This window comes from Drosophila willistoni, chromosome 3R (assembly GCF_018902025.1).
Source record: "Drosophila willistoni isolate 14030-0811.24 chromosome 3R, UCI_dwil_1.1, whole genome shotgun sequence".
NCBI lineage: Eukaryota > Metazoa > Arthropoda > Insecta > Diptera > Drosophilidae > Drosophila > Drosophila willistoni.
Window position 1 is genome coordinate 3,665,609 of NC_061086.1, and position 126,700 is coordinate 3,792,308.

General features: G+C 36.9%; 20 protein-coding genes across 49 annotated transcripts; 11 read left to right on the forward strand and 9 right to left on the reverse strand.

Moving 5' to 3' along the window:
• The first annotated feature begins 28,960 nt into the window (after nt 1–28,960).
• On the forward strand, nt 28,961–29,873 carry LOC6650726 (V-type proton ATPase 21 kDa proteolipid subunit-like). Its single transcript, XM_047009541.1, has one exon. It carries the CDS (start codon nt 29,177–29,179, stop codon nt 29,804–29,806), a length of 630 nt encoding a protein of 209 aa, XP_046865497.1. The 5' UTR covers nt 28,961–29,176; the 3' UTR covers nt 29,807–29,873.
• LOC6650727 (RRP15-like protein) lies at nt 29,822–30,805 on the reverse strand. Its single transcript, XM_002072753.4, has one exon. The coding sequence runs from the start codon at nt 30,728–30,730 to the stop codon at nt 29,876–29,878; it is 855 nt and encodes a 284-aa protein (XP_002072789.1). The 5' UTR covers nt 30,731–30,805; the 3' UTR covers nt 29,822–29,875.
• A 408-nt stretch (nt 30,806–31,213) lies between these two features.
• LOC6650729 (RNA transcription, translation and transport factor protein) lies at nt 31,214–32,265 on the forward strand. Of its 2 annotated transcripts, XM_002072755.3 has the most exons (3): nt 31,214–31,356; nt 31,417–31,752; nt 31,805–32,265. In XM_002072755.3, the coding sequence occupies exons 1-3, from the start codon at nt 31,296–31,298 to the stop codon at nt 32,158–32,160; spliced, it is 753 nt and encodes a 250-aa protein (XP_002072791.1). In that variant the 5' UTR covers nt 31,214–31,295; the 3' UTR covers nt 32,161–32,265. The 2 variants fall into 2 exon arrangements, with proteins under 2 accessions (XP_002072791.1, XP_023036346.1); XM_023180578.2 differs by lacking the exon at nt 31,214–31,356 and having other exon boundaries at nt 31,537–31,752; nt 31,810–32,265.
• LOC6650728 lies at nt 32,161–32,677 on the reverse strand. The gene is made up of 2 exons (XM_002072754.4): nt 32,424–32,677; nt 32,161–32,365 (listed from the first exon to the last, which is right to left on the reverse strand). The coding sequence occupies exons 1-2, from the start codon at nt 32,596–32,598 to the stop codon at nt 32,238–32,240; spliced, it is 303 nt and encodes a 100-aa protein (XP_002072790.2). The 5' UTR covers nt 32,599–32,677; the 3' UTR covers nt 32,161–32,237.
• A 37-nt stretch (nt 32,678–32,714) lies between these two features.
• On the forward strand, nt 32,715–33,886 carry LOC6650730 (nudC domain-containing protein 3). The gene is made up of 3 exons (XM_002072756.3): nt 32,715–32,923; nt 32,988–33,493; nt 33,548–33,886. The coding sequence occupies exons 1-3, from the start codon at nt 32,814–32,816 to the stop codon at nt 33,823–33,825; spliced, it is 894 nt and encodes a 297-aa protein (XP_002072792.1). The 5' UTR covers nt 32,715–32,813; the 3' UTR covers nt 33,826–33,886.
• Nucleotides 33,747–34,781, reverse strand: LOC6650731 (nurim homolog). 2 transcript variants are annotated; one of them, XM_023180576.2, is made up of 3 exons: nt 34,381–34,781; nt 33,894–34,324; nt 33,747–33,802 (listed from the first exon to the last, which is right to left on the reverse strand). In XM_023180576.2, exons 1-3 carry the CDS (start codon nt 34,705–34,707, stop codon nt 33,775–33,777), a joined length of 786 nt encoding a protein of 261 aa, XP_023036344.2. In that variant the 5' UTR covers nt 34,708–34,781; the 3' UTR covers nt 33,747–33,774. The 2 variants fall into 2 exon arrangements, with proteins under 2 accessions (XP_023036344.2, XP_002072793.1); XM_002072757.3 differs by having other exon boundaries at nt 33,796–34,324.
• Nucleotides 34,782–36,345: 1,564 nt separating this feature from the next.
• Nucleotides 36,346–44,607, forward strand: LOC6650732 (putative uncharacterized protein DDB_G0271606). 4 transcript variants are annotated; one of them, XM_047009543.1, is made up of 7 exons: nt 36,346–36,420; nt 41,042–42,480; nt 42,550–43,224; nt 43,375–43,470; nt 43,616–44,095; nt 44,166–44,288; nt 44,360–44,607. In XM_047009543.1, the coding sequence occupies exons 2-7, from the start codon at nt 41,125–41,127 to the stop codon at nt 44,366–44,368; spliced, it is 2,739 nt and encodes a 912-aa protein (XP_046865499.1). In that variant the 5' UTR covers nt 36,346–36,420; nt 41,042–41,124; the 3' UTR covers nt 44,369–44,607. The 4 variants fall into 4 exon arrangements, with proteins under 4 accessions (XP_046865499.1, XP_046865502.1, XP_002072794.1 ...); XM_002072758.4 differs by lacking the exon at nt 36,346–36,420 and adding an exon at nt 36,617–36,715; XM_047009545.1 differs by lacking the exon at nt 36,346–36,420 and adding an exon at nt 39,413–39,497.
• A 1,391-nt stretch (nt 44,608–45,998) lies between these two features.
• On the reverse strand, nt 45,999–48,344 carry LOC6650169 (dual specificity protein kinase TTK). Its single transcript, XM_002072759.3, has 4 exons — nt 48,036–48,344; nt 46,937–47,965; nt 46,327–46,879; nt 45,999–46,262 (listed from the first exon to the last, which is right to left on the reverse strand). Exons 1-4 carry the CDS (start codon nt 48,260–48,262, stop codon nt 46,149–46,151), a joined length of 1,923 nt encoding a protein of 640 aa, XP_002072795.1. The 5' UTR covers nt 48,263–48,344; the 3' UTR covers nt 45,999–46,148.
• Nucleotides 48,345–49,312: 968 nt separating this feature from the next.
• On the forward strand, nt 49,313–51,214 carry LOC6650170 (protein SET). Its single transcript, XM_002072760.4, has 3 exons — nt 49,313–49,704; nt 50,299–50,488; nt 50,563–51,214. Exons 1-3 carry the CDS (start codon nt 49,459–49,461, stop codon nt 50,925–50,927), a joined length of 801 nt encoding a protein of 266 aa, XP_002072796.1. The 5' UTR covers nt 49,313–49,458; the 3' UTR covers nt 50,928–51,214.
• Nucleotides 51,215–51,362: 148 nt separating this feature from the next.
• Nucleotides 51,363–52,406, forward strand: LOC6650171 (ATP synthase subunit O, mitochondrial). The gene is made up of 3 exons (XM_002072761.4): nt 51,363–51,448; nt 51,677–52,117; nt 52,173–52,406. The coding sequence occupies exons 1-3, from the start codon at nt 51,419–51,421 to the stop codon at nt 52,326–52,328; spliced, it is 627 nt and encodes a 208-aa protein (XP_002072797.1). The 5' UTR covers nt 51,363–51,418; the 3' UTR covers nt 52,329–52,406.
• A 48-nt stretch (nt 52,407–52,454) lies between these two features.
• On the reverse strand, nt 52,455–54,470 carry LOC6650172. The gene has a single exon (XM_002072762.4). The coding sequence runs from the start codon at nt 54,333–54,335 to the stop codon at nt 52,524–52,526; it is 1,812 nt and encodes a 603-aa protein (XP_002072798.1). The 5' UTR covers nt 54,336–54,470; the 3' UTR covers nt 52,455–52,523.
• Nucleotides 54,471–54,646: 176 nt separating this feature from the next.
• On the forward strand, nt 54,647–56,740 carry LOC6650173 (zinc transporter ZIP3). Of its 2 annotated transcripts, none has more exons than XM_023180772.2 (5): nt 54,647–55,063; nt 55,225–55,370; nt 55,435–55,621; nt 55,786–56,164; nt 56,268–56,740. In XM_023180772.2, the coding sequence occupies exons 1-5, from the start codon at nt 54,812–54,814 to the stop codon at nt 56,273–56,275; spliced, it is 972 nt and encodes a 323-aa protein (XP_023036540.1). In that variant the 5' UTR covers nt 54,647–54,811; the 3' UTR covers nt 56,276–56,740. The 2 variants fall into 2 exon arrangements, with proteins under 2 accessions (XP_023036540.1, XP_002072799.1); XM_002072763.3 differs by having other exon boundaries at nt 54,648–55,063; nt 55,123–55,370.
• On the reverse strand, nt 56,697–61,791 carry LOC6650174 (centrosome-associated zinc finger protein CP190). Of its 2 annotated transcripts, XM_023180771.2 has the most exons (5): nt 61,642–61,791; nt 60,646–61,148; nt 59,555–60,581; nt 58,505–59,487; nt 56,697–58,441 (listed from the first exon to the last, which is right to left on the reverse strand). In XM_023180771.2, the coding sequence occupies exons 2-5, from the start codon at nt 61,045–61,047 to the stop codon at nt 57,398–57,400; spliced, it is 3,456 nt and encodes a 1,151-aa protein (XP_023036539.1). In that variant the 5' UTR covers nt 61,048–61,148; nt 61,642–61,791; the 3' UTR covers nt 56,697–57,397. The 2 variants fall into 2 exon arrangements, with proteins under 2 accessions (XP_023036539.1, XP_002072800.1); XM_002072764.4 differs by having other exon boundaries at nt 60,646–61,791.
• Nucleotides 61,792–61,834: 43 nt separating this feature from the next.
• Nucleotides 61,835–62,930, forward strand: LOC6650175 (18S rRNA aminocarboxypropyltransferase). Of its 2 annotated transcripts, none has more exons than XM_047009596.1 (2): nt 61,835–61,900; nt 61,989–62,930. In XM_047009596.1, the coding sequence occupies exon 2, from the start codon at nt 62,080–62,082 to the stop codon at nt 62,857–62,859; it is 780 nt and encodes a 259-aa protein (XP_046865552.1). In that variant the 5' UTR covers nt 61,835–61,900; nt 61,989–62,079; the 3' UTR covers nt 62,860–62,930. The 2 variants fall into 2 exon arrangements, with proteins under 2 accessions (XP_046865552.1, XP_023035643.1); XM_023179875.2 differs by having other exon boundaries at nt 61,840–61,936.
• On the reverse strand, nt 62,873–64,498 carry LOC6650176 (nuA4 complex subunit EAF3 homolog). Its single transcript, XM_002072766.4, has 3 exons — nt 64,290–64,498; nt 64,079–64,194; nt 62,873–64,019 (listed from the first exon to the last, which is right to left on the reverse strand). The coding sequence occupies exons 1-3, from the start codon at nt 64,472–64,474 to the stop codon at nt 62,944–62,946; spliced, it is 1,377 nt and encodes a 458-aa protein (XP_002072802.2). The 5' UTR covers nt 64,475–64,498; the 3' UTR covers nt 62,873–62,943.
• A 130-nt stretch (nt 64,499–64,628) lies between these two features.
• LOC6650177 (cytochrome c oxidase assembly protein COX16 homolog, mitochondrial) lies at nt 64,629–65,057 on the reverse strand. The gene is made up of 2 exons (XM_002072767.4): nt 64,922–65,057; nt 64,629–64,851 (listed from the first exon to the last, which is right to left on the reverse strand). The coding sequence occupies exons 1-2, from the start codon at nt 65,032–65,034 to the stop codon at nt 64,662–64,664; spliced, it is 303 nt and encodes a 100-aa protein (XP_002072803.2). The 5' UTR covers nt 65,035–65,057; the 3' UTR covers nt 64,629–64,661.
• Nucleotides 65,058–70,461: 5,404 nt separating this feature from the next.
• On the forward strand, nt 70,462–100,335 carry LOC6650532 (tropomyosin-2). Of its 21 annotated transcripts, none has more exons than XM_023180215.2 (10): nt 70,462–70,509; nt 73,466–73,626; nt 73,860–73,985; nt 84,395–84,528; nt 86,110–86,227; nt 90,515–90,585; nt 91,608–91,683; nt 91,847–91,909; nt 94,868–94,937; nt 97,396–98,195. In XM_023180215.2, exons 2-10 carry the CDS (start codon nt 73,513–73,515, stop codon nt 98,043–98,045), a joined length of 1,422 nt encoding a protein of 473 aa, XP_023035983.1. In that variant the 5' UTR covers nt 70,462–70,509; nt 73,466–73,512; the 3' UTR covers nt 98,046–98,195. The 21 variants fall into 21 exon arrangements, with proteins under 21 accessions (XP_023035983.1, XP_023035984.1, XP_046865579.1 ...); XM_023180216.2 differs by lacking the exons at nt 86,110–86,227; nt 90,515–90,585 and adding exons at nt 84,704–84,821; nt 91,139–91,209 and having other exon boundaries at nt 70,463–70,509; nt 97,396–98,194; XM_047009623.1 differs by lacking the exons at nt 86,110–86,227; nt 90,515–90,585; nt 91,847–91,909; nt 97,396–98,195 and adding exons at nt 84,704–84,821; nt 91,139–91,209; nt 93,334–93,396; nt 100,042–100,335 and having other exon boundaries at nt 70,473–70,509.
• Nucleotides 100,336–114,316: 13,981 nt separating this feature from the next.
• On the forward strand, nt 114,317–119,100 carry LOC6650533 (tropomyosin-2). Of its 2 annotated transcripts, none has more exons than XM_015176914.1 (4): nt 114,317–114,371; nt 116,568–117,214; nt 117,285–117,462; nt 118,740–119,100. In XM_015176914.1, the coding sequence occupies exons 2-4, from the start codon at nt 116,621–116,623 to the stop codon at nt 118,820–118,822; spliced, it is 855 nt and encodes a 284-aa protein (XP_015032400.1). In that variant the 5' UTR covers nt 114,317–114,371; nt 116,568–116,620; the 3' UTR covers nt 118,823–119,100. The 2 variants fall into 2 exon arrangements, with proteins under 2 accessions (XP_015032400.1, XP_002072806.1); XM_002072770.4 differs by lacking the exon at nt 118,740–119,100 and adding an exon at nt 117,711–117,827.
• Nucleotides 119,101–121,306: 2,206 nt separating this feature from the next.
• LOC6650534 (mastermind-like protein 2) lies at nt 121,307–123,227 on the forward strand. Its single transcript, XM_002072771.4, has 3 exons — nt 121,307–121,457; nt 121,521–122,047; nt 122,512–123,227. Exons 1-3 carry the CDS (start codon nt 121,354–121,356, stop codon nt 123,159–123,161), a joined length of 1,281 nt encoding a protein of 426 aa, XP_002072807.3. The 5' UTR covers nt 121,307–121,353; the 3' UTR covers nt 123,162–123,227.
• On the reverse strand, nt 123,219–125,006 carry LOC6650535. Its single transcript, XM_002072772.4, has one exon. The coding sequence runs from the start codon at nt 124,867–124,869 to the stop codon at nt 123,448–123,450; it is 1,422 nt and encodes a 473-aa protein (XP_002072808.1). The 5' UTR covers nt 124,870–125,006; the 3' UTR covers nt 123,219–123,447.
• Nucleotides 125,007–126,700: the final 1,694 nt, after the last annotated feature.

Genomic DNA, 126,700 nt, shown 5'->3' on the forward strand with positions numbered 1-126,700 from the left:
AATTTTTTCACATAATACACATTTTTTCGTTTATTACTAAGAATTTTTTTTGGTAATTTTGTTCTAAAAAGTCCTTTCCCACACTTCAAACTGTCTCATTCAGTCATCCACAATTTTTCATTCCTTCTCTCTCGCACTCGCCTTGTCTGGATAAAGTCAAGAAAAAATGAATTAAAATATATTAAAGTCACACGCACACGCACAAACACGCAGAGTCAGAGTGTTACAGCAAATATTAAAGCTAAGCTGAAACTGTCTGTCCTTCTCGTTTACTCTTGCAGGAAATAAACCACCCACCCACCTCAGCTCTCAACCCCATTATAAGCCCGCATGGCAACCGACTTCACAGGGTTGGAAACATCAGCAGCAGAGAACCTGCCGAAGCAGAGGAGCAGCAGCAGTAGCAGCACCAGACCAAGTAATAAACACACTGTGAGAGGCAAAACTTTTTTACATACTCTTTTCAAACACAAGGGTATATTAGCTTCAATGAATTGTTTTAGATTTTATTAAAAATAGCTACATACATTTGTATGTATGTATGTATGTACATATATCATTAAACAAAATGGAAACGAAATCCAACAAATAATTTAAAATACTCAATGTTTTTTCAGGACTTGAAATTTGCTGAAAGGTTGTCTACAAGTTAAATTTAATTTATTATTACCCACCGCCCTCCCTCCCTTTGTGTATATGTACATAAGTAGAGGGTGGTTTAAGTTGACTGGGGTGAAGTGGGTTAGTGGCTGGTGCCAAGGGAAGGCGGCTTAATGCGTTTGGGTATGTGTTTGCTTTGGTTCGTATAGCAGCACACAGACGACTCGCCGACAACGTCAGCGTCAGCGCCAGTGCCAGCGTCGGCATCGTTGTTGGTTTTGTTTGTGTTTATTTTTGTATACACAGCCAAGCGGGCACAGGCAGGCAGCACCCTCTGTGGGGGTGGGTCCAGGCAGTGTTGCCGCCTTTTTTGCATTAATTGCTTTATTGATTTTTTTCAAGCATGATTTTTTTCTTTTTGCTTTTAGCACAAGGACGTGGGACGAAATACCGTTTTATTTATTTTGGGTTTGTTATTGCAAGGGGGGGAGGGGAATGGCAGAGGGAACTAAAAAGAAAATGCATTCGGAAAATGCCAGCCACCTGCTCAATGCGAAAATGAAAGAAAACAAAAGCAAGAGCAGAAAATGTAGGCCATCATCATCATCATCTTAATCATCATCAGCAGCAGCACCAGCAACAACACCAAACCAAAACAGCAACAGAGTTGCCATACCCATTTTGAAAAGCATCTCTTATTCATCTTATATATATCTTATATTTTCAGGTATTAACGACATATGTATATTGCTGAATTTAAACCACATTCCCAAAGAACTCCGTTAAAATTTATTCATTTTATTTAATTCAACAAATTCCTCGAATTCAGTTAATAGAAATTGCCAAAATGGGGATCACTATCCTGTTGCTCTAGTTAAATCTTATTTCTACATTTTTAACCCTTTCAATAAAAACTGCAACTTCTTCAAGGTTGTCCCCTTGATATTTATCCTGATTGTAATAAATGATCAGTTATACCCGTTCTTCAAGGGTATGCGATGGATGATCCACTGAAAGTACAGTCACTGAGACACGGCAGCCCGACACCCAGTTTAAACTAAACTAAGCTTTTGGCTGTTAATGCGGAAAATACACACATACATACACAAATACACACAAACACAAAAGCATGCACTTCGTATGAATGTAGATTTGTGTGTGTGTTTGTATAAAAAATTGCAGTAAAAGTATGCACACAGCCCCAAAAAATGAGGTCAACTATATTCTATGCTACAGAAACTGATTGTGTGTGTGTGTGCAAGAGGGAGAGGAGCCATATAAGAGCAAAAGAGTTGGAATGACTGCCTAGCGTGCTTAGTCCGTTACTGGGTTATGTTTATGGAAATTTGCATAATGGCATTTACATACACACACAAACTACACTCACACTCACACACATTTGCTACAAATAACAGTTCTTAATATTAAAAAAAAACCATTTGCTGTTGGCCAAATTAAAGTTATATACTCCATGTTCCTATAAATACATATTCATATGAGAGTAAGTATGTATCTCTAATACATATGTATGTTATGATGTATTTCATACGAGAGAACTTTTTATGGTTGACCATTAAATGGGTCAGTAATTAAAACAAATTGCCTAAAGGTTAAAGTTCTGCAAACAAAAATGTCTAAACTAGTAATGGCAAAGGCCAAAAACATGGGACAACAACAATAAACAAGAAATGTGACGATAAAAAGGCACAAAAAAGGACCGAAATTATTATTATATTTTTAAACTTTCTTTCGTTTATTTAAAGAGAAATTCTAAAAGTTCTTATTACTGTAAAATTATAATTTCTATAAGACCTATGTAATTATAAAACAGCACATCATATTTCCTACCTACATATGTAGATACAGTGGTGGTCACCAGGTTAGCCTCTTTTTTTTAACTTTGAATTTGATTTTCTCGGCTCCTAAGAAAGTTAATGAAGAAATTTTTTCCAGTAATTTGTTGGTTATTGTATTCAGATAATGACCCGTAATTATTGTCATGTCAGCTTTCGACGTTTTTTTTTAAAGGTGCGTTTGAACCAAAATCGGCCCCCAATTGCTGGCCATTAGTTTAGCCCGGTCTTTCCGAAATCTTTAATATTATAGTTAGACCTGTGTATTCTTTGAAGAAGTTGTAGATCTAGGTAATCTAAGATAAACTGCATACCAAAAATTTTCATTTTAGCCCCAGTATTTGTTTTGGGGCCCATCGAAATTTCGAGTTTTTGTATGTAATTCTTGAGGTCTCTTGGTTTGACGCCGTCTTACGATACCAATTTAAACTAAAGTACTTTTTCTTAATCTAAATATGAAAGTAAATTGAATTTCCCGTCAAATGATACATGTTTCATAAAAATCCGACAACAATTAGATCGATCTAATCGCCTAACATTTCAAAAAACTAGGTAAGCAAAATTTCCCACACTACCTCCATCTCTTTCTTTGCACGCATGTATGTAAATTTTTTAAATTTATTTTACCTGGTTATTTTTATACCATACACCCATAGGGTGAAATGGTATATTAAAGTCGCCAAAATGTATGTAACAGGCAGAAGGAAACATCTCCGACCCCACAAAGTATATACATATATTCTTGATCAGGTCCGTCTGTCCGTCCGCCCGTCCGTCCGTCCGTATGAACACCTAGATCTCGGAGACTATAAGAGCTAGAGCCACCAAATTTGGTATGCAGTCTCGTGTAGTATGTACGCTTATCGAGTTTGTTTTAAATTTTTGCCACGCCCCCTTCCGCCCCCGGAATTTACATAAAACTGGTTTTCTTAAAAAGTATAGCAGATAGAAACATCAAATTTGGTTTATATACTCGTTTAGTTAGCGCGCAGAAAATAATTGTTCCAACTTTTTGCCACGCCCCCTTCCGCCCCCGGAATTTACATAACTCTGATTTTCTTAAAAACTATGAAAGCTACCCACATTAAATTTGCTATGTAAGTTAGCTTAATAGACGCGCAGATATTGACTTTTTAAAAATTTTGCCACGCCCATTTCCGCCCCCGAAAATTAAACAAAACTGATTTTCTCGAAAACTAACAAAGCTAAACTCACCAAATTTAGTATGTATATTGGCTTAGTATGCGTGCAGAATACATATATTTTAATATGTTGCCACGCCCACTTCCGCCTCCATAATTTAGAAAAAACCGATTATCTCTTGCAATTTTTTGACCAACGCGATCAAATTTGGCAGACTAATAAATCTTATCTATTTCTATCAAACTACCAAATTTGATTGAAATCGGACTAGAAACATACAAAATATACGTATGAACGTATTTTGCTACGCGATCCATAAGGGCAGAATTGGCCGTTGGCTAGTGGCGGCGCTAGAGTGCTTGTGTGTTTGTAGAGTGAGCGAGATAGCAAATGCAATGAGGCATGTTAAAACAATTTAGTAGATATACATTTGGTTTTCGAAATTTTAAATATTTGTTTCACCTGGTGTATGGTATACCCAAGTCGGCGAGACGACTTACTTACTTCATTTAAAGTATAGGCGATGAAAACGATCTAATTTTATATGTTTATGTCTGTTGTTTCATATATGTATGATGATAACGTTAATTACTAATATTTTTCCAACTTTCAAAGAATTAATAATTTCATTGGTTGGGCAATTTCAAATTTTAGCTGCTAAAACACGAAGGCAAAGTTATTTCGAAGTTACTTTTATTAAATTTTCAATATAAAATTAGCCTAAAATTAAATTTTGGTATCATTTTATTGTAGATATTTTGGACAAAAAATAAATTAAAAGTTTTTTGAGATTGTTGAAAATATATTTGCAAAGTTAAAGTTTGATTTAAAAGGGTGAATATCCCAAATTTAATGGGAGAATTAGGGAAGGTTCCTTAATACTATTATTTCCTTTAGTGCTAATATTTTCGTTTTGAATTCCCTGCACAATTCTTATATTTTATGTGTATATCCACGTGCCTACAGTCACGTAACAAAAAAACATTTCAAAGAACACAATCAAATTCACAATTCAGAGAAAAAATGGCCAAAATGCCTTAAATAAATAAATAAAAGAAAATAAAATCAAGAAAAACTCGACAGAATTACAAAGTTACAATACAAATAAAGTAATGTAGAGAATGTAGAGAAAGCACAGAGACAATAACGAATAATAAAAAAAAGAACACTAAACAATAGCAAAAAAAAACAAACGGAGCACAAAAGACCAATCCAAAGCAACATCTACAAAAGAGATGGAGAATAGAAGAGACTTGGGCAAGGCAACGTTGCCAATTTTCACACACACAATCTAAAAGTCTCAAAGTGTGGTTGTGGGGTTGTGTGGGATGGTAATGATGGTGGTGGCTTTTTCATGTCATTTGCAGCAACGACCGATAAAAACAGGAAGAGAAATATAAAACAAAATAGAAATTGAAACATCCTTCCTCTCCATAGCTGTAGCTACTGTTGAAATTTATATGAGAAAAAATAAAGAGCTTTAGAATATGCGAGCAGGGTGAAGGGACAGGGTGGTGGGAGTGCAGGCGGTTTGACAGTTATTCCTGGCAAAACATGCAACAATTTTGTTGCCCCTTGCAAGAGAATAACCTGCCACAAGGGTGGCAGCATGCAGCACCCAAAACCGGAATAACAATAACACAGGAAAGCCGAAAAGAGTAGAACGAAAAAATGAAAATAAAAACCAACACATCGTGAGAGAAAAACCTCGACGTCTTTAGAGCGGGGGATGATGGAAGGATGGTCTATGTGGGTCTATGTGTGGTTTAGGGTGCGCTATGTTTCCGGGTAAGCAGCCCAAAGTAACGCGATAATCAAATCTGTCTAACGTTTTTGTTGCCTGTTCCCACACACAGACAAAAACTCGCGACAGGTCAGCCGCATTTGAAAATTGGCAACAGGCAACTGCCTTCGAGGAGCATTAAAATGAATTATGATCGAAAGAGAAAAAAAGGCTAAATTAAAAAAGGCGAGCAACGCAAGCAAAAAAAATGAAGTAAGTAAGTCGTCTCGCCGACTTAGGTATACCATACACCAGTAAAGCAAATATTTCAAATTTATTAAACAAATGCATTTTTACATGCTTCTTACAAGCATATCTTAGTATCTCGCTCACTCAATCATACGAGCACCCTAGCGCCCCCACCAGCCAACGGCCAACTCCGGCCTTATGGAAAAACGTTTATATGCATAACTCGACTGTTTGGTATTTTGCTAGATATTAGTATTAAATTTAAGTGTGCCAAATTTGATTGCATAAGGTAAAAAAATACGGGAGATAATCAAGTTTTTCAAATTACGGGGGCGGAAAAGGGCGTGGCAAAATTTTAATACATACAAAATATGTGCATTTACTAAGCGAATATAAATATGGTGTCTCTAGCTGGAATAGTTTTTGAGATAAACGCTTTTTTTAAATTGCGGGGGCGGAAAGGGGCGTGGCAAAAATTTGAAATAAACTTGATCACTCTACATACTACACGAGTCTACATACCAAATTTGGTGGCTCTAGCTCTTACAGTCTCCGAGATCTAGGTGTTCATACGGACAGACGGACGGACGGACGGACGGACAGACGGACAGACGGACGGACAGACGGACATGGCTAGATCGACTCGGTTGTTGATCCTGATCAAGAATATATATACTTTGTGGGGTCGGAGATGCTTCCTTCTGCCTGTTACATACATTTTGGCGACTTTAATATACCATTTCACCCTATGGGTGTATGGTATAAAAACTTAGCCCAAGTAACTATGTACATATGTACGTACATATGTACATAGCAGAAAAAAGCGATTAAATTGCTTGAAATATGGGAGAAACTTCCGGTAATGGTTAAAACAGAGATGATTTAGGAAAGAGCTAAAACAACAGTTACAAAGATGACCCGTTCCAAAAAGAATGTGAAATTTGGCAACATGGAAGAGAGTTGGCTAAACAATAAAGTTACAAAACCATAAGTAAATAATTTCCCTTAAAGCTGATTAAATTCCGTTATTTCATTTTCAATTTTTGGCTAAAAACATTTGTATTTACCCAAAAAGGAAAAACCATAAAATAAATGCGTTGACAGAATTTATGCGACTGACTGTGTGTGTGTATTTTGTCAGATCATTGAACTGAACTTAATTAAAAATCAAGTTGAAGGTCATTTGCGTGAAAGGTGGCAACGGCGACGTCGTAGCACTCAAAAGTGTAAACAAAGAGAAAAGAAAAAAGGCCATATACAAAAATAAAAAAAAATAAAAGTTAAATATACTATAAAACTTCCAGAAACTGGTAAATTCGGCAAAGGTCAGTGAACATATTTAACAAAAATAAATAAATAAATAAAAGAAACACACACAAATGAGAGACAAAAACGGCTAAAGAATGCCAAATGCAAAGACAGACGATCGGCAAAGAGACGAACGAAGAAAAGAGACACAAAATAACCTGTTTTAATTGAAACTGCGTGAAATATGGCAACAACGCACATTCACAAACTCAAACACACACACACACCTGTATATTTGTATATCCAAATGTAGTTCCCAATCAGAATTTTAAACGTTTTAATATGGAAAACGTGACGCAGCAGCATTTGGAGGCAACCAAGTATAGAAACAATCGGGATAATGATGAAACACTCACACACACACACTAGGAGCAAAACCAGCTGCTGAGAAAAAAAGAAAGAGAACGCGATGATACCATTAGAGAGCGAGTTTTTTCAACTTGCGTCTGTTTGACAGGTGTTAGTTAAGTGCGTGTGTGGGGGCGGCGGCAGGGGAAGGAGTATGATCTGCAACTATATGTGTGAGAGTGCATAGACGAGACGACGTAATAGCCGCCCCAGCATAACTGCATTGACTGCTAGTCACGTACACCACAAAATAAAAAAAAAACAAACACCGAAAACCAAATCGCAGGTGTTCATTTCCATTGGTTCAGCATGAGGGAGATAAATAGATGACGAGACTCGACCGCGTGCGAAAGAGAAGCATTCCGGTTAAGCTTCTCAATTTCAATGCAACCGTTAACAAGTGTCACTTTTGAATAAGGAAATGAAAACAAAGACAAGTTCTGCCGCTTCTCCTCGCTCTCAACACTGTTGTCACATTTCGCTTTACAATCAGTTGGTTTTTGTTTTTGTTTTTTAATACCATTATTATGTAAGAAATAGACAACACGTTTTAGAACTTGCCCCCTTCCAAAAGATGCAATAATATATTATTTTAAGTTATGAGGCAATATCTATAACCAGCTGGCCCTGAAAACTAACTAGTTTCTTTTCAAGGTCCAGTCGAACAACAAAAAAAACAAAGTTAATTTGTTTTTAAAATTTGATAATTTTGTTGTTCACTCATTCGTTAGATTAGATTGTATCTTAATTTAAAAATTCTAATAAACATATCAAAAAATGAAGTAAGTAAGTCGTCTTGCCGACTTAGGTATACCATACACCAGTGCAATGCATTTTCACATGCTTTTTACAAGCATATCTTAGTATCTCGCTCACTCAAGTATACGAGCGCCCCCAACAGCAAACGGCCAACTCCGGCCTTATGGAAAAACGTTTATATGCATAACTCGACTGTCGACTTTGTCCGATTTTAATCAAATTTGGTATTTTGCTAGATATTAGTATTAAATTTAAGTGTGCCGAATTTGATTTCATAAGGTAAAAAAATACGGGAGATAATCAAGTTTTTCAAATTACGGGGGCGGAAAAGGGCGTGGCAAAATTTTTATGCATACAAAATGTGTGCATTTACTAAGCGAATATACATACCAAATATGGTGTCTCTAGCTGGAATAGTTTTTAAGATAAACGCTTTTTTTAAATTGCGGGGGCGGAAAGGGGCGTGGCAAAAATTTGAAATAAACATGATAACTCTACATACTACACGAGTCTACATACCAAGTTTGGTGGCTCTAGCTTTTACAGTCTCCGAGATCTAGGTGTTCATACGGACAGACGGACGGACGGACAGACGGACGGATAGACGGACATGGCTAGATCGACTCGGTTGTTGATCCTGATCAAGAATATATATACTTTGTGGGGTCGGAGATACTTCCTTCTGCCTGTTACATACATTTTGGCGACTTTAATATACCATTTCACCCTATGGGTGTATGGTATAATTAGTATAGTTATTCAATCCATGCAATGGCCAAAAGAAGGTTGCGTTTTTTGATTTATGTTTTATCGACATTTCACACAAATCTATGCTTTAATTGAAGCATCTACTTTTTAATCTTTATCCATGTGTTGGGTTCTCAAAAATTTTAAAGCTTACTGCACTTTTTATTTAGTATGTCTTATAAGGCATCTTTCATATACAAAAATACACCCACATACACACACACACACACATACACACAAAACGATGATCTTATTCTGTTGGTTGTCTTTAGTCTATTTCTACTACAGCAGAGGAAGCATGCACCCAAGTGCGACAGAGACAGTATGTAAGCGTGTTTTTCAAAACTGACAAACAACAGAGCAGCACAGCAATGTGTGTCTATACATAGCCACAAAGAAGAAACCTGCAATATTGAACACATATATACATACATACAACGAATGCAGGCAATACATATACATACACATACATACATACATACATACATATATACAATGTGTATATTTTCATGCCCTTAGGCTAAAAACGGCGGGCGGCCTCCGTATGTTTGTGGCTCATCGTTTTTTGTTGCTGCTGCTGCTCGCTCTACCAACATTGTGTGGTTGTGTCGCGCGACTTCAACAGGAACAACAACAGTAACCACGTAGCCGCCTGGCCAACGACCTTTATCAGACACACAAACATATACAGATACTCTCGAACATACACATACACTCGCTCACATGGTCGCTCTTCTTCTTCTGGTGGTGCTGCTGCTCCAAGCAAACTTCAATTTTCAACTCGTTCGGTCCCAGACGGTTTTTTAGTATTTTGTCTGCTCGCCTTGTTCGTTTGTTTGTTCGTTCGTTCATTTTATCCAACTCGTTTGTATACGCTGCTCCTGCTATGCGTGATGACTCCCTTACTCACGCTCTCCCTCCTCCTCCCTTTCCACCACTCTCTATCACTCTGTCTCTATCACCACTTTTGGCGTCTGCAATTTAATAATTTCGAGTTTTGCCCCCTCTATCAATCTATCTCACTCACTGTGTCTGTGTTTTTCTGTCTCTGTCTACCTTTTACTAGTTTATTTCAATTTTCAATTAAAGTGTAAGCAAATTTTGTTATTATTGTAGCTTCTTCTCTGTCTCTCTCACACTTTTACCTGTTTGACTGTGTGTGTTTGTGTTGTAATCGCCACTTACGATTTACCGTTAGCAGGCAGCAACTGTTGTTATTGTCGTTTTCGCTGTTGTTGTTATTGCTGCTATTATTGTCTTTGCACGTTTCATTTCTCAGAACGTTTCGCGTGTGGCGATTTTTATCGCATTCGGCACGCATATCCCCTCCCTTCCTCCAATCCACTCCTGCTGTCACCCCCTATCTTCGCCTATCTACCATATAAAACAAAATATTTCAATTCAACTTTTATGGCCAGAGTAATATTTTTATTTATTTTTTTTTTTGTTTGTGTTTTCTTTTATTAGCTGCCTGAACTTGAATGAATCACGCGCCCCTCGAAAAGGAGAAAAACCAGGTCAACGTCGCCAAATGACTAAAAAGCTAGCACAACAACAAAAAATCTTCCATTAACATGCAAAGTTTATTTGACACAGATTCTTTAGTATTTTTTCTCTTTATTTTTCATTCCATTTACAGTGTGTGTGGCTAAAAAAATAAAAAGAACATGAAATCAACAAGTTGATAGACTTTCCTTTACCAAAGAAAAAAAAACATTCTTAATTAATAAAATCATTAACAATTAATTTTAACGATTCTAAAAATTTGGCGTGTTTTTGCATTCAGAAAAAACAAAAAATATTTTAAAAGTTTTGTGGTTACACGGCCCCCCATCCAATTTACCTAATCCGGCACTGTATGTAGTTATGCAAAACCATTCACCTGTTGGAATGTATGAACTTAACTTTTAATTTTTGCAGGGTACGTAAAAGGCCGACGAACCGGCATACATAAATGTGTCACACTTTAATTTTTTATGCTGGTTCATGGTGTATTTTTTTTTTTTTTTGCCATATTTTCATAGCGCCATCATAGTCGATTGTATAATCGTTGATAGGTATTGACTGGATTGCCGTTCACTTAAAAGATAGGCACACGCAAGTGCCTAGATAGAGTGAAAGAGAGAGAGAGAGAAAGCAAATTGGGAATTCAATAGAATTGCACATTTATCTATTTGTTTAAATTCCCCTTCATTTAATATTTATTGGGGGATTTTCTCGACTTCACATTATTGAATTTTTTAGCAGTTTAATCATTTAATTTCCTATAATTTTGGAAAAGTTTCATTACACTAATGAGTGAGAAAGCAATAATAAATTATATAGGCAAATTGGAAAGCAAGCAACTGTTGGCATCTACATACATATATAATTAGATAATAGTAGTAAAGTTCAAATGGGGGAAAAAATACATTGCAGACATTTTAAGTTGGCAAAATTATTTAAATTGCCCGTGTAATTACGGGAAATTGAAACATCTGGTCATGATAATATATAGATAAATATTATAAAATGTGAAAAACAGCTGTGTATTTCACCTGGAATTGCCATTTCCGAGGGTTTCTTTTAGCGTTGTTCTATTGAAAATCAATAAAAAATTACGCAAGTTTTAATAATGTAATATTTAATATTTACAACTAACTAAGCGTTTGCAATTTAAATTTCAATTCCATTTCTGGTTTTTCCAATCAGTCTTGGATTTGGTAATTTGTTCTTTTTTTTTTTTCAATTTTCCATTCATTACATATTCCTTTGAGTCGAGACTAGTTCATTTGGGACCTGACCTACACAACAAAAACATACATATACAAACCTATAGTGCCAATACATACATACATACATATAAGAGAGTTGATTTACCGTTTCCCTTATTGCACATTCCCTTTTTCCCATATAAATACATACATATGTATGTCTATCTTTCTCTCTCTCACTCTCGGGGTCTGCATTTTTATTTTCTTTGCAGTTTAAGCAAGCGGATATTACGCAACAACAAACACATGCAAAAAGAGTGCAATAAAGAAAGAGAAGGAGTGATTGAAAAGAAGGGAGAGCAAGATAAATCGAGCGAGCACATCACAGCTAATAAATAATGCAAATTCAAGCGTATGGACCTAAGAGAAGAAACAGCTCAGTAGAGCCAACAGGGGAGAGTGTAGAGGGTCGAAGGCAATTGAACTTTTGTTGCAATAACAGCAACAACAACAACAATTCAAAATCCAAACAGCTGTTGCTTGTGTTCTGTCTCTGCCTTGGCTTGGTTGGTTAAAGGAGTGCAATAACTTTTTGCCTGCCGCCGCAACCATTTATTATCGCTTTATTTTTATCGCATAAAATAAACAACAACAACAAACACCAAAAAACAAAAAAGTGCAAAAAGGGCTTGTCAACAAACAACAAAAACAACAAGCTCGGAAGATATCCAATGCCAAACTGTGTGAAAGATGTGTAGAGGCGAATGAAGGGAGGGAACAGCACAGTGAGTGCAAAAAATTAAAGGACACACTTTTCACTTTAAGAGACATCGTGTAAGTAGTAAGTGAAATGAGTAAATTTTCCTTATATACCGTTATTTATGATGTCTAAACATGCAATGCGTATTTTATTACCAAATTTCATTTTACGCCCATAAAAAATATTTAACAAAACCAAAGGAGGGCCTAACCCCTATAGTACCTTTATAGTTGTACCGGTTTCTACCGTTTAATGGTGTTAATAGTCTTTTCGACAAATATGTATAACAAAAAGGGGTATATCCTCCTTCTCGTGCCCGACAAGAGACATTTAGGTTAGGGTTAATAATAATATGCAGAAAGAAAGATCATATCTACCCTAGAGGTGCTATAAATTGCTGATTTCAAGCAGAAGATAGTGCCAGACTGCATGTTTGGGGTCTTTGAAGTTTTGAATAGATGACTTTATATGATTGGTCATAACAATTGCGTTGAAAGAGACGATTTTTATAGGAAGTAATAATTTTGGCGCTCTGACATACCAACATTGAATCTGTGTACATGTGAAAATTGCGAAAATGCTTACTTTCTAAAGGTTTAAAGGTCAATTTATTATAGATGTCCAGTTTAATAGTGTCAGAGGTTAATGCTTTATAGAAAATGCTCAATATCCTATATACAGTAGAATCTGGTTATAACGACTCTCAAGGCACCGCGCTTTTACGTCGTTATATCTGGAAGACGCTTTAACCATCTTTAACAATCTTGTTCTTAACTATTTTACGGTTGCCACTTTCATAACACCAATAAAAACTAAAAATTTAATTAATTTTTGACTTATAAAAACACCATCGCATAGCATGAAACGAGATATGAATGCTGTGCATTATGCTCATTATAGCTACTTAAAAATGAAGTAAGTAAGTCGTCTCGCCGACTTAGGTATACCATACACCAGTAAAGCAGATATTTCAACTTTATTAAACAAATGCATTTTCACATGCTTTTTACAAGCATATCTTAGTATCTCGCTCACTCAATCATACGAGCACCCTAGCGCCCCCACCAGCCAACGGCCAAATCCGGCCTTATGGAAAAACGTTTATATGCATAACTCGACTGTCCGTCCGTCTGTCCGTATGAACACCTAGATCTCGGAGACTGTAAGAGCTAGAGCTACCAAATTTGGTATGTAGACTCGTGTAGTATGTAGAGTGATCAAGTTTATTTCAAATTTTTGCCACGCCCCTTTCCGCCCCCGCAATTTAAAAAAAGCGTTTATACCATTCCAGCTAGAGACACCATATTTGGTATGTATATTTGTTTAGTAAACGCGCACATTTTGTATGTGTAAAGATTTTGCCACGCCCTTTTCCGCCCCCGTAATTTGAAAAACTTGATTATCTCCCGTATTTTTTTACCTTATGCAATCAAATTCGGCACTCTTAAATTTGATACTAATATCTAGCAAAATACCAAATTTGATCAAAATCGGACAAAAAACAGTCGAGTTATGCATATAAACGTTTTTCCATAAGGCCGGAGTTGGCCGTTGGCTGGTGGGGGCGCTAGGGTGCTCGTATGATTGAGTGAGCGAGATACTAAGATATGCTTGTAAAAAGCATCTGAAAATGCATTTGTTTAATAAAGTTGAAGTATCTACTTTACTGGTGTATGGTATACCTAAGTCGGCGAGACGACTTACTTCATTTTGATCTGGGACGTTTTCGTCACTGTCGTGACCAACACATTGTTAACAATGTTGTCTTCGGAAGGTTCCCCTCAAATCGCCACACCATTGTTAATGAGAACATATTCTTCCAATTCTTGCTTTGAAATCGGTAGCCAAACCAATAGAGGAATGTCTTTTCGTATTTAATATCACTTATTCTCATTCTCAACTCATGCTTCAGTTGCTGTTTCTGAAAAATGAACACATTTCAACATTTTCGGTATTGTTTTACTGCGTTTTCTTCCGAAACGTCGCAATATCAGGTTAAATTGTGATAAATAAAGTCGCTATAAGCGGAGACGTACTAAGCGGAGACCCTTTCATATAAGTTTGTATGGGGACCACCCAAGTCATCGAATTTTCGACGCTATAAGCGGACGGATGCTATAAGCAGAGTCTTCTTTCTTTTCTAAACTCTTTTGACTAAACTTCGGAAATATTTTTTCCTACTGTTACTGAGTTTTTATTTTTATTTTAATATATTCTTTTACATTCTATTGATTACTTTTTCTATCCTATAGTAGATATAAGCTGCTGACAACTATTAAAATCCCTCTGTCGTCTTTTCCGATTCAATCATCTTCACAAAAAAACAAAATCTATAAAATAACCTTTTAGCACACACAACAACTTAACACACACACACACACCCTTAAGAAACCTAAAACATCACTTCTTTGCATCCTTCGGCTTCTGCAACACCCACACATATAATAATATTTTATTCTCCTTTGTTATTTCATTCATTTCAGTTCGTTGTGGTTTTCAGCTGAAGGCTTACAACATTAAAAACAACTTTAGGTATGGGTATTTTGTTTTCCTTTTCTTGTGTTTGCCTGCCGCCGCCTCTTGAAAACCCTTTAAGTTTTCTATAAATCTTCATGGGTAAAAAGGAAAAGAGCAAACAAAGCAAAACATCATATGGTAATTCCTTTAAATAATAATACAGAAAAAAAGAAACAAAGGCTTCAAATAACTTCAAAGAGTCAATATCAAAGAAGCTAACTTTGGCTATGTCGAAGTTTATATACCCTTGCAGTCTTTGGCAATAATATTGTGTGTATGCATGTGCTCTGTTGATTTGATGATGACGTAGTAGGCAGCAAGCAGCGCTGCCGGCAGCGGTTGAACCGATTTATATTGAGTGTAACTTGTGTTCTATTTATCCGATCAGATTCAAATCTTGGGACCTGAGGTTTTATAGCCAATACCAATACCAATGCCAATGGGGATACTCAAATTTCTGCAAAAATGTTTTTTCTAGAACTATATGATATAGTAGTCCGATCCTAATAATTTTCATACTTTATCTTAACCGGGTAATAAAAAGCCCCAAAAAAAGCGTCACAAACATCTGACCAAGGGTATAAAAAAAAAGAATTTTTAGAAGAAACTATGCTTAATGTGGAAAAATACAAATAAATATCACAATTATTATTAGCCCTAAACAATAAATTGGGTTTGCTCTAGCGGATCTTAGTCAGAGGACATTGTGAAAATTTAAAAGTATAAAAGATTGATTAAATATTTATCTAAAACAAATGTTACCATTTGATATACAAATGCATTGATTTATGATATTTATGTGTGTACCTATGTATCACATAAATAACAAGTGGTATTTTATTTCATAAGTTTAATTCCATTTAAAATCCAGAACAGAAATAAACAGGACCTGACACAACATTAAAAATTTTAAATGCTGCAAAATTGAGTTTTTGTCGGGAAAAGATTAAAGCTGTCCAAATGGCTGATTTGTATACACAAGCTATATGTATGTATGATGCATATGTTTTTGTGTATATACATATAAAGCAATTTCAGTGAGTGTTGTGGGTGGTGGTTGGGGATTTTGAGGTGAGGGAGCTTTGGGGTTAAAATGCCATAAATAACGAAACAGTCGGCAGTCAGCACATAAAATATATCAGCACACATACAGAAGCAAAGAGCCGGCCGGGGAATACATACATACATACATACATACATACATACATACATACATACATACACACACACACACACACACACACAAACAAACACACACTTTCACACAAGGAGAACATAGACTAAGCTAAGCTTTAGTAGGTGGAACGACAGCAGCGCCATGTTGGGCGGGAGAGCGCACAGAGAGAGCGAGAGAGAGGAAGAGAGAGCAAGCCGCCAAAAAACTGCAAATGTGAGAGCAAAAATCGATAAAATCAAGGGCAGACAATTTGCTGCTGCGGCACTGTCTTCGGGGGCTGCGCTGCTTTTATGGTTTACAGTAAAGAAGAAGAAGACGACGCCGACGACAGGGGAGCAGTAAGAGAGAGATAGGGAGGGAAAGAGCCAGGGCATCTTTAGGCGCACGTGAGGCCGCTGTCTCTGTCGCTGCCGCTGCTATTTTTGTTGTAGTTTTTGCTGCTGTTGCTGTGGGTGGTTGGGCCAGGCATTATTATTGTGAAAGTTTTTTCTCCTACTCACTCTCTCTCTGACTATCTTGTTCTCTCTGATGGCAGTAAAATGTAATGGGTAACAGAAGAAGAAGCAGAAGCAGCATGGAAAATAATCATTTTCATTTCTCCTTCTCCGTTTTCCCTCTTCTGTTGCTCCTTCTTGTTTTGGTGCCTTTTTTGTTTTTTGGGCGGTGCCTGTGAGCAAAAATATTTTCTAACTGTTCATGGAGGTAGAGTGCAACCCAACCCCAAGCTACAACAAAAAATTCTTTAGGGGTTGTAGGTATATGTATGTATATATAGGGTACCCATTATGCCCCCAACTTTTTCTATGCCACTCCCCTTTCCGATTCCAAAACTTTTGGGGGCGCTGTCAGCAACAGCGAAGAGGCAAAAAGTATTTTGGGCTCATATTTATTTTCTTCGTTTTTCTCCTTTTGCTCTCCCTCCCTTCCTTCCAAAAGTTCTGGCGATGGGATATTGGCAGGATATTGTTTAGAAGAAGAAAAAGTAGAAGGCGCGCCCATATAATTTAATGTGTGTGGAGTAATAGAAAATGGCGTCTGCATTTAAATATATACATATGTATTTCTTGCTTCTTGGCCAGGCAAGGACAAGGCAGGATGGCAAAAGGAGAAGTTTTCGGTTTATGTGTATTATCTTAAAAACTTTTTGTTTTTGGTCCTTCCCTATCCCTCTCTCTCTATCTCTCTCTCGCTCTCCCCCAATTCCCTTTTTCTATGTGTGCGTATTAAATTAATGTGAAAATGTCAAATTTTGTTAAGCAAATTTGTTGGCCTAAAGTGTGTGTGTGTGTGTGTGTGTGTGTGTGTGTGTGTGTGTGTGTGTGAGGGGGGGGGGGGGGGGGTATGCCAGGCCAGCCCTTTGGCGCGGTAAATGTGCTTGGCTTTAAGTTTGTCCTTTAAAAGGACAAAGGAAATTAAAGCAAGGTTACTTTTCTATAATTGAGTAAAATTGGATACTAATTGGGTTTGATATATATGTATTTTAATATTTTCTGAATAGAGAACTCAGTTTAATATACGAAGAAATTTGTTGCATATTTTAAGGAGTTTTTCCATTGAATAAGTGAATGGTTTCTTAATTAAATGATTTAAAGGTTTTACTTGATTTTTTAACTAAAATTCTCTAAATTTACTAAAATGTTAGATTATTATGAATTCAAAACTGTTAGTTTAAATTTAATACTTAGAAAATAAAAACAAATTTATTTTCAACCTTTAAATTTTTAGCAATTATTGGGTTTTTTCTTTGAATACACATAATATGAATTTTAATTTAGATAGACAGTTTTATTTGGTTTACCAGTTTATACATATGCTCGATTTTCTTCTTATAATCGATCTTATGAAAAATCTAAAATTATAAGGCTACACGACTAATTGTCCTAGCACTAAAACCATTTTATACATTTTCAAGTTCCCCCTAATAATACATAACCGGGTGAGCTCTACGAGACTAAATAGAAATATGCCAACCAGACAGTGTGCAACATATTGCCATTTTGTATTCTTTCAAGAAATTACTTGAATTGTGTTTGAAATTAGGAGATGCCACAATTATTTCCTTTGTCCAGAGTTAATAATCAAATATTTCAAATAGATTTAATAGGAACTAGCTTCCATGAGTTTTGAACTTTTTGAATTACAACATTTTATTTGCTCTACTATATAGAGAAACGGACTACAATTTAAAGCAAATGGCAATGCACAATCATTTGGTTTATTCTTTAAATAAATAGTCTATATTAGACTCTAGAATTGATTAACTTTTGGCTAAATCAAAATTCAAGCTGATTAAATGTTTGACTTAAGGCAAAACGTGGCTGTGATTCAACAACAACAACAACAATTAAGAGACCAACTTTTAGTGAAGCAAAGTGAAATGTGGCAACGTCGAGCAAAACGATGTCGACGACGACAATGTTGAAAGAATGCCAAAGTAAAAATGGGCGCAAAAACTAGTTACAAATACACGCACAGGATGGAGGGAGAGAGGGAGGGCGGATTGGAGGGAGGCGGGTGGAAGGAGCTGGAGAATGCAGTAGGAGGTGGGCGGCGACAGGCGGGGCATGGGGTAGACACACACAAGCCCAAAAAGCAACTGCCACCCACTGACCTGGCACGTAACACCACCCTCCCTACCTCTCCACCCCCTCCACCACACAGTCGTCGTTCGTCGTCCTCGTCGTGGAGCTTGGGGCGTTGTTGCCGCATTTTTATCACAAGAAAGAGAACGACAGAGAGGAGGAGAAGAGGAGGATGGAGGAAGAAAAATTGTTATCAAAATGTGCGTTGCCAGCTGCTAAAGGCGAAAGAGTGAGAGAGCGAGAAAGATAGATTGAGGCTTTAGAGGAGCCGGCTAAAGAGTGGGCGGCGTGGACGGGTCTATGTAGTTGTGTTTGTGTGTGTGTGTGAATGAGGTCGCCAGATGGGAAGAAGGGGAAGTAGTAGTAGTAGAAGAAAAAGTTGAAAATGAAAATAATGACAAGCAAAGAAAAAGAGACGAGCAGAACATAGGACTGGAGGGAGAGAGAGAGAGAGAGAGAGAGAAAGAAAAAAGGTAGGTAGATAGATTGTTAAAGAGGGTTGCCAACTGCGGGGGGAGTAAAAATAAGATGTCGAGGGGGGTTTATTTTTTTTAAGGTGGCAAAAGCATTTTGAAGCTTTTGTCTAAGTGGGCGGTTTTTCTTACTCTGCCCTCCCCACCCACCACTATCGCCCTCGTTACATCTTTCCTTCTTTCTCTGCTTCTGTTGTTTTGTTTTGTCTACAGAACAGAAAGCAAAACCAGAGGGTCGGGGCTAACTTCGACCGCGTCAAAGTTTGTATACCCTTGCAACATTTTTGGTAACTCTTTCCTTACCTATAGCCATCAAAAGTGGAAAAACGTTTAAGCTAAAAAGGCTAATGTTTGCGAAAGAACGGCCTACATAGGAAATAACGGAGTTATTGATGAAAGTCACTGTTTTCCACCGATCGTTCCTATGGGAGCTATATGATATAGTTACCCGATCTTTATCAAATTTGGCACAATCATTAACAGATAATATTAAACTAACAAATGTTTAATTTGAAAGCAATCGCGTCAAAAGTAACGAAGTTATTCACCAAAGTCACTGTTTTCGAAAGATCGTTCCTATGGGAGCTATATGATATAGTCACCCGATCTTGATCAAATTTGGCATGGTCGTTTATATGTGTAATTAACTCACCAATATTAAAATTCACGACAATCGCTCAGAAAATAACGAAGTTATTAAGAAAAGTCACTGTTCGTGACTTTGCCTTTTGTATGGGAGCTATATGATATAGTGATCCGATCCGGCTGAATCCGAGATATACAACGCCTCAGTATATACAAGCCTACATGCAAAATTTCAGCTCTGTAGCTCTTACGGTCTAGGAGGAGTTTGCGTTGATCCAGACGGACGGACGGACGGACGGACATGGCGATTTGAACTCGTCTCGTCATGCTGATCAAGAATATATATACTTTATATGGTCGGAGATGCTTCCTTCTGTGCGTTGCACACTTTTGACCAAAATTATACCCTTTTTGCAAGGGTATAAAAAGAAATAAAGAAAAGGACAACAAAAAATGTTGCCTGTGGAATTTTGCGCATGTACAACAAATGCAAATACATAATACATAAGATAGATGTGGGTGTATATGTATGTGGATTTACTACATACATATAGAAATTGATATCGATTTTCTTCCTTTCCATGTTAGACAAAAAAGAATGTCAAAAAGAAGCCTGGGAAGGATGTGTTGAGGATATGTGTTTCGTACGTCTCTTCTTGTTTATGTTTATGACTTTTTAGCATACGAGTAGCAGCAGCAGCAGAATGTATCTCAAAGATATGTACACATATATATAGATATGTGTGTGGGTGTGCGTGTGTAGGGGACTGCTGTCTTGCTATTACCTAAATAAGCTATGCCATTTTCTGCTTCCAAGAGAAATAGTTCTATTTTGGTAAATATGGGTATGAACCACCCCCACTCACCCCTCACTCCACCCTCTTTTTGGTATTAATGAAAGTTAGATGAACTTTTGACTTAAACGAGACAACTGATGCCCATCAAGGTTCATCATCGGGGACCGAAGGATAGACACATTTACAGTGATATCAAAAAAAAAAGTTATGGACTTTTAATTTTAATTTTAATAATCCATCTTAACTTTAATAACTGAAGTTTGCATAAGAATTAAAGTAATAAATATAAACATTATGTTTATACCCTTGCAAAAAGGGTATATTAGTTTTGGTCAGAAGTGTGCAACGCATAGAAGGAAGCATTTCCGACCATATAAAGTATTCTTGATCAGCATGACGAGACGAGTTCATATAGCCATGTCCGTCCGTCCGTCTGGATCAACGCAAACTCCTCCTAGACCGTTAGATCTACAGAGTGGAAATTTTGCATGTAGCCTTGTACATACTGCAGGGGTTGTATATCTCGGATTCAGCCGGATGGGACCACTATTTCATAAGCTCCCATACAAATGCCAAAGTCACGAACAGTGACTTTTCTCAATAACTTCGTTATTTTTATACCATACACCCATAGGGTGAAATGGTATATTAAAGTCGCCAAAATGTATGTAACAGGCAGAAGGAAGCATCTCCGACCCCACAAAGTATATATATTCTTGATCAGGATCAAAAACCGAGTCGATCTAGCCATGTCCGTCTGTCCGTCCGTCCGTCCGTATGAACACCTAGATCTCGGAGACTATAAGAGCTAGAGCCACCAAATTTGGTATGCAGTCTCGTGTAGTATGTACGCTTATCGAGTTTGTTTCAAATTTTTGCCACGCCCCCTTCCGCCCCCGGAATTTACATAAAACTGTTTTTCTTAAAAAGTATGGCAGATAGAGACATCAAATTTGGGTTATATACTTGTTTAGTAAGCGCGCAGAAAATAATTGTTCCAACTTTTTGCCACGCCCCCTTCCGCCCCCGGAATTTACATAGCTCTGATTTTCTTAAAAACTATGAAAGCTACCGACATTAAATTTGGTATGTAAGTTAGCTTAATAGACGCGCAGATATTGACTATTTAAAAATTTTGCCACGCCTATTTCCGCCCCCGAAAATTAAACAAAACTGATTTTCTCGAAAACTAACAAAGCTAAAGTCACCAAATTTAGTATGTATATTGGCTTAGTATGCGCGCAGAATACATATACAGTGAAACCTCGATATAACGAACTTCGTTATAACGAAAAACCCAATATAACGAATTTTTTGTTAAGTCCCTTGAAAGGACTAAGGTTTTACATTTCAGTACCTATAGCGAATCAATAGATATAACGAATAATTTTGCGATCCCCCTCAGATTCGTTATATCGAGGTTTCACTGTATTTTAATATGTTGCCACGCCCACTTCCGCCTCCATAATTTAGAAAAAACCGATTGGCTCTTGCAATTTTTTGACCATCGCGATCAAATTTGGCAGACTAATAAATCTTATCTATTTCTATCAAACTACCAAATTTGATTGAAATCGGACTAGAAACGTGCAAAATATGCGTATCAACGCAGTTTGATGCGCGATCCATAAGGGCAGGATTGGCCGTTGCCTAGTGGCGGCGCTAGAGTGCTCGTGTGTTTGTAGAGTGAGCGAGATAGCATATGGTATGAGGCATGTTAAAACAATTTAATAGACATACATTTGGTTTTCGAAATTTTAAATATTTGTTTCACCTGGTGTATGGTATACCCAAGTCGGCGAGACGACTTACTTACTTCATTTTAGCTATTGTCGTGAAATTTAATATTAGAGAGTTTATTACGCTTGTTACCGACTGTGCCAAGTTTGATCAAGATCGGGTGACTATATCATATAGCTCCCATTGGAACGATCGATTGAAAACAGTGACTTTTGTCAATAACTTCGTTACTTTTGACGCGATTGCTTTCAAATTTAACATTTGTTAGTTTAATATATCTGTTAATGACTGTGCCGAATTTGATAAAGATCGGGTTACTACTCATATAGCTCCCATAGGAACGATCGGTGGAAAACCGTGACTTTGATCAATATCTTCGTTATTTCCTTCTTCCGGTCGAAGTTAGCCCCGGCCCTCTGGTTTTATTTTATTTAGCAATAAACAAACAAAAACATTTTATTATTGCTGGTAGGACATCTTTTTTAAGGCATTTTATCTATTTAAAGCAAAAATAAAAACTCTTTAAAGTAAAATTAACTAAAGGACAAGAAAATCACAGTTGTTCCTTATTAAACGGATTTATTCTACTAATGATTACTAATTTGAGCGTCCAGATGACGAATCTGCAGTCAGTTTTTCGCATCAGTTCTATGTAGTCCTTGACAACTTTCCTTACCACTTTCCTAAGCATCTTTATTTAGTTTAACATATAATTAGATCTAAATAAAATCTAAAGTCATTCTCATATCCTGGAAGGTACATATAACCTAGTACTCTACACAAAATCCATCTTTGGCCCACGTGGGAATCCCTTCGTGGAATGTTTATAGGATCGAGATGCTCTTATTTACTCTTGGACAACTTCTGATATTACCGCTTATGAAAGGAGGTATTAAGAATAAAATATTCGTCTGAAAAATCATTTAACACTTTGTTTTGTACCTTGTAAAAGGGTATATTAAAGGCGTTCAATTGACGCTAGAGCGAGTAAGAAGCGACTGTAAAACAGGGTATTCCCGAGTATGCCCCTTTGGCTTGCTAATGTGTTGATTTTTTTGGGTTTGACTGACAGGCAGGCAGACAGACAGACAGAGAGAGAGACGCCAAGCCGGCAGTTTGTCTTGGCTCCATTTTCAAACACATGTCTTGGATGGATATTGTTTGGTGCTCCTTTTTCCATTTTTCCATTTTTTCTTTTGCCTTGCAGCAGCTGTCACACAATGTGGAAATGTAGAGCGAAAGAGGTTTCCAATTTACACCAGTCAGTGGAAAAATTGAGTTGAGTTCCTTTGAGTGCAAAATTTGGGCACGTGTCAAAAAAAAAAAATTTAAGAGAATTTATGTATCTTCTTGATTTCGTATTTTTTTCTAAGCTTTCTTTAAAGCTTAAATTTAAAAAATAACTGCCCCACTCATGGGAGGGAGAAGGGAAAGGGAAAGGGGCGCGGTGTTTGGGTGTTCTGATAGGGTGGTTGGCCTCACACAATTCGATTTTATGCGAAGCCCATTAAATGAAGGCAAAACGCGGCACGAAAATTCACAAAAACATGAGAGAGAGAGAGAGAGAGAGAGAGAGAGATAGAGGAAGAGAGGGTAGTGGAAGAGGGGTGGGGCCAGGGATAGAGTATAGACAACCTCAATTTGTTGTAAATGGCATTGATTGGAACTGATTGAGTAAATGACTCGACTCGAAACGAAACGAACCGAAATACGTTTTTCGATGAATTTTTCATTTTGTTAACAATATTCGGAGATACAAAATAAATAAATAAATATATCAAAAGGTGTGAAAAAGTAAAATTACTGTAAATTATTAAACTTTACTTATTATTACTATTATGTATTCAGATCGTTTCCACAATAAATAAAACACTTTTGTTTTAGCCCACTTTTTGCAAAAGAATGCAATAAAATTATTCAAACGCTAATGTCAAGGTAAAAAATATTCAAATTATTTGACACATTCCTAAAATCATAATTGTCCTATTTTAAATTCAAAATCAGGAATATATGTACATATGTATCAAAAAGTTTCTCTAATGTGCAACGGCTGCATTACAACTTGTTCTCCATCTAAATAGAGAGATTCAAATACAACAAAAAATCCATCTAGTATGTATCTATGTATCTATGGGATACAAAAATAGTTTGCATTTTGGAAACTCGCTGCGCTCGTCGCTTTAAAGGCGGAAAAACTGAAATATCTGACAAAACAAAGCCATAAAATCCGTTGGAAAACCAAAAATAGACAACAAATGGAAAAGGAAAAAAAAAACTTGAAAAATTAAACAACTTTTACAGAAAATGTAAAACAGCAAACGAAATTAAGAAAAAACGAGAGAGAAAGAGAGAGCGAGAGAGAGAGTGGGAGGGAGGATATGTGGCAGAGCCTTCTGTAAAATATCGTTGACTGTTTAAAAAACTTTAATTTAAGAACTAAAAGTTCAAACGAAAATAGCCAACGAAACAAATAGAAAATTGCAACGCTAAGAATTGGGTATACCCTGTAATAAGTCCATTAAGAAATTGACAAATTATGTGGGCCCAAAAAATTTTAGTTTCAATTTTACAATAATTTTTGAGCAATTGTTTTTTATATCGAAACTTCAAGGACCAGAAATCCTACAGCAGCAATTTAAGCCTTTAAGGACTACGACAATTACAAATACAGGAACATGGTGAAAATATTTTTAAGAGAAATTTGGACAGGCAATTTTTAATAATCAATACGTATGTACATATGTACATACATATGTATGTACATATAAGATTTAAAGTATTATGACAAAGACAAAAAATTTCCCCAATAAAATATTTCAAATTAAAGTGATGGGTACCCAACATACAAGGGCGTAGCCAGGATGTCCGGGGGGAAGGGGGTAATTCGAATTAAATGTGAAATTTTCTATCCGAAAGTAATCGCGATCAATTTTTGTTTATATTTAAAGATCATGGCAAGAAACAAGAAAATGAAATTACATTTTTCTCTCTCTCTCTTTCGCTCTATTTCTCTGCCCATCTAACTCAATCGTTTTGAATCTTTTCTCTTACGCTCTCTGTTGTGTGTGTACTTTTTGACAGTTGAATGAACTCAAGCGTTTAGGCATTTACACACACACACACACAAACGCGCGCGTATGCATATATGTAGATACATATATTTTTTCGGTTTTTTTTTTAATAAATAAAATTAAAACCAACAACGCAAAGAAAGAAATGAAAAAGAAACAACAAAAAGGTAAAGGCAAGGCTGGTCACAGCATTGAAGATAAACGAAATGAAATACAAGAGTAACAAAGAAAAAGAGAGCAAGCACGAGATAGTCGAAAGGGGGGGCGCGGCGATGGGGTAGAGTATGCGGAGCACCAAAAGTAATTTTGTATTGTAGCTAGCTGAACCAAAAACAAAACACAAAACACAGCAACAAAATCAAATAAAAACTGCGTGTGGGATAAGAGAAGACAATGAAACGCAAAGAGAGAGAGAATGATGGCGACGGCAGAGGCAGCCAAACATTAAATGAAGTTTACGTGAAGAGTTGCCCCCCCTTCCGCTCAACTCCACTCCACTCCCCACCCCACCGTTGGCCAACCGCATGGTCCGCGCGGTTGGATAAAAACGTATTGAATGCAACAAAGTTTTTGTTGTTGTTGTTGTGGGGATGTTGTGTGTAAAGCAAGAATGAACAGGCAGCATTAGATACACATACAAAAAAATATCAGACAGCCGTCGTCTTAGAACACGTTGCGTCCCTCTCTCTCTCTCTCCCCACCTCCAACTCCTCTCTGACCATATCTCTGTCGCTTGTGCTGCGCTTCCTCTTCTCTGTGTGTCGCTCTATCTTTTATATATACATATATATGTTTTTTCCTTTATTGCTTGCTTTGTGCTTTTTGTCGTTTTTTTTTTTTGTATTTGTTGTATTATCTATGCTTTTGAGTTTGACGCCTGGTAAGGTCGCTTTTGTGTGTGTTTTTCCAAATGCAATGTTGCCGCTTTTCATTCAATCTTCCATGCATTTTCACTCTCTTCGTTTGATTAAGCTGACTAAGCTAAAAACTGAATTGAGTTCAGGAAAGGAACAGCTATGACTATAGATTACAGTTTATTGGTGAGCTTTATACATATTTATTTTTAGTTTATTTTAAATCGATTGCCACACTTATCAATAATTAAATCGATTATGTAGGAGTGCGATTAAAGTTTAAAACAAAAATTAACAAAAATTTAAAAACTCTAGTTGTTCTTTGAATTTGTTGAAAATTTAAGAAATGTTAAGGTAGAAAAATGCCGTAAGCCAAGTTGCTCCAACAATTCCAATTATGGCCTAGCTAACCAACTCGTTAAACTTGCTTGCAAGATTTTGATGAAGGAGGTGAAGGAAGGAAGGTAAGCCTAGACTCTGCTATATGACCTGACCTCACCACTAATATAGCAGACAGAGAATAACATTCAAAACACACATCGAAAAAGAGACAGACTGTTGTTGGACTTGTTGGCCAATTAAAAGACGACCTAGTAAATGGACAAAGAACTTGCAAAGGATTTAAGCTATGAAAATAACAGAAAGTTACTTTAATATCGTATCGTTTAAAAGTCTATTTTTAATGGTTTGGAAATAACTCTTTGTTACTCAGTTAAACCCAAATAAATATATGTACATATGTATATACTCATTTCGATTGCCTACTTCTTGTCATTTCAGAATAAAAAAAACCTTTGGATAAAATCAGTGCAACTACTGCAGGGTCTCAACACTTTAAAGTTTAAAACAAAAACAAACAACAATTTTCGTTAGATCATAAAGTTTTCATACAAGTTAAGTTAATAGAATTAATCAATCAGTTATTCAAAATAAGTTGCATGTAAAATGTTGGATAAATTTTTACTTTTATCTTTGCAAGTTCTTTTGTGTTTATTGTTGAAGTTTTTCAACATTTTGTTTTTATTATTTTCAGCTGTGTGGTTTATGCAATCTGGTCACACTAATTACGGCAAACAAAAACACAAAGCAGCAACAACAACAACCAAGCGAATATTTCGAGGTTGGTTCATTTGCCACTTCCGTTATTTATCAGCAAAAAAAAAAAAAACAGACTGAAGAACAAGAAAAATTGCCCTCATCAACAGAATAATAATCTTTTTTTTTTTTGCCTTTTTCCATTTATTACAATATTGCCTTTACAAAATCTTTAATTTACAAAGTTACACAAAAAAAAAATTATCATTTAAGAAATAAACAGCTTTAACTTACATTTTGCTTAGTCAGAGCGCGGCGTTGGCTCTTTTGTGTCTTTCTTTTTCTTTACTCCTCCGTTTTCTTACTTTCTCGCTCTCTCGCGCGCACTGGTAATTAACAGTTCGTTGTTTTGTTTGACATTTGGGGAAATAGAAAATTTTAGCGCGGAACTCTTGCTAGTTGAAACCTTTTTAGATGTATTCATGCACTAAACACTATATTTCACTTTTTTTTCTTCTATTTTCGTTGTTATAAGGGGGCTTGTTGTTGTTGCTGTGGAAGGGGAAGGAGCTGCAATAGAAATTTGTAATAATTTTTTATAAACTTTGCACATTTTCATCAATTGCTTTTTGGCTTTTTCTTTTATGTAGCTTCTTCAGCTGCTGTTGCTTATTTTCTACCAACACACTCGCTCGCGTGCACACACACATAAACACGCACACATATATTTACATATACAGAAGCATAAGCAAACACATACACGCGGACGGGCGCGTTGCTTCTTCTTTTTTCTTGCCTGTGCTGCTTTTTCTTATTGCCTTTTTGCTTTCTTTTAAATTTCATTTCATTCTTTGCTTTATTTTTATATAATTTATTTAAACTTTTCTTCACATACACGCACACACACAAAGACTTTTATTCATTATTTCTTTCTCTTATTCGCTTTTGCTCTAGCTCTTTCGCACCGCTTGCACCACCGTTGATCTGCCGACTCGTTCTAGCGCATGTCAGCTTTTGGAGTTGGGGGAAACAATAAAACTCTCTTGATTTTTAAAACTAATTGATTAAATTCCAATTTTCCCTCTTCCCGCACTACACTTGCATAACAGTCGAGGGCGGAATTTTTTTACATTGTATTAACTATTGTAATTAATTCATTTTTCACACTCTGCATGCCTTTTCCACACATTCACACATACACACACGATTCACGTCCATTTTCATTTCGCTTCACCAATATTATTTTATTATCAACTATTTATCTATTAAAAATTATACCATGCTTTCGTCAGGCTTTGTTTCCCGTTTCTTTTTAGATATTTTTTAATATTCTATATTGTATTTTTATTTTTTTCGACAGACGCTCCGACAGCACACAACTTGCCAACTCGCGAAAACAAAAACAACAATGTGAACAGATTTCAAAGGCATGAAAATATCAAATTTAGAGTTACCACTTTTACCAATAACATAAAACGTCTAAATAATGGGAAATACGGTCCTTTCAGACCATTCCCATGTTCTCCTCATTTATCGGGCCATTTCCACAATGATGCCGATAACTTATCGCCGCAACTTAGGCCTTAGCACTAGTAGGGTATCGTGCGGAGGATTGACTTTTTGAAGCATTTTAGCACTTGTTTGCTGGCACCCACGAATCCTTCACTCGGAATGAAGCCATGGGGCTTCATTATAGTACTTGCATATGTCCTGCATTTAAATTGGATATGTCTATGCCAACCTTAAAGTTTTTGCGGCTTATTCCCCCATAATCCCACCACGTTAGTGCCTCCAACTCCCTAATTCTCTTTTCTTCTTTATTCTCCCATTCAAAAAAGATATGTTGCATATATTTTCTGAAAATTTCAGGAGTATATGCAACTTGGGCGAGAAGTGGAGTCCTTTGTTTTGATTTAATTTATATCTACGAAATTATTTCTAAAATTTATTATTTGTTTAGTGGGTGAAATCTATGAAAAGGCCAACGCTTCGCTTTCTTAACACTGTATTCTACGGTTCTAATTGTCCAAATCAATTTTATTTTTCATTTTGGAGCTGATAAATACTGGGTGACAGTTATTTTGACAGCTCATTCAAATTTTTTTGAGACGAAAAGAAAGCACTTCATTTGAATTTATAAATTGAGCATACGGGTTTTAAAGATGGCATTCCGTCAGAAGTTTCTCTTGTCCTTTTTTGGAATCGCCATATTGCTGAGTGCTGGCGCAATATTGGCCCAAGTGATGACTGGCGTTGGTGAGCGTGCTGGCCTCGGATGGTTCCTGTACACCACTAATCCTTATATGTGGGCCGGCCTTGGAGTTGGATTGTCCTGCTCCCTGTCGGTGGTGGGGGCTGCCGTTGGCATCTATACAACGGGTTCAAGCATTGCCGGCGGAGGTGTTCGGACTCCCCGCATCAAGACAAAAAATCTCATTTCGATTATATTCTGTGAGGCGGTGGCTATCTATGGCCTAATTACGGCAATTGTTCTGTCAGGGAACTTGCATCACTCCAAAAGAAGTACCGTAATGAGCAACCGATCCCTAATGGCTATGAATTTATATACTGGATTTGCCACATTCGGTGCTGGTTTGGCTGTGGGACTGGTTAATCTATCCTGTGGCATTTGCGTGGGCATTGTTGGTTCCGGAGCAGCCTTGGCAGACTCTGTGAATGCGGCGCTGTTTGTAAAGATTTTAATTGTGGAAATATTTGGTTCAGCTATCGGATTGTTTGGGCTAATCGTGGGAGTCTATATTACGTCCAAGACTGAAATGGCCAGACCATAACATAAACATGCATAATAAAAAAAATATCTAATGTTTAATATATTGTACAACAGATTGATAGACTTAATTCTAATCGTCCTCGTCTTCATCGCTGTGTGAATCATTATTGACATCTTCTTCGCCGCTTTCCTCAGCATCATCTTCTTCGTCCCAATGTTTGATTTTTTTGTTCGTCATGAAATCTTCGCGTAAGACATTCCACTCGGATTTCTTTTTGCCACTTGATGTTGATGGGGCGGTTGTCGGCTTGTCCTCCCCATCGTCTGAGTCGGAGTCCTCTTCTTGTTCCTTCTTAACAGCATTGTCTATGGCTGTGGATTTGGCTCGTTTTCCACTCATCAGGACATCCAGAAATTTTCTTTTATTTATATTATTAAGGACTGCATCCTGGCGACTGTCCAAGGGGCCAGCATCGGCCAACTGTTGCTGCAGATCCTTTTGCTGTATGCGCACTGCATTGAAAAATTGGACCACTCCACGCGTGGCTACCTTTCGCAAGGTTCTCTCGCGCTCCATATCGATATAGCTGGGTTTGACACGCAACTGTAAAGGCACATTTTTGCGCTGTTGCTTGGTGAGTTGTGCATCCAGGGCAGATGTTTCTGGTTTAACATCCACCTCCTCGTCTTCCTCCTTGACATCTGCCTTTTCTATTTCAAAGCCAAAATCACGCTTCTTAGCATCCCCATTGCTATTCTTTGGACGGACAGCTGCAATACTATGCTTGGCACGCGCCAGGACAGTTTTGTTGAGTGTTTTGGGTTTAGTTGTCTTTAACACTTTAAGAATGGAATCTGCCCAACCGGCGTTACCCTCATTTTCGCTTGCCACGCTTCGATTATCATCCGAATCCGAGTTATTATCCGAGCTGTCTGCGCTGGGCGATGGAGCCTTTTTCAATTTCTTGGCGGTGATCAAAGCCATTGTTTTTAAATAGTTTTTAAACTGAAATCAAATGAACGTGTTTATCACGTTGTCGGTGATGACCACTGATGAAGCTTCTCCATCCCTGGACATATTTTTTAACGCTAAAAATAGCTACTACTAAGAAAACGCTATTTCGATCTATGTAAAAACATATTTATTTTCATAGTCGTTCCTAATGCATTACTTTTATAATGCATTGGTCATTTAATTAGCATTGAAAAATAATATTGCTAATGACATTTTTTTTTAATTGGCATTAAAAAAAGTTGTTCTAACGAAATTGATTTTCATTGCCATTGAAAAGAAATAATTTGTATAAAATTTTTTTCATTGGCATTGAAAAAAAATTAGTAATAAATTATTTTCAAATTACTCAAAATTTTAGTGCCAATGAGTAAATGAGTTATTATTAAAAATTATTATTATATTCACGAGACTCTGTTTGTACTTGAACTTAATTCTTTGGTTCACTTTGGAACCAGTTTTCTTCAATCGCTCGTAAACGACAAAAGAAGCCAAAAGGAACAAATTAAATTTACTTTTGTATATTAAAATAAATATCATGATAAAACTAAAACTAGAGTCTTTGGGTCATCCAACTCCCAGCGATGTTGCTCTAAGTAGTAAGTAATGGTGTTATGTCATTTATAACATAATTTAATCTATTCTTCGATTTATGAAAGACCGCAAGGAATTTGCTAGCACCATACTCTGGTTGGAGGATCAAAAGATTCGTCTCTATACCATAGAAGATCGTGAGAAATTGCGTAATATAGACAACCTGAATATATGGGAAGAGGGCTATACAAAGTACTGCGCCGATCTGAATATGCCTCCCCTAGAAAGTCAATGCGAGCAGCTGACATGGATTTTGGGACATGCCATGCGACTGGAATTTCTGGATGATCCTGGCTTATACGAATCGATCAACAGCAAACAGAGCCAACCACAAGGTAATAACAAACAGCAGCCAGGAGTACAGCAAAATGTTCAAACAATTTTTGATGGCAAAATCAATGGTAATTAAATCAGTCCCTGAGTATGCATTTTAAATGTACATTTCATATTAAGTTCAGGAAAAGGAATTCATAGCTGGGGTTCGTTTGTTGGCCAGCAAATTAAAGATACCACATCATCCCAATCATTTGGTTCAACTGGAGGCAGTGGCTCGCGTTGTACATGAACGTCTATCACCTGCAGCTAAAAACAGGCAACCAATTGTTGGCACTCCATTTCCTTTCGATAAAGGTAACGATGTGGTTTCGCCCAATGATCCTGTCCTGGACTATCCTATGCGCGTATTGCGCTTATTACAAATCCAAAGCCTTCGACAACTGCAAACACAAATCAACGAAACAATCGTATCTGTTCAAAATTTGACGGCCAATCCAAAGACTGATACCAAACTGGGAAAGGTTGGCCGCTAATTAGACTCTAAATATACTTATATTTTTGTATTTCAACTAAAACAAGTCTGCACCCTTAATAATAATACTTAATACTACTAACGCCTGGCATAGGGCCCCAAAGGATCTTCGATTTTTCTGCTCGCGGTTGGCATTTTATTTTCCGGTTGCGCTGGTTTAAGAAAGTTTGCATCAGCCAACCGAGCGGCGCCTAAGAATCCAGCAGCTGAAGCAATACATCAATCTTAGTTACAGGGACATTAGGTAAATTAAAATTGACGCACCTGCAGCCAAGCTTTTCATTGTGTAATTCTCAAAAGGTCTGTTCCGACGTTTGGCCTGTGCAAGAAGGAAGGCTCCAATGCCCATCATGCCAAAACCGCTTATCAATCGACAGGCCCAGCAATCCGCAGACTCGGAGACATTTTCCTTATACCACGTTGATAATTTACCAATCATTTTGGATTTGTATTATTCAGCTTTTTCGACAAAAAAACAAAAAAAAAAAAAAACAAATGTATAAAACTTGTGTTTGACATTTGTTTGGATAATAACAGCTGGTTCCAGGGATGGCGAATAAGTAGTTCTTTTCCAACATCTGAATAAAAGTAAACAAACCATTTAAAATCTCTAAAAAAAATTGTGTGATCAAATTGATAAATGAAATTAAAAAAATGAGCATTGAAGACAACCATAGAAATGATGCCATGCTAATGGAAATTTTGCAGAATCGCAAAACCATCACTGGATTTCTGGACTCGATGTTTGGCTTCCTTCGGCGCAAGTATGTATAATCGCTTATGTTTCTCTGAAAAGGGCAATTAAATTGAACAAAATCGAATTCTCAGCACTGATTTCTACCATAATAAGGCGAATGAAGCTGATCAGCTTGGCTTTCCTAGGGGCATGCGGGATCAGTTGGTGTTTGGAGCCTTGCAACGTTATGATACTGATGCATGGAGCTCAGCAGGCAATCAGGATGCAGAAGTCGAGGATAATGGCCCTACAGTCCCACCTGCCATTGAAGAAATTACCATCAATACTGAGGAGACCTCTGAAAGTGAAATGAAGTCAAAACACTTAAGTTTCTCCCCCAGCGACTGCAAAAATGGAGCCTGTTTTGATACCTATTGCTGGTCACAAAGTCAAAAAGATTTGGAAGTTTATGTAAAACTTCCTCCTGATCTTAAAGCAGCTAAACAATTATCTGTTGATATAAAATCCCACTTTATAAAGGTATCTGGCAAATTCAAACCAGACCAACAGATCATTTTGGAAGGAAATCTTAGCCAACGCATAAAACATAATGAGGCCGTGTGGACTATTGATCAGGACACACTCATTATTAGTTGTGGTATGTAAAGTCGCAGAAATCTTTATTTATTCATAAACACAGTCCATTCCTTAGACAAAACAAAGGAACTTTGGTGGGACAGACTCTTTGAGGGCCAGCCAGAAATCGATACAACAAAGTTGGATTGCGAACGTTATATAGATGAATTACCTGAAGACTCCCAAGTGGCCATTGAGAAGCTAAGGGTCCAGCAATTAGCATCGGATCAGAAGAAACAACTTCAAAGTCCTGAACAAACTAAAACAATGGAACGTTTAAAGATTGCCTGGGATGCCGAAGGCTCACCATTTAAAGGACAGCCCTTTGATCCTTCAATCGTACAAATGAGTTAGTCATTTTATTTTTAAGTATTATACAAGTTAAGAAACGAAACGCTTAAACGTTAAATGAGAATGCTTACTGAGTTTTTAATTGAAGTTTTTTGCGCTGCAATTGTTGTTGCTGATATGCAACATCTTTGTGATCTGTCGACCAAGCCACATACATATAAAGGGTCAACACAAAAGCCAATAGCAACCGATCCAAACTCATGACATTCGTAGCAAATAGAATTAATGTCAAACCCAAAAATGATGGATGTCGAACATGAGAGTACAGATGACGCAACTCCCGCGCCTTATAGGCAAGTGGATCTCCATAGGCCTTGAGGTCATAATACGCTTGCTTAATGCCCAGCAATTCAGGCAGATCCATTATAATGGTTCCCCCAAAGATTATGGTCCAACAGATGCCGTGGGTCACGACAAAAGTCCACCAAAGTGGAGCACTGTCGTCCACATTGATTTGCCATAACACAATCGACTGGGCAGGCTGCCAGTTTTGGAGTAGATACTAAAAACACAAACATGTAAATATCTCACTATTGTTGTTGTTCTCTTTTAACTTACATGTAAACAAATCGATGACGTCAGACTATAAATAGAACGCTCAGCACCCGACAGGTGCAGTTTGTGAATGAAATTTTTCACTAACGCTGACTTAAAGATGCTATGCTGAAAAATGAATCCAATCGAATATATCGTATCGAAGACTATTGGAGCAAAAGCGGTCTCAAGACGGGATCTGTTGTCCAGTAAATTAAAAATCCAGGTGTGTGCGTTTGATATCGAGCGCGGTGTCGAAAGAAACCACATCAATTTACCGACCACATAGAAAGTGTAGGTCATAATGATGAGTGACCAAAATAGTATAATAAATTTGGCAAAAGAAGCCATTATATAAAAAGATTAAACAAGTTTCTTGTCCAAAATGCAACTGCAACAAATATTTTTAAAGTCAAAACACAACCAGTGCTGCCAACTCTTCGGGGCTAAAAAATGCTAAATTACTTTGTAAACCTGCTAGAAACGGCTAGATCAAATTCAAAAACTTCATAAAAATTGTCATTTTTTTGTTTTAGTAAAATATTTTTTTGTTTGAAAATTGATAGACAATTATTAAGCTCAATAAAGTCGATATTCTCCTCAAGAGTATAGGTTGTTTGTTCCAATTAAATTTAAATACTTTGGAGGCACTTCAAATTTGTGGCAACATTTATTTGATCTACGCAATCCATAACTGTAAACATTTTTAATATTGTGCTAAAATTATTAATTACCGTATCTGTAAAATCGAATTAAGTGTGTCTATGTTCATTGAGTTCCTCCGCTTTGGTTTTATAATGTTCATCTGACTAGACACTCGTTTGACTTTCGCGTTTGACCACGGTAGCGATAGTATGCTCAAGACAAAAGTAGCTAATGATTTAAATCGGTGATTACCACCCGAATCCACATAATTGTTTGCTTCAGCCCAAAATTTCAAGGTACAATCCGTACCGCAGAACTAGCTCTTCAATCTGAGTGACAGGCAATTTGAAATGGTTTAGGATTTTGGCATTCAAAAAAAGAAGGCTTCATCAAATTCATGCTATCGATTAATGTGATGCCCACGATTCATAATTTTAAGCAGTGCTGACATAAGTTAAAATAATGCTATGCTAGATCACAAATTTTCCAGTTTAAAAATGCCAGATATGGCCGGAAAGAGGATAAGTTGGCAGCACTGAACACAACATTGCTCGCATTCGAGCGTTTTACTTACGCGTTTTTAAAATGCGAAAGTTTTAAATCACATCGATAAGGCAACTCTCCATTCGCAATGTAAGGCAACTCTATTAGTTTCTGGCAACCTTGTTTGCGAGTAAAACGCGCGAAAATGAAAAACGCGTGATTAAAACGCTCGAACTAGTGCTGCAAAATAATCGATATTTTGAAGTATCGATATTAACGATATTTTAAGAGAAAAATATCGATATTATCGATGTATCGCCACCCCTTTTTTTTATTCAATATATTTTATTTTATTATAAATATTGCTAAATGGATCAAACAACTAATTTCAGGAGTAAGATAAAAACAAAAATCAAACAAAATCGCATTTATTTTATTCATTTTATTTCAAAAGGTTTACTTTATATTTTCATTGAACTTAGAACTTGTAATATATATTTAAACTGAAAATTGAAATTTAGCCGTAGAAAACTAAAAAATTAATTTACAATGAGAATGCTGGACGTTCGATTGGGATCATTAACCTAATAATGTTAAATATAATGGCTGTTTGATTAGAAACTAAGGCAAAACCCATCGTTTTTTCTTCCAAAAAGTTAACTTGTTGACTTAAGGAAGCACGTCTTGAGTTGGCGATTATCTTAGGTTTGCTGAACATTCGCTCAAATTTCGGCAGATATTGTGCATTAGTCGATATGTCCATATGTCGATTTCGACCAATTTTTCGATATATCGATATTATGAAAATCGAATCGAATCGATATAATTCCAAATTTCGAAAATATCGATAGTATCGATACTGCTGCGATATTTTTACAGCACTAAAATGTTGTCATTAATGTTGTAAAATTGTAACTAAACGCATTAAAAACTATTGTAAGTCATTAATTAATTGATTTAGGTCATAGTTTATGGATAAGTTCGAGATAAGTGACAAAATAACATGTAATAATAACAGAAACTACTGCCGAAAACAGGCAAGAAAACTTTGCCGACGCGACAACGCCACACACACAAACACAGAGTCTCTCTCTCTCTCTGGCTTGCAAATGGCGGATGCGTTTTAAAGAAAGAAAAAAAAACTGCATATAAAGTGATAAAAAAAGTGTTGACGTTGCAACTGCAAAGACGGTAAAAAAAAACCGAGCTAAGAAAGCAAAATAACCCAACGGTAAATGCACTGATCATTAATAGCGTGTGTGCGGCAGTTTCTGTATTGTTTCTGCCCAATGTGTGTCAGTGTGTGTTTGTGAGTGCAGTGCATTTTGTTGTTTTCGGTGTGCGACGCCCTTTGACTGCGCTGCTTTGTGCTGATTCTACGAGACACGAGTCTCAACTCGTTTCTAATGCAATTATTATTTGGTATTTTGTCAATTAAATTGCATACTTTCACTTCAAAACGAAAAAGGGACAGCTGAGACGAGACGCACACACACATCAAGAGAGAAGAAAATTAATTTATTTGATTTGCCAAGAACTTGTGCGCCGCCGTCTGGCCTGTCTACATATGTCTCTGTCCTGTCCTTTGCTTCCCTTCCCTTCCCTCTACTCCTCTCCGGCTTCCTTTTCCTTTGCTTTGTCGCGATTGTATCAAATAAGAAATAAACATAATTGATGTGTTTGGCCTCCATTTGTGTGTGTGTGTGACATTTTACACATTGTTGGCAACCAAAGGCTGACCTCACCACACACACACACACACACACACACACACACACACACACCCTCTGCCCACCCTATCACAATCATACCGCAGCTTGCAGTCCGAATCATAAAAACAAATACAACCACAAATAATAAATGCATATGTGTGTGCCGATTCTTTGTATGTAGTAGTAGTAGTTGTTGTTGTTCTAGTCTTACTCAGAGCTGCTTCTTCATTCAGTATTTCACGATAAGGCCTTCACAATAATTCCTAGAAAAACCAATAAGCAGAAAAACAACAACAAAAAAGACTTGAAACTGCTTTGCAGACGTCAGCAATCAATAATCATTAATAGGCATCATTTTCAATTTGTGTATAGAGCAGCAGAGAACACGAAAAAAAAAACCAACAAAATCAGACAAGTGAGTCAAATCATCTTGCTAAAAACGGCATTCCTTTTTAACTACCTAAAAGCGAACTTCAAGTGATCCCACGCATATAAAAACTAATTGTAAGATCAAACTATGCCTCGGCAATATCGCTCTCTTTCTACCTTGAGGAATAAGAGAACTTTCTAAAATTAAAACACTTGCGCCGCCGCCTCCTTTTGCATGCTAAAAATAGTGGGGAGTCAAAAATGCATTTATGAATAAAAAAAAATGAAAGAAAAAACTATAATGAATGAGTGTATGGCTCATTATTATACTGGTAATTGGGCCAGAGCAAGTGTAGTTTGGGAAGCGGGTGGCGAGGGGTATGACCATTTTGACCAGTTTTGGGGAGACTAAGAGAAAATTCCATGAACACAAGTGTAAAGAGTATAATTGTTGTTGTTGTTGGCAGTTCTTAATTGAACATTGAGGTTAGTAAAGAGAACTAAAAATTAGGCCAACTGTGTGCAAGTGGCAAGCAGCAAGTGCTGATGTTTGCAACCAGGGCAAACAGTAAATTTTTGCATGCCGTCAGACCACATAATTATTTATAGATGGCAATAACGATAATTGGCAGAGGAAAGAGATTTCTTGCTTTCACACAAATATACACATATACTTACAAATTTCTCTTGCTCAGTATTGCTCTTCCGGTTGATGACCTTTACCGGCTTTTTTTTGTATTATACTCTCCTCTCTCGTCTCATGTGTTTGCGTTGAGCTGGACAACATCGTAATGGCTGACGGTACGTGTGTGTGGCAACTCATTGAAGCGTAGCCGGCGGGCATTGCCAAGTAGGAGGGGGAGGAAGATACGATAGTCTATCTCATGTACTTTTTTATGTATTTTTAGCACAATTCCGAGAAATTACATATGCCTCCTCAAATTGACTTTCGATGACAAATTGTTATCACAAAATTATACCCAAAAATTAAATATTAACACAAAATTTAAAGTTAACAAACAAACAAATATTTACACTGCTGTCAAAGCGAGCAACACGAAAGAAAGTAAAACATCAAACAAAGCAAACAAAACGATCAATAAGCAGTTTGATGCAATAAAAAATTATTTCATTTATTCTACACCAGGCAACAAGTTATAGTAAAAACTCTTTTGAACAGACAGTCACATGAAAAAATAGCAATCTGATAATTATAGACTATAAACTATAAACTGGGACTTAAGACAAGTCCCGTTTTCATTTTTGTGTTGCTCAGTGTAATTATAGCTCTCACTAGACAGGTTTGACTGTAAAAAAAAAAATTCCCCAACTCTCACAATTGCCCGAGTATTTGTGTATGTGTTAGTTATAGCCAGAAACATGAGCGAAGTAGCAGCTCTCCGCCCTCTGTTCTCTTCCCCCGCATCGTCCCTGCTCCAAGTTACCCTCAATCTTCTTTGGCCTCTTCTTCGTTAACTAAATCGGAGAGCAACAACCTTGAATTGAATTTTTGTTGTTTGTTTTTTCTTTTTGCAATTTGTGAATTCTTCCATGAGCGGGGAGCGCAAGCTTAAAAGTCAGCGAAATTTCATGTTCTAACTGTAAGTGTAGAGAAAGAGAAAGAGAGGGACAGAGAGAAAAGGAACGGTGGCAGCAGCAGCAGTTAGAGAGCAAACGACTAGAGCATGGGAGTGTTAGAGAGGGAAAGAGAGTAAGAGAGAGCTCCAAGCTAAGCTCCATCCATTTGGCTGGAGCTGACTCTGGCTGGCTGATGATGATGATGCCACCTTAGTGTCATTTCACTCGCTTTGTGTCCAGTTAGTTAGTATTTCGTTTGCTCTCTGTCCAAAGCGGCGACGTCTCTTGGTGTTGTCTCATTTTGAAAAAGATATTTAATTCCACAATTGAAAAATTTTTTCAATTTGCATACGTGTACGTCAGAGTTTCCCCACCCCCGCCATTAGCATTCCTTTTCTTTTCTTTATTTGCGCGTGTGTGTGTGTGTGTGTTAGAGGGGGAGTAAAAGAAATACATACATACATATGTACATACATCCATTTTGTTTCTGCTTAAATGTTGGCATTTGCGTCAAGCCAAGTTTTTTGTTTAAATTTCTTTCAAGTTTTTTTCTCACAGCTGCAAATTTCTTGTTTTTATTTTTTTTAATAACTTTGCCTAATAAGCAAATGTATAAAAATATCTGGAAAGCTGAGTATGATAGGTACATATATTTTCGATATGGAGTCTTTCAGCTGCAAGTGCATTTGATTTATAATGTTACCATTTGTTGTTGTTATTGATGTTTATATCAGATAGTAGATATCAACAGAAGAATCCTAATAATAGAGCCAACAACAAGTTGCTCATATTCCCATTCACCGGCCGGTAAGGCCTGATAAGCACGTACATTCATATATGTATGTATGTAGAGGTGTGTGTGTGTGAGAACAAACACAATTCCAATACAACAAAGAAACTTTCGAAATGACAAATATAATTGCTTTTGAATGTTGTTCATTGATCTTGTATTTAGTAATAAAAAGTTGTTGTTCGTTAGTTGAACTTTTGTACAAAAAAAAGTCACACTAATTGCCAGGCACCACGTCATCAAATTAGTTGCTACAGAACAAAAAAAAAAAAAAAAAAACAGCCTTTAACTAAAAGTCTTGATAACTTAAAGCGGAAACCGACTGCTAAGGCAAAACGACATTTATATACCCTCTACTAAACTGTTTTCTACTGTCCTTCAATAAAAAGGTCCAAGAATCCGAAAGCGGAAACCTATATACTATATTAAATAAGATTGAACTCTTTGAAAATCAAACTAAATTTTTTTTTACGACATTCCATTCTTAACCCATTTTGGGCCGGGCTGATTTTAGGATGCAAAATTACGTTTTTAAAAAATAAACCATTCTGTCTGTTTTAGTTTGGGAGGAAACTGGTTTGAAAAGTGGATTTGAAGGTTTATCCAATGTAATTTTTGTGTAACTAACTATATACTTCCCTTTGATTGAAATATAGTCAAATAAAATATCGAATTTTTTAAAAGGTATAAAACCTGCTGTTCGAAAAGTCGAACAGTGGTCCAAAAAGGGTTAACCCTTTTATAAAAACCCTTTTATACCCTAAAATAAAACTTCAGAAAGTGAAAGAAATTTATAGCCTTAAGTGCTTGGCTTTTCAAATGGCAACGATTAATATTGAATCAACTCTCTTATTGGACATACACAAGATATTTTTGAAATAATATTTTAGCATGCCAAAAGAATTTAAATTAAAGATCGTAAACTTTCCACGTGTCACATTACATTACATATAGGACTTATCGACAGAAAGAGACAGAGAGAGTGATAAGTCTTTATTAAAAGTATATAGACCATAGGTATTACCCAATGACCTCATTTCCCTAAGAGTACCAATAACTACTAAAAGATAATCATAATCAACTTGTACTATTCCTATTCTCTTTGCAGTAACTTGAAATTAGTGGAAGGAGAACACAGAACTTAAGAGAGAGCTCACACCCACACGGCTTGTTCGTTCAAGATATGCAAATATGGATTTCCACATTCTGATTGTCATCGGCTGTGTGCTTAGCGCTTCGGTTCTCTCATTTTTGTTCATCAACAAGATCTTCAGACGCAAAACCTTTGAGGAAGTTGTGGCCGAAAAACGTGCCCTTAGTGCTAATCTCTATAAGGCAGGTGGCGGCGGTGGTGCTGGCTCCAAGAAACCCAAGAAAAAGGAATTGAAACGTGAAAAGAAGCAACGCCAACGGGAACAGCAAAAGCCAGATGCCAGCAATAATGAGGCCGATGAGGATTATTCCGATGGCCAATCGGAAGGTCAGGCTTCGGTAGAAGAAGATGCTGCTGCCGTAGTATTGCCTGGGTTGTCCAAGCAACATGTTGAATTTGAGCCAGATGCTGAGATATTGACTGAAAACCGCAGATCTAGCAATGCCGAGAAGGAGAATCAACCAACAGCAGCAGCTGGTAAAAAGGGAAAGAAGGACAAGCGTAATGGACCCAAGAGCGGTGGAGCTAGTTCTGTGGCTGGAATTTTGGTGAATAAAAATGAGGCAGTTGCCGTCAAGTTGGGAGCAGCTGGAGCAACCAATGGAGAGGAGACAGCTACACCAACCTTAAATAATTTCGAGGTGCGAGCTCCCAAGGATGTTGTTGAATTGAAGAAGCAGGAGCAAAAGGAACGCAAAGAGGATAACAACAACAAACAGCAAGCTCAAAAGAAGAACGGATCAGTGACCAAAAAGGAGAAGTTCATTGAATTGGATGCTTCCGCTCCGGCTTCAACGGCTTCCGTAGCCCCCGCTGTGCCTGTTCAGGTGACCAAGCAAATCATCAAGCAACAACAACAAACTGGTTCACCCAAAACCCAGCATAATCAGACAAACAACAAGACCAAACAGCAGCAGCAGCACAACAACAAGCAAAGGCAAAAGGAATCCCTCACAGCCAAGGATTTAGCCCAGGCTCTCGATAAACTTGCCGAACATCAGAATCAATCTTTTGGTGTCTCTGCCCTGATGAATGTATTCGCCCGCACTGAACTGAACCGCTCCGAAATTCAAATACTTATTGATTATTTGCTAAACAAGCAACAGGATATGCCCGCTTCGCATGCCGAATGGTCCGATGACATTTGCCAGAAGCTCAAGCGCCAACTTGAGGAGAAGGAGAAACTATTGGCCGATGAGCAGGAGGCTTCTATTGGCATTCAGGCGAAATTGCGTGAATTGCGCCAGGAGATTAACACGGAACGCGCCCAGATGCATGCACGCATTCAGGCCTACAACGACAAGCTCCAGAGCAAGGAACAGGAGCTATCGGCTCTCAATCAGGAATTGGCCAATGCCAATGACAAGTTGGCAATCGAACGTCAACAGTTTCAGGTGCATTTTGTAGTCTATTGTCTAACAAATTTCTCAATTCAATTAATCTTATCTCCCAATTTGTTTTAGGCCATGCTCCGCGAAAAACAGGCTAGCACCGATCTATTGCCCCAGTTGCAACGTCTTCAGCAGGATCTTGCCCACAAGGAGAAATGCTTAAGCGAGATGACTGCCTTTGTCACTTCCGAGTCGGAAAAGAAGAACGAAATCATTCAGGCGCAAACTCAGCGTATATTGTCCCTGGAGCAACAGTGCGAGGAATTGGAGGTGCGTCAGAACAATAGCATCTTTGAGCTGGAGCAGCGCAAGCAATTGGAAACTGAGAACTCTGAACTCAAAGTGGAGCGCTGCAATCTGCACAACGCTTTGGAGTCTGCCCAATCAGAACTGAAACGTGTCTGCAATTCGGAGTTACAAGAACTGCGCCAGCAAATTGTTGCCTTGGAGACCAACAATCAGAATCTAACTCAGCAATTGAATCAGGCCAATAGTAATGCCGTCCAGGCGACGGCCGCGCAATCGGAACAGGCCCAAGTCCAATCCGAGGCCTTGGTCCAAAAGCAAAATGAACTGAGTTCCCTGCAAGGTCAAATCAGTTCTCTCAACGATGACAAGACCAAGCAGCAGCAATTGGCCACCACATTGCAGTCCCAATTAAAGGACGCGCAAGAAAAGGCCAAGCAGTTGCAGGCCAAAGAGCGCCAACTGGAGCAGGAATTGCAAGAGCAGCGTGAAAAGAATAATGTAAGAAATCAATCAGCCAAACCATTTACATTTCGATGTGATACACTAACCATTTCTCACATTCGAGTGTGAGAGAATTTGTTTCATTCGATATTTCACACGATATTTCCGTAACCCTCTACTAATTGCTCCGTATTTGTGTTTCGTCAGGATGTTCGTTTGAAAAATTGGAAGTTGATTGAAGCGTTGCAAAATGCCGAAGCAACAACAGCAAAGACGAAAGCAAATACAGCGCAATCCTTAGGCGTAAGTGCATGATTCGAAAGTAAATTTCCCCCAAATAAGACTCGCTTGCATTGAAATCTTTTGCTTTACCAAAAGCAATTGTTTGTAAGATAATGCAACATTTTGAATAAACTTTTTGTTCTTTCGTTTGCTTTTGGTTTTCTAGCAACAACAGAAACAGTTGCAGCAACAACAGCAGCAGCAGCAGCAAAAGGCTGCCTCCGATACAAATGGCGGAGCAATACCATCCTCCTCAGCATCATCATCATCCTCCAGTTCAGTAAAATCGGAACAGCAGCGTATACGTGAGCTGTACCAGCGTTTGTATCCAGATGCTGTTAAACTGTTAGCGGCCACCGCATTGAACGCATCCTTCGATGAGTGGCTGGAGCAGGTGCTGGCCACACACATTAAGCAGCAGCAGGAGAAGCAGACAACGCTGAGCAGTAGTCATAAGTCCACACAATCAAACAACAGCAACAATATTAGTAATAACCATAGTACCACAACCACCACCAGCAACCCAATTAGTAGCAATAATAGTAGTTTGAATAGCAAATCCTCCATTGAGCAGCTGGAGCTGCACAAACAGAATCTACAATTGCGTACTTGCAATGATAAGCTCACACAGTTGGTCACAAAAACGGTAAGAATATTAAGAGACTCCCTTCCTAAAATCTCAGTCCATTTGCTAATACAATGCTCATTATATATAGACCAACACTTTGGTGGATTTGGAGCAGCGTGCACGCGAACAGGATGAACATTGGCGTAGCATTGTTAGCCAAAAGGAGGAGCTTATTACCAAGCTACAGCAGCATGCCTCAAATGGCGAGCAAGTAAGGATTTTCTGTACCAAATTTCCAAATTCAACTAAAATTCTAATACGTATGTGTGTTGCATTTTCCAGGACATTTAATGTCGCCGAGTAAACGCTGCTCAGAAGAACCACAACGATAATTTACCACAAAATGTTTGTCCAAAACTTCCAACCACACAATACTAAAAACAAAAACAATTTTGGCAAACAACAATAACAACAACATTTCTAACAATCTATTAAGTTTAAAGTGAAATATTATGTATGAAAACAAGCAATTAATATATGAGAAGATGAGAGAGAGTAAGAAATGATATACGAAACATGCCCAACAACAACAACAACAACAGCAACACTTATTATTTTAAAGTAGCAAAAAAAAAAACAATGCTTTAAAACATTATATTATAAACAAAACAAAACAAAAAAGGAAGCAAACAAAAAGGAAACTTGTGCAATGTTGAACCATAAAAGAAAAGCAAAAAAAAAAGGCCAAGCATTAATGCTATCGATTAAAGTGCATGACTGTCTGTACGTATCCCTCCTCTGCCCTTGATGAAATGGAGGAGGATCATATGTTAATACAGCTCTTGGCATACATCCACGTCCTTCCCTCCCTTTGATCATTGCTGCTGCTGCTGCTGCAACATACATATTACATATATTCTTTCTATTTTTTTTATTATCAATTATTTATATATGATGTATGTATATCTTAAATATGCGTCTATTATTTGTGTTTAACTTGCATTTAAAACCGCGCTACACAAAAACAATTCTATATCTATATATATGTATATTACGTTAAGCAAATGAATTTATAACAAAAGCTAATTATAAATATTGGAACTACTTAAATTGCAACAAAACAAAAAAAAGGGGGAAACAAAAAATATATACATCCAACCCAATTATAATATTATATATATATATATATATATATGTAAGGCCAGTCTGAGAAATGAATTTTAAAATTTATGTATGATTGTATATGTTTTTTGCATTCGGTGGTCATCATCTGTGTTCTATATTCCGTTTAGTAATCCCTTAAAACACACTTAAAAAAAAAAAATACAACAAGAAGCTCTCGAACAGAAATGCAAGTATCAAGTGTTATTTGAAGGTATTATAATGTAATGAAACCGAAAACAGATCTATAAAACCGATGAATTAGTTTTATTTTGTTTTATTTCGTTTTTGTGAGCAGCGCAAAAAAGAAAAGCAAAAGTATTCAAGACAGAATCACAAATTTAAGCAGCAGCATGTTAAGAATAGAGCAAATGGTTAGTTAACCCAACAACGGCAACGTTTAATTAAGCATTGATTAACAAATAATAAAGAAAACAAAACTATTTTTATATTAAACAAAAAAATTAAAGCAAATGGCAAACAAAACAAAAACAAAATGATGAACCGTATTTATAAGTAAACGCAAATTAACGCATTGTGGACAGAACGCCGCAAAAACCTGTGTGTCTGTGTCCTATGCATGTTGAATCCAATGCTAATTAGCAATTAATTGTCAAACTTGTTGCATAAAACAAACAAACACACAAAAGAAAAATTAGGCAAACAACAAATTGAAAAGCCCCAGCCCCAAGCCCCAGATTACGCCCTCCAGAGCAGGGAGCAGTTAACGCTCTCAGCTGGGTAGCTGGCAACTAAACTTAATAGCTGCATTATAAAGATTTATGACGTATAATTTATGATGAAAATGAGAACAATTAAATACACTCAACATATGGGAAAAATTATGAATGTAATTCGATTTTTCATTTTTCTTTACAATTCCAAGCTTATAGAGTGAGACTTCAATAATAAATAATTGGACTTAACATGAAGATACTTTAACCTAATTATAGGTAAGACTAACTAACTATTATTTATTGAGCACCAAATTCTGCAGCGGTATAACCATATGAAAAGGATACTTTAACAAATCAGCGCATGTGGGTCGTTTCTTGGGATCCAGTTGCAAGCATACTTTGGCCATCTGTCCAAAAACAATATATTTATATATATATCAATCATACATATACATATCACTCAACACTCACCTGAACCAGCATGATGGGATAGTAGGGTGGTATTTCCGGATATTCGATATTCGATGGACTAGTTATAGCATTTATTTTGGCATATATATTTCGTATATGACCAAATGGCGTCTTTTGATATAATAGCAAATACAAAATACAGCCCAATGACCATACATCTGATTTTTTAGAGATCTTTATTTTGGGCTGATTACCGCCACGCATTGGACTATTGCCAGTGGAAATGTCTGTCAGGGCCTCTGGACTGATGTAGTTGAATGTGCCAGCTTGAGAGAATTTAATGATGCTCGTTGAGTCGACAGATATATTACTGGCAATGCCAAAATCAATTAGTTTCAAACGTCCATTGACCATTAGGAAATTGGCTGGCTTTAGATCCGAATGAATAACATCATTCTGATGAATATAATTAACTGCTTGCAGCATTTGATACAGAATGTTCATTAGATTATAGAGAGGCATTTTTGTTGTGTAGCTTTGTAGGATTTTGTTTAGATCACAATCACCCTTCTCCATGACCATATACAAGGTGGATTCCTGTGGCAGTAGTTGGCTACAAAGAAAAGAGACTAAGACTAATGGGGTGGGTGGGAATAAATGACAAACTTACTAATCATACAGAGCAACAACGCATATATTTCCCTGCAATTTTTCCAATAATTTGGTTTCATTTAGATAGCCTTTAACTACAATGGGATCACCGCGAAGATCGACCACCTTTAGGGCATACTCATTACCAGTGTCCTGACGCCGTGCCGAGTAGACAGAACTGGAGCCACCGCAACCCAGTTTATTGACTATAATATAGTTATGATCTTTAATTTTTAATACATTCGAAGAGGATTTATTAGTCGTCGTAATGGCCGGCTCTTGACCTCCAGTTGGTATTTCACTTTTCACTGGTAGAGGATCCTCATTAAAAGCATTCTCTAGGGATTTCTTTGATCTAACAGGCAACGAAACCTGTTTGACCAGCGGTTGCGCGGGTATGTCTGGACTCTCGTTGATTGTGTCACACAAGGAGAATGTCATGCTATCACTGGGAAATGGTGCTGCACGACTAACAGTCATAGGTGTCTGGAACAGAACCTTTTGCGCACGAAACTCGTTGGTTTTTTGGTTTGTGTTGTTGTTGTTATTGTTTGTCGTCTGTGGTCCTCTCACTGAACAGCTTACAGACCGCACCTGTGGAGTTACGAAATCTGTCTCGGGTTTGGTCTCGCACTTGAGTATTACAGCTTTGGTTGCTGCTGCTGCGGCTGAAGGAGCACAACGTAATGGAGTTTCCTGATCAATGGCTTTGTGACGTTCGGAAATTGTGTGAAGAGTTGATGGAGGAAGTTTATTCACAGATATTATGGCCTGCTTGGAATCCAAACCAGGAGTTTTTTGACTGGCACTACAATCGATACCCATCTGCCCAAATCGACCAAGAAACGACAAATTGGATTCAGTTTGCTTCACATCGACTGCTTTGGCAGGGATACTGTTGCCGCTGGTGCTGCCCGTAAGATCGTGTGTCGGGCTTAAGACAAAAGAATCATTCAATATGGCACAATTCAAATTGTGACTGCTCTTAAAGACCTCGTCGTCGTCATCGCTGCTCGAGTACATCGTGAGTTCAGCAGTGCGTCGTGGTCTGTCATAGATGGTAGGAAAAGTGGATGCATCAAAGGTAAATCCAATTTATAGTATCAAAAGTAACCTACAGATAATCCGTGGATTCCAGTATCTGTCCATCATTTTCATTATTGTTTACATTTATTTGAGTACTTGTAGACGCTACAGGAGCAGCTGCCGCGGCTGGGCCCTCGAATTTAGCATCAAGTGGTTTTCTCTTTTTAAGCTTGTAGGGAGTATTGAAATCATCGTCTGAGTCTGAATCTGCATGCGTTGGTAATATATCCTTAACTCTTCGAGGTAAAGATGAACTCATTTATGAGACTTTTCGTATTATTATTATTCAAAAGACAAAAGAAAATGGCCAAGAGCCTTTAAATTCAGAATTTAGTGTTGGTAAGACAAGCGGGCAAAATTTGCGGCTTTGTGCACACGGGCAGCCCTGAAGCCGTTATAAGGTCTGTTCACCCTATTTTGGTAATACTTGGATTCGGACTGTGGCAACCCTGTCGATCGATGTTTGCGCGGTATTTTTAAAATCATTCATTTATTTCGCGAATCTCAATGTTTTTAAATTCTTCGTTCATATGGAACGCTGGAATAAAAAGATATAGCAACAATAGTTAAAGCGATACTATATAAAAACAAAGCGACTAAGAAAGATTTGGGTTTATATTTTAATTATAAGCTTATTTGATAACTTTTTTTGTGAGTAATTGAAATTAAAAGTAATATGTTTTTTTAAAGTCAGATGGAGGAAATTCTGCTCCCATTTTCCAGGCATTTTCTTTCTTGATATCAACTTTTGTATTTAATTCAACTTGCTTTTGTTGTTTATTTTGGCTTCTCAAAATGCAAAAAATTGCATTATTTGATAGTATTTTCTTGTAAAAATTGCTAATTATAAACAATTTACATATAAGTATATATTTATATTTCGAATTAATCTACTTACAAATATTGTTAAACCAAATAAGCACTAACACTTACAAATACTATTAATTATAGAAAAATGAATTAAAACTAATGTACTTACAAATATTTAAGATTTTAACATGCAACAGGCGCTTCATGCAACAACTTCCGGGCGAAAGATTCCTGGATTTATATTTACGGATGTGATCGAATCATTAAAATAATAAAAAATTTCAAATATATATATAATATAATATATCATAATAATATAATAATTTATAACCATAACATATAACTATTTCAGTAAAATGTAGTAAAAATATAAAAATTCAGTAAAATATAAAATATATACATATATTTTGTGCATTTCTTTTCTAACCAAGCATTTTCGCTATATCGATACCATCAAATATCGCTGGTGGCGCAGAAATGTAAATTTTCGATACCTCGATAGTACCACACATAAAATCCGCATCCGCCGCCGACTGTACCGCTTTATTACCGCTCGCTCGTGGTAAATTAATTTTCAATAAAGAAGTTGAGCCAAACAAGGATATAAGCCTTACCCACACACACGTCACATCTCTACATCCTACAATGTCGAGCGTGCCAAAGCGACAAAAGCTGGATGGAGCCGAGGCGAATACATCTGCCGGTCCCAATGAAGAGGAGTCGGAGGCACTGGAACAAATCGATGCCTGCCAAAATGAAATTGATGCTCTCAACGAGAAGGCCAGCGAGGAGATCCTTAAGGTCGAGCAAAAATACAACAAATTGCGAAAGCCATGCTACGAGAAGCGCAGCGAGCTGGTTAAGAGAATTCCCAATTTCTGGGTTACATCGGTGAGTATGGTAGAGTAATAGCATCAGCGCAATGATATGCATTCCTCCGACCAATTTTCGCATGCACCGTGTTTACGCTATTGTAACGTATTTTTAAATGCATTGATCGTTTTCCCAAAGTGGAAATAGAAAAGTGAAAATTTAATTGATTTTTGTTCAAAGAATTTTTCTCTATTCGAGAAACATTTTTTTTCCCTGTTCATCTTTGCCGCCACCGCCGCTACGGCCGCCGTTTTTGTATGCGTGTGCGGGAGAGAGTTATCGATAGTGTGTTTTATCTGTCTGCTGGAAAATTAAATTTTCCTTGCAATTAACATTTCAATTACAACAATATGATCGAACTCTGTAAAAGTGTATATCAAATGTCTTTAGAGTACATGAGGTTTTCCCATTTTGTTCGTTCATATTTGGTAGATTAACTGAAAACCCTATCGTGTTATCGATTTGCTTGTGCATATATGTATGTATATTTTTTTTTGTTGAAAATGCCGGCCATGTTTTTGAAGACCCCTCCCCCGCTCACTTGGTTTCTCACTCTCTCCTGGTGTCATTCTCCTTGGTCTCCATAAATTAACCCTCGCCATTTATTTGCAGTTTATAAACCACCCGCAAGTATCTGGAATTCTGGACGAAGAGGAGGAGGAATGCTTGCACGCTTTAAACAAACTGGAGGTGGAGGAATTCGAAGATATCAAATCTGGCTATCGTATCAATTTCCACTTCGATGAGAATCCATACTTTGAGAATAAGGTGCTCACCAAAGAGTTCCATCTGAATTCAGCGGGTAAGTGAAGGTGGCAAAGCATTTCTCTTAAATAAAAGTATGCTAACTATTCGAATTATTTTTTATTTTAATAGCCGCCTCTGAAAATGGTGATTGGCCGGCGTCGACTAGTACACCCATACAGTGGAAAGAGGGTAAAAATCTACTTAAACAGTTACTGACGAAACCCTATGCCAACAAGAAGAAGCGTAACTCGGAATACAAGACCTTCTTCGATTGGTTCTCGGACAACACCGATCCGGTTAATGATGAAATTGCTGAGCTGATCAAAGACGATCTTTGGCCAAATCCACTGCAGTATTATCTGGTACCTGATATTGACGTGGAGCCCGAGGAGGAGGAGGAGAATGATGATGAGAACGATGAGGAAGCCTTCGATGATGAAGATGGCGAGGACGGGGAAGGTGATGAGGATGATGAGGACGAAGGTGGCGATTGAAGCGAGCTACAATCCTGTCGAATATAGTTCGCTAATCTTTTTTACAGATGACAAGAAAAATCTTATATATGCGCATTTATTGAATTTTTTTTACCAAAAAAGAGAATTCAAAATGTGTGTGTTAGCAAGCAAAACCCCAATTATACATAACACATTTTCTTTTCTGTGGCAAAACATAAAAATCTTCTCTAGACAGTTTTAAGTTTCGCTTTAAGTATACACTCATTTATATATTCAAAATACATGTACGGAAAAAGTGACTACACCCATCTATAGAAAAGATAAAACTATAAACGTTTTTTAAAACTTCAAATAAAATTGAATCTGTAAGAAATTTAAATTTTACTTGGATCGTTACTTTTTTGTGTTGACTTGTAATTAAATCGATAGACCAGACCGATAGATAGAGTCGACAATTAGTCGAAGTATCGAAATACCGCCCTGCAGGTCGCAGCTGTAAATTTGTAAGCTGAAAAATTCTACGGACTAAGATGGCCTGTGTTAACAAATTGGCAATTTTGGTAGGTTTCTTGATTAATTAATAGTAATACAAGTTAAATCCTGTGAATATTTGGCCTACAGAGCCAATGTTAAATGCATAAGTGAATCAAATCCTTAACCTGGCGATGGACAATTATCTAACACGGATTTTTTGGTTATGTAATTTGCAATAACCAAAAGTTGCAATTTGAATTTTAAAGAAATCAATAAACGCGAGTAATTAATCACTTTTCGGCATACATTTACAGAGCCGCACTCTCAGCTCCGCTGCCCAGCAGACGGTGAAACCACCAGTTCAGGTCTTTGGACTCGAGGGTCGATATGCCACCGCCTTGTATTCGGCTGCTTCCAAATTGAGCCAGCTGGATCAAGTGGAGAAGGATTTGACTGCTCTACAGGCCACCATTAGGAGTGATAAGAAGCTGCGCGAATATGTGACAAGCCCAATTATCAACAAAAAGGTCATGGCCACAGCTCTAAAGGAGGCATCGACTAAGCTGAATTTTGCCCCAGCCACAGCCAATCTTTTGGGTCTGTTGGCCGATAATGGTCGCTTGAAGAAGCTGGATACCGTTATCAATGCCTACAAGACCATCATGGCTGCCCATCGTGGTGAGGTTGTCTGCGAGGTTGTCACTGCCAAGCCTCTGGATGCCTCCCAGAGCAAACAACTGGAGGGTGCTCTTAAGGTAACAAGATTTCAAAGATTTTCGACAGTCTCCACTGTAACTTTCTTTTGTTTAGTCCTTCCTTAAGGGCAACGAATCGTTGAAGATCACCTCTCGAGTGGATCCCAGCATCATTGGTGGTTTGATTGTTTCCATTGGCGATAAATATGTTGACATGAGCATTGCCAGCAAAGTGAAGCTGTACACAGATGTTATTCAATCTGCTGCCTAAAATGGTTAAGATCTAGAAAAAGAACAACAGTTTTTGAAACATTATCTTGCGATAGCGAATAAACTACCAACAACTCCACTTCTAGCAATATCCCTGGCCCCGGAAAGGAATGACCAACTTTAGACATGCATTTGTATATAGAAAAATTTATTTGTGCTTACTAACATAAGGACAAATGCGTGCGTGCGCTCCCACTTATTTCGGTGTTTTGCTGGTGGTATTCGATTTCCTCCTTGGCGTGCCTAAAGCTGATGTTGGCGATCTGTCCAAATCTGATAAAGGATGCTTAGATTTTACTCTGCTGTCATTTGCTTCAACTTTGCATTGCAGCTCATCAACTTTGGATTGAATGGTTTCTTGTAGAATATTGTGTTGGGTTAGCAAATCTTCCAGCTCATTGATACGAGCTTTTTGATCGGCAATAACTTGATTATACTTAGCTACTGCCTGGGGATCCTGCCAGTTGCCATCCGCCCACTGTTTGGGTAGGAAACTCTGAGCATCAATGCCAGATGTAGCATTATTTGCACCTGTCTCTTGCGGCTGAGCCGAAACGCGTGGATTGATGTGATTTGGGCAGTTCCATAAATTCATGTCAAAGAGACAATGTTGACAGTCGCAGGGACAAGGATCTATATCGTATAAACCCTTTCCAAGCACTAGTACATCCGCGCAATTGGCATCGTCTTGTTTGTTGCTCTCTGTGTCAGCTTCCTCAGTGGCCTTGGGATCAGTGGTGGGGGCACGACAAACTGAATAATTGGGTAAATCGATATCTGGAAAAATGGCACGTTCATTTTTTCTCGTCAGATCCGATTCAAGGAAACAGATTTCTGTGAGGGGCGATGGTTGGAATGTCTCTGGACAAATCATCTCTTTACAAACTTCAGCATCTTCTTCTTGGCCATAGCTCCCCATAATAAGTACATTTACAGAATTGGGATTTTTTCGTACTTTTGTTTCTTTTTTTTTACTCTTTGGCTTAGAAATCCTTGGAGGCGCCTGATACTGTTCGTATATATTGGCAGGAATGCAAACAGTTGGCTGAACGACAATATTACGCGTTGTAGTAGTTCCGCACTCGCAGTTTTCAGCAGGGGCTTGTCGGCGTTTTTCAGCCCCATGAACCTGTGATGGACACTGAATAGTTTTATCCTGATTTGGAACGCTAATATAGCATTGACAGCACTGGCTCTGCTGCTGTATGGGTCCTGTCTGTTGCTGCATGGGTCCTGTCTGTTGCTGTATGGGTCCTGGCTGCTGCAGTTGCTGTTCTTGACCATGCATTTTTTCCAATTTCTTGCCTAAAAGGGGGCAGTAGGAACCGCAGAGGCAATCTGATGCTTGCTGATAATATCGCGAAGATTGACCATTAAAGGCATCCATTTCTGTTCCTGTTTCCGAAAATTGATTCCAATTCGGCTGCTGTTGTTGTTGGCTGCTTTGTTGATTAAACCAAGTGGGAGAAACATTGTATTTCATTGCCTCAATGGGATTGTATTGAAAAGGTGGTCTTGGAATTTGCGTAGTACCTGGACAGTAGCAGACATTCACAAACGGCTGATGATCTCCCTGAGATGGACTCCGCCTTTCCTTTCTTCGGCGGGGTTTCTGTTCTTTTGGTTTTGTTGCCTCCACATTGGGACAACAACAACGCATTGGGCGCTGCGGCCTTTGATTGGGATCACTCTCTGTAAAACTAACACTTGGCCGCTTGTCCATTACATCATTGGAGACAATATCATTGGGTTCACAGATGGGAGTTGGCATACCACCCACATTTCTTTCCTCGACCTCTACAATGTGCTCATTCGGGGTATCGCCTAGCTCCTCGGCTGCTTCCAAATGTTTTTGGCAAACACATCCATGTTTGCGTAATGTTCCTGCTGGTACATTAAACGAATACAGATTGGCCCAATCCTGCCATTTACGGGCCTCGGTCAAGGTGCGTGGATAGACATAGTAGCCACTTGGTTCTTGACCGCAAATTATACAACGCCGTTGCATTTCGATATAATCGTCCCAATCATTTCCAGGACAAAAACACAAAATCTGTGGAGGCGCACAACAGTTAAAATTTTGAATTTCAACTCACTGATAATTTGATATTTGTTATCGATAAGTCGGGCTAACTGCAAAAAGCAAATTTAAGTGCGAGCACAAAGTCTTTTGACCTGTTGATTAGTAATATTGGCACTTGAATTGGTCAGCTATTAAATAATTCTTAATGAATTTGTTTGCTACCGACAGTTTTTTAAGTGTATTCTTGGACCGGTGCAGAAGGGAGCCTATCGAGATTTTGACCATCACTAAACGTTTAAGTTTTGTTTTTGTTTTCATCAGCAGCGAACGCAGACGTGCGATAGGTCTGGAGCAAAACAACTGCGTTTCGTGTTTAAATATAGTGGATGCAACGAACTTTGTGCTGTTCTATTTTTTGTTCTGTTTTGTTTTAATAAATTGAGTTCAGTTAATGACAAACCATGAACCTAGCTGTTGGAAATGATTCACTGTTGGACAATGCCTTCAAACAGGCAGGAGTTAGTAGAAACAATGGCGTCTTTGAAAAGGTATTAGCAATGATTATCTTGGGATTTGGTAGTTTTATTTCGGGAATGCTGCCTGCAATCATATCTGAACGTAACCGATCACGTTTTCCATTGGCCATCTCAATGCTGCTTTGTTTTGGAGCAGGAGTTTTATTAGCCACTGCCTTGGTTCACATATTGCCTGAGGTAAGAGCTGTTTATCATTGAAAGGTAATATGATTCGCACAGGTGTATTTTTTCAACAGGTGAGAGAACAAATGAACTCGAAATTCGCGGAAGTGACCATGTGTGGCGGATTCTTCATCATTTATTTTATTGACGAATTTATACACTATTTCTTTGGAGAGGCAATCCAACATACCCACGGACATGACCCATCAGGACCCGGACCCTCATGCGACTCTAATAGTTACGGTGCCATAAATGAGCGTGCTCCCCTGCTAGGCGGGGCCCACGCTTCGACTAGTTTACATCATCCCCCAGATGAGGGAAAGTAAGATTCTTAATCATCAGTTCAATGTTCATCCATAATTTATAAATATTTCTGCCCATGTTAGCAATGGTTATGGGACTTCCGCTTGCGATGAAGAACAAGTAGAAGTGGCAAATGCCAGCATTTGCCACACTAGCCACACGGAGCCGTGTGTCGAATCCATCACTGGTACCTTGGGCCTTTTAGCCGCCTTGTCCTTGCATTCGGCCATCGAGGGTCTGGCTATTGGAGTACAGAATTCGGCCACAAAGGTTTGTGTATTCTCGCCCTGACACACATATCTAGTTTCTAATTCATAAGACCGTTGATCGTTGATAAGCTGCCAAGCCATGCAATCTTGGGCAAACATTTGAATTAGAATTATAAGCTGCGATAAGCGAAATTCTCGCATAATCTTACATTTCTTTGCTGACAGGTACTTTTTCTGTTGGGTGCCGTTGCCTGTCACAAATTCGTTATGGGCTTTTGCCTGGGATTGACAGTCCGTATGAATGGCCCGTCTAGTCTACGCTCTCAATTTATTGGCATTTCGGTGTTTGCTTTGGGCGCCGTTTGTGGTATTGCATTGGGAATGTTCATTGCAGATATACCCACAGGATGGTCTCAAACCACATTGCCCATTATTCAAGCGTTAGCTGGTGGCACTCTTTTGTATGTCACTGTCTGTGAAGTGATGCCGCGAGAGAAGGCACGCTGGCACTCGAATAATCAGCGACGCTGGGCAGGATTTGCGCAATTTATTTCAGTTACCATTGGCTTTGCCATCATGTGCATTATAAATTATTATCTAGCTGGTGCGTACTTATACACATACATATCTTTCTTTTATCTCTTTAACCCCATTGTCTCGCCAAAATGTATTGCTTTTTTCATGCTTTAAACCTAATTTCTTTACAGACGAATGACGATTGGGATTTGATAATCTTCTCCTAACTTGTCGCGATTGCGTTGACACATTGTGTTCCTTTTTTTTTTTTTAAATATTTGTTCAATTTTTAGTTTAAATCGAATGCTATTATTTGTTTGCTTTTACGCTTAGGCTAATGATTTTGTATGTTTGTAATGTGAATATTCGTTTAAGTGATTTAATTATTATAAATATAGGTATATATTAAGAACTGCAACACTAAAGATTAAAAGGGAATGTCCATAAACCTCGGGTCGCCCATTTTCGTGACAATTTCGGAACCCCCCCTCCACCCCTTAGCAAAACGCTTAGTTTATGGACGGTCCCATAGATGATAAACTAAACTTAAGGCCATTTAAATTAGTTGACCCAGAAAAGACGATCCATTAATCCCATTTCCGAAATGAAACACTTGCTAATTCAATATAATGTCTACATTTATATGTTGCATACTCCAAAAGTATCTGTAGTTGTTGTTTTTTCTTTTGTTTGTTTTACCTATTTATATTTATATATATATTAGATCTTACAATTTATATGGTAATCAAAAAAATATTTCTTCTTCCTAAATTCTCGTGGATCGATTCTGTTTTGCCTTTATCTCTTAAGCCAATCATACATAATATAATATATAATCAATTTGCTTTCATTTGTGTTTTAAACCGATTTAAAACGACATCACTACATATATCTATTTTCTATGTATGTCTGGTATATGTAATTAATATACATATACGTATAATTTTAACATACGAATTTATTCAGGACCTTCTTTGGGGCCTATGTTTTAGAATATGTGGCTGCATGAGGCGATTAATCAAAAATTTTGAATGCAAAATGCTAAAAATTTTTGTAAGATTTCGTGATAGTTGGTTTTGGTTGGTCTGATCCGTGTTTAGATCGGAAAGGATGAGATGATTCACGACGTCAGGACATCATATATAGCATATAATATAGAAATATTCTTAAAATTAACTCCATATGTTTGATACAATCTGCGTTAACAATTTAATTTACAAAAGAAACCGAAAATTCATTCATCATCGTTATTATATATATAAAAGATATACATTCACGTTCAATCGAAGAATCAAACTTAGAACATGAATAAATCTAGTAATTATAGTTCCTCCTTCGCCGCTGCACTAACCGCATTCTCGTCTTCTTCCTCATCTTCGTCCACCCAATCGCTGATAAGACTCTTAACCTTGTCCACGTCGGACGTAGCCTGCGCCTCCTCTGTTAAGGTTTTTGCCGACGCCGTTTCCGTAGCAGCGGGCGACTTTACGCTCACCTTGTTATCTGCAACGTCGGCAACTACATCATCTTCTGACGATGCTGCTGCTGAATCGCCACTGCTTGGTTTCGCCTCCTCTTCTCTAGTTTCCTGGTCTGACGTAGCGGATGTTTTATTTGCCTCAGAGTCTTCTTCCGTGCTTAGTTTAACTTCATCCGTATCTGGTGACAGTTCCGTGGCAGCCGTTATTGCTGTACCATCCACTTGTTCGTCAGTTGTGGTTTCTGTGGCTATTGTCGTTTCTGTATCCTCAGGCGATGGCTGCTTCTCCTCGTCAGTCTTCTCTGCCTGCGCTATTAATTCATCTAGCAATTCTTTACGTATATTCTCCGTTTCGAGATCTTCGGCAGCAGCTTCGACTGCATTCGACTGTGACTCCTGCGTTGGATCTTCTTTAATGAACTCCTCCTCAACGCTATCATCTTCTCGTTTGATCTGAACAGTTTCTCCTTGCTTCGCCTCCAAGACGTTGTTTGCTGGCGCATCCGTCTGCTCTGATTCCTCAGCAGGCTTATCCACTTCCATTTGTGTACTGGTAGCGGTGGTTGTGTCTTCTTTATCAATGCCTTTGTGTAGGGACTCGAGAGCCAGGTCAATATCATCCGCCTCCTCCTGCTCCTGGTCTACTTCCATTGCGGCGGGAACGGGCTCGTCTACTTGACTTTGTGTAGCTTCATCATTTTTTGGCTGCTTGGTCATAGAGCTGGCAACTTCAACTGCAATCTCTGCTGTGGCCGGTTTATCCGCCTCGGCGGCTTCAATACCCGCATCATCCTCTTCCTCATTTTCATCCTCACTCCAATCGCCCGTCAGCTCCTTGAGCTTTTCGCTAATGTCATCGGATCGTTTTTCATCCGTATGCTTTGGCTGTGGGTCATAAAATTGTGTGTTATTAACGATCAACATGGTCACTGAAGAAGACACACTTACCTCTTTGCTTTCCTCTTGTTCTGCCTCCATTTCCTGTTCGGATATCAAATTTTCTGCCCATTCCAAATTGTCCATAGACTCCTTGCTCTCATCAGCAACAGCTCCGCCTTCGCCTTTTTTGCTTTCTACCGAGTCGCCGGCAAGTTCGTTATAGATCTGACTATCGTCGTATTCCTCTTCCTCGGTGCCAGCTTGGGATTTATTGCCATCCGCCTCGCCCACTTCTCCTTCCTGGAGTTTTTCATCTGCGGCCTCGGGTTCACTGAGTACCATGACAACACCACCGCTGGGAGCTCCGGCTTGCTGTTGATTTAGCTGCGATAGAATCTCTTTGCGCTGTTCATCTGTCAATTCTACCTCATTGCCATCGGCACCAACAAATTTGACTTCCTGCTGCTCAACCTGCTCCAAATTTGTATCCAACTCCGATTGCTGCTGCTGCAATGGAATGGCATGGGTTGTTGGCAAACTGATGTCCGACAATATGCGCACTTTTCCCTCATCATGTTGCAATTCATCGTGCTCTGTCTGTGACTCCTCTTCCTCGTCGACTTGCGAGCCGAGATATTCCTCATCGGTTTCATCGATTATGCCATCTTCAAGAGCCTGAGCCTTGTGCGAGTTTTTCATGTGTCGATAGAGTTGCAATTCTTGCTCGAACACCTTGTTGCAGTAAATGCATTGTTGTTTCTCGTCGTCGGTGTGGGACTCGTTAATGTGCGCCTCCAGCTGATCCTTGCTGAGATACGATTGATTGCACAGGACACAATCGGCAAACGTGTAGAGCAGGGATTTAATTTGATGTTCCGTCTGCATGTGGAAATGAAGTTCCCGATTATTGGACGAACGCCAGCCACAATGCTCGCAGAGATTGGGATCAATAGTCTCTTTGTGGGTATTAATAAGGTGTCGTCGGAATCCTCGATACGATGGAATGCTGATAGGTCGTCCATTGACGCCACAGCGTAAGCACAGCCAGGGACCTGAAATCAATCCAAATGGGAGATGAGTGGAGAAATTCAAGGACGGGTAAGAAGCCCAAATTGTTACCTGTTGTATTCTCTGGTCCTTGCGCAATCAGAGCATGCATGGTTTTGCTGTCAATACGACGCTTCTGAGCTGGTGTGGAGCTACTATGGCCCAAAGTTGTGTTTGCAGCAGGAGCAGATACTGGAGTAGCTGGCTTCTGTTGCTGCTGTTGAACTTGGGACTCCCTCAGTGGCGCCTTAGGCTGTGTGGTAATCATGGGCGTGCTCTTATCCGATTTAAACGACACATGCAACTTCTTGTGCGGCGATGTGGAAGATGTCGCCACAGGAGCTGCAGATGGAGCTGGCGCGGCAGGAGCAGGAGCTGGTGTCGGTGAGGATTTCTCTACCGGACTGCTGGGCATTATTTTTAATTTAATATTCTTGTGGCCCTTGACTATGTGTGGATATTGACGCAAGACTTCGGCTATGATTTTCGTATGATTAAGCTTAGTATTGGACGAATCCTTGACTATAATTGTGGGTGTTTGACTGGGTGAATCCTGTTTAACTATAATGGTAGTAGTGCCCAATGTGGTCTGCTGTGACGTCGCAGTCGTTTGCTGTTGTTGCTGCTTCGATGTGGAAGGCTGCGGCGGCATATCATCGTCATCATCATCTCCAGCGTGCACATCATCGTAGGGCAATCCGCCGTCATAATCAGGATCATGATCTCCATATTCGGCTGCAATTTGTTTGCGCATTCTCTGTTGCTCGGCGAATTCCTTGACCTCCTCGAGACTAAGCTTTTTTGACGGTGGCGACAATAGACTCGGCTGGGCCGGTCTTTTGTTGTTATTGTATCCCTTCCGTAATTGCTCGAAAGGTGAAGTCACCTCCGGTTTGACGGTACGCTGCAGGCCTCCTCCAATTACAGGACGTTGCGTATTAATCTGGGGTCGCTGGTTCGGTGTGCTCACTATGCTACGGCTCTGTAAAGATGGCACTTGACCTACCCTCGTTCCTGTTGTCACCTGCTGTTGTCCCGCATTGATATTACTTCCCGGACCCACAACTGTCCGTCGCCGTACACCCTTAGGACTGGGTGGCTACAAAAATTCAAAAATCTATTAAGTTCTATATACAGGGTCGAATATCCTTCTTCTTACTCACCCTCTGCTGTCGGTTCACATTTTCCATTGTGCGGCGATGAGCCTCCAATAGTTTTAGCAAAACAGTCATATTCATCTCTTTCGCTGTACGCAACAGTTTGCCATACATCTTCAGCTCAAACTCGAGCGTACCGGTGTACATAAAGTTGACAATGGGCACCACAACATCTGCTTGAAATTCGTTGGGCATGATTAGGGCATCATCGATAATCTCACAGGTCTGCTCCAGGACATTAAAATAGTCTGTGCAAGCACTCAGCACCAGACGATGGACCTTCAACTGTGAGTTGTCCCGGAATTGTAGGGTCAGGTCACAATAGTCCGTTTTGTTGAAGAAATTTTGCAGCTTCTGGAGGAAGAAGACTCCCCAGTTGTCGACCTTGACGGATTTTACTTCACCCATTTTCTAGGCCTGATCCTTTGCTTCTGTTGCTGATGTGACTGGTATTTGGTTTTATTATTGGAAAGCGCGCGCCCACCCCGTAGTTTTGCTTATGGGCGCAACTGTACTTGGGCAAGGGCAATAAGGTAGCAGGGATTGTATCGCAGTGCGAGGATAATTTCAATTTAGTTCGCGCCACATAAATATAAAATGAGAAACAATTTAAAAGCACCAACAATTATTTTACAATATCAAAATTTCTTCACAAAATTCTTATTTTCTTGTTGTAGCAGTTAAGTGCAGCGCATCAATTGATTTTCAACAAACATTCATCAAGAATACAACTCTGGCACTATTTATCGATAGTTTTGCGTACGGCATGTGTGTGTGCGTGTGTTTAAGTGTGTGTTCGAGCGTCGGTAAAATATTTCTTTTTCTACTTTTGCACTATGATTTCAGCGCCAACCTTTATGCAAGCGTATTCTTTATCATTTCATTGCGTAGTTATTTCCAACATTTTCAACATATTTCCACGGTATTCATAATTTCACAGCTTAGGGAAAAAATCACCGACTTTTGACCGGACAGTTACTCATTACGGCATTTAAATATCACCTTAGGTGTTTAAAGATTCCTGGCGTTAGCTTTAAATCAATCTACACATACACTTAAGATCTATTGCACTTTATTCTTGCTGTATAAATTTAATTTTTTTCCCCGGAGACCAACTTAGGGATGCTTGATAGCGGTTTCGATATTTCAATTTTACGCGAGCGGCCATATTTTTTTTCCACTGATTGGTCTATCGAAATAATTCACTAACGCCTATTTCTAATTGGGATGGATTAATAGAAATTCGTTATTCACATTTGGAGTATGTTGCCCCCCTGCTTCTAATTATTCTTGTTAGGTAATATCTTTCCTTAATTTTAAGTTTTTAAATTTTTTTAAACCCGGAATAGGTCGTAAGCTGGATATGCGCCAGGGTTCCATCACCGATAACAGTTTATTATCGACGTCTATATTTTACTTGGCACATCACGCGTTTCTATAATGAGTGGACGAGCACACAATAATAAAGGCAAATTTCGGCGCAATGTGAAAGCCAAACACAATACCGAACGCAAATTTGCAGAACAGGAAAATGAACTGGCCTCCGGCTCCAGCAGCGATTCGGACTCCTCGTCTTCCCCACCAGACGAGCTTGGTCAACCACCGTCGTTTGAGGTGGCCATGTGGGATCTAAATCACTGTGATCCAAAGAAATGTTCTGGCCGCAAGCTAGCACGATTGGGTCTTATTACTAATCTGCGCCTAGGTCAAAAGTTTCCCGGTTTGGTGCTCTCGCCGGTTGGCCAATTGTGTGTCAGTCCCATGGATCGTGATATTTTGGCTTCTTCTGGTGTGGCTGTGATTGATTGTTCCTGGGCCAAGCTGGATGAAACACCATTCAATCGTATGCGTAGTCCAAATCCCCGCCTTTTGCCTTTCCTAGTAGCTGCCAATCCCATCAATTATGGCAAACCCTGCAAATTAAGCTGTGTTGAGGCTATAGCAGCCACATTGCATATTTGTGGTTTTCCAGAAGAGGCACGATGGTTTCTGGGTAAATTCTCATGGGGTCATGCATTCCTGGAACTTAATGAAAAGCTGTTAAAGGCATATGCCGAATGTAAAAACAGCGAAGAGATACTAAAAGTTCAAAATGAATATCTAGAGGCTGAGCAGCAGGAACGTAATAAACCAAGAGATTTAAAGGAATTTTATCCGACAAGTAGCAGCAGTAGCAGTGAATGTGAAGAGGATGAGGAACCAGCGGATACCAAGAGCTAATCTATATTTTTGTGTTAGGTCTGTGCTATTTTATTTCTCATTAATTAAAAACTTATTTCAAGTGACAAAAATCTGGGTCAAATACTACTGAGAATTTCGCACGTATTCCGGATCCACATTAATGAAATTGTTCATACTAAAGTAAATGGCGCTGTTTTTCACCAAAAATTTGAGAAAGTCCTGCAAATGCTGAAGAAGATTTTGCATGGCCTGTTGATCTAGGGCTGAATAACTTAGCATGGATCCCAGTCGAACAAATAGGCGCAGCAAATGGAATGAACCATAGATCTCGGCTAACGGGGTATCCGGATGCTTTTGCATTACATCTGCATACTGAGTGCGTTCAAATTTATATAGCAACTGGGAGCCAAGCATGACATTGAAATATTCCACAATACCATCGATTACATCATTGATAGCCACCTCTTTGGTGGCACTTGTCGATTTAACAGATTTCTTGTGAGCCAAATATTGTTCGACTATCTGCTGCACTGTCACCTTTGCTGGTAGCTCAAGCAGTTTATGCTCCTTGACCACAGCGAACCAGTCATCGGTTAGATAATGCTTTAGTTCATCGGGAATTTTGATTTTGACCTCCTGCTTGTTAGCATACATCTCTTCACTCTCCACACAAGGAGCTGGCTCAGAGGAAACAGTTGAATCCGCTGCCGCGGTAACCGATGGAGCGGAGGATTGTGCTGGCTTTTCTGTGGGTAATAATGACGCTGCCGTCTGTGGCTCATTGCCTGTTAATGAAGGCCGCTGCTCGCTCATCCGTTTTTTTTTTGAAGGCACATTCGAAGCTGTTGTTGCCTCATCCTCTGTGGTTTCGGCTGCTGCCTCATCCTTCTTTTGGTTGTTGTTGTCGGTGCTGCTTGGTGTGCCAGCGCGTGTGGATTTGCGATTACTTCGACTGGTTGAGCTGCTTGCCGTGGTGCTATTGCTGTTGCCACTGTCATATTTGGTAGGAGCACTGGCAGGTCCACTACTTGGTCCTCCACCTGGTGTAGTCGGCACTGCACCCGAAGGTGGGCCTCCGCTAACGCTGCCACCGCCGCCGCCTCCAGTTGAAGTATTTAGAGATGTGTTCGCCTCTTTGGATGGGGTCGAGGCACGAGATTCGTTGCCCATTTGTTCCATTTTTTTTGACTTGGCACTGCCTGTTGCATAGAGGGAATTTGTTGAGTAAGTATGTTATCGAAGCATTCCGTGTTCTCACCCTTTTTGTTGTCTTTCTTTGAGCGCTCGCCTAAGACTCGCGCCAATTCCTTTTGGCGCTTCACATTGTCGTCATTGTACTTCAGCACCCGGCTCTCGGGAACCCATTCGTCCCAGCTGTAAGGAAAACGCGTCTTGAACTTAGGAGATGCTATTCTATGTGGAATCCGAGCAAATACCCGGCATGGCTTGGCATTGTTTTTGGCTCTTACTTCTTGCTCCAGCCCGCATAGTGTATGTAATATTCAATCGGCGTCGCATCTGGCTTTGTCTTTAACACTTTCGCCTCGTATATGAGTGGTCCATGGAAGCAGAGCACTCGCTCGCTATCAGCAAATAAAGTTGTTGCGTCTCCTGAAGAAGTACTGTCGGCTTTTAAAGGTTTAACTTCGCTCATTTTTAACAAGAAAATATTATGAATTTTGTAAAGAGGGTGTGACCAGATTCCACAATGTCTTTAATCTCAAAAATTCCAGACTCTGGCAACATTTGGAATTCTGTTTCATAATATACATAAGTAACAATAATAATAACAATTGTTGTTTCCCTTCCATTTTAATATTTAAGTTTATTATCGTAGAGCATTAATGCTTGGCCGGCACACCCTCTTCTTCCCAGGGACGAGGGCCGCGCTTATTCTCCCAATTGTCTATATCCACAGCCTTTACTTTGTCATATTCCGTTTCCAAAGTAACATCTTTACGTTTCCTCATGTTAACGCCGTATTTCTTCATCTCCTCGGGGGTCACCGGCTGCTTTTTAGCGTATTCATATCTGCAAGATAAGGTACAGGCATGGAATGAACCAATCAAAATTTTAAATTCGTTAGATTGCCGGATCTTACCTAAGATTAGAGAACTGCTGCAGGGCAAATGAACCTCCTACTATCATTACGAGAAAAGGAACGCCATATCTGAATCCCTTTTTCTTGGAGTAATAATTTAATTTATCTAACATTTCTTAAAACAAAATTAAAATATTTACTTAAATTTATTAGAGTAGCCACACATCTCATTTTACTCGAGTTGTTTTGGCCACACTAGGAAGAGCTGCCACTCATGTTGCGCGCTTAAATTAAAATTTGATTTCAAGAAAACACTACATTTCATTCTTTTTTAAGCAGCTGTTCACGCCTTTTAAAAATAGGGCATTTAACCTTGGAACCAAGTGTTATGTCGTGTGACTTGCCAATTTCTTGTCACTTAAACGGTGGACATTTTTTTTTCCTTTATTTAAATGCAATTTAAAACATAAGTTCAAGGCCTCTTCGTCTGTTTAGAATTGTTATTTAATTGACAGTGACGTTGCTTGAGGAGCAAGTTACATTTTGATTTTTTCACATGCCCCAGACATTTGATATGGAAAAGTCAGCCGCATATTGTGGGGTTGCTGTGTTTGTTGGCGTTGTGATGTGTTTTTTTGTTTTTGGGTGGTTTGCCTTGGCCGTTATGCGACAGCAAGGCAAGTGGCTCATTGCAAAGATTTCCTTTTAGTACCACAAACAACTTAACCAGTTGTACGTTCTCCAGCTCCAAGCTTGAGTTCATTTCATTCACAAGGAGTCGGCGGCAATTGAGTCATCAATTAGCTTTCCTCTTCCTCTTCAGGGACCCCCCTTCCTTACATTTGAACTGCAGTCTTAACAGCAGATGCATTTAATCATTTTTCAGTACAACTATAGCCAGACAAAATGGGTTTTTTTTTTTATTTTAACCAAATTTGGTTGCAATTTTGCTAACAAGATTTTTGCAACTTGTCTAAGTTTGTAAAAACCAATATATACATTTTGGAATTATGAAAATTGTTTTTATTTTTTATATTTTTTCCATTAAAATCGGCCATGATATTTTGATTTCGATTTGCTTCGTATTTAGACAACTGATTTCGACAGTTTCGTGACTTTGTGTTCTTTTCCAAAGCTTTTCTCTTCCGAATATTTTTGAATGAAAAGCCAATTACGTCATTTTGTAAAAGTCTCTCTATATACATATACATATGTATATTTATCGAATTGTTAAAAAAATTTAAAAACATATGCCCTCATTTTCTCCAAAAGAAACGAAAACCAACATGAACACAACAATGTGTATATTAAATTTATTTCTAATTTTAGCCGCCGTTGTTATTGTAGTAGTATTAATGTATAAGCATACATATAAAACATACTATATTGGAAGGTATATATATAAATGGCACAATTTTAAACTAACGTATTATATAATTAGTTTGATTAAATTTAAGAAAATTATCATATCACTTTTTAATAAATTATATTGTAATTACATTTAAGAACTTCTTCGAATTAAAGAAGAAAATTACTTTAAGAACATATACTAAATAAAATTAAACTTCAACCAGAATATTCAACCAATTCTAAAAGCTATAAACTTTATTGACAAAAACTATAAACTTTATTAACGAAAAACTAGGAAAATGTTTACATAAGTATGTACATATATGAATATGCATATTTTATCCGAGTCCAGATCTTAAGAGATTATTAAGATTGCCACTTTAAACGATTTGAAAAAATCCAAATACCACTTACATGTGGTCATTTCCGCGGTGTAGCTACGGACACATTCACATTCAAAGTTAGAACACGACGCTTTTTGAAATAATTTTTTTCTTTATTACATGCCTCTAGTGAACTTTATTTAACACTTAAGAGAATGTAAACTGTAGTGTATGGAACCTTTGACACTGGAACATTTGCCAAAGCCGATCGCCGAAGCTCGGTCAAGCGAAGGACCAAAACCAAAGGTTAGTATGAAACTTAATTTTAATTGCCTATACCATTTACATTTGTTTTCCAATTGCAGGATGAAGATGCCCAGAGCCAGTCGTCAGCGCTATGAAGTTTAACTTTAAGTTATGAAGAATACTGTACCGAATTGAAATGAACCATTTTTTTTTATTTTTACCATTTTATCATAAATTATTTTATTATTGTATTACGGTTGGACCTCTATTATCGGGCCACCCATTAACCGGGCACACCTATTATCCGGGATAAAGTTGAAGTGAAGTGATTACCTCTATTATCCGTGATTTCAAACGAATTTTTTTTTCTAAAATAAAACGAATTTGGGACTTCCCCGTTATAGTTAGCAATCAATGAGAAACACGCGTGTATATATGTACATACATATTACATATTTTTGAGGTCAGTGTGCGGGATTCAAAGATATTTATGTACATATGTACCTTTAAAAACTCAAGTACGAAATACGTGGAATTTTTGCTGTCGATTTACCGTGGTTTTCGATTTTCTGTGATGGCTCTGGTCCAGACCGTCCCGGATAATCGTGGTCCAACTGTATTTTATTATTGTATTATTTTATTATTATATTATTTTATTATTGTATTATTTTATTATCGTATTATTTTCTCATGGTTTTATTTTATTATTGTAATAGTTTATTATTATTTCATTATTTAATCATTTAAGTGTGATACAGTGAATGTAAATGACTGTTTTTAATATAAGAGTTTGACAGTTGACGTACACGTTCCATCTGACCCATCTCCAGATGTTCATTAATCGTGCCAACATACGCGTTCTTCAGACTCGCATCGGTACGCAACCGTCTGTCCAGAGAATGTAATTGTTTTAATACGATCTTGTATGATTTTCCAATCACCATTGATTCGTCCAAGTAAGCAAGAAATTGAAGATGGACAGCATATTTCCCAGACGGCAATTAGCTATGTGTCTTAACGAAGAAATCTTCGCACCAGATATACCCTATTGAAAGTCCACGAGGCTCCTCGTCGAATTGTTCTAACTCCCTGTATATTACCTGCTGAAGCCGTAATCATCGTTCTGTACTGAGTTTCAAGATACTGACTGAGCTCCTCAAAGCTCGGCAGATTCTGAGTTGAAGATATTGACCGCAATCCACTCTTAATTGATTCGGTAATCTCTTCATCATATAGTACACTAAAATTTCAGACTGTTGAGCGGGAAGTTTGCACAAATCTTCTTAAACCTTCCGCATCTTCATATTTAATTAGTAATTGCCGATCGAACACATCCATGTAATGTAAAAATAACACTCGCTTGTTATCATACAAATTCATTAACATTCTCCAAGCCACTTCATAACTCGCCGCTATTATCGTTAGATGTTCAATATCCTTAGCTGCATCTCCAACCAATGAATCCTTTAAATAATGAAAACGATGTAAATCTGCCAGCTTCTCATAGTGGTGTACTCTTGTTAAAAACACCTCTTTAAACGCCGGCCACTCAATAAATTTCCCGCTGAAGGTAGGCAGTTTAATTGTTGGGAGTTTCGCTTCCTCTAAATTTAGTCCCTCTTGTTCATGCGGGGAGGAACGAGAATAGCCAGGGTGACTTCAATTCAGTTGATTTATTTTCTTAATTATTCTTGGGTTGCTCATAAGTGAGTGAACAAAAAAAGAGTTGTTTACTAAACTGAAAATGTTTGTATTATTCTCTTTTTTTGTTCACTAACTACAAATCATTAATTATTATTAATAAAAATTAATCCGTGTAATTATCAAAATAAAATTCAGAATGCTTATGTTGACTCACTTCGGAATAAAAACAATAAAGATTTAACAAAATTGTTTGTCTAGATTTCCACCATATTGAAGTTAATCGAAACTGGGCTTCAGGTCAATAATTCTTAATAATTTATAAGATTTATATATTTAAGATATTTATAACCTGCAGCACAAAAGGTGAGCAGGTTGTCTGTAAAGCTATTTCAAGAACCACCAAGTTCTATCATCAGCAGACTTCGCTAAAGAATCCACAGTTGTAATGGCCATGCTATATCTTGAACGCTAAAAGTAGTTGGGAATTCAAACTACATCAAGCGAGAAAAGAATGGGCCAACTAACCAACTAACCGTCGCGCCCAAATATTTTTGTTTTAGTATATTGTACTGTATTCATTAGCAAAGTCTGCTGATGATTCAAAATTGTAAAAAAAAATTAGAACAATTTTAATAAGTAAAATAAGTTGTAAAAAAAAATCTTTTGGTAAAGAGTTTTTACGTCGCATTTCAAAAAACTAAACTTATGAAGTTTTTAAAAAAGCTTGTAGTGTGAAATCTCATATTATTTAAACTTGAAAGAAAAGCAAGCGAATTGAAAAGAATCGTTTATTAAATATTACATATTTAAGGACCAATTAAAAACGTGACCCAAAAATTAACTCGTTTCCTTAAAAAATGCATTTTTTGTATTGTTTAAGCCTAACAATAATCAAATATCTTTAGCTTCTTATAGACCTTTTTGAATTTTATCATTTAATTTTTGGTTTCAATCTGAGGCAAAATCAAAAGTTTGTTAAAATTATAAAAATTTCTAAGACCGAAAAAGTGAAATTTAGTTTTCCCAACCTTGGAATTATAATTAGAAACTCCTTGAATACTTCTCTTAGGCTTTGTGCTCCGTTCCATATTCTGATTGTTTTTTTTTTTTTTTTTTTTGGATTTGTATTTTATTTATTTATGCAACAAATATAAAATTAATTGTCAATTTATCATAAACTGTGTTTATTCCAACATTGATTACATTAATGATTAAATCAAAATAAATGCGTGATTAAAGTGAAAAGTAGTATCTGTAATAAGAGTTTTCTTTTTAACTTTAGGAAGTTGCAATTGACTTAAGATTCACGTTCTGCGGCTCAATGCAAAAGAGAAAAATAAAACTGAAATAAATAATCGATTAATGAGTCATAAATTGAGATTTCTATGGATTTGCTTCGAAAAGGGTACACACATCTAGACATATAGTTCGATTTTTGTACGTATGTATGTAAAATGATTGCCAGGAAAATGTTTTGCATTTTGTGTAGACATGACGTTTGAAAAATCTAAAAAAAAAAAGGCAATCCATATAGACCTAGGCATATTTGTATGTATGTGAGAAAGAAGATTTTTTTTTGGCATATCAATAACTGAAAGTTATAAATAGACTTGAAAAACAGAAGAAGAAAAAACATATGTATATGTATAATTTCAAAAATACTGGGCTGAGAGAAGCTTTTTCAAAAATAAAGGGAAATTTCCATTTTTTTTAAAAGAATAATTTGTTAAAAATAAAAAATATATTACCAATACAAACGCATCACACCACAACAGGTGAAATGAGAGAAAAGGAGAAAAAAAGAGCATAAGAACAAGAGAAAGATAGAGAGATATACGGCTAACTGCAGTTCCAAAATAATAAGACCAACAACAAATGCCGTTGCCCAAAAGTATCTCTCTCTCACACACAAACACACAGATAGAGAGAGAGAAGTACAGACACACAGATACAGTGCTCACCCATACAAAGTCATGGGAAATCGAAAAATAGCGAGGCAGCATCGAACGTCAACATATTGAATAAATATTTTCAGTTGAACATCACAATCCGTTCAAGTCGCGGATAACTCCGAATAAAAGTTTTGTAAGTAAAAAAAGAATTTAAAAAAAAAGGAAAAAAATATTCAACAAACAGAAAAATAAGGAATCAACAAATTGAATTCCATAAAGATTAAAACCAAAGAAAAACAAAACAAGTGCAAAAAAAAATAAAATAATAAAAGGATTTCGCCATAAATTGCATAACAAATTCGTCCAACAGAAAAGTGTTTCAAAAGTGAAAAATAGGCACAGCAAGTATTAAAATAACAAGAGAAACCATTAAAGCCAGTTCAATATGTTGTTAAGAAATAATGGCAAATTAAAATGTCTTTGACCAGATTCAAGTTTAATAGCCTAACCACAAGTTAACCGATTAAATATCATTTGTTGTTTTTTTGGCCCAACAACAACAATAACAACTGCAACATGTGAAACAAAAGACAACTAACTAGTACAATCAATTAATGGAGGAAGCAGAAAAATAAATTGGAAAACCATGTGATCCCTTCTTCCTTTGGTACCTTAGGCGCATTTGATTCCGTAAAATCCTAAAAATATAGTAAATTTTTTCAATCCCCTAAATGTTTAGAGAATTCCCTTTGATTCTTGAAACATTTTGAACTTCTAGATATTTTTAGATATTCATTTTGTAATTCGATACACAACCTCAACGTGCGGGTATCTATGAACATTTGAAAACCCCAAAAAGATTGAAATATTTTCTACTTTGGCGAAAAAGCTTTTGGCCCGACTTTTTCCTTATTTTTCTTTTTTGGGTATTACTTAATCCAAACAATTCAACAGATGCCTTCGGTTGAGAATTATTTTTAGAAATTTATTTCTTGAGCTTTCGAAAAGCTTTTTTTTTGTTTCGTATACATATATACAAAGTTAGACCCACATAATTATAGTATAAATAGAAATGAAAATTTTCACAATATATGTACATATATATTGCATGTATTTCATGGATAATTTCGATATTTCTCAAAGGCTAGAATTACTTGGATGCTTTCTTTTCAAATGGATCTCCAAATATGCATATAAATATATATAATATATACATATATGTATATGCATTATATGTATGTCATTGTCATTTATAAAATTCCATCTGATTTTCTGCTGAATAAACAAACATACATAACTCATTGTGTGTCACCTCGTTCGATATTTTAAGCCCAAAAAAAAAACTCCAACTGCTGTCCGTTCTCCAATTCTTACACCCCATTATAACAACAACTCAAAAACAAAACCAAAAAAAAAAAAAAGATGAAGCAACAACTTCAACTGAAATGTGCCTCGATTGCAATTTTATTTATATTCAATTAATACTCATTTCTGTTTGCCCAAACCCCGTTCCCAAACCCTTCCCCCAAGACCGGGGAGATCCCGGCCCCAGAAGGAGTAAACAAAAAAACAAATGCAAAAAGAAAAGGTTTAAAAATACATTCGAGGAATATTATAAACTCAATTCAATTAAGAGAATCACTTTTGCATTCCAATATCACAAAATTCCTGCCAGGTCCCCAATCATGACAAAGTCCACAAATGTTGGTCAAGTACCTGACCAGCTGAGTTTACTTTTGGCCTTTAAGTATTGGGCATGAATCATTATTTGAAGTTATAAAACTGAGAGATTTAGATATGGGAGAAAAAGCTTGATAGTCCTGGTATCAGTACAAAGAGAGAAATTTGATACATTATCATTATTATCTTTTTAGTTATCATCATAAATCATAATTTGAACAGGTGGCGTATTGAGAAATTTGAAATATTTCCACTGTCAAAAAAAACTTTGGTGACCCATTTTCGACGTAGGTTAATTAGCACATAAGGAATCCAAATCTGTAGTCAAAAAATTTTACCACTTTTAGTTTGGACGGAATTGGCTATTCCAAAAGTATTAATCTCTTTACCCATTCAGCGTTTTATAAAATTTCTGACCACATTCGAATCTTTTTTGAATTCACTTTCTTTTTATAATATTTCATTTCATTAATGACCCAATTTTTTGGTATAAAATGTTACCCTAACAGGGATTTTTCTTGAAGAGTTGATTTTGTTAGTTTTATCTCTTAACCATGAGCGACTCTTCCTGGTATCATTTTAGAGTCGGTTTTTGTTTTATTGTAATCACTTAAGATAATAAAAATAATTTAATCAACAAGAGGCCTAAAAATAGGCTTTTCAAGGGGATTTCTATTGCAATTGCTGTGTGGGAACAATCTTCTAAATGATATATCCTATATTATAAAAGTTCTTTTTAAAGAATGTGACAATTGTCGAAGCCCTACTTGTCCAATTTTGTATAAAAAACGTCTTCCAAACCGTTTATATAGAAACGAAAATCTGCTGAACTTAAAAAATCTATACTAGTCATTCCCAAAACTCAACTGGCTATAGAAATTCCAGCAAATATTTCATTAAGAGTACCTAAAAATCTTAGATAGCCAAATAAATATCTTAGATAGCCTTTTAAGGCATAAGGCGCTTAGCAAATTATGTTTGTCGCCAATGTCAATGCGATGTTCCATTGTTCCAGCTCATGGCAGCCTGCTTTGAATATTTAACTGGCATTTGTTTACCCACTTTTCTGGTCAATCATCTCACCGTAAATCATTTAATGCACGTTTGTTAACTGAAATAAAGATTTGAAAGAGAGAGAAAGAAAGTGTGACTGAAGGTGAGAAAGGTAGCAAGATACAACCTGAAATGGTTCAGGGAAATCAATATAAACCTCTTTAGTTATGCATCTCACATAGTCAGACCCAACGAAGCTGTGAGAATTCTCAAGTAGAGTAATTTGTGTTAAGTGAGAATTGGAATCTTCCAGTTAACAAAAATGGGAACAATGATCTTAGAAATGAATATTTTCAAAAACTAAATTTCACTTTCATATGGGATTATAACATAAATTATTTAATTACTTTATTAGATTGTTAAATATGTTGAATTAGATGTTGGTTTACAATCATTTTTTGGCATTTCGATTTCAGCAGTTTCTTTCAAGTGTAGCAAGTAAAACAAAACAAAGCCAACCACCATGGATGCCATCAAGAAGAAGATGCAAGCGATGAAAGTCGACAAAGATGGAGCTCTGGAACGCGCTCTCGTCTGCGAACAGGAGGCACGCGATGCCAACACCCGCGCCGAAAAGGTGAGTCAATCCAAGCATGATCTCTTCTCATCCAAACGCATTCAAATATAATAATAATAATACGCATAATGCGAATATAAAATCGAAACCATTTAATTGTTACAAAAAACATAATTAATGGTTCAATGCAAACTTGTTAACACATTGGCCATTGAAATTGCAATTGAAAATTATGCATTTATACAATTTTTTCATTTTCCATTTTTTTATCATTTTCAATTGTTGTTGTACAGGCCGAGGAGGAGGCTCGCCAGCTGCAAAAGAAAATCCAGACCGTTGAAAACGAATTGGATCAGACACAGGAGGCCCTCACCCTTGTCACTGGCAAACTGGAGGAGAAGAACAAGGCTTTGCAGAATGTAAGTACAAATTTTATCAATTTGATTTAGATCATAATTGTAGAATAGGCTTAAGTTGATTAAAACTGAGGCAGCTCTGTTTTAATCGAAACCTTTTTTTAATCTAAATTATACAAATTATAGATGAGATCTTCCAAATTATGTTTAGCGGTTTGTTTGTCAGCATTTTATGGACGACTTCTTTAAAGTATCTAGATGAAGATATGTTTGTAAACCAATACACATATAAATTATTAAATTAAGTCAATCTTAGACGAATTTATTCAAGATTCATCAAATTTTTAGCTAAGAGAAGATCCAATACTGTAAATGATTTTTCCATAAGTTTTAAAAACACACTATAACAAAATCGACATGTTTTCAAAACCTTTTTGAACAAGCACTCGAAAAAAACATTTCCAAAAACATTCCATTTAATCATAGATTATTTATAAGTTTTAAGGAGTTCTTTGAACTTTAAAAGTAAAAGAAATTTATCTTAAGTTTTGAAAACTCTTGCTTAAAAATCCACTTGTTATCATAGCAATATTATTAAATCCCCTTAAAATTTAAAAAATGTAAAAATTTCTTTTTTTTTCTTAAATTCTATATTTCTTACTCAAACTCATGATAAATGCGTAAACCATTTCGAGTGGCATTTACGATCTGACAAATTTCTCTACCTTCGTTTAGCTCGTGCCATCTGTGCCATATAGAAATCGAAATGGAAAATTCACCTAGATATATTTTTTCAAATATTCTCAGATGCATACAATTTTAAAAATTTGGATTTCTAGTCTAGAAAATCATTAATAACATTAACTTGACAAAGATCCAGTTTGGCCTCATTAAAAGCGAATGTTTTAGATCTTAGACTTTATTTTTAAGGTATATAAAGACACATGAATATATATGTAGTTATACATGTAAGTTTTGTTAAGTTTATTGTTTTACTTTATTCTATGTCAAGAAACAAAAAACATTTGACCACTTTGTTGACAGCATTATATAGAAAATGAAATTGGGGCAACAATTTAGCTTTAAATTCTAGACAAAATGACAACGGGGAGGAGGCTAATGTTTGTTCCCCGAAAATTCCATAAATTTCAAATGGAAATTTGAACAAAACTGACATCGGAGTATGTATACGTCATTTTTGCTATGTTTTATGGTATTTTTGCTGTTTTTTTTTCTCTTCTGTTGTTTTGTCTGTTGGCAACGCCTTTTTGAGCGCTATTTTTAAATTTGTTGAAAATAGCTTTTCATTAGAGCGAAAGAGAGAGGAGCCAATAGGTGTGCGTGTATTAGTGTGTGTGTTGTGTGTATGAGGTGGGAATGAGGGAGGAAATATCAAATAACGCAAAGGCAAATAAATTTTGTGCTTTTGTTGCCAAAAAATAAAAATCGCACACAAACATAGACAGATTATTTCGTAGATTTTTCTAGTGCTATTTGTGCTGCAGCTCCTCCAAAAAAGAAATAGAAATTGAATAAAATATTTCGCATTTGATTTGGTTTTGGGGCAAAAACTATTTCAAGGACATTTGGCAGCGTTTCAAAAAACTTAAAAATTTCTTGGCCTGCAGGTAACTGCTCTACAGAATTGTAGGAAAACCCTCATATCAGAGAACATAAATCAAAAGAACTTAATAAAACACAACGGAACCTTCCTAAGGCCCACTATCAGTAGTTTTGTAAACTTAAATTAACTATGACTATGACAGACTGATTGTGAGTAATATGTGAAGACGATAAAGATAATTAATTCAAACAAAAAAGGAAAAACTTACTCTCCTCCCCACACACACACACACACACACTCACACATACTGTGTGTTTCGCTCTCTCGGAGTGGGTGTAGTTTGGGGCTGTGGCTCTCTTTCGTCCGCTCCCACACCATGTGTATGTACATATATTGCTGACTCAGTCCCACATATGCCACATGGCGGACTGTGCCGCTTGGTAGGGGGTGCACCCCGCTGCTCCCCCCACCAATAACTAAACGCATTGAAGAGATAATGACACACAGAGTGAGAGACAGATGTGATATATAGAGAGAGAGAGAGCGAGACTGAGGAAGAGAAAAAAAAATAGATGGAGCTAGCTCATCAGAGAGAGAGAGAGGAGAGCAATGATCCTCTGTGGTGAGCGCGAATTCTGTTTTATTCGAATTCAAATTTTTTCAAATTTACTACAACGCCGAAGCAAGCAGCAAGGGGCTGAAGAAGATCCGCCGCAAGCCGCAAAAAATATCAAAATAAAAAATCAAGATAAATAAATAAAAACCAATATAAATAAATCAAAAACTATGTTACAAACATTTTATTGAATTGTAACATTTAAATCGTTTCTTTTTTATTGTTTTATAAATCAAACTATAATTGAATGCACTATTTTTATTTAACACGCATTAAATGAAATTTTAGTGTTGTTCAATTATATAAATTAAAAAACGAAGAGCAGCCGCTACAATAATAACAACAACAAAAACAACAAGAACAGGCGGAAATTGGCTTAAAGCAGCAGCAAAATCTCTAGCAATTTTCAACGCGCTAATGAAAATTGTTCGTAAGAGACGAAAGATTCGTATTAAATCATCAATAAAAATAGCAAAAAAAAAAAGACTCAGTTAACGGTATATTATGAGCACAGTTGTTTGAATAGCAAAAAAAAAAAGCAAACGCAACACGCACCAAATCACACAGCAACAACAAAAAAACTACAACAACAATATAATTAATATGTACGAGAAAACTTTAACAATAGGAACTGCAAAAGTTAATAATGCATATGAATGGCAAAAAGTGAGCTGTAACAAAAATCAACAGCAACAAAAACTGAAGCAAAAACCAAATATAAACAAAAGCATAAATACAACAAAACCAACAAAAACAACAAACGCAACAAAACCCACAACACCGGCATCAAGTGTAACGGTCTCTACAACTCCGCCGGCATCCGCCAAATTGAGATTTAAATTCTCTGGATACGCGTCCCGCCGCCAAACATTGGCCCATCAAATAAAGCGAGCTCATCGTCATTTACTAACTGGCAATGACAAGCTACCCACTTTACAACAACAAACAAAGCGTAAAAAATATATACATAAACAATTTTAATTTTCTGTCTACACGCGCTCATAGTTTAAATTTATCCGACTATTTTTGCGGATACAAAATATCGGGAGTCCAACTAAACTTGTGCGCGAGTAGGCAACTCTGAGAGGTTATCGAAAAAACTATCGATAAACTCATTTTGCAGAAATAGATCTAGAGCTGAAAAAACATCGATGTTTGCAACCTAAAGCTTCTTTTAAAGCTTTCTTGTTTTTAAATTATTGTCACTCAAAAAAAAAAGAAAGAAAAACAAGGATTAGAGATAATTTTTGAGTTTTTTGTGTAAAAACAAAAGTTTGTTTACGACACTAGATTTCAAAGAGCAACGTCTATCCGATATTATTTGGCCTGCCTTGCTAAATAATCGTTCCGATTCGCTAAACAACGCAGACTCACATAGAAATTTGTTGGCCATTTCTTTTAAACCTTCTGTGTCCCTAAACAAATGTTGTAAAGAAGATTATATTAGCTGTAAATTACTTTCCAAATTAAATTGCAAAATACAAAGAAGCAAAAACTTTCATAAAACTAAAAAGCCATCGATGTATCGATAGTACCATCGATGTTTTTTCCAGCTCTACTTTTATCGACATATCGGTTATCATTTGCAGCAACAACAACAAACAAGTCCAGAAAACAGCAGCACACAAAACATTTGTTGAAAAATAGTGATAAGCAACAAAAACACAAGACTAAAAACAGTCACCACCGACCACATAAGGCAAATCGCAACTGTTCCCGTCCCTGCGTCACTGGCAGCTCAGATCAAGATCCCCAATCGGGCTTGTCATCACGTTGGAGCTCTATCGAATGCTCCATAAATGTGCTGGAAGATCTTCTCTACTATTGCGATGAGGAGGCCGAATTGTACGTAGCTCAACTTTACGAAAGATACCAGCAATTGACCTGCAGCGAATACGAGTCGGGATCAGAGGAGCAGGAACAGGACGAGGAGTTTTGGAGTGATTGCGACGTGGAGGTGGAGGACAACATGTCGCATCAAAGTTTGGATGATGATGCTGTTTCCAGCAGCAGTGGAGCTGGCACTAATAGCACAAACAGTGCTTCCTCTCCACTGGTGCCCAGCTCTTTGAGGCGTCGTGGTCATCAGCACCATCCTCGCTTTTCGGGCACAAGGAAACCGCAAGTGCCCAATGTTCAAGAGATACTGGCTGCTCTGTATCGTGGTGATTCCAAGGGTGTTCTTTCGAATTTGCGTGGCGAGACGTCATCGTCGTCGCCGCCGCCACCGTCAACAGATCATGCCACTGAATCCTTGCCAGCACCCGATTCAATATTAGTTAGCCGTAGTACTTTGAGTCTTCCATTGAGCGATTCTGTGACCAATTCCTTGGGCAGTAACAGCCCCACACCCACGGACGAGAGTAGTGTACAAGATGAGAGCACTGCTACGCCCACAACAGCAACCACAACAACAAAGCCTCTAGTCGAAAAGACCACAAAGAAGAAGAAACGAGAGAAAGGTGATAAAACAGACAAGGACAAGGAAAAGGGTGAGAAATCTGAAAAGAAAAAGAAATCCAGCTCAAAGCGAGACCGGAATAACAAACGTCCAAATGGAGCAAACATCATGGAGGCCAGTAGCGATAGTTTGGCCACCGATGGCGGTGGTGCAGCAATTGATGAGGGCATTGCCTTAACTGAAGATGATGATACTCAGGCTGCCGAGTGGTCCAAATTACGTTGCACTAGCGAGTCGGCCGAAGTTGTGGCCGAGCGTGAAGCAAGACGGAACAAAGGACGGTGTGCTGATTATCCTGGCCTAGCTTTTGGACGTTCCATATTCAGCTCGGATACCATGATGAAGTTCAACATAATACGAAATGAACTTCACAACATTATGAACACACAACTGAAGCGGGTAATTAGACTGAATGATTGATTAATCGATCTCTACTAATGAAATTTTCTATTTTTTTAATTCAAGCCCAAGTGTCATCCGTTCCGTTTCATTTGGTTGTTGTTGCTCTTTAATTTAGAAATGTGTGGTTAGGTCTTTGCCGTCGTCGTCATTTCTATCTAAGATTGCTACAATTTTCAGTTTTGTATAGTACTCTTTTTCGGTTTTTGCACATTGCGAAGTGATTACGTCGTCGTCGTTGTCGTCGCCGCCGCAGTCGTCTTCGTAGCCTTTGCTTTCTTCTTTTCGCGCAAATTCTATTTTTGCTTTAACCCATTCTTGCCCCACACCCCACAATTGGAGGGGGGGACTGCCATTGAAGGCGGATTTCTAGTTTTTTATTTTGTATTTTTCTGTGTGGCCTTGCCAAAAGGGAATTTCTTCCACTTATCTTTATATTTGAATTTTGCTACGCCTATGTCCCACGCTTCTTTCGAATAGAAAAATTTCAACAATTTCTTGAACATATTTACTTTAATTGCAGGCAATTGTTTAATTAGTTACGCAACTGCTAAAAATTAACGGTATTGTGCCGGTCACCTGTTGCTCGTTGGCTTGCCTTTTCTTTCTTACTTACGCGCTCTCTCTCTCTCTATCTCTGTGTGTGTTGTGGGCGTGGGCCAATTAGATAAACCCCAAAAAACTAAATTGGTATTAGTGTTGGCAGATTCCCATGCCTGCTACCCCCACAGCTGTTCTCTAGCAACTTGCTATAAATAGTCAAGGTCACTGACTTAAAAGAAAACGCCACCATTTATGGCCCCAAAAACATTAACAACATAAAATCAAGCTTGGCTTACCAATTTCGGCCTTACAATTGAATTATTAAATAATGGAAATTGCACACGTCTCTTTCTACGTGTTCTCAACAACTACAGCCACAACGACCTTCGTCAACAGCCCCCCTTAACACCCCTCGCTGACCATTTTAGTTGTAGCACTTTGTTGTGCGGCATTTACTTTTAATTTCTTTTCAATGTCGGCTTGGCTAAAATGGACAAGCAGGCGGCGGTTGGGGCTGCGGCTGACGATTTTATGCTGTAGCGGAGGAGGTGGTGGTGCTGGTGCTGGGGGTGTTAGGGGAGTTGCCAGGCGTTAGACATTGCTCATTGTTTAAGAATTATCAACAATTACGCCATCGCCACAAATTTGCCAAATAGGGATGATATTTTTTACGAATAAGATTTGAGTATATAACACAAACAACATATCGTCAAAACCGGCAAAAATACACTTCAGCCGATTGTGCGATCCGTGTGTAGGGAGGGGGTGGTGGTGACACACTCACACAAATACACATACATATGTATGTACATACATAGTGTTATATGTGGTGAGTGTGAGTCTACCTGCGCTTACTCATTTCCATTTCCATTGCCACTGTCAATCCAAATGGGCAATTGACCTGAACTCAAACCCCGTCTCACATGTATGTTTCATACATACAATACATACGTGTGCAATTTACATATTTAAATTTTTGCATAATACAAAAATCTTAAATATTTCTTCACTAATTAATGCCAAAAATAACAACAACAAGTTAACTCAAATTTTAGCGGCTTTTAACAGGTTTTCCAGCCGCACACACACACACACTCATACATACACATACTTTTGAGGCGAGGCAGCAACAGCAGACTGGAATCAAACTTCAATAGTTGTCTCTTTCTCACCGCTTCGTATGGCTGCCAAGTGTCTCAAAGGTTTTTTCCAGTTTCATTTCCAGTTACGTTCTCGTCGGAGTCGCATCGTAGTCGTTGTCGCTGTCTCTTCATTTGTCCCCGTGCGTGTGTGTCCGTGTGTGCGTTTTGCTAGTAAATAGCAAATATTAAATATTTAATTATAAATTCCATACAACTTCAATTAAATTTTCTGTGCACATCCCCCACACACAACCCAAAGTTAAACAACAAAAAAAAAACCCTTTAACCTCCAGAGAAAAAGATTAATAAAAGAAGAGAGAGAGAGATACAGAGAGGAAAAAGTAAAGAAAAAACCGGTGGTTTTTTCGTTCGCTCTCTTGTCTGTGCGTGTGGTGTTCAATTTGTACAAATTTTCAAATATTTTTGGTGTCTGCCACAGCCCACTATTTATACATATATATATATATATATATATTTATCTATATCTATATAGAAAAAGAAATTTGCCATAAGTGTGCTCCATTTGAATAAAATACAAATCAAACAAAAAACAAGTGCAAAACACTCTAACAACACCCACAACTACGTGCCACAACAAAAAGAAAGAAAGAAAAAAAAAAGCAACAAAAATGACGACTAGCATTCCACAAGGTACACTCTTGGATGTACTCAAGAAGAAAATGCGTCAGACCAAAGAAGAAATGGAAAAGTATAAAGATGAATGCGAGGAATATCACAAGCGGTTGCAGCTTGAAGTTGTTCGACGTGAAGAAGTAAGAAGATCTTTTACACCCTCTCATAGAATTTACAACAAAAAATTTGCTACTTTTTTTTTTGTTTTGTATGGAAAAAGAAATTGGAAAAACAAAGAAGTAAAACTATAGTCAACCATTTCTTCTGATGCTCTCCCAAAAGTTTAAAGGTTTAAATTTTGGCTTTGCTATATGCAAGTGTGTGTGTGTGTAAGTGAGACAACAACAAATACTGTCCACTCTCTTGCTCTCTGGGGTTCTAGCCTCTCACTCTCTTTCTCTCTCTGTCTGTTTGTCATCCCATTGCCTATCCCTGTATTTCTGTTGTTGTTTTGTTCTTGCAGTGGTTTTTTATGTCCAACTACAGGGTGTCGTTCATTTTGTTATCTTTGTCGAAATTCATTCACCTTTAAGGTTGTTTTTCTCTTTCTTTTGAATTTTATCTTCTGCTAAACGCAAACATTAGCATATAAAAAGAAGAAACAAAAAAGAAGCAGAAAAGAAATCTTCAAAAAAAAAAAAACCGTCACTGGAATATCGTTTAGCCTAGCGGTGTTCTAAATTCGATTAATTATGATTTTTACGCCATGGTCAACTATAAATGGTTTTTTTTTTGTTCCCTTCTTTTGGCACAAAATGCTTGCCCCTAGGGCTTTTATTTGTGCTTAATTCGATTCTAATTAGACAATTGAGTGTGAGCCAGTTGTAGGGTTCTTGCATATTTGTGTGTGCGAGTCCATGACTGTGTGTGTCTGTGTGACAATGTATGAAATCACAATTTGGCCCCCGCCAACGACAGCATTATGACGTAATTTTGTAGCTTAAAGGAAGTTTTTTTTTTTTTTATTAGTTTACCGTTACTAGGAGAAAATACTTTACGATTATGCTTCCAGGCAGTTTTTAAATCATTTCTAAGGGTTGTTGCGTAACCGTTATTGATAGCGCTCCGTTAAATTTAATTCAATATTTTCAAAAGTTTTGGGAAATGTAAATAACCCTGTATTTGTTAGGCATCAGCAGTATTTTGCTTTTGTCAAAATGATTGACGTGTTTTGAGTGTTTCCCCTCGTTTTTGTTGGTGTTGTTTTTTGTGAGCTCTTTTTAGTTAATTCTAAACAAAGCAACATAATATATACATTTATATTGTTGCTGCTTACAATGTCATTTAAAGTCCACCCTCACCCTCTGTCATTTCCTTTCTTTGTAGCTTCCTCCCTCTCCTCTTTTATCTCTCCAATCTTGCAATTGAACATTGGTAATTTCAATGCGCGCATTGTGACAAATTGGTTTTGATTTCTTCTTCTATTTTCATTTTGTACGAGACGATTGATGAGAGTGTGTCGTAATTTAAAGATTACCACACATGACGCCATTTGCTCTACTCTCTCTCTCTCCTCTCTCTGTCAGTCCAAGTTTTCCCATTTTCAGTCAAATAAAACTATATTTTCCGCTTGGTAGAACATCTTTTTGCTGTTTTACAAGTTAATTTACATAGGGAAAACATTTTCGGTTGGTTTGTAATTAAAAATGAGTAAAAAAAACACATCAAAATTACTAAGGTAGAAATTTTAATTCGAAGTTAGGTTGTATCTTAAACGTCATTGTTTTTTAGGTGATAAGTAAAGTCTAAATCGCATTCAATACTTTGAAGCCATAATTTGTACTCAAACATTTGTTTTGCCCAGTGTATACACGCCCTATTGGGTCTTGGATTGGGACTATGGTTTATATATTTTTCCTTCTTTCTGGTTGTCGTTAGTTTTATTTCGTTGCCACGGCAATTCGATCACAAAATAAGAGTGAGGGAGAGAAACAATATTCAAGGTGTGCGTGACTAAGCCGTCAACAATTTTTTTTGGTTAAACTTTTGCATGTTCATGACTTTTCGGATATATCCGAATTGGTATCTCCATATTTTTAGTATTTTTTTGGATTGTCTCTTGCATTTTGCCGGTCATTTTTCATACACATACTCAACATAACACACACCACACACAAATTCCAAAATTTTTGACTCTGGAACTTGTTTTTCTTTTGTGGCCTTTCTTTCGCATACATTTATTTTGGTTAATGAGTTCAAATACTTAGAGAGAGAAAGAGAGAGAGAGGGGAAGGAAACAACGAATACAGTGCCATACAATATAACTTGTTCGCAACGATTCAAACCGATCCGACCCTCACACCCTCACAAAAACATTGTGTCTATGCCTTCCACCACCTTCTCTTTTTTTGGCCATAAAACGTAAACGAAACGAAACTCAACTCCAACTTCAACTTTTTTTTTTTTTTGGAAAGCTCCCGCAATTTGAAACGCTTTTTAACGTTTATCGTACGCTTCTGCTTCTGATGGTCTGTTGGCTGGTTGGTTAGTTGGTCGATGACGTAAGCCAACAAGCGCGCTCAGTTCATTATCACACGATACTTTTACGACTCGTTCTATTCTAGGCTCGTTGTCGTCTTTGGTCAAGTTGATATCCCCATATCAGTCATTGGACTGGGTGGACTACCTTGCAACCATATTTGGTTTTGAATTTTTAGTTTCATTTTATTCAATATAATTTGACAACCATTTTTGGGCGTTTTCATTTTCGCTTTTCATTAGCGGCGGCGTCGTCAATGTCAAATATTTTCCGCTTTTTAATTGCTAGGGGAAACTCTCAATTGGCTTTGTTTAGACAAACAACAACAATAACAATCAAATGGAACACAAGGAAGACCTTTAATTATATATATTTTCAGATGGAATCCAAAAACTGTGGTCGACTTTATGAAATTTAGGGCAAACGAAAAAGAGAGAAAACGCTTAGTTAGAGAGTTTAGAAAGATTTCCCATACAAAAACAGAAAGAAAGCAAAAAAAAAAACGTAGCAAATAATTTCTTGACATAGAATAAATCACTTAGTTTATATATTAAGTTTAAGTCTTATTAAGTCATTATTATTATTATCTAAATCTATATTCGTATATGCCATATGCCATATTTTCTAACTTATAGGCTGAATCTGAGGTCGCTGCCTTGAACCGTCGCATTCAATTGCTCGAAGAAGACTTGGAACGTTCTGAGGAGCGTTTGGGTTCCGCCACAGCCAAGCTGTCGGAAGCTTCTCAAGCCGCCGATGAGAGCGAACGGTTAGTATTTGTTTTTCTCTTTTTATGTTTCTTGAAACCATTTTTCCCTTGTTTACACATAAATATATATATTTTTAACCATAAGTCTATACAGCTTAAATATATCAAACATATTCCCTTCTAAGTTCAAGTTATATGTTATATACATTTAAATGCTTTTGCCCATCGAATTTAGGATACGAAAAGCTCTTGAAAATCGCACAAATATGGAAGATGACAAAGTAGCTCTATTGGAGAATCAATTAGCGCAAGCAAAATTAATTGCAGAAGAAGCCGATAAGAAATATGAAGAGGTATAATTATCACAACAAATTTATCAATGAAACTATGTCAGGGCTTTAGGGTTAATAGGTTTTATCTTTCAATATTTGAGGTTAGGTTGGTACATATATGAGAATACTAATATTCAGGTTGTGGGTATAAATATGCGTGCACTCTCTTTTTCGTTGAAACTACGTTCAAATCATATATATATTAATAGTCTTAAGTTTCTATAATTATTGTAAAACAGCTCTTCATAGTTTGTAAGTGTCATAATGGTCGACCGCAGCAACGTTCCAAAAAGGATCTCTGGAGATGGAAGCAAAAAATATTGTACAAAATATGTATTATATGAATATGTATAGATAAATGTGCTTAAAATAGTCAATTTACTTAGTGGCTGTTCCAATTATGTCTCTCAACTCTTATCACCCATTATTGTGTGGAAGAAAAGTTGAATTCAATGCGGCATTAATTAAAAAAAGACTCGCCAAATTTATCCATATGACGTTGAAGCATCTATAAAACTTCTAAAACGCAGCTTGGAAGTTTTCAAATACTTGCAATCTTTAAAAATTTTATTAAACTTCCATAAAGTCTCTCAAAAGCAAACATACTTTTAAGTATTTTAAATTTCGAATTTATATCTCTAACAAAGATTTCTGCTATCTGTTCAAGTTGGTTTAAAAGTATGACTATAGTTAAAAACAGCATATATAATTAATGCCTTCAAATCTTGATTAAAATATTTCAACTTTAATCAATCGATACTCAATCATTTTCAATAAGCATTGATTCAGCTCTTTTTCTGGCCCTGCCTCTTCTCTTTTCTTTCTATTCATACCATTTTGTAATACTATTTGTATAATTTATTGCTGTCGAAACAACAAAAAAATATTCAACTGCGAAATTTAACTAAAGAAGCAACAAACAATATTCCTGTTTCTCTTTCTATCTCAACAAACAATATATACACACACGACAACAACAACAACAAAATATCTATGTACAATTCTATATCTATCTCACTATGCGTATGTGTGTGTGTGTGTGTATATCATAACAACAACAACAACCACCAATCAACCAAACAACTTCAACAACAACAACTCCTCTACACACTCTACAACAACAACAACAACTTACTATGTGGATGATGACGTCGAATGATTCACACAACTTACTTAATCTTTTGGGCTGTACCAAAATGCCAACTTATATGACAATATCATCGGATTAACCACTTGGTCACTGTCTTCTATGGGCATGGTCTCAACATTGTGTGATCCTTGTGATCTGCATATATATGTATACATATAGTGCTCGTAAGATTCTTGAGAATCGCGCCCTTGCCGATGAAGAACGCATGGACGCTCTTGAGAATCAATTGAAGGAAGCACGTTTCCTTGCTGAGGAGGCTGACAAGAAATACGATGAGGTGCAGCTAAAAACCAATTTAAATATTAATTTAAGCAACAACAATAATAATAATAATAACAACAGCAACAATAGTAAAAATTCATCTAATATTAATGAAATCACACCGACAACAATAACAACAACCACCAACAACAACAACAATAACGCAACTAGTACTATTGCTGCTGCTGCTGTTGGTGAAGAAACGTCAACTTTATCTTCCACAAATCCAAAATCAACCGAACACAACAATAACGGTCAGACTAACGATACTTGATCTGATTTCTATGCCAAACGAATGAATGTATGAATAATGAAATTCTTTCTAAAATGAAGTAAACTTGGCACAGGAATCACTTTGGGTGTTCCTTCCTTTCCTCCCCTCAAAAAAAAAAACACACACACAGATCTGACAAAGTTTAGAAATTTGTGCTTAAAGTCGTTGATATTGATGATGATTACCATGATGATGATGATGATGTTAATAGTGATGCTTGGCAGCTAGCTATAGATTTAAAAACTTAGCAAAAAAACAAACACTTGGCATGTCGCCTGTTTTAATGATGCAATATATAAATATGGAGATTAACTGCTGTATTAGTCGATTTATTGTATTTATGTATATATCTTTACTATATACCCCAAGAAACAAAAAAAGAACTGCTATCAAATTGTATATCCAAATTTTCGATATAATTGTTAACAACAAAAACAAAATGTGTCTTATGTAAAACGCCCAAAGGGAGCAAAGAAACACAAAAAAAAAAAAACAAACATAAAATATTATAAATATTTAAACATATCGCAAAATTCTATCTAAAATTTTTATTATATGTAATCCAATGCTCTATATATATATTTATATTTGGTTTGGTCAATTGGATATTTTGCCTTGCTTTTCTATCATTTTTCGTTTATCTCTTTGTTCAAATTAATATATATTTATTATATATAATCAACAAATGTGTAAAGCGTAAACAAATTCTAAAAAACAAAAAAAAGAACTATAAAGAACTCTTCCATTTGACAAGTCGATTGGTCGATAATGTAATTATAAATATATAAATATTGCATATAATTAACCCTCCCACAATAAAAAACAAACACAAAACAAAAAGCAAAACACTTAATATACAAATATATATATAACAATTAATTTTTGCAATAAAGTTTATAAAAATATGTACATACATATATTTAATTATATATGTATAACAAATGATTCGCAGCATAACAAATGAGAGATATTTTTTTTTGGATCTTAAATATTTTGGATTGTTGTGCATACTTAGGGGGTAACGAAAATAGTTTGAGTTAGGATAGATAATAGATAGATAAATGGATAGATAGGATAGAGTAGATAGTACAGATACATGATAAATAGATACAGATGTAGAGATACATTACAGATATATAGATAGACAGATATTTGACATACATCGAATTAGATTAGTTGGAAGAGTTTTTGTTATATTTGATTGCTTGCGTCAAATAAGTCTTTCTATCTTAATAGGGTCTCTATATAAGTTGAAGATTTATAAAACCAAATATTTAATTGACACGACTAATTTATTTAGTATTCAGAAAGAGAAAAAATCAAGATGGTTACAAGTCACTTTAAAGTAAAAAAAACTTGCAGGAAATGCCCACGAAACTCTCCACCGTCTCCTATATGATTGTCCAGCGTTGGCGACTGCGAGACATAAGCACCTGAGTTTTTACCTTTAAGGTAAGGTCCGCTAGGTATTATAAATTTCCGGCGCCAGACTAAACCAGGTCTACGTCTCCGTAATGCAACCTAAACTTTAGTAGTCCCAAGTTTATTTATTAAAACAAATTATTAACTATATAAAGCTCTTTCGAGAAATATTAAGTTCTTTATTCTGAAGAACTGAGCAATTTTTTATATATCTACATATATTACATATGGATATATTACTATTATTATTATCTAATTATTAATAGATTGAAAAAAGTTCTCACCAATTTGATTTAAGCATAGAGAATTTCATTGATTTGAAATTTCTATTATGCCCATCTGGGACTTTCTGAACAGTTTTTATAATGCTTACGTGTTTCGCACGTCAATCAAATCGAGGGGAGCAACAAAAGCTAAAGCTATTGATAAACTGTAATTGCCGGCGACAAATAGATAAGAAGCTGTTAGCCCTGCCCGCACCTTCTCCTATCCAGGTTGTGTTATCTTTTCACTGGAAAATGACAAGTCAAAATCAAAAGAAGGAAAAGGGAGAAGGAGAAATTGATAGAAAGAGAAAAAGCCAAGAAGCAGCAAAAAAAATTGTAGCAAAGTTTGTTTAGCATTATTCTTGTTCGATAAGGAAGAGAACAAAAAAAGCTTTAAACTGGAACGTCATGCATTTCATTTAGCCTATTGGGGAGAGTCCAAGACCCTTTATGCCTATTTCCTACTCTCCCTCATGACATAAGCAGCTAAAAAACTGTTTACCAAATCGTCGTTGGATAATTGAAATGAATGCGAATGAATCAAATGCGATGACCTTATAGCATACAATATGACTCAGCTTGACTCTCTTTTTTAGGCAATTTTTCTTTAAAAAAATACATATACATATATGTACATATGTGATGACGATGTCTACTTTCCAAGTTATGGAGGAAGATTGGCATTGCATTTACGTTTAGTGACTCATTAACCGAGGCGCTTCCAGTTGAAATTTTTAACCGATATTTGCATATGAGTAAAGAGACATAAAGACAGGAAATTAATTCTCTACATTTTATTGTAATTAAAAGCCATAAACGTTTTGCCATTTGGCTTGGTCAATATTTGGTAATATGCTGCCCAAAAATAATTTATACGTTTATGATTTCCTCTTGAAAGCTTTTGTGGGAGATTAATGAAACAAATTTGTTGATTTTGTAAGTTTATTTCCGTTTTCCAAAATAGATAAAACAGTTTAAGAGAATGCACAACAATCGAATGGGAAAGAAACAATATGCTTTACTTTTAATATTTTTATAAACTTTTACAACATTTGTTTTTTTGTGGAAATTGCAATATGTTTTTTTTTTCAAAGATATTTGCTTCCTTTAGGTTGATTATTCAAATGTATTCATAAGACACATGCCGCGTATAAGCACAAATTTTTATGAAACAATGACAAAACACTTTTAAAGCACAATAAAAATACACCAAAACAAAAATTAACAATTCATTCATTTGTTTATACTAAAGAAAACAAAATATATGTACTAAGATTGTAAGTTAATTTCGGCATGCCGACTTTTAAATACTCTTGCAGTTTAATTTGACGTTTTTTAAGTTTAATATTTGAACAAATTGTGGGCTCAGTTAAAATGGTAAAATACAGTTCTTATTTCTGTTAAGATTACAACCTTTTTGAATTTTAAGTCAAACCTTGTATTTAAAAAAAAAAGATTATTTTAAAGGCAGCACAGAAAGTTTAACAAGTTCTCTGTCCAACTAGTTCAAGAACCACTCAGTTCTATCAGCAGTAATATTGGCTAAAGAACCCTCGAATTGCAATGGCCATAGCGGGTATTCAACGCTAAAACTACTTGGGAATTGCAAGATTGCAAGCTTACAATCCTGACTTTTTTTTACATGTTCTTAGCTTTTAGCTCCTACAGAATGTCCGTTCATATAATTTGAAATCTAAAGAAATGGAGCCCACAGTGAATTCTTATAAAATAATGGATTCGACTTTGAGAAGTTTGTCTACCTTTTCCTATTATTTAATTTTGGTTATATCCTTCAATTCAGAATTGTATAACACCTTCTCATTAAGAAATAGAAAAAACTCCACAATATTTTGAGTTTTCAGAACGTTTTTCCGTTTTGACGTCGACTTTTTTCCTGTCTAGATCCGTAATGTCAGCAGATCTAGTAGGGTTGGCCTGCTGAAAGAGACGTTATGACAGATTCTAAAACCAAGTTTGAATGTTTTTCTTGTTTAAAACTTGAAAGTCAGAAATCTAACAATCATTTGGTTATACCCTCTGCAAGAGTATAGATATTAAGGGCTTTTCAAACTGAGCCACTCATAAATCAAAAATATAATAAGCCTAATCCCCTTTGCTATGTTCTTTGGCTTTTGATTAACATTTGATGTTCCGCAAACAAAAATACCAAAAATCAAACAATATTAACGCATTTTCTATGTTCTCTATACAAAAACCAAAATCCGATGTGGTGATGTGTGATGACTGTATTTTCCAATCTGTTTCTCTATATATATACACATATATGTATAAAATACTGTACAATTACAATACCAAAATACGAACCATAAACATCTAAAAGGTTGCCCGTAAATTGGCCATGGTTGAAGCTGATTTGGAGCGTGCCGAAGAACGTGCCGAACAGGGTGAAAAGTACGTTTAAAGAAAATTAATTATAAATTGTTGTGTTAAAGCTGTTTGTTGCTTACCCGCCACCGCGCCCCCACCCACCTTGCAACAACACAACTTGTTCCTAAATAGTTAATAAGTTATGTTAAACAAAAACAATAACCTAACCTCAAAAGACAATTTCCTTTGTTTTTATAGTTTTCATATAGTTCTTGTTCCAGCTAGCTAGCTTTTTGCATTTATCAAATTTGGTTAAAAACAAAAAATAAAAATGTGAATACTTTAAATAATACGTATGGCATGTGTATCTAACTAGTTTAGAACTCCTGAAGGTCATTCACATTTGATCAACAAATCATGTGCACAGAAATTCACATTTTTGTTTTTTCTTTTAGCCACCTTTAATAAAAATATTAAATGCTCTTTAACTAAAAAATTTAACATTTTTCCATATTGCTGCCCATTTGCCCGTTGCGTTTTTGTGTGTGTGTGTTTTTTGCTATCTCTGTGCTCTAAAACAAAAACCCAAATGCTAATCTAACCCTGACCGCGCTCGATCCTGACACTCACTCTGAAGGTTGCCAGAAAACTAGTACTCATGGAACAGGATCTGGAACGTTCCGAGGAAAAAGTTGAGCTCAGCGAAAGGTTTGTTAAAAGTCGCGCGCGCCCTTCTCTGCACATTGTTTCAAATACTAACATTATGTTGAATCATATGTCTCTTTTGTTTTCATACGCAAGCCACCAAAAAAAAAAAGAAAAACAATTTTATTTATAATTTTTCAAAGTTTATAAATATCCATAACAGAGCGTAAAAAAGTGAAATCTCACTTGAGCAAAGACCTTCATAATAAATTGTTTTTTGGTCAAGTCATGATTGAAGTAACGAAAGGCTTTGCTCTCAAGTGTTGACAGTAACGAAACCACAAATAAAATTGCGTATAAACAAAATTATATATTCAACAATTGCATGAGAAGCGTTTACATATTTTGTTATTAATATAAATATTTTGCAATGACTAACAATGAATATTTCATCTCTTTAGCAAAATCGTGGAGCTTGAGGAAGAACTCCGTGTTGTTGGTAACAACTTGAAGTCCCTGGAAGTGTCTGAGGAAAAGGTCAGTATTCAATATTAAACTAAAAACATTCATTACAATTACTATTACAAAAAAAAAAACCATTACAATATTAATTTTGTTAATACATCTATCTAAATGAATTCCAAACCCCGTTCATTACTTTACCCTCGAAAAAAACAAAAAACAACAACAATAATTATAGGCCAACCAACGTGAGGAAGAGTACAAGAACCAAATCAAGACCCTCAACACTCGTCTAAAGGAGGTAGATCACAAAAAAAAAAAAACGAAACAATGCCAAAAAATTTAAAAAATGTGGCAAAAAAGAAAAAAAAGAAGAAATTCCCCAGTTACAGAAACCAAGCCAGCGATTATTATTACTTCAAAAAAAAAATATATATATATGCGTTATTTTTTTCCTTTCTTTTTCAAATGTTGTTGTTGTTTTTGTTAACCCTTTTTTTTTCATCAACAATTTTCAATTTCTCTAGGCGCACAAGACCGCCCATTGATTGACGAAAAATACGTTTTGATTAACAGGAATGCAACAAATGATGATGAAATTTAAAAATTAACTCATTTAAATCAATGAAATGAGCTAACCCTTCAAAGCTACACTATCAGATTCTCTTCAAACTAGTTGTGAATAATTTAGAATCGAGAATACTTTAATACAGATGATCATAGATTTTGATTTTTTTTGATAGAAAGTTTGGCAACAGTTAAAAGATTGTTTTAATGAATCGCATTGAGAGTATTTGAGACCTCGAATAATATAATTTAAAGCTATTGCCGTGAAAGATTAAAATTATGACTTTAAAAGGAGTCAAATCTGATTAAAAGAAGATCCCTTCTTCCCACTCATCAAGAGGAGTTGTGACTATAATGACATTTCCTCCCTACATTTATGATCAGAATATATGACTATTCGTAAATGACTATTTTATTTAAAAAGAAGATTCTAACATTTGTATACGATCTAAACTTATTAATGGTTCAAATTTCCTTAAATAAGTAACTCTTTTTAAAGAAAACATAATTTATTGGATGTTCCTAAATTTATATATATTTAATATATATATTCAATTCTGTAAGGTTGAGGTTTGTGCCGTGTTAAAAGAGAAGAGGTAGAAATTCACATTCGTTCATAACTTTAAGATGAATCCGAGTAATTTAATATTTTAATTAGTGTATACTTGCTGTTCGGAAATTCGGAATTTCACAATAATTTCCTAGACCTCATTCTGTTGACTAAATTTAAATAAATCTGCAATGAATATGATTGCATTCCTGTTATCACAACACAAAAAAAAAGTCTAAAACTGAAAAGTTCACTGTCTTTTTTTTTTTTACTAACTAAGTGCAAAGTTTTATATTTATAAAATGTCTACCGACATTAAAGAACATATTGACATTGAATTATATTTGAATCATAATTTACTAATTAATACAATTTTTCTATTTTACTTTCATATAAACTTTTTTTTGTTAATTGCGCTGTCTGTGTTCGCTTGCTAAATTGCCAACTGGATGAACTGAACTATCCTTGACACACATCCTTGACCAACTACTGCTGCCTGCATGTTTTTAATTTCCTAATTATTTAATTTAATTATGTGTGTTTTTGTTGCGCTAATAACCACACGAATTTTTTGTTGCCTGCCCACACCAAAAACGAACCAAACTTAGGCCACACAAAAAGAGGAAACCTTTGAAACGCAAATCAAAGTTTTGGATCATTCTCTAAAAGAGGTAAAGAAATCGAGAGATATATACATGAATATAATGGTGACAATGGTCTCTGTTGGTGTTGGTGAAATAAACGCTTATTGCTATATTGTTACTAATACAAACAAAAACCCCTTGAAAAGAAAAGAAAATATTGAATTCCACAAAAACGTTATTCTCAATTTTAAATTAATTGTACATAGTCGACAAAAAAAAACTATTTCGACAATTAATATTTTCTTTTTTTTCCTTTCTCATAAACAAGAAAAAATTAAATCAGACCAGAAAAAAATCAAATAAAACACAAACTTCATCCTTAGGCCAAACATCAATTGGACTAAGACTTAAATGAACTAAATATGATAATATATAATAATAACGTACATTTATGTTGGGGGCCAAATAAATCTTTTGAAGAAAGAAGAAGAAGAAGAGACTCTTGTGTTGTGTGTTGTGTACATTTCTGTTCAAAATTGAAAACAACTTTTTGTGCATTGGATTGCAAAACTCCTCGAATATGTAACTTGAAAAACTATGTAATTAAATTTGTGTTACTTTTCTTGTAGAGCAAAAATGTTTTAATACCAAAAATTAATGACACAAAATAAAAGTTCGGTAGATATTTTATATATATGTATATCCAAAAAAAAAAAAAAAAAAAAAAAGCGCACACACAGACACAAAACCATAAACAAATTACACTCCAGATACATAAACAATTTACTTACATATATCAAGTTAATGTCTATTATATACTTTCTTTTACAAACATTATGTACGTTATTGTTGTTTGTGTTTTATTTTTTTGTTTTCATGATGTTTCTTCTTGTTTAGGCACGCGAAAATCAAAAGTATTATGAACAGGAGCTCATACAGTTCAAATTAAATGTTGATACTGTAAGTCGGCCGCATCTATATATGATGTTCTATATACACAGTATATTGGATTCGTCTTCCATTACCACCTACCTACCCCGCCCGCCCGCCCTCTTTTATACTTAGAATATTACTATTTGCGCTCCCCTTTAGTAAATATGTTGTATACACATAATTTCTTGTTGTTTTCTACCTAATTTGTCCAATTTAGGTTTGTTATCTAAACAAAAACTCTCGACAATCGTACATTTTGTAAGCAGATTTTGAAAAATGCCGTTTGAATGATTTTAAATATAATTATTATATTAATTAAAGTTAATGTTTGTTTATTATTAACCCACATACTAGTATATATTTACTCATTCGCCATTAAACACTTGATATAAATCATGTTCAATTCATCATCTGCTGGTTTTGGTAGTAAACTTTGGGAAGCTTTCTTTCTTTTTTTTTTTTTTTTAGTAACTTAAAGAAAAGTCTTGGAAAGCTAAGTAATAAATTTTCATTTACTTTGCTTTGTCAATGACTTTTTGTAGCCACATTTTGTTGCTTTGAACGTTACTTATTTAAAATATGTTTAATTAATATATATTCTATCTATATTTAACTCTTCATCTAGGCTGAGGCACGCGCTGAATTCGCTGAACGTTCCGTTCAGAAATTGCAGAAGGAAGTGGACAGGCTCGAAGGTATGTCGCTTAAAGAATTTTGCCAGATATTAAACAGAATATGACAAACACAAGAAAAAAGAATTTCGATTTTAATTTTATTAGACCAAAATGTAGCAGTAAAAACAAATAGAAAAAAAGAGTAAATTTATTGAATTTATATAGTTTAAGTAGATATTTTTCATTTAGTTAAAGGGCCAAAAAATATAATTATTTGTTTTTACCTATCTTGATTCCCACTTTGATGTACATATAAGTAATTTACTATGTTTTTATTTTTCATTTGATTTATTGTTTAACCATTTTATTTATTTTTTCATATCTCAATAATTTGTTGTTGTGCTTAACCCACCGAACGCCAAAAAAAAAAAAAAAAAACGCCAACCTGCTCGCTCGCCCGCTCGCTCGTCCCCCTTGCCCTAATTGTTTATTAAATAAAACAAAATTATGTTGCATGCCGCCGATCTATGCCTCCAAAAATTACACCCCCAAACACACACACACACACACTGAAATTTACACCATCAGATGACTTGCTGAATGAGCGGGGCAAGAATAAACTGCTGCAGGAGGAAATGGAAGCCACCTTACATGACATTCAAAACATGTAAAGAGACAGAGAGAGAGGAAATTTGATGAGAAAAATTTGCTTTATGTGAATTACACTAAAATGAAAAACTGCCTGCTTTGAGACGTCAAATACACACACACACACGACTGGCGCTTACCATATGAAAATCTAAGATACTAGAAAAACACACACACACAGACACACACACATTCTACATTTACATTCAAAACACACACACACATACACACACAAACATTCTGAGGCAGAACTTTCTGCATTAACTCAAAGAGAAGCAGTTAAGCAAAATGAAGTTAGTAGACGAAGACGACGATGAAGATCAAGAGAAAACCGAGATAATGACGATGAAGTTAAATCAAGTATATTAAAAGAGATAAAAATTTAAACAAAACAATACATTCGTGTAGCAAGCGCATTCCAAAAAAAAAAAAAAAAAACAAAACAAAAACTTTCCATAAATTTTCTCCTGGCAGCTGTTTGGAGCAAATTCTAATCCTTGAGAGATTCCATTTTGCATTCTAAGACAATACAAAAAGAGAAACCTTTGTTGCCTTTTGAAAACTGTTGCAATATACTTATATTTATATAAAAATACTACTTACATACATATATACAAAAACACATCTTTATTTATATATAAATATCTCCTATATACATATATATCTCTCTTTGATATATCTTTAGAACTTTATTTCCATTGATTTATATAATTTGCTTTTGCTACTCTTTTGTTGTTTTGTTTCGATTTTTTTTTATTTTTATTATTTTTATTATTTTAATTTAATTAATTATGATGATGATGACAAACAAAAAGAAAACAAAATCGTATTTGCCGCCTTCTAGTTTATGTGTAATAATATATTAATCATAATATGATAATAAAAAAAGAAAAACAAAAGAAAAAAAAACATTGAAAGTTATATAGAAAGACAATCGCTGTTATTTATATATGAAAGATATGTGTAACTATTTAAAGTACATTTTTATTTAAACAAACACAAAAAAGAAAAAGCAATGAAAAAGCAAACTAAAAAGCTAAAAAGCTCGTTTTGTGGCATTGATTTTTTCTTTTGCGTAATTTCAATACTTTTTTAATTTGTATTTGTCGCCAGCTTAACTGTATTAATATAATGCTAATGTTTTAAAATTGTTTTATATACATGTAACTATAAACAAACAAACAACAACAGCAACAAATGTTTGCAAAACGTTGTGTAATAATTTTGCCTACTTTTAAGTTGCCACGCCCACCCACTCCTCTCTCCACACACACACATTCTATATATGCCCCAGAAGATAACAACAACTCAATTTCATGCCAATTCACACATAAAACACAAAAAGCGTTCCATTCCACCATTCCAAACATTTTTAGACAGTTCTCTTTAAACAGAAATAAAAGTAAACGATGAAAAAAAACACCTAAAGACAAAAACAAATGGCAAGGAAATTGATTTATTTACAATTTATATAAATTAATTATTTATATTTATGAAATATACATATATATATATACAACATATATGATATATATTTATTATATACATATATATTTACAACAAGCTGCTGCAATTGCACAAAATAAAGTACTTTTTCCCCCGAACAACAACAACAACAACAACTGATCAACACTCTCACAGGAAAAACACAGAAGGCGGTGGCCTGTTGATCTGTTACGTTTCCGTTTCTGTTCCAGTGTTCCCCAGTGTTACTTTTTTTTTTACCGTTGTTCAATGTCTTTTGTTTTACTTAACCTTACTTTTACTTAGGAGCAGGTGCACTGTTTTTTTTTCTTCTTTACTTTACCCAAAATGCTTTAATGTAAAATTTTTTGCCTCGATAATTACCACCCACCACCCTGCCTATCTGCCTGCCCCCTGCCAATGACAGACGAACTGATCAACGAGAAAGAACGTTATGCCCTCGTTGAGGATAGTTTGGACTTTACCTTTGTTGATTTGATGGGCATAGAACCCTTCTATAATGATCGCAATCCCAAGCCACCAACACCGGAGCCAACTGAAGAGGATCTTGCTAGAATAGCAGCTGCTGAGGCCGCCAAGGCTGCAGCCCAAGCGGCAGCGGAAGAAGCTGCCTTGTCCGGGGGCGATGTTGGCGCAGATGGTGTAGAAGGTGCAGCCCCCGTAGCGAATGGCGAAGCGGTTGCACCTGCCGAAGAGGTTGTACCTGCTGAACCCGTTAAAGAGCCAACACCACCGCCGCCACCACCATTTGAGTATGCTATCGATTTGCCACCAGAGGGCGCTGAAGTGCCGTATGTGAAGAATTGTGAAGCGGGCGATGTACTAGCATCATTGCCAACTGTGCCTGAGGGTGAAGAGCCGCCACCAGAGGGGGCTCCAGCTGCTCCAACTGAAGGTGTAGAAGCAGTTGCTGCGGCTCCCACAGCTGAAACTCCTGCCGATGCTGCAGTACCTCCAACCGGAGAGGCTCCTCCGGCTGAAGCAGCTGCTGCTGCTCCACCACCAAACGCAGAAGAGGCGGCTCCTCCAACCGCAGAGGCTGCCCCTCAAGCCTAAAATTTGAACTTCATTTTGTGGCCGTCGATCTTTCTCTCCATGTGTTTCGCCCCGACTCCACTCTCCTAACTAACATTTGTTCGTTCCCCTCAAAATAAATGCCCTGCTCCGGCTTTATCTTTTTAAACTTTAGTTTCACATTTTTAGTATGATTTTTTCGTTTCTTTCACACGCTTTATTTCTTCAATATCTTTTTATTTTTCACACATGCTATCTTTTTTTCTCTCTATCGCTCGCTCGCTCCTTCGCTCCATCACTTTTATTGCTTTTTACCCAATATATGTTTCGATCCGATCAGACGATCTAATTGTTGAAAAAGAACGCTACTGCCTAGTCAGCGACAGTCTCGACGAGGCCTTTGTGGACTTGATTGTGGGCCTGGAGCCATTCTGGAATCCGCGCAATCCCAAACCACCGACACCCAAATTGCCAACACCAACGCCCGAAGAATTGGCTGCCATGGAAGCGGCCAGAGCCGAAGCCGAAGCGGCCGCTGCCGAGGCTGCTGCAGCGGCTGCTGCTGCCGGCGAGGGTGGAGAGGTTGCGGAGGGTGCCGAAGGTGCTCCCGGAGAGCCAGGTGCACCGGGTGCTGAAAAGGAACCAACACCACCACCAAAGGAGCCAACACCTCCACCACCACCGCCGCCACCATTCGAGTACTCGATCGATTTGCCGCCAGAGGGCGCTGAAGTGCCATATGTCAAGAACTATGAGCCACCACCACCCGGATCTGAGCCAGAGCCAGCTCCAGTTGTTGAAGGAGAAGCGGCTCCTGCAGCTGAGGGTGCTGCCCCGGCGGCTGAGGGTGCTGCCCCAGCGGCTGAGGGAGCTGCTCCACCAGCTGAAGGAGCTCCTGCTCCACCAGCTGAGGGAGCTGCTCCGCCACCAGCTGAAGCGGAAGCACCACCCGCTGCTTCTGAACCTGCCCCTGCAGCTGAGGCTGCCCCAGCAGCAGAAGGAGAAGCTGCACCACCCGCTGAGGAGGCACCACCTGCAGAGGCTGCTCCTGCTGAGGCCGAAGCCCCACCAGCCTAAGCCAGAAACTAGACCCACTTTTCCATCACTTTTTCATTTCTGCTGCGCCAAATCAGAGACACAACAATTGCTATCAAATGCTGCCCCGCTTTTTATAATAATTTAATTTTTTAAATGCACGTTTTAAAATCAGAAAAAAAATATTAACTATAAAGCATTGCAAAAAACCAAAATGCGCTTTGTTTCTTCCGTTTTTTTTTTAAGTTTTATGATTTTTGCATTTAATAGCTAGAGCCATTGCTGCGTCCTGTGGCCTTTGCTGCTGCTGTCCTTTCGCTAATCCTTTTCAAAGTGAGGTAATTATCATGAGTATTCAAAATGATTTTGTCTAGGTCCTTGTGTATCTATGTCTTTGGGAAAGGTCTTGTTATTTATGAGTGTTAATTTATGTATATTTCCATTTGATTTTCATTTTTATTAATTTCTATTTTGTGTTTTATGATTTTCTTTTACTTCGAATCTTCAGACGACCTTGTTCTGGAGAAGGAGCGTTACAAGGATATTGGCGACGATCTCGATACTGCCTTCGTGGAGCTTATTCTCAAGGAATAAGCTTTGCCCTCACTGGTATCCCGCGCCTACAAGCTCGGTCAACAATGAATCTCCCACCCTACCCAACACCCACAAACACAACAAAAAATTTACTGCACAACTTTATATCGTATATATACCTAGATATTTTTCCGTAGGCGTATTGTATCTGTAGCCTTTTGAGATATATTATATTCGATTATTTTTGTGTGTAGATATTTTTTTTGATTATGTTTTTGAGTTGATTTTATTTTGACCGCAGCATTAAAGTCATGTGACAATCGCATTGTGTATTTGTTTAACTCAACGATTTTATTTAATTGAAAAAAAGAAAATAAGAAATACTAACTAAATATTTGCAATAAAGTAGAAAAATGTGTAAAAAAACCTTATGTATCTCTTTGAATTTCATTTCGCTGCCATCCCATAGATGAAGTGAGCAAAGGTAAGGAAAAGTACAAAACAATTGCCCAGGAACTGGAATATGCCGACCTAAACAATTACTAAGAAGTCTGCGGTGCACGAGAAGATCATAAGGATGATGACCATGACGGGACAGAAAGTCAAATGTCCAAAGTGAATAATTTTTACAACTCTTCTTAGTAAAGACAACAAAAAATAAAAATACAAACATTCCATAAACACAAACACACACATACAGAGAAACACAAGAAAATATTGTTAAAATAAAGTAAATTTTTTATTAGCAATCTTTGTAAATGAATGAAAACTGAAGCATTAATTCAAGTTGTGTGTAAATTTAAAATGAAAACATAAAACTGCCTAGTCTTTAGTTTTCTTCTTCGAGATCATATTTATTCCGGCTTCAAATAGAATATATCCAAAGCATATACTTAATTGTAACATTCCATTTACATAGCTCAGTATGCACTAAGAATTTCTGAATATATAAAAAAAGAAACCCACCAGTCAATATAACTTAAATATAAATCGCTTGAACCCCCCTTTGATTTTTACTTAATTTTGTTAATTGATTTTTGCTTGCAAGTTTCATCTAGATCGAAAAAGTATCTAGAATAAACTTTCTCTATGGCCTTTGTCTGAGATTCAAATTCAAATAGTAAGGAAACTAATTATATTAATGTTGAAAAAAAGGGAATAGCTTTTGTAATTCTATGAAAAAAACCTAAAAATAAAAGCAAATTTTTATAATGTATGTAAAGCATTCATTTTCTCAATCATTGCGCGATTTATTATAACATATATTTTTATGATAAAAAAAAAAATAAAACTGAAAAACTCTTTTGCATATAACATTTGAAAAAAAAATGTTGTCTTTCATTTTTCTAATTCAAGGGATACAAGAGTTTAATATGAAAAACTTGTTACTATTTTCTTAAAATATAACATAAACCTTATTTAGGCCACCACTTTTAAGAATTTTTTTTCATAGGCGACACAAAAAGGTGAGCATGTTGTTTGTATAGCCATTTCAACCAAATCAGTTCTATCATCAGCAGACTTCGATAAAGAACTCCAGAATTGCAATAACCGTACCATGTATCTTCAACGTTAAAACTATTTGCGAAGTGCCACTAAATAAAGCGAACCAGAGGTCCGCGCCGAAGGTTGGATACCATTGCAGGTTTTTTGTTGTAACTTTTCTTTTATCTATAGACGACAAAGTGGAAAAACGTTTTATATTAAAATTCTAATGTTCGCGAAAGAACTGTCTATAATTTTAGGAAGAGTAATGCGGCGCCTGTTTATATGACAGCTATATTATACATATATTATATTATATATTATATTATACAGCATAGTTATCCGATTTTGATCAAGTTTGGCACAGTCATTAATATGTACATAAAGTAAACTTATAAAAATTACCTTTATGACACTATCTTAGAAAATAACGAAGTTATTGATAAGTCACTGTTTACCATCGATCGTTTCTATGAGAGCTAGATGATATAGTCCCCGATCTTTACCAAATTTGGCACAGTCATTAACAGAAATGTAAAGATAACAAATATTTAGTTTTAAATCAATCGCTTCAACGAAGTTTTTCATAAAAGTCTACATTTTCGACCGATGGTTTCTATGGGAGCTATATGATATAGTCATCCGATCTTGATAATTTAGACAACGAATTTATTGAGAAAAGTCACTATTCGTGACTTTGCCGTTTGTATGAGAGCTATATGATATAGTTGTCCGATCCGGCTGAATTTGAGATATACATACTGCGCAGTATACAGTGGTGGCAAAAAATTTGAGTAAATTTTTTTTTTGTGGCCTTAAATTCTGATTTCATTCGATTGTTACTTAATGTTAGTGAAAAGTGTTGATATCTGAATGTATAACGTTCAATTGGTTATTCTATTGAGATGATGTTCTGTACATTTCGTGGGCATATCTCTAATGGGTTTTTATTAAAGTGGGTTTTGATAAAAAACGCCAAAATTGGGACCCGGCAAAAAAAAGACACATTTTCAAAATTTGTAAAATTGATCGTACACCTTTGGACTCAAAGGTCGAGTAAAACTAAGATAAACTGCATACCACAAATTGTCAATTTGGACCCAAGGTCCAGTTTGGAGCCAATTGAAAAATTCAATTGTGTATGTATTTTTTTTGGTCTCCCTGCTTGGCGTCACTTTACGCCACTAACTCACACTAAAGTATAACTACACTTGAACAACGAAAGATAGTGAATTAAATTTCCCGTCGAATGAGATATTGTTCATCAAAATCGGACTAAAAACAGATAGACTTCGTTGCCCTGCAAAAAAGGTATTTTTTTTTAAACAGGTGTTTTTAATAGCCCAACTATTACTATATTATATATCAACTCGGCTTCTCATGCTGATCAAGAATATATATACTTTAATGGGGTCGGAAACGTCTCCTTCCGTGCGTTACAAACATCTGACCAATTTTATAATATCCTCTGCAAGGGTATACAAAACAGAAAAAGAAAATGAACGAAGAATACAATCTTATCAAAGAAATTGAAAAAAAAAATACTAAAATCTACGTCAAAGAAAAGATTAAAGAAATTAAAAGTCTTTAAAAAACAAATACGCAAAAATATTTTTAAACTCTAATTAAAACGCCAAAGTTTGTATACTCTTGCAACTTTTTTGGTAACTCTTTCCTTACCTATACCCATCAAAGTGGAAAAACGTTTTATCTAATGAAGTAAGTAAGTCGTCTCGCCGACTTAGGTATACCATACACCAGTAAAGCAAATATTTCAAATTTATTAAACAAATGCATTTTCACATGCTTTTTACAAGCATATCTTAGTATCTCGCTCACTCAATCATACGAGCACCCTAGCGCCCCCACCAGCCAACGGCCAACTCCGGCCTTATGGAAAAACGTTTATATGCATAACTCGACTGTTTTTTGTCCGATTTTGATCAAATTTGGTATTTTGCTAGATATTAGTATTAAATTTAAGTGTGCCAAATTTGATTGCATAAGGTAAAAAAATACGGGAGATAATTAAGTTTTTCAAATTACGGGGGCGGACAAGGGCGTGGACAAATTTTTATACATACAAAATGTACGTGTTTACTAAACAAATATGCATACCAAATATGGTGTCTCTAGCTGGAATAGTTTTTGAGATAAACGCTTTTTTTGAATTGCGGGGGCGGAAAGGGGCGTGGCAAAAATTTGAAATAAACTTGATCACTCTACATACTACACGAGTCTACAAACCAAATTTGGTGGCTTTAGCTCTTACTGTCTCCGAAATCTAGGTGTTTATACGGACAGACGGACGGACGGACGGACATGGCTAGATCGACTCGGTTGTTGATCCTGATCAAGAATATATATACTTTGTGGGGTCGGAGAAGCTTCCTTCTGCCTGTTACATACATTTTGATGACTTTAATATACCATTTCACCCTATGGGTGTATGGTATAAAAAGAGAAAAACAAAAGTGAAAATATTTTGACTGTTCAATTGATCATGCAGTCCGGAAAGGTTAGTAAACGTGAGGATATAACTTTTCATAATCGTGACCAAGTGTTTTTTGCCAGCAATTGGTTATGAAGCTCCCAATCTCAGCTACCGTATACGAGCTAAAGATAGAGCTTCAAAATCTGCTCAATATTCAGCCGGAAACATTGAAGATTTCTGCTTCTGATGTAACGTGTGCCGATTCAGATCTTTTAACAGAAGTGGCTGGTCTTGGCAAAAACAAACAAATTAAGCCGATTGTGTCTTGCTATGAAGGCAACAATTTTGTGTGCTTGATACTATTTTCTCTCGAAGCCGAGGATATCGATAATTCAGTGTCAGACCCAAGTATTGAAGTTGTGTCGCTCGAAGGAAGTGAGCTATCCTCAGCATCCAGTAGGATATGCGTACAGCCATCCACGATTGATTGCAAACGTGGTATTAAACGAAAAGGCCAGGGACATGAAAAACCCATAGAGACTAAACGGTAAGTATTAGGAATAGGAAATCAAAATTCAGTATGACTGAATATTCCGTCTTTTGAAAATAGGTTCAAAAATGTTCTCGAATCCAGTGAGGAGAGTGTAGAAAGCCCCTCGAATGGATTTATGAAGTAGCCATGCGGTATGGGAGGCTGGGGAATTAAATCCCGACCACGCCCGGTTAAACCTGAAATCGAAATGGAACCGGATGTTATAAATGGTCAGCGGCCCCCGTACGTTAACATACTGCCAGAGAACAGGCCGTTTGTCGTGGTCGTATCTTTCTCAGAATGTGATAAAAACTTGCGACCTGTTAGAAAAGTTCTGTGGAATTTTTTTGGACTTCAGAAACGTTCGCTGCTTGGATTTTAATGAGGTTACTCCGGTGACTGAATACAATGGGCGGCTCTACATCGCAGCGGCCAACGAGGATACGATGGAATGGGTAGCGCGCAACGTATGTGCCATGGAACCGTATCAGGCCGTCAGTCTTTTAAACTTCCTACACCTAACACCGGCCAGAGTTACGTGGACAAAGGTCGATGAGTGTTTGCTGAAAATTTTGACGCTCCTGGAACTGCAGAACTCTGATATTACGACGGAGAAGTGGGCTGTGGTGAGCCGCGAAGATGTACCCCCTATAGTGACGGATATTTGCCCCAATGAACAGGTTGAGATCTGGATGGATGCGGACAGTGTAGATATCATCAAGGAGAGATGCAACCGCCTCAAACTATCTTTTTGGATGATCGAATTTGTGTTTTGCGATTAGAAGATGCTTATATATTTTTATTTTATGCAATTTATATTTTGAAATGTTAAAAGAAAGGTTACGATTGCGGCAGACTCATTTGTCTACCGATTATTCTGACTGGCAACGGTCAAACGATAGTTTATCGTAATAGAAAAATAATAAAATATAACAATTTATGGACGTTGCTTTACTAACGAAACGTTGATTGGTGGATTTTGTCATCGAAGTTTATTATGCCAAAAGTACCCACGTTCTTGTCTGACATCTACTTTGTATCGACACTCTTTTGAACTGAAACAGAATACGTAAACAGATATTCAATATACATAAGTTGTCACAAAAAACCATAACTTTCCAGTAATCAATGACGGGTGGGTTTCCCCCGGGCCCGCAGTTTTCAGAAGGGCCCGCCAACATCACAGTCGAAAAGCGGATTTATTTGAAGGGAAGTAGGGGGCCCGAACATGGTTACCCCCGGGCCCAGATTTTCTCTCTGCGGCCCTGCCTATACCCAATCAAAGTGGAAAAACGTTTTATCTAAAAAGTGTAATGTTTGTGAAAGAACGGCCTACAATCTTAGCATAGGAAATAACGAAGATATTGATCAAAGTCACTGTTTCCAATGTTTTCACGTCAAAAGTAACGAAGTTATTGACAAAAGTCACTGTTTTTGAATGATCGTTCCTACGGCAGCTATATGATATAGTCACCCGATCTTAATTTGGCACAGTCGATTATAGGTGTAATAAACTCACCAATATTAAATTGCAACAATAGCTCAAAATATAACGAAGTTATTGGTAAAAGTCACGTGACTTTGCCGTTTGTATGAAAGCTATATGATATAGTGGTCCGATTCGGCTGAATCCGATATATACAACCCCTGAAGTATATACAAGCCTACATGCAAAATTTCAACTCTGTAGCTCTAATGGTCTAGGAGGAGTTTGCGTTGATCTAGACGGACGGTCAGACGGACGGACGGACATGGCTATATGAACTCGTCTTGTCATGCTGATCAAGAATATATATACTTGGTCGGTGATGCTTCCTTCTATGCGTTGCACACTTCTGACCAAAATTAATATACGCTTTTTGCAAGAGTATAAATATCAAAGAAGCTAACTTCGGCTGTGCCGAAGTTTATATACCCTTGCAGTCCTTGGCCATAATATTTTTACTTGTTCCAAACTCTTTGTCAGTATCATCAATTCATCAATGCATAGACAAAACCTTCAAAATATTAATTCCATTTCTTTTTCTTCTTCTTCCTCATGCTGCATGCTGCGATTGAAACGCATACACATACAGTTTACGTAGCGTTGCGTCTGTGTGTGTATGCGTGTGGATTTCAAGCAATGACTGTAACTTGTGTTCTATTTATCCGATCTGATTGAAATTTCAGGATGTTTTATATCTAAAACTATCATATTGGTTTCATGGAGATACTCCAATTTTTATGAAAATGTTTCTTCAAGAGCTATTTGATATAGTGGTCCGATCCTGACAATTTTCATACTTTATCTGCTCCGGGCTATAAGTAGCTCAAATATCAGTTTCATCCCGATAGCTCTTAAGATGGCGGCGTGAAGTTGATTTGCTCAGACGGGCGGACGGACGGACGGGCAGACGGACATGGCTGTATCGACTCAGCTTCTCATGCTGATCAAGAATATATATACTTTATGGAGTCGGAAACGTCTCCTTCTGTGCATTACAAACATCTGACCAATTTTATAATATCCTCTGCAAGGGTATAAAAAACAACAACTTTCAACATATTCGTTGAAAAATTAACTTTACTTATTATTCCGTTGCAATAAGGGCATATTATTTTGGAAGGAACCGTCTGCGACCATATAAGGTATATATGTATGTATATTTAGCACGACGTTTATATTGCCATGTCCGTCCGTCATATAGGATTGTATATACTGCACAGTTTGTACATCTCGTATTCAGCCGGATCGGACCACCATATCATATAGCTGACATGCAAAAATCACGAACTGTGACTTTTCTCAATAACTTCGCTATTTTCTAATCTATTGTCATATAATTTAATATTGGTGAGTTAATTACATTTATAAACAACTGTGCCAAATTTGATCAGGCGACTATATCTATAGCTCCCATACTCGATGGTAAACAGTGACTTTTATCAATATCTTCGTTATTTCCTATACTAAGATTGTAGGCCGTTCTTGCGCAGACATTAGACTTTTTATACCATACACCCATAGGGTGAAATGGTATATTAAAGTCGCCAAAATGTATGTAACAGGCAGAAGAAGGCATCTCCGACCCCACAAAGTATATATATTCTTGATCAGGATCAACAACCGAGTCGATCTAGCCATGTCCGTCTGTCCGTCCGTCCGTCCGTCCGTCTGTCTGCCTGTCCGTATGAACACCTAGATCTCGGAGACTGTAAGAGCTAGAGCCACCAAATTTGGTATGTAGACTCGTGTAGTATGTAGAGTGATCAAGTTTATTTCAAATTTTTGCCACGCCCCTTTCCGCCCCCGCAATTTAAAAAAAGCGTTTATCTCAAAAACTATTCCAGCTAGAGACACCATTTTAGGTATGTATATTCGCTTAGTAAATGCACACATTTTGTATGTATAAAAATTTGTCCACGCCCTTGTCCGCCCCCTGTAATTTGAAAAACTTAATTATCCTCCGTATTTTTTTACCTTATGCAATCAAATTTGGCACACTTAAATTTAATACTAATATCTAGCAAAATACCAAATTTGATCAAAATCGGACAAAAAACAGTCGAGTTATGCATATAAACGTTTTTCCATAAGGCCGGAGTTGGCCGTTGGCTGGTGGGGGCGCTAGGGTGCTCGTATGATTGAGTGAGCGAGATACTAAGATATGCTTGTAAGAAGCATGTGCAAATGCATTTGTTTAATGAAGTTGAAATATTTGCTTTACTGGTGTATGGTATACCTAAGTCGGCGAGACGACTTACTTACTTCATTAAGATATAAAACTTTTTTTCACTTTGACGGCTATCGGAAAAGTAAAGAGCAACAAAAAAATTGCAAAGGTGTACAAACTTTGACGCGGTCGAAGTTAGCCCCGGCCCTCTGGTTTTACTGTAAAACTCTGGTATTCGAATTGTCAAATAAATGAAGTAAGTAAGTCGTCTCGCCGACTTGGGTATACCATACACCAGGTGAAACAAACATTTAAAATTTCGAAAACCAAATGTATGTCTACTAAATTGTTTTAACATGCCTCATACCATTTGCTATCTCGCTCACTCTACAAACACACAAGCACTCTAGCGCCGCCACTAGCCAACGGCCAATTCTGCCCTTATGGATCGCGTAGCAAAATACGTTCATACGTATATTTTGTATGTTTCTATTCCGATTTCAATCAAATTTGGTAGTTTGATAGAAATAGATAAGATTTATTAGTCTGCCAAATTTGATCGCGATGGTCAAAAAATTGCAAGAGCTAATCTGTTTTTTCTAAATTATGGAGGCGGAAGTGGGCGTGGCAGAAAAACAAACTCGATAAGCGTACATACTACACGAGACTGTATACCAAATTTGGTGGCTCTAGCTCTTATAGTCTCCGAGATCTAGGTGTTCATACGGACGGACGCACGGACGGACGGACAGACGGACATGGCTAGATCGACTCGGTTTTTGATCCTGATCAAGAATATATATACTTTGTGGGGTCGGAGATGCTTCCTTCTGCCTGTTACATACATTTTGGCGACTTTAATATACCATTTCACCCTATGGGTGTATGGTATAAAAACTATCTACAAAACTGACCCAAGAAGTTATAATAAAAATGTAGAATTTATGTATGTATATGTATTATTGGGTTTAGATAGATCGCAGATCTCTGAGACTATGAAAACTACAGCCCTCAAATTTGATATAATGACTTTGAAAATGTTTTTCTTAAAGACTATTCTAGCTATTTGGTATGCATATTTGCTCGGTAAATGCGCACATTTTGTATGTGTAAAAATTTGCCACGCCCCTGTAATCTCCCGTTATTTGCTATTTTGTGGAAATTTGACACAAAATTTGATATTTATATCCAGCAAAAAACCAAATTTGAACCGAATCGGACAAAAAATAGACAAGCTATGCATATAAACGTTTTTCCACATTGCCGGAGATGGCCGTCGGCTGGTGGCGGCGCTAGTGTGCTCATATGCTTCTGTTAACGAGATTCTAAAATATGCTTGTAAAAAGCATGTGAACAGAATTTTTTAAAAATACGTAAATGCATTTTTATTGTAAATTCGAAATATTTTTTTTACTGGTGTATGGTATACCTAAGTCGGCTTACTTCGACTTACTTCATTTTTTAATAAATAGGCCCGATATTGGGTTAGGATATTATTCGCAAGAAAAAGATGAAGTATTTTTTAATCGCCGTGACAATCCTGGCACCTCTAACTTCTGCAGCCAGTGAGGGAGAGATCTAGTAGCAGATGAGCAGTCAATGGCACCACCTATCAAATCGGCCTGTGTTGAATCCTTGGATCAACTGCATAGACCGCCACCTCTAAGGCCTGTCCTGCAACGAGCCAATGTTGAGACTCGTTGGTTTACCCAAAATCAGGACAATTTTGATCCTGAAAACACTGCCACCGACAGAATGAAGATCCATGATCGAGAATAAGGTATACAATAAAAAGACAACTAATATGAATTACCAAACCCTGAAGCGCATGATCAACCAAGATTACTATGTGGAGGGATCACCCATTTTTGTTTATTTGGGAGGTTGAATTTGCCATCCATGCATCTGGACTTCAGGACTTTGGGTTGATATTGCCAAGCAGCAATACGGCTCTCACCTCAGTATCGAACATCCATTGATAAGGCATTGCACGATGCCTTTTTAATTAGCGATTTTCTACTCCAGACGAATAAATATAATGGTTCCAAAATCGCTGTTGCTGGGCGTTCATATGCAGGCTAAATGGCTCCTTGGATGCGTAAAAAGTATCCTGATGTACGAGAAAGTTGGTCCTCTTCGTGGCCAAAGTGGATTTTTCAGATTACATAGTAGCCGTTAAAGAAGCGTACAAGAAGTTTGGCGGTGATTATTGCTATAATCTGATAGACAATGCCACAACTTAATTTCAGAACTTATTGGCCACTGGTCAAGGTGGAAAAGCCAAAAAGGAATTGAATCTCTGTTAGGATTTCAATGTCGATAGCGAAAGCGATCAATGTGCACTATTTAGTTTGATAGCAACTATTTTTGGTAACATTGTTCAACATCAAATGTGAGTGGTATCAACAAATTGTGCTAAATAACAACTAACAATTCTCTCGTACTTTTCCCTTTAACACCTCCACTTAATCAATATTCAGCTGGCCTTGCTTGGACTTATCAAACTTGCAACGAATTCGAATTTTTATCAAATAAGAATAAAAGGGACCGTATTATAAATTTCAATTCCTTTTACATGACTCATAGCATTTGTTATCTCGCTCTTTCTTACCAACTTACAAGCACTCTTGCGCCGCCACTAGCCTACGGCCAACTCCGTCCGTTATGGACCAACTAGTAAAACTCGTTTTTACGTATATTTTTCATGTTTCTAGTCCGATTCTAATTAAATTTGGTAGGTGGATATTACTTTGGAGACGAAAGTCGGCGTGACAAAAATAAATATCAATAAATGAAGTAAGTAAGTCGTCTCGCCGACTTAGGTATACCATACAACAGTAAAGCAACTATTTAAACTATATTAAACAAATGCATTTTCACATGCTTTTTACAAACATATCTAAGTATCTCGCTCACTCAAGCATACGAGCACCCTAGCGCCCCACCAGCCAACGGCCTGCATAACTCGACTGTTTTTGGTCCGATTTTGATCAAATTGGGTGTCTGTATATTAGTATCAAATTTAAGTGTGCTAAATTTGATTACATAAGGTAGAAAAATACGGCAGATAATCGAGTTTTTTCAAATTACGGGGGCGGAAAAGGGCGTGGCAAAATCTTTATACACACAAAATGTGTGCATTTACTAACCAAATATACTTACCAAATATAGTGTCTCTAGCTAGAATAGTTTTTGAGATAAAAGCTTTTTTAAATTGAGGGGGCGGAAAGGGGCGTGGCGAAAATTTGAAACACACTTGATCACTTTACATACTACACGAATCTACATACCAAATTTGGTGGCTCTAGCTTTTACAGTCTCCGAGATCTAGGTGTTCATACGGACAGACGGACGGACGGACATGGCTAGGTCGACTCGGCTGTAGATGCTGATCAAGAATGATCAAGGTTGGAGAAGCTTCCTTCTGCCTGCTACATACATTTTGGCGACTTTAATATACCATTTCACCCTATGGGTATGAATAAAACCCGTCTTCCTCCTTTGAGTATTATGATATAAAGTATACACTGCCTTTTGCAAAATTTTGGAGTTACGTAAGTTTCCTCATCGCTTCTTGGTATATTCCAATATTTTCTCTTCATATATTTTAAATAAATTACAATTCGCATGGGTCTAATAATTTATCCAGTTTAAAAAGTTGAGTCATTATTTTCTATCAGATGAAAGCGACAACGACGAAGAAGATGCTCCAATGACGGCTCAACAGGAGCCACCCACGGCTGAGGTGCGCAAGGTCAAGCCGCCTCCTATTTTTCTACCGGAGGTTCACGATATTAAGGACTTAATAAGAGACGTTACATCCGTAATCGGCGGCAAAAATTTCGACTACAAAGCGGGTAGGGATGGACAAGTCAGAGTCAACCTACAAGATAAGGAGAGTTTTTCAACTCTGAAAAACTACCTTAGTGAACTCGACATCCCATACCAGACTTTCCAGCCTAAAGACGAGCGAGCTTATAGAATTGTTGTCAAAGGTCTTCATCACACCACCAATCCCATGGACATTAAGGAAGCACTGGCTGCCAACGGGCACATTGTTAGAGGCCTGGACATCAAAAATGCAATCAGCCGCAGTACAAAGAAACTTCTGGCTATGTTCTTTGTGAACTTGGAATCGGCAAGCAATATCAAGGATGTGTTTGCTACTAAACGCCTTTGCAGCTGCGTGGTCACAATCGATCCACCCCGTAAGACGACTGACGTACTCCAGTGCTACAGATGCCAAGGATTTGGACACACTCAGAAGAACTGCAACCTGCAGTTCAACTGTGTAAAATGCGGAGGCGCTCATAGTTCCTCGGACTGCCGCAAGCCAAGGACCGATCCTCCCCGCTGTGCTCACTGCAAGGGCAACCATACTGCCTCTTATAAGGGCTGCAAAGTCTATTTGAAGGCAAAGGAGACGCATCTGCCAAAGCCAAGGTCAACCCCAACGACACCATCACCAGGTTACTGGCAAACCTCTGCGAGCAAGCCAGGCGTCACTTTCGCCAATATATTAAAAGGCAATCAGCTGCCTCCCCAGCAGGCAGAGGCCCCTCCTGTCAATTCGTCCCAAACAAGCCGAAGATTGGATCGCCTTGAAGCTCTTATGGAGAAGATAATGGACCAAGTTGCTGCCATGACACAGCTCCTAACGTCAATCACGGCCCAAAAATGCAAATAAACCTCCATATCGTCCTATGGAACGCAATAACACACAAACATTATAACCGCCAATGTCCAACCACGAAAACTTGCTGATTGTCCCCGGACAGATTGCAAATTCGCTATATTGCTGTCAAATAAAAAAAAGAAAAAAAAAATTATTTTCTATTAGAGTCTATACTTGTACTACATTAAAATCTTTGACACTTATTTTTATATTTGTATACCGAGATGAAATTTTTTTTTTGGTCTTTTTATTACCCGAGTAAGATAAAATATGAAAATCATCAGGATCGGACTACTATATCATATAGTTCTAGAAGATACATTTTTGCGGAAATTGGAGTATCCCCATAAAATTTACCAATATAATAGTATTGATAGTATAGATATAAAACCTCAGATCCCCTAAATTTGAATCTGATCGGATAAATAGAACACAAGTTACAGTCAATATAAATCGGTTCAAGCGCTGCCGGCAGCGCTGCTTGCTGCTTACTATGTCACTTTCAAATCAATAGAACTCACGCATACACACACAGACACAACACTACGTGAACTGTATGGGTATGCGTGCCGTGCTTTGCTTAGGGAACGATGGAAGAAGAATAAAAAGTTTTAGTAAAAAGAGAAATAATATTTTGTTTGTGAATTAAAAAATTGAGTTGCAGGGAAAGAAATTTCAAAAAGGAAAAATATTATTGCCAAGGACTGCAAGGGTATATAAACTTCGGCATAGCCGAAGTTAGCTTCTTTTAAATTTTGGGTTTAATTCAATTGTGTATCACAAAATATAACGAACTATAAACTATATTTTAATGCATTGCAATTAATTTAAAAAAAAAGGTTTCAACTAATTTGAATTATGAAACGAAAAAAAAGTTGATTTTGATTTTCAGTTCGTTGCCTGATATAAATATGTACATACATACATATCTATATACATATGTATGTATATGTATGTATGTATAAATACATGTATGTATTCTTCGACCGATATTGAAATTGGAAATGACAGTTTAGGCTCATAATCCAAAAGTATGTTGAATAAACTTTTTATACTTTCTTTAAAAATCTCCTTAGTTTTTAAATTTCAGTATTACGTTTTCCAATGGGCGTAATAAGGATTTGAAAAGGATAAAAGCTGTTTCTATTTGTGTAAATTGCTTGGAGAATATACATATATATATATGTATATTTCCAGATCATCATCTATCAATACTAACTAAATGCTATTTAAGTTCTTCGTCTAAAGCCTTTAGAAATTTCCATTGCTTTAATTTATGCACCGAATCGAATACATATATTAATGATCCATGAGAATCTGTTGAATCTTTAGCTGATCTCAAGGAAATACGCCTTCACCTTTTGGCAACAGAAGAAAAAAAACACCAAGAGGAACTCTTCACAATATATTTCTCAATATTTGCCTAAATGAAAATAGATTTTCATCTTGTACATACGTGTATCTGGCGTATCTTACATTTATGTGCTATTTTTAGGTGCATATCTAATGGATACAGATACGCAAGCAAAACACACAATGAAAATTATGTGTGAGTTAAAAAAATGAGACAAGCATAAAAAGAAAAATGCAGGCAGCCAAAAAAGAAAAATCAAGAAAATCTATACATACAGATTGAGATACATTAAGAAGCTAAGAGATATATGTGTATGTAGGTAGCTATGATTTGGTGAGAGGATCCAACACACACACACACATACAGAAAGTTTCTTGGGGAAATTTTCTTAGGGAAATTCGTTGATCTCTCTTTGGGGAAAATTGCGAAAGCGCTTTTCCGCTTTATAATATTAATGGGAAATTTTTGTTTTTGAAAAATTATTCAATCTTGCGTTGGTGTGGCTGTTAGATATACATATATACATGATCTCATAGGTGTGTGTGTGTGTGTGTGTGTGAACGTGTGTTTGTGCGCGTTGGGGTCGCTTTTTTCTGGGATAGACGATTCGGTCAGCATCAGTGTTCTCGGGGTTTCGACAGCGTATAGTGTGTTTGAAACGCTAAGGTTAGTCTACGGCCAACGGCTGCTGCCCAGGATTTCTTATTAAACTAAAAAGAAAATTTCAAAAAATTAAAAAAAAAAATATAAATATATTTTTATATCAAAAGCAGAGTAATCAAATATATGAACTGATGAAGTGCAAAAAGTGCATGCAAAATGCATGGGGTAAAATTTTCCAACAAAAAAAATAAGGAAATTACAAAATAAAAATGTGTCCCATAAGTTATATTGAGTGCTTAAAATAATTTCAATTAATTTCTAATAAAATTCTTTTCAACAATCTAGAATGTGAAAAAAGTGCTGCCCAAATAATTTCCAAAAATATTGGAAACAATTTTTTGAAATGATTACTTTCTTCAGTGTTTATACGAAAACAAAAAAAAATACAAAATTTGCTTATAAGGAATTTTGTAACTAAATCTGACGGGCTACTAATACCAAATCAAATAATCTAGCTGTGTGTGTGTGTGTCGGAAAATTTGCACGTACATATATACATATATATATGAAAAGCTCTATACTCACTCACATACATACCCACACACACACATTCGCACTCACGCACAATTTTCACAGTTTCCACCAGAAGCATTTCTCATTGGCGTTTTCTCAAATATTTTTGTTCTATATAAAATTAACTATAGACAGACACCTGCCCATCTCTCACACACGTACATATAGATATATCTGTGTGTGTGTGTGTGTGTGTGTATGAAGGCATTTTATTTTTAACTTCATTTGAAAACTTAGACGAAAAAGCTTTCTTTAGCTTTCATGATCTTTTTCTGACGTCGCCATGGGCAAATTTATCCTTGGATATATTTTGTTTTTGGAAAATATTATTGAGATTGAGCAATCTTATAGATATATAGAGCGCAGACTTGTGTATGTATCTAAAATATATATATACATATATATATGGGTACCATCCACACAGACACAACGAAATGGCCAACATTTTCAAATTAAAAAAAATCGTATTTTCTTGCCATTTATGAATGATGTGCGAAGGCCAAAAGGAATGTACTTCTTCTATATACATATATATTTGAATATTTCCCGCCCCCTTAGGAAAAACTTAAAGATATATTTAGATAATGAGTGAAAAGTAAATTTGTTTTTAATATATACAATTTTTAACATTTAAGAGAAAGGAACTTACCTCATTTTCCTTCTAAAAGATTCGCTACTGATAATTAAAGTATTAAAATCATGAACTAATCAAATCAATATATCAAAAGTAAAGATACTAAATGACTTTGTCCCACATTCAAGATTATTATAAACCACCCACCCCCACAAGCACACACACCTTTCACATATATACATATACATATATAAGTGACCCCAAAAAAAGTATTGAAAACTTTTGAAATTGCAATCTAAATACATATGTTATCTATATAGATATCATACATGATCAAATGTGAATTCTAGAATTACATTTAGCAAAAATGTCCATAAATCGACCCCAATGGACAACATATATAAATGTGTGTGCGTAGGTGTGTGTGTGTGTTTGTGGACTGGATATTTTTCACATTCGAAATGTATTTTTAAACATTTTTAAACAAGAAGCACACAAAATTCTTATGGAGAGAGTCTAGTTCGTTCTGAACTCATTCCCAGTGGGCGTCAAAATTCTCATGTTTACATTTAGCTTTTTGGATTTCGTTCAAGAGATACATATAGTATATATATGTATAGACAGATATATATCGGTGCCAGAGATATATATAGAGATATATATATTGAGGGGGAGGAAATTGCTTGAAGTAAACAAATTTAAATTGCATTTTTTATGATCTGAGAATGTCTACAAAGTGGTCCAAAGCCATTGAAGGTGTCAAATGAAATATCACGGCTAAGAAAAACTGGGTTAATTTTAAAGTGAGGGAAAGTAATAGAAATTCAAATAACTTTTACTTGCTTCAATTATACTTAACATTTTCTGTTGCCTTTAGTATAGTAGCTAAAGTAGAAACTGAAAACTGAAGAAGAATTCGTATTTCAGATTTTTGAAAAAACTTTAAAATATTAATTAAAACAAATGACACAAAACATGGATTAAGAAAATATCATATTTTCTTACTTTTCCACTAAAATACCTGTTAAAAAAGATTTTGATAGTTTTTAAAGTTTTTCAATACAAAATTTTTGAAACATTTTTATTAATCAAACCTTCCTTTCCAATTGCAGTGCTTTTTTCCAGTTTTCTTCCCTTCTAAGCTTAAAGAACAAACACAAACACCATGGACGCCATCAAGAAGAAGATGCAAGCGATGAAGCTTGAGAAGGATAATGCCATTGATAAGGCAGATACCTGTGAAAATCAAGCTAAGGATGCCAACTCCCGCGCCGATAAACTCAATGAGGAGGTGCGCGATCTGGAAAAGAAATTGGTCCAGGTTGAGGTCGATTTGGTAACATCCAAGGAACAATTGGAGAAGGCCAACACCGAGCTGGAGGAGAAGGAAAAATTGTTGACCGCCACGGAGTCTGAGGTCGCCACCTTGAACCGTAAGGTGCAACAGATTGAAGAGGATTTGGAAAAGTCGGAGGAACGCTCAACCACCGCACAACAGAAGCTGTTGGAGGCCACACAATCGGCTGATGAGAACAACCGTATGTGCAAAGTATTGGAGAACCGTTCCCAACAGGATGAGGAGCGTATGGATCAGTTGACCAATCAATTGAAGGAAGCTCGCATGTTGGCTGAGGATGCCGATACCAAGTCCGATGAAGTGTCCCGCAAGCTGGCCTTCGTTGAAGATGAGCTCGAAGTGGCTGAGGATCGTGTCCGTTCGGGCGAGTCCAAGATCATGGAGCTGGAAGAAGAGTTGAAGGTGCGCCCAATTGAAAGATTCGAAATGAAATTGATTATAAAAATATTTGAAATTTCCCATTTTTATAAAGGTTGTCGGTAACTCTCTGAAATCCCTGGAAGTGTCCGAGGAGAAGGCCAACCAGCGTGTTGAGGAATTCAAGCGTGAAATGAAGACCTTGTCCATCAAGTTGAAGGAAGCCGAACAGCGCGCCGAACACGCCGAGAAGCAAGTGAAGCGCCTGCAGAAGGAGGTCGACAGGCTAGAAGGTGAGATTACCTATCCATCTATACTAACAAATATCTCTCTCTATCTATCTATATCGTATTCTGAAACGAGTGTTCAGATATTGTATATTACTACGATATGATATAAGATCCAATCAAAAAACCAGCTTCAACTAATGCCAATGTTGCAGTTGTATATATCACTAAAAATGTATTAGACAAATAATTATATTTTTTTCTCTGCTTTTTAATTAAACCAAATGTAATATAAACCATAATGCTTCTTGCAGACCGTCTCTTCCATGAGAAAGAAAAATACAAAGCAATCTGCGATGATTTGGACCAGACATTTGCTGAACTTACTGGATATTAAAACCAAAAAAAAAAAATAACCTACCAAAAAACAAACAAAAAAATCAAAAAAAAAAAAAAAGAACTACAACAAAATTTACTACACATACTTATATATGTACATATCTCTATCCTGCCATATATAAAATTGCTCTAACCACAAGCCCAACCCACACACACACACACACACACACACACACACACTTATACAGTCGACTCAAAATGGATTTCCCCTCAAAAATTCCTTTCGAAACAAATTTGTACACTGTAAATAATTTGTTTAGTCATGCCAACAATTGCAACGCTGTAAAAAAATTGAGTAAAAGAGCCAACTGTAGTTACATATAAGCATATATATAGGCTTTCAACACAGGTGATTTTAAAATTATTTGAGTTTTTTTCCTTATTTTCTGTGTGTGTGTGGCATGATGAAAAAATATTTGTTATCTTGCCTTATCCCCGAACAACAACATCCACCGATAGAGTACAATATCCTATACCTTTTTATCTGAACTCGTCAGCATTTTGTACAGGCTCTCTAGTTGTCTCTTTCATTCTCGTATGATCTATGTTGTGGTAGATTTCACTGGCTATCATGTTGTCATCCTTACTCCTACACAAATATTGATCTAAATGCTCTCCTTCTTTCGTCATCATCCCATGTAGTCTCTCCAGTTGTCTCTTTCTTTCAGCTTCGTATCGATATTGTGTTCGATTTCATTCGACATCCTGTCCTCAGTCCTGATTCCTGCACACCAAAAACAGTCTAAAAGCTTGCTAAAACAGCGCCAATTAACACTAAGCAAATAACATTTAATTTTTTTAGTGTATAAATTATACTTCTATTGCACCTTCAATATATTAGTATTTGCCAAACCTTCCCCCAAACCACGCCCCCCATTTCAATTATTTAGACAATATATTAATATAATTTCCGTCTTTTTGTTTTTTCCCCCCCTTCCTCTTAGACGAATTGGGCATCAACAAGGACAGATACAAGTCTCTGGCCGACGAGATGGACTCCACATTCGCCGAATTGGCTGGCTATTAAGTTCATACGATCAAGATCTGACCAAGAAGATCCATCCTTTCCATCTCTTGGTGTCCTTTATTTTGGAGTGGAACTAAACTCGACGTTATTGTAAACGATTATCTCACAACAAATGATTTTGAAAGCAAACCAAAAAAGAAAGAAAAGAAATATCAAACTATATGCCAAGAATAACATCCATTGTGTATATATATTTTATACTACTACTGCAACAACAACAGCATATTATCTATATTTAAATATATAAATTTCTAATAAATAAATAACACCAACAACAAGATCAACAACAGCAACAACAACAATGCAGAACTACCTAAAACAAAAAAAAAAAAGAGGAAACAAACGAAACAAAGCACACATTTTTCTATTTTTAAAGTCATGTTTAAAAATATTAAGAACACATAATTTTCAAATATTTTCGAGTAACCCAGAGCTAAAAACAAAGAGAGAGTTATAGAGAGAGAACACAACAAAAAAAAAAACAAACAAGAACAAAAAATGCTATGGATTATAAACTTAAGAATGATGGTTGCATAAATTTCTATATAAATTTACAAAAGTAAAAAAATTAAAAACCTCAAAAAAAAAGTATAAAATAATTTATAAAAAAATTTACAAAAAAAAAAAACAAACAAAAACAAAACAAAATGATATATTATATTGATATTTGAAATTTGGTTTTAGATGAGTTCATGCTGAAAATACACAAATTTACTCACTTCCATTTGGCCCCATGGTCATTTGCTTGTTATCAGGTTTGCGGTGTTGATCTTTGGGGAAACCCCCAAAAATCAAAGATTGAAAAGCCCAAACTAAAAGTGCGTCATAACCTCAGAAAGAGAGAGAGAGACAAACAGAAAGAGAGAGAGACCTTCATTGCAACATCTTTAACATAATGAAATGAAAGTCAAATATCAGTATTTCTTCAGGGTAACCAAATAATCGAAGGCATGTGGTTTATGTGGGCAGCGAGTTTTGGCCATCATCAATCGGTCTCAGACCGCCCAGTGTGAAAATTGATTCATTTAACTAGTGTGGGGAGGATGGAGGATGGGGGATGGGGGATGGGGGTGTTTGCCAAAACGCTGGTATTCAAATCTGGTGGACCTTTCTTTTTTGTGGATTAAAGAAAAGTGAAATGGCAAATACAAAGACTAAAATAATCCATTAAATGTTAACATTTTTATTTGATTTACACAAGTTGTTTAAAATACCCCAACTGAAAGGAGTAAATAGTCATTTCATCCATGGTATGATGAATATATGAAACTAATAGAGAGAAGTGCTTCCGACTTCATAAAGCATACGTACATACATATGTATGTTCCTAATCAGCATCAACAGGGGATTCGATAAACAACTAGATCTCGCAGACTGTAGAAGCCAGCACCACCAAATGAAGTATGTAGACTCCTTTAGTATGTATTTATCAGGTAGGTTAGGTTATATTCAAATTTTTGACTCCTACTATCGCCCTAGTAGTCCAAAGTTTTCTCTCGAAATCAGTACCTATCAACCTACCAATTTTTATTAAATTCGGTTACAAAAGACACAACTTATGAGAATAAATTAAGAGTATGAAAAGGTTACTGGACTACTTGTCGGTGCAACAACTTACATTCTTCATTTTTGATAGAGAACTAACATATTTTGTGTATTTGGGAATTCATTGATATAAAAAATAAATTGAATTTATATTTTTTTTAAATATCTAAAGCGGGAGTTTGCTTCTTGGAATAACAATACAGTTGAACTTCCCTATAGTAAACTTCTACATAAGTGAAGTCCTTAAAAGTCACAGATCTTTGGTTCCATTATTATAAGTGTTTATACAGTACATAGCCAAGTTTTGTTTGTGGTCAAAGTGGTTTATAGGCAGGTACAACTGTAGTTACCACATTTCAATATGCCCTTTAGCAATTAAATCACTTTCAATGATTTCTGATGAGGTGTTTAACAATAATAATTGTGGGCAGCCCCAGCAGACAGACAGATAGATAGACAAATAGACAAATAACCTAAGCAAAATAAAAGCCAAAGCCCAATGACTTACATTTTGTATAAAGAGACGCCGACGAAGCGTCGAAGGAGAAAGTGAAATTTTGCATTTCTCGTAAGAAATTTAACAGCAGCAACGGCCACAACAACAATCACATCGAGCTCTGGCCATTGCCATTGGCAATGACAGCGTTAACTTTGTCTTTAAGCCGGGCCCAACCCGGTCCGCAAAGTTTTGAACATCAGTTTTAGTTTTCAACTCGTGGCGATCACAACGAACAAGTAACGCATAAAATTTTCGGCTCGAAGTTATTTCTGTTTGTTTTTTTTTGGGGAAAGGTGCAACCAAGCAAACAATTACAATTACCCACATTCATGTTGTTGTTGCCGTCATGTTGCCGGCCACAAAATCAACAACTACAACTACAACCACAACGACGACGATGACGCTAAACTTGAGTATACAATTTGTTTATTTTGTTTTATTGGGCCAGGCTTTTGTTGGATTATGCAATGCGAACGATGGTGAAAATATGCAAAAGCCATTGTCATCGCCATCATCGTTGTCATACGTCAATGAATCATTATTAACGGAAGCACCGATTTGGTCGCAATTTCTCGAAGATTATGTCTTGAGGTGGGTGCCTACCAAAATGAATCATTCGTCCATGTAAAGTGTAATTATTTTCTTCTCGCACAGCCAAAGCAGCAGTCAACGGACCTCTAAAGATTTACCCTATATGGGCAACGATATGATGGGCGGAGGACCCATCAATTATCATTCGTCCGCCTATAAGAGACCTGGTAATAATATTTATATTACACGACGCATAGGTGAGGCTGTGGAATTGGAGCCACATTTACGTAAACCAGTAGAAAGTCCAATTGTCAATCCACAATTTCGACCCATGACCAATCAAATGTTGCACCAGCAGCAGCAGCAACATCAGCAGCAACAACAGTTGCAACAACGTCAGCAACCTGGATTTCTGCAGCAATTATTTGGTTTTGGTGGCGGTAGTTCTAGCTCTAGTAATTCCCCACAATCCCAATCCCATTTGCGCCCTGTGCCCCTGCAACAGCAACAGCAACAACAACAACAACAGTTGCAGCCTCCATCGCATCCCCACACATCAGGCGGAGGTGCTCAACCGACAACATTTCGAGCTGTTTCCGAGAATGATTTATACCTACTTGGAGCCATCGAAAAGCTGGTCTATCGTGTTGGTATGTTAAGAAGATTTATCAAAGAACCTATTTGCTTACAATTTTTGTATACATAAGTAATTGTGGAATGTAACTTTATATGAGGTAATAAGGGTCAGTTCAGACTTTCAGAAATCGATCTCATAAATCATTTTTAACTCATTTTGCCCAAGTAGTGCGAATTTGAAATGATCGTGTTACTTTTATTTATCATCACACTGACACTCCTTTAGCAAGAATTACTCATTTTTTCAGGTCTAGATTCTATGATTTTCTAATTGCAGCCACTTCCAAATGAATCTTATGAATTTTGACCTTCGTTTGCAAAATATTTCCATATAAAAAAGGCAAAAGTTTTCGATTTCAAATTTAATTTTGTTTTTATATTTCCTTTTCTTGAAAGTAATTAAAAATGAATTCGATATACATTTTGAGGCATTTCTCTTTAAAGTATTTGCATAACAATTTTTGTCTCTTTTTTTTAGATTATTTGGAAAGTCGTGTACGTCGAACGGAGCAATTGATCTATTACTTGATGGCGGGCAACAATCAGAAGGAAGTCAAGGATCCATGTCCTACAAATTTCACAAGGATTAGTGACAATTGTTATTACATCAACAGTCATCAGCAGGTCAACTGGAAGACAGCGAATACGGCTTGCAAAGCACTCAATGCCCATTTGGCCGAATTCGAGAAGGTATCGGAGAATGAGGAGATTATGGCCTATTTGCTAAATCAACCGGCTCATAGGGGACGGGATTATTGGTTGGGCGGCCTGAATCCTGGTCTCCTGTGGATATGGTCGAATTCGGCTAAGCCAGTGAATCCCAATACAAATCTCACATCGATAGCCATGTCACAGAAGGAGAAGGGTGACAATGCCACAGCAACCAATCTGGTGGACAGTGACGACGAGGAGCATAAGGAGGAAGAGACGGGCGATATACTCAACAATACGGTACAGATTGAGGGCAAGGGTCGCTGCCTCCGCCTGTCCTACAATGCTGGCAAGCATAGCTACGCCTACTATGGACAGGAATGCACCTCGCGACACTATTATATATGTGAGCATGAGGACAAGACTCTGGACAATAAGATCAAGAAAATAACTCGAGAGCTAAAGCTGTTCGAGTAGGGTATGCCATGTGATAGATCGGCAGAAATCCTATATAAACATAAACATTTAGCCATATTACGTAAATTTTCATGTGAATTTATTCTTGTTAAATATTTATTATAATATTTATAAATAAACATAATAATTGTTCCAAACATTTTTAAAAAATGGAGTGAAAAAAACACAAAATAAGAGTAAAAAGGAATCCAGTTTGGAACTCATTCAATGAGTTCAAAATGTATACACAGATCTGAATGCTGGTGGAGATCATGATCTCAGTTAGCTTAGCTTAGCTTGGCCAGGCCTAGTCGGGATATAGATAATCCTGCAAGATGTTTTGGAAAGCAATTTTTATTTTGCCCCGATCGCGACCGTTTAGTTTTTGTATATCGGGCAGCAGGCTCATTAGGAACATGGCATCCGAATCGGTTTTGCAGTCACACAACTCCACCACATTGCCAACACCTGCACTGCCACTGCCTCCAGAACTAGGCATTGATCCGCTTGAGTTGTTTGCCTCCAGGCGCAGTAAAGGCTGCTGCTGCTGCTGATGCTGTGACGTTGGATGATGTCCAGCATGTCGTTGTTGTTGAAGGCCAGCTGGAGGCGCTATACTTCCGGCCACACTCGATGGCGTTGGCAATTCCAAATCGTGTGAGGCTGAGGAGGCTGCCAGCAGAGAAACTCCAGCACTGTGAGTTGTTGTGCTGACCATATCGACGGGTTTGCTAAACGTTGGACGCACAAAAGAGATGTTCGAATGGGCCTGTGCCGGCGTTTGAGCCGATCCTGAGCTGTTCTGCTGCTCCTGTGACCGAGGACGGCCATGAATGCGCATTTCTTCTTGATATGCACGGACCTGTAGGCGATTTACATGCAACTGGCGATTAGAAGAATGAGTAAGCTGGTGCTGATGATAGCGCCGCTGCATCTCCGATACTGATGAACTGGCGGCAGAACTGGATGTAGCTGCCATCTTGTGCATTTGGTCATGATCATCGGGTTCAGGCACTTCATCCTCGTCATGATCATGTACGTGATCCTGTTCGTAATCATCGACGGGTTCTTCGCATTCTGATTTGATGTCATTGTTGTCCAACTGATTGTGAAAGCGTGCTCGCTGCTCTTCGTCCATCATTTCATCGAGTTCGGACTGATTGGGTTCAGCTTCATCGAAATAGTCCAAATAGTTGTCCATTTGCTGCGGCTGGGGCGATAGTTGGGTCGCTGTATTCGGATGCCCTGGATTTGAGTTCGATGAGGTGCTTATGGCCACTGTGCGCTCTCGCTGCATGCGGTTCGATAGACTGGAAAGATGGGCCAGGGCATCTTGCACCTGAGTGTCCAGTGATTTGGGTTGCTGATGCTTCTTACGTAGATACGGATGCAGAAAGAACATTCGATCAAAGTAGGACCAACATGGTGGCACCTTCTCTTCCAAATAGTTGGTGTACTCGCGTCGAAATGAGATACGCAAATTTGTCCACTTGGCCAGACTTGCACCGGGATTCTTTTCCAGCTTTATGTCAACCTCCCGCCAAAAATTCTCCACATATGGACGACAAAAGTAGTACTTGTGCCGTGGATTGTAGATGGCCTCATCTCGCTGGACAATGTCAATCAACTTGAATACCTCCTCGGTCAGCCATCGTGATGAGCAACTGGCACTAGCACTCAGATTGCCATTGCTCGAAACAAACTGACTAGCGCTGAATTCACCCGACATTATGCACAATGTATGTGTGGGGCTAGATAACAATTGTGCGTTACATTTGTATCTCTTGTATAAGGATCACAGGTTGCAAATCAATTTTTTGCAAAACATTTTTACAAAAACAAACAGAAAAAACAAACACCCCCTATTAGCGAGAATTCGCCTCGCTTTATACACCGTGAGAAACGGGTGCTACTTAAAGCAAGGCATAAAGTTTACCACTTCCTGCGGGCTCATCCTGACGACGTATAGCCAGGAGTCCTTTACGCAGAAGCGTGTTCCAGCATCTTTCATATGACAAGTTGGAGGCATATGGACGTCGTGCGGTCAGCCAGATGCCCTTGATGAAAAGGGAGCTGTGTGCCGAGGTAAGCATAGTGCACTTTTTGGCGTATTATTTACTTTTTGTAAATAGTAGATTAGTCTTAATTAATTTTTTTTATTATTAATAATATTTGAAAGTAGTAGATTAGTTCTAATTTAGTTTAATAATATTTGTAAGTAGATTAGTTCTAATTTAGTTTTAATTCATTTTATATTTCTAATGTAAATATATAAATAGTAGTATATAATAATAATGCAAATATATGAAAAAACATACCTATAAATAAATATAATATATTTTTCTCTCAGTGCAGATTCGCCCGAACCGTTAACATTTTGCCGTCTCGCCGTAACTTTTTGGCAACAACAAAACTCTAGAGGTGGTAGTCCGGCCGATAAACGTCCATTTATGAAATATGGCAGCACTGAGATATGCAATAATAGTTTGGTTACCCTATTTCCGCGTCTACTTTGAGTTTCCAGCCCTCAAATTTGGCGCTAAGATTACGAAATGAAAAAGCAACGAACATATTGAGAAAAAGCGAGAATATAAAAAATATAAATTTAATGTGAATAAAATAAAAAGTTTACAGAGAACCAAGACTCTACAAGTAAAGAGTATGCATATAAAGAATGTCTAACCGAAAGCGTCGCTCAAACTGCGGACAACGATATAAAAACAAAAATGAAAATCAAACGGATTCTTTTTTTTGTTACATTTTGTTAAATTTTTTCCAAACTTTTTTGTGGCCCATTTAAAGCGTTCCCTCGCTCCCCTTTGCAAGCAGCACACATACACAGTGAGCAAAATAATTTAACTTACGGTTTTAGAAATTAAATCTGCAAACGTACATACATATGTACATATAAAAGTACAACCCTATTTGCATAACACAAAATATTTAATTAATTTAGTTTAATTTATTGCATATGTATGTATATAATATAGAAATGTTTGATTGGATTTCGTCACAAAGTGTAGTGAAACTTTCTTTGACCGATGTACATACCCTCCCGCAATTCAACCTATAAAAAACCGGAATCTCTCCCAGTCCCAGAGAATCAGAGAGAGAGTTACAAAAAGAGGGAGAGCAAGAAAGAGTGAGACGACAAGCTGTAAAAAGTACACATATAAAAAACATAAACAAGCCTTTTTTCACCATGAGCGAGCGTGCGACAGGGATAGAACGAGCTGTTGAGGGAGGGAGCTGCTGAGGGAGAGAGACCGCGATGAGACTGGCAAGAAAAAACTTGCTTGTGTTGTGATTTTTTTTCAGTTCAGTTTTTGCTACGAACGCGCGCACACAAGCACGAGAGAAGAACGGTTCTTTTTTTGGTCGTTTTGCCTTTGCCTTTGCGATTCGTACCGTTTTTTGTGTTGGCTCTGTTGTGCTCCCCGTAGTAAACAACCACCCACCAACTCCTCTTACATGCGCCCCGGCCAAATGCAATTAATTGCCGAATATTAAGCGAAAAAAAGAAACGCCAAACGCAAAAGGGGGCCAAAAAAAGCAAGTGC

Bases quoted from the DNA above. Each gene is read 5' to 3' on its own strand.
- LOC6650726 (XM_047009541.1), top strand. From the start codon at position 29,177: ATGGCATTCCGTCAGAAGTTTCTCTTGTCCTTTTTTGGAATCGCCATA.
- LOC6650727 (XM_002072753.4), bottom strand. From the start codon at position 30,730: ATGGCTTTGATCACCGCCAAGAAATTGAAAAAGGCTCCATCGCCCAGC.
- LOC6650729 (XM_002072755.3), top strand. From the start codon at position 31,296: ATGATAAAACTAAAACTAGAGTCTTTGGGTCATCCAACTCCCAGCGAT. The intron at 31,357-31,416 runs GTAAGTAATGGT...GATTTATGAAAG, and splicing joins CAGCGATGTTGCTCTAAGTA to ACCGCAAGGAATTTGCTAGC. The intron at 31,753-31,804 runs GTAATTAAATCA...TTTCATATTAAG, and splicing joins TTTTGATGGCAAAATCAATG to TTCAGGAAAAGGAATTCATA.
- LOC6650728 (XM_002072754.4), bottom strand. From the start codon at position 32,598: ATGATTGGTAAATTATCAACGTGGTATAAGGAAAATGTCTCCGAGTCT. The intron at 32,366-32,423 runs GTGCGTCAATTT...GTATTGCTTCAG, and splicing joins AATGAAAAGCTTGGCTGCAG to CTGCTGGATTCTTAGGCGCC.
- LOC6650730 (XM_002072756.3), top strand. From the start codon at position 32,814: ATGAGCATTGAAGACAACCATAGAAATGATGCCATGCTAATGGAAATT. The intron at 32,924-32,987 runs GTATGTATAATC...TCGAATTCTCAG, and splicing joins TTTGGCTTCCTTCGGCGCAA to CACTGATTTCTACCATAATA. The intron at 33,494-33,547 runs GTATGTAAAGTC...TCCATTCCTTAG, and splicing joins CACACTCATTATTAGTTGTG to ACAAAACAAAGGAACTTTGG.
- LOC6650731 (XM_023180576.2), bottom strand. From the start codon at position 34,707: ATGGCTTCTTTTGCCAAATTTATTATACTATTTTGGTCACTCATCATT. The intron at 34,325-34,380 runs GTAAGTTAAAAG...TTGTGTTTTTAG, and splicing joins CGTCATCGATTTGTTTACAT to TATCTACTCCAAAACTGGCA. The intron at 33,803-33,893 runs GTAAGCATTCTC...GTACGATTGAAG, and splicing joins AAACTTCAATTAAAAACTCA to GATCAAAGGGCTGTCCTTTA.
- LOC6650732 (XM_047009543.1), top strand. From the start codon at position 41,125: ATGGATTTCCACATTCTGATTGTCATCGGCTGTGTGCTTAGCGCTTCG. The intron at 43,225-43,374 runs GTAAGAAATCAA...GTGTTTCGTCAG, and splicing joins AGCAGCGTGAAAAGAATAAT to GATGTTCGTTTGAAAAATTG. The intron at 44,096-44,165 runs GTAAGAATATTA...CATTATATATAG, and splicing joins CACAGTTGGTCACAAAAACG to ACCAACACTTTGGTGGATTT.
- LOC6650169 (XM_002072759.3), bottom strand. From the start codon at position 48,262: ATGAGTTCATCTTTACCTCGAAGAGTTAAGGATATATTACCAACGCAT. The intron at 47,966-48,035 runs GTAGGTTACTTT...CATCTATGACAG, and splicing joins CTGGAATCCACGGATTATCT to ACCACGACGCACTGCTGAAC. The intron at 46,880-46,936 runs GTAAGTTTGTCA...TTTTCTTTGTAG, and splicing joins GTTGTTGCTCTGTATGATTA to CCAACTACTGCCACAGGAAT.
- LOC6650170 (XM_002072760.4), top strand. From the start codon at position 49,459: ATGTCGAGCGTGCCAAAGCGACAAAAGCTGGATGGAGCCGAGGCGAAT. The intron at 49,705-50,298 runs GTGAGTATGGTA...ATTTATTTGCAG, and splicing joins CCAATTTCTGGGTTACATCG to TTTATAAACCACCCGCAAGT. The intron at 50,489-50,562 runs GTAAGTGAAGGT...TTATTTTAATAG, and splicing joins GTTCCATCTGAATTCAGCGG to CCGCCTCTGAAAATGGTGAT.
- LOC6650171 (XM_002072761.4), top strand. From the start codon at position 51,419: ATGGCCTGTGTTAACAAATTGGCAATTTTG. The intron at 51,449-51,676 runs GTAGGTTTCTTG...ATACATTTACAG, and splicing joins TTAACAAATTGGCAATTTTG to AGCCGCACTCTCAGCTCCGC. The intron at 52,118-52,172 runs GTAACAAGATTT...TCTTTTGTTTAG, and splicing joins AACTGGAGGGTGCTCTTAAG to TCCTTCCTTAAGGGCAACGA.
- LOC6650172 (XM_002072762.4), bottom strand. From the start codon at position 54,335: ATGCAACGGCGTTGTATAATTTGCGGTCAAGAACCAAGTGGCTACTAT.
- LOC6650173 (XM_002072763.3), top strand. From the start codon at position 54,812: ATGAACCTAGCTGTTGGAAATGATTCACTGTTGGACAATGCCTTCAAA. The intron at 55,371-55,434 runs GTAAGATTCTTA...TGCCCATGTTAG, and splicing joins CATCCCCCAGATGAGGGAAA to CAATGGTTATGGGACTTCCG. The intron at 55,622-55,785 runs GTTTGTGTATTC...CTTTGCTGACAG, and splicing joins TACAGAATTCGGCCACAAAG to GTACTTTTTCTGTTGGGTGC.
- LOC6650174 (XM_023180771.2), bottom strand. From the start codon at position 61,047: ATGGGTGAAGTAAAATCCGTCAAGGTCGACAACTGGGGAGTCTTCTTC. The intron at 60,582-60,645 runs GTGAGTAAGAAG...GAATTTTTGTAG, and splicing joins ATGTGAACCGACAGCAGAGG to CCACCCAGTCCTAAGGGTGT. The intron at 59,488-59,554 runs GTAACAATTTGG...GATTGATTTCAG, and splicing joins AGGACCAGAGAATACAACAG to GTCCCTGGCTGTGCTTACGC.
- LOC6650175 (XM_047009596.1), top strand. From the start codon at position 62,080: ATGAGTGGACGAGCACACAATAATAAAGGCAAATTTCGGCGCAATGTG.
- LOC6650176 (XM_002072766.4), bottom strand. From the start codon at position 64,474: ATGAGCGAAGTTAAACCTTTAAAAGCCGACAGTACTTCTTCAGGAGAC. The intron at 64,195-64,289 runs GTAAGAGCCAAA...TTTTCCTTACAG, and splicing joins TATGCGGGCTGGAGCAAGAA to CTGGGACGAATGGGTTCCCG. The intron at 64,020-64,078 runs GTGAGAACACGG...TCTATGCAACAG, and splicing joins AAAGAAAGACAACAAAAAGG to GCAGTGCCAAGTCAAAAAAA.
- LOC6650177 (XM_002072767.4), bottom strand. From the start codon at position 65,034: ATGTTAGATAAATTAAATTATTACTCCAAGAAAAAGGGATTCAGATAT. The intron at 64,852-64,921 runs GTAAGATCCGGC...CTTATCTTGCAG, and splicing joins CAGCAGTTCTCTAATCTTAG to ATATGAATACGCTAAAAAGC.
- LOC6650532 (XM_015176910.3), top strand. From the start codon at position 76,706: ATGTACGAGAAAACTTTAACAATAGGAACTGCAAAAGTTAATAATGCA. The intron at 77,055-77,691 runs GTAAAAAATATA...TATCATTTGCAG, and splicing joins TTTACAACAACAAACAAAGC to CAACAACAACAAACAAGTCC. The intron at 78,963-84,394 runs GTAATTAGACTG...TCTAACTTATAG, and splicing joins TGAACACACAACTGAAGCGG to GCTGAATCTGAGGTCGCTGC.
- LOC6650533 (XM_015176914.1), top strand. From the start codon at position 116,621: ATGGACGCCATCAAGAAGAAGATGCAAGCGATGAAGCTTGAGAAGGAT. The intron at 117,215-117,284 runs GTGCGCCCAATT...ATTTTTATAAAG, and splicing joins AGCTGGAAGAAGAGTTGAAG to GTTGTCGGTAACTCTCTGAA. The intron at 117,463-118,739 runs GTGAGATTACCT...CCTTCCTCTTAG, and splicing joins GGAGGTCGACAGGCTAGAAG to ACGAATTGGGCATCAACAAG.
- LOC6650534 (XM_002072771.4), top strand. From the start codon at position 121,354: ATGCAAAAGCCATTGTCATCGCCATCATCGTTGTCATACGTCAATGAA. The intron at 121,458-121,520 runs GTGGGTGCCTAC...CTTCTCGCACAG, and splicing joins CTCGAAGATTATGTCTTGAG to CCAAAGCAGCAGTCAACGGA. The intron at 122,048-122,511 runs GTATGTTAAGAA...TCTTTTTTTTAG, and splicing joins AAAGCTGGTCTATCGTGTTG to ATTATTTGGAAAGTCGTGTA.
- LOC6650535 (XM_002072772.4), bottom strand. From the start codon at position 124,869: ATGTCGGGTGAATTCAGCGCTAGTCAGTTTGTTTCGAGCAATGGCAAT.